Below are 113,020 nucleotides of genomic sequence, written 5' to 3' on the forward strand. Positions count from 1 at the left end.
ATAAATGCCACACTAGCCTTTCGCTAGCCGCCACAATAGACGACCTGTTTCAGAGAGCGAGAGGGGCAGAGGGAGAGGGAGAGAGAGAGAAAGAGGGATGAGAGGGAGGGAGGCATGAAAAGAAAAATGGAAGCTTTTTAACCTGTGCTTCTGAAAAGCAGAAGAATAAAGCGGCCGTGACTAAAGCAAGAGTCCTGTTCTCCTCTCTTTTCTCCCTCCTCGGTGTCTTTGTGAAGGGCACAGTTGTGTCATCAGCCTATTTATACATTTTATTTACAAAGCCTTTGAGAGAGAGAGAGAGAGAGAGAGTTATGAAGTGTATTGGAGCAGGATGGTAACACAGCAGACATATTTATCATGTACGTGGGGTTGAAGACATACAGTCTAGGGTTGTCATGATACTAAAATGTTCAACTCGATACCGATATAGGAAAATAGTCGATACTCAATACCATTTTCGATACCACAAGGATAAAAACAAAGACCCAAAATTTAACAAATATTTTTATTAACAAGAAAAATGCAACATGTAAAAATGAACAGAACCACAGGTTAAATATTTATAATAAAAACAGTTGTGCAAAAAGAAACTGCAACTATGATAACAAGCTTCAGATACTCGATACGTTTGAAAATGAGTATTGTATCCAGATACAACGTTTTAGTATCAATACTTTTTGGAGTATCGATACATTTGACAACCCTAATGCAGTCACAAAAAGTCCCATCTGTGTCTTGAAATTATTTATTTCTGACTGCAATAAACTGATGAAACATGACTTACTATCAGTGACTTATTGTGCTTTATCTTGTTTTTTGTTACTGTACAACATTTTATAGAGGACGGCATTACTGGGAGTATTTAGCTCATTTCCTTCAGTCAGCTCATACAGATGTGTAATTATTGCTCCACCACCTTCCGTGTTTTATTTTTAAAAAATCTACACCAAAAATTGACACCATTTATCACAACCAGAGACTGTGAAAACAGAATTATCATTAGATTTTCACATTTCCGGCAGCACTTGAATGACTCGTGTGATGAAGACTTTTGTCAGGAAAAAGAATCAAATCTGAGCTTGAAATGGTGGTATATTAAAAGATGCGACACTGTGAAGCCATGAATGACTCGGTAAGACCAGCAGTCACGTGACACAAAATCAGTGAAACCTGGGCTGAACTGCAGGCTGTTTACACAGAGCAGAGGGGAGGGGACATACAGGTTAGAAGTAGATGTTGTTATGATCAACATATGTAGTGGGCTGGGCGATATATCGATATAAAAGATATATCAATATATTTTTTAATGTGATATGGATTTTGACCATATCGGATATATCGATATAGTTAAATTAGTTAAATTAAAAATAATTATTTCTTTATATATAAATGCTGCCCTTACTAGGGTTTGTCATATTTAGTTCTTTTGTAATGTTTGTTATTCTTTTCTCATATAAAGATATTTATTTCAGAAAAAGATTGGCCTTTTTAATTTCATAGGCTATTTTTATTTAAGATTTTTTTTCATTTAAATGTGCACTTTATGGAGCTTTGATTTGAAAAAAAGGTACTCCTGTTGTTATACAGTATTTATGCTCACTTAGATAAACAGTTTCAATAAAATTGCTTGTGACATGTCATATTTGACTTTGACTGAACAATTGCTTTCGCTTTACGATATTCAGCCTAAATACATTGATTTTGGTCCATATCGCCCAGCCCTAATATGTAGCATAAGGAGCCCAAGTTTTTTTTCCTAATATTGGAAACACTTGTGAGCACATGGAAACATGTTGTATATACTATACTGCCATACAAGTCTACAGACTAACTGCAATAGCTATTTTTGGTCCAAATTTAAGTTATAACTAAAAATGAACTCCTTGATGTCTGTTTTATCTTGTGACAAAGTTTTAGATTTCAATTCTACTTTATTTCAGAGAAATAATCATGTAAAAATTGCAGTAACTACAAAATCCAACTCAAAACCAAAGCAGAATCACTTACCAAGTTCTGCTTTGACTCTGATCCAGTGTAGCCTTGTATTTCTTCATTGTGTTGAATAGTGAAGACATAGAAATTCTAAGTTTATTTAATATGGACATTATTATCTAGATAGTGATTAAGTAAAATAGTGATAAAATTATATTAAGACTAAAATATAGCAATACTTTATAATATTAAGTCTAAAACACACAAATATTTGAATAGAGTTGTTAAACACTTTTAAATAAATTTGTAACAATCAATATGAAAATGTTTATTCACTTAAAACAAAATATAAAAGCTGAAAGAAGACAACAACATTGTAGTCACTGCACTGATTTTACATTACTATTAGAACCTTTTTAATACAAAACCAGAGTGCAGGAACTACATTTTGGGGGTCAAAGGTCAAATAAATCATCATGATTTTTGAGCATAAAAATTACATCATCAATATGTAGAAATAAGTGTCATATCACTTACCTACCTATAACCCATTTGGCTGGCCAAGTAGAAATCTCAAAGTAAAAAAAAACTTTAAAGCAGTTTTTCTCAGTTTTGCCTTATTATGGTATAATTTCCTTGTAATACTGCATAGCAGACATTTGTCAAATTCTAATGAAGACTGCATTGATCTGTGTTTGGAGCCTATTAAATATTACATCTGTATACTGTTTAATCTCTGGCAGTGGATTCTATTTCACAAGAGGATCATATATCTGGAATGAAAAAAAATCATAATTTACAAAGTAACTACAGTGTCAAAAAAGTCAAATATTTGCACCTGTAATGTAGTGCAGCAAAATGTCTCAAAATATGTGCTATTCAAAGAGCTGAAATGTGAATAGAAGGTTGTGTGGAGCTGCTGACCGCTGCTGCTGCTGTGTAGCAATGAGTGTCAACGTGTTTGTGTTTGCTTTGTATTGTGAGGGTTATCATTTATTGTCCATCATCGTCTCAACAAATGAGCTCTTTGCTAATCTGCTGCACACCAACTTCCTTACATTCGTATCTTCTTCCTCTCACTTTATCTCGCTCTCTTTAGGCTCAAATCAGATAAGACGTTCAGCAACCAATCAATCGAACAAATTACCATGTGAGTGTTTAACAAGTAAAGAAAGCATGACCTGCATCACAGCTCCTCTGATCGTTTCCTGGAATCTTTTCAGACCGCCTCTCTGTATCTCCAACATGTACAAGATGACTAATATACTGCTTTTCCTGATGTTGTTGCCATTGCTTTATTCTATATTTTGCCATGAGTTTATCTCATATAGAATTAAAGTTATATGTTGAAGTTTTTTTTCACCTGTTTGTGACTGCAGCACCTCCTGCCCAAAACGCTCTGCAGATGCAGAGATAGACACATAAACGAAAAACTGACACAAAACCAGACTCACCCTCCTTATTGTTTCTCGTCTTGTTGACACTGAAACTCTAATTCTACTGAAAATCACAAACAATCAGAGCCTGAAAGCATTAAAGCAGCCCAGCAGCTGCAGACACTGTGAACTGTGTGAACTGTGCACTTACATCCAGTCTTGCATCTGTTGACTGGGAAGATTATTGAGCCGAGTCCACAGAATCTATTAGATATCACTTGTTCTTTCTGCTTTTAAACCCTCACAAATATTGTGTTGCTCTTATTGGTACGAGTGTATGAAGTCAGTGGGCCTAATTTCCAATTAGTATTTATACAAAAGTATCCACCCCTCTGCTTTGCACATGCTGCTCCATCCCTGTAATTTAAGAATAGAAAAAACAAGAACAAAATCACATGCTACTCTGTAGATACACGTCCCACAGTTAAGTACACATACATAGCTTAAAGTGCGGGCCATAACAAACCCTAAAAATATCTTGTTTTCAGCATTTGAAGCTGAGTAGGTGCACTTTTGTACAATGAGGTTCATGGTTACATGCTCAGTAGTGTGGGCTAGGTTAATACGTATTAAAAGGGAAACCAAAGCTGACACGACATAAAGATGTTGCTGTGTGCATTTATCAGTTCTAAAGAAACCCAACCGCATGAACGAAACAGAAACCACAAGCCTTAGTCAGTCAGAAACCCCCCCCACCAACACGCTTTGATTACGATGCACATGATCATAAGTTATGTTAACAATAAGTAATTATTTCAACATAAACATCTTGGAAAATTACAGTGTGTGGAGAATTTTGTGACTTTGTGAGTCCAAACTTCTATTGCAGTTATTAATAGAGGAGTGCTTAATGCACTGCCTTATTCACTCTCATATCAATGAATAGGGCTGCAGCCTACAAAGAACTTTATCTGCATCTGCTATCATGTCTGACAACAGAGTAAAGTCTTTGAGGGTTTATTTAAGAAAATGAGCCTATCTACGTGGTCAGGGGTGAGTCATATGCAGACTGTTCATTGTAAGTACTTGATTAAACTTCAGCAGATCAGCTTTGCAAGAGATGATATGGCTGAGGGAATAGCTAAAAGAAAAAGGAAAGCAGCAGCCACTCTGCTTAACCCATTGAAGCCTGGAAAGCGGATACGTCGTTTTGTAGTATTTGTATAAGCTCTCAAATAGTTTTTGAATTTCATTTCTATCTGCTACAGAGGCTGAAAAATCTATTATTTAGTAGGAAGAGTTGACGCTTCTGTTGAATTTCCAGAAAAACTTCAGGTTTTAGGGGGTTATTTTAAAATCGCCCAGAGGTTTTACAGGCAGTTTTAGGCGTCAATGGGTTAAGTTGAAAAGCAAAACCAACTGCCACAACAGCCCAGGTATGTAACAGATGCATCAATATAATGCTTACTTTGCAAGGGAAATTTTGGATTAGGTATTTAAGCCGCATAATGTGAGTAACTGTATTCTATTACCATTATTCTGTCTGTGGGTTTTTGTCTGTTTGTCAGCAGGATTAAAGAATTACTACTGGCACAAGTGTCATGAAAAAAGAGAGCACAGCCCTCCACAGAGGCCATGTTTTCAAAGTGCCCTTTTAGTTTGTTTCTGTTTTATTTGCTCTCAAAATAATTTCATATGAGGCCTGCGTTTAACCGTGCAACAAGTCGTGCATGCGCAGTGAGCCTGCCACCAGACAGTAGCAGAGGAGACACTATGTATGATGTATTTTTGGAAATACAATAATAATTTTATAAAGTGCTTCGACACAGTGTTGCGAACTCCTCAGTTAGTAAAGTAGCTATTGGCTGTCCTAAAAGTCGCTAGAACAGTGGTGCCCGGCAGCACACGCTACTTGTTTAATTTTTCTTCTGAACATTCTGAAACTGTGTGGCATTTTCAGACAATAACATAGAAGGACAGACTGGTTTCTTTCAGCAACGAGCTCTCGCCAGGACGGGCAATACAAAAGTGCCTGTTTAAGTCTTGCTGGCTCCTGGAACAGCGATTTTAATTTAAGTCAACAAGTGTTCTTGAACTAATTTTCATAATGCTTAAAGTCAACAAAAATACATGTATTGCTCTGAATAATTTAAACATCGTGCTACAAAGGAAAGGCAGAGGCCTATTAGTCAGCATCTTCCAGCTAGCAGGTGTTGCGCTAACGTTAGCTTCTGCAACTCTCATTAACATAACACTCATTAAGGGTTTTTTTTGTCAGTCTTGATTAACCCGAGAAGCAGGGCTTACCATCTATATACTGAAGCACTGCCAAGAGTACTTAAGTAAGAAGTACTTCTTTTTCTTTTTAGAATTCCAACTGTTGATTGTTGAGGTCGGGGTGTACTTGAAACGTCGTCACTACGTAGTGTTGTCCGTCCATGTCTGAAGGCAAAAGTGTTTGTAACTGTTTAGAACAGTGTCAACGCTAGTGAGTCAAACTGTGCACACATTCAGTCGGTCTTTCCATGATGTTGCTCTACATGGTACACAAGAAAAGAAATGAAAGTAGTTCTGTGAAGAGAGAAAAGTGATTTTGCAATGTATGACTGTAAGAAATGTTCACCGAATCCCACTGTGTCAGACTCCACCAGGCATCAGAGTTTTGTTTGATGGCAGCTGTTGAAATCACAAACAGAACATATAAGAGTCCAAGACTTCAGTTTCACTTTTATACATTTAATACATACTCATCTGTGTTTAAGCCAACCATTAATGTAAGTTATCACAAGCTACGCATGCTATACAAACTTTTAGTTTAAAGTCATTAGTTTATATTTTGGAACTGTAAACATGGTTCAGTATTTAAATTGGTGAAGCTGTTTCATTTTAACCTGTGTGGACTGAACTGTGTGATCTCTTGTGTGAACATGCTGAAAAGTTTGCTTTGCCTTAGGGCTGGGCGATATGGACCAAAAGTCATATCTAGATATATTTAGACTGAATATCGATATACGATATATATCCCGATATTTTTATCCCAAAGTGAGAGCAAATTTTCAGTCAAAGCCAAATGTGACATGTCACAAGTAGTTTTATTGAAACAATTATATTTAAGTAAACACAAATACTGTATAACAACAGGAGTACCTTTAAAAAAAAAATCTCCATAAAGTGCACATTTAAATAGAAAAATATATGAAATAAAATAGCCTATGAAATTAAATAGGCCAATCTTTTTCTGAAATAAATATTTTTATATGAGAAAAGAATAATGAACATTACAAAATAATTAAATATGACAAACCCTAGTAAGAGCAGCATTTATATATGAAGAAAGGAAAAAAATTGAACTCTATCAATATATGTGATATGGTCTACTACCATATCACATTTAAAAACATATTGATATATCTTTTATATTGATATATCGCCCAGCCATACTTTGCCTCACTTCTCCTGAAAGAGGAGAAGTGAGGGAAAATAGGGATGTGAAGAAGTAATTTTTTTTCTTGATGCCACACAACAGACCATGGTCTTTGTCTATCTGACACGTACAACGCGTTTTGTTTACTTGTTTTCCACCAGTCATGCAAAATCAGTTGGCACGTTTGTCTGCCGATGAGTGATGATGATCCCTTTTTTTTTTTTTTTTGAAGCACCAGTTTCCTCCAGCTGCCATTTCATGTCACCAACACAAACGATCTTTTCATCACAAAAAGAAACAAAAAAAGTCAAATCAGTTAATTTTGTCTGACTGTTAATGAAAGTGTGTGAATGAATCACACTTCCCTGTTGGCTCATTTCTTTATATAACTTCTCCTGGTAGTGATGTAATATTTATGACAACACTGGGTATGGGGGGAATCGGAAGTGTGAGATAGAAGTGTGTGTGTGTGTGTGTGTGTGTGTGTCTCTGTGTGTGTGTGTGCGTGTGTGTGTGTGTGTCTCTCTGTGTGTGTGTGTGTGTGTGTGTGTGTGTGTGTCTCTGTGTGTGTGTGTGTGCGTGTGTGTGTGTGTGTCTCTGTGTGTGTGTGTGTGTGTGTGTGTGTGTGTGTGTGTGTGTGTGCGCTGTAGGCAGGCCTCTGTGGGGCAGCCCCTGAACTCAGAGAGGAAAAGGGAGTAAAATGTAGTCTTTGTGATGTCTCTATCAGTCAATCGCAGCGCTGGAGTTCCCAACACTGCTCTTTGTGTGACGAACTGACCGGCGAGCACCAAACAACAGCACCTTATCAGGGCTGCACCACACACACACACACACACACACACACACACACACACACAGTGCAAGGTAAAAAAAATAAGGAAACTAAGTGTGTGTTCTTGATGAGCTTATTCTTTGGACTCTGCACTATATGGTTCAGTACCCTTGACATCAAAAGGCCAAGAGAACAGAGGACGAGAGGGGAAGGAAAGGAGAAGAGGGCAAGGCTTTTGTGTCTCCAGTCCTGAGAGCTCATTCTCTAATGAGGCCCAGTCAGCAACCCAACAAAGCCTTGTTCCACAACTGTGTGTCCGTTGCATGTGTGTGTTTTTGTGTGTTTCTGTGTGTGTGGACGTCTTACTGACCTCTCCAATAAAAAAATAATAATTCAAGACCCCAAACAGACACACACATTTCTTTGAGAATTGATCTGTCTGTGTGATCATGACAGTATTCAGTGTTCTGTCCTGGCCTTGAGATTTTACTGAAGAGATGAACTTTTCTAAAAGTCAGGTCAAAACAGCAAGTAAACAAATGGTTTCAAGCAGTCAGTGCACTGCTCTCAATCTGCACTGGTGGAGATGGACAACATGTTAGAATGCTTGCAGTGGTTCATCTTTAACATCTTGTTCTAAGGATGCTTTTTTGGGGTTGTCACGATACTAGAAAAGTGTATTGGAGCAAGATATTTATCATGTACGTGTGATACCACAAGGATAAAAACAAAGACCCCAAAATTTAACAGAAATATTTTTATTAACAAGAAAAATGCAACATGTAAAAATGAACAGAACCACAGGTTAAATATTTATAATAAAAAACAGTTGTGCAAAAAGAAACTGCAACTATGATAACAAGCTTCAGGTCTGAGGAAGTGCAAAAAATAAATAAATAAATACAATAAACAATAACAATTGGTACTTGAAAATGAGATGTATCCGAATACAACGTTTTAGTATCGATACTTTTTTGAGTATCGATACTTTTGACAACCCTATATGGTATACATCATGATTATTTTGGTCAATATTGAGATCACAACTATAGTCATTGATTTTGGAAACATTTTGTATTTATATAACTTTTTTTAAACAGTGGATTTTCCTGAACTGTATCATTTCACTGAAATACAAACACAAAATGTTAAAAATAGTAGTAAATAAATAAAATGTTTGTTCATCAATATTAAAGGATGATAACAACATGTCACCCCGCTGCTCATCCAGCTCCACTGGCTACCTGTTGCAGCATCAAATTCAAATCTCTAATGCTGGCCTACAAAGTTGTCTCCAGTACTGCTCCTACCTACCTAACGCCCTGATTCAGACATATGCTACCTCACCACCGCTGCGCTCTTCCAATGAACGGCGCCTGGTTCTGCCACCTGGCAAGCCAAACTCTTTGCATTTCTTGTTCCCTGTTGGTTGAACCACTACCAGTTCCTACCGGAGCAGGGGCGTCCCTCTCTACCTTTAACCCTTTATCAGGCAAAGAACTATATTTGGTAACTTCAGGTAATATTTCGAGAAAAAAGTTGCAAATTTACTAGATTAAAGTGGCAAATCTACAAGAAAAAAGTCAGATTTACGATAAAAAAGTGGGAAAAAGCTGCTTTTTTCTCCCAGATTCACCACTTTAAATCTCATAAATCTTTTTTTCTCGTAGATTTGCCACTTTAATCTTGTAAACTTTTTTCTCAAAATATTATTTTCGTATGTTTTTTTTTACACATTCTGGCAGTATGTAATATCCTCCAATATTCTCTAGGGTTGAAATTTGGAATTTGCAAGTATTTCAATGAGTGCCCTATTAAGGGTTAAAGTGGTGAATCTGGGAGAAAAAAGTTGTTTTTTTCCCACTTTTTTCTTGTAAATCTGTGACTTTTTTCACGCAGATTTGCCACTTTAAATCTCTTAAATCTGCAACTTTTTTCCTGTAGATTTGCCACTTTAACCTAGTAAATTTGCAACTTTTTTCTCGAAATATTACCTGAAGTTACCAAATATAGTTCTTTGCCTGATAAAGGGTTAAAAACCTCCTGAAGACCCAGCTCTTCAGAGAGCACCTTCTCTCCTAGCACCACACCACCGTTCTACTCCTTAAAGAATTGTCACTAGCACTTATTGCTGCACTAATGGCTCTTATTCCACTATACCTTGATTGTTCCCCTTTTTTTTTCTTCCTGTAAGTCGCTTTGGATAAAAGCGTCTGCTAAATGACCAAATGTTAATGTAGACAATAGGAAATTAGACCAAAATAAATGTCATAAAATACATTGTTGTGCACCCATAACAGCTGACTGAAAATTCCTGAACATATATTCAACATTTTTCAGTCAGTAACTAGTGAACAGGTGAACAGTGCGCTGGATTTATAACTGAAGACAAAACGAGAGCATCATTGTGGAAAAAGATTTTCTTTTTTTTGCATCCAACTCAAGTAACCTGCTGCAGTTCTTTCAAGCAGCTAAACATATAATAATCATCACACATGTAGAGTGTAGAAAATAAGACAGAATTCAGCAGTAACATAGCATAATGTAATCACTGGATCAAACCAAAGAAGCAGCAACTAGTGCAACTGAATCCAATTCAAATAAAACAAGAAGGAAACAGTCAGTGTGCAGGGAAAGAAAGTGCTTACTTTTCTCTTTTTTTTTTCTTTTGACCAAAAACAATCACAATACAAGGAGTCATTTAGTAGTAAGTTAAAGTTTATGAGGTCTAATTCAGCTTCTAACTGTTTTTGGTTTCTTTTCCGTCTCACAATGAGACAAATAGAGAAAAAATAGGAGCAGATAAATCATTAATAAATGCTTTTTATTGATTTTTAATAACCAGGGAATTATAAATTCAACATGTTTGCTCTTTGCAGTTAAAAGTGATATTAAACAGCAGTAACACAGCATAATGTAATCACTGGATCAACATATTTTTTCCATGTGATCACCAAAGAAGCAGCAACTAGTGCAACTGCATCCAATTAAAATAAAACAAGAAGAAAACAGTATATGTGCAGGGCAAGAAAGTGCTTACTTTTCTCTTCTTTTTTTTCTTTTGACCAAAAACAATCACAATACAAGGAGTCATAGTTACAGTTTATGATGTCTAATTCAGCTTGTAACTGTTTTTGGTTTCTTTTCCCACTCAAAATGAGACAAATAGAGAAAGAAATAGGAGCAGATACATCTTTAATAAAGGTTTTTTAGTGATTTGATAAATTATAAATTCAACATGTTAATCTCTTTGCAGTTAAAAGTGATATTAAACATCAGAAACAATGAAATCTGATCCTATCTAACTCTACGTGTTGCCTTATTTCCTGGCCTTTGCCCTTTTCGTCAGTTTTAGTCACATGTCCAGGATGTCATAACTGAGGATAAAGCCTACTTTGTTAGAAAGTGTCTGTGTGATGAATGCGGTGAGATCCTATCACACCTGTTAGGTATACTTGTCCGATTAGTATCGGACACATTGTGGCTGCAGCGACGGTTACCTGAAACAGTATTCTAATTATGCAAATGAAGCCCTATACGTTGGGATTTGAAGAGGCTCTTTGTACTTCCCCTCTTGAGAGGAGAGACGGGGGCAGGAGAAGGGGAGGTCAAAGGGAGCAGAAGGGTAGAATAGACAGGCGTTCCTGGTGAGGGAGAGCCAGTCACTATGACTTCAGTGAGGGAGCGCTGTTGGATATCCTCACATCCACTCACCCCAACCAGGTCAGTAAACTACACACTACATCTATACAGCTCTTTCAGCTTTTAGACATTGGAACAGTTTACAGTGAATTCTGTCTTTCATATATTTTAAAAAAAATATGTTTTTCTTCAGGGCACAAACTTGAACTTTGACATTTTTTCTCCAATGAGGTTAATCCAAGCGAAGCAACATCCCTCAATGGCTTGTCAATCAAATTATAAGATGCAGATTCAGAATTAATAAAAAAAAAAAAACATCAACGAAGATTTAAGAGGAGATGTGGTGTATTTGAGTGATATCTATTAGCATGCTGCAGGCCCTGTGGGCAGACGGCCATTATCTGGCGCGGTAAGCCCGAGTGTTTTATCATCCCTAAGCAAATATTGCTAGGCGTTAAACATTTCCCCAAACATTTGTTTATACATTAGTTCACACTTGTCTTAACACGACTGCACAGCAAGCTGGAAACTTACTGCTAGAGTGTGTCACAAAACACTGCAGACAGTTGAAGAAAGTGAGAAAATGTATTGCAAACGTTTCCCATTCAAGTGTGATGGAACTGGCCGTGGAAATATGCAAAGATCAGGGTGTGAGATATTTTACATTTGCTTGCTTGGACTGTTTGATAGACTGTTGTGAGCAAGCCAGCTGACTGTGCCGATGTGTTGTGGTTTTCTGCCTTTGATACGTTCCTGCAGGAAACCTTATGCCATTACAGCTGTCAGTCTCAAGGTTGACAAAAGGAATGTCTTTATTTGTTTATCAGCGAGTAAAGCTCTTGTCTAACACTTTATCCTGCTGCTCTCCTCTGCTGAGACCGGCTCCTGGCACTCTCTCTCTGTCTATTGTGCACCCTCTCTGCTATTCTGCCTCAGGCACTAGTTGGAGAGCAACATGGACGATATAAACCCAACAAGCTGCTTCTGTTGGGAGGGGGGAGAAAAGAAAACAGTGAGAGAAAGAAGAAGGAAACAAAGGAAGAAAAGAAAAGAAGAGAAAGGGAGAACAACAGAAGGGATTTGCATTGCCAATCCCCCGGGGGGGAAATGTTAGGTTTTTACGTGTTACAACTTGTTTGGTAACTGAAGGTTTTGTGTGAAGTGATTCTTGTGTCGTGGGAAGTGTAAGGTTTCAGTGTTGTCAGCGCTCAAAGGAGAGGAGCTGATTTCTATCTGTTCCCTCCATCCTCCATCGCCTCCCTCTCTACTGTGACAGGAGACAGGACAAGTGTAGTTCTGTAACAGCACAGCCATTACTGTGGTCAGACTGACAGTGAGCCACAGTGGGCTTAAAAGGGTCACTTCACCCAAATCATTAAAAAAAAACGCTTTCCCTCTCACTTTTATTGTTGTATTTTACGTATTTAAAGTCTTTCGTTGGGAATAACTAAAGTTTTTGTACACAATAAGACTCACTGATGTGTGTGATCCAAAAACTCCTGACTGAAAAGATAAAGAATGGGGGATGAAGATTTCCTCTACAATATTTTGTAGTCTGTATGTTGTTTTTAATTACTGTTCAAAATTTCACCTTGATTAGGAGGAATGAAACACTGTGTTTGTTCCTATAGAAATTTGACCTGGTTGTAATTTTGTTCCTATAAATAAATTATATATATATATAAACCTGTATGTTAGGATACACATATGCCAAACATATGAAAATTTTGTGGTCTTACTCTTTAAAGCCACACTTAATTACATTGTTCGCCGCCTGAAGGCAACAGAACAAGCCATAACCACAGACTGGATTGGCTAGTTGGTGTATGACTGTAATGTATGGTGTATGACTGTTTAGAATGGTAAATGGTAATGGACCATAGCTCACTTACTGCGTTCATTCACCCGTTCACACATTCATGCTGGTGGCAGAGGCTACCCTAAACGGTGCCACCTGCCAAGGGAATTCATTAACACACCGATGAACGCAGCATCGGGAGCCATTTGGGGTTCAGTATCTTGCTCAAGGATACTTCGGCATGTAGGCTGCGAGGTGTTCTCGCAGCCTACATGTGCATCTTGTGTTCAGTGTTAATAAGAACTTAATCGGCATCCATAACATTCCAGGCGAGCATCAGAAATGTGTTGTACATGTTGTGTTTGGATGCCACCGTAAGCTCGCAGAACCAGCAGCAACATTGGTAAAGAGATGCTATAGTCTGCCATTGTTGTTTTTATAGTGTCGAACAGTGGAGACGTATAAGTTAATGACGTGGCTCTGGAGCCTGTGGAAAAGCAAACAGGTTCTGAGACGGTTGGCGTTGAACCAACTGTGAACCAGCACCAGCCCAGTGAAATAACTAGGTTCACTTTGGTCAAAGACGGGTATAAGTTATCCGCTAATGCTAGTCCTAGCTCAGTGTGTCTTTTGGTACAACCCAATGCTGGCAGTTAAGTTCATAAAGTGAAAACACACTGAAAAGCTCAAAGTAGTGGTAGTGAGATAGAAATCAAAAGGTAGCCTCACCCTAAAAAAATACCCTGCTTTATTGTCTATTTTACTCAAAATGGGACCATCATTTACAAAATAGGCATGATGCTGAAACTAGTGATTGAGCGCACAAAGTCATTATGAAAATGTTTACTGAGGTAATATATCAAGTGAGAAGTAGTGTCAGTTTATCATTTAGACCATTAGAGAGAATGTTTACCCGGAGCTATTAAACACTATTATCAACTATTCATGTTTGCACACTGTTGTTTTTTACACATCCAGACAGACAGTGTCTTCCCACCAACAGGTGAATGTAGGGTAATATCCCACTCCCTTTTATCTGTTTCTACCTGTTTCAATCTTTGATAATATTCTTATTTTAGTTTTATATACCCCTTAGTTTTTTCCCATTTCTCTATATTTATCTGTACTATTAATGTACTTGTGCAGCTGCAACAGCTGAATTTCCCTGCTGAGGATTGGTTATCTGATCTAATTAGCTTACACTGTACTTTCACTTGTTACAATTTTTTTCCTAGAATCATGTGTCAGTGTGTTGATGGATGAATGATTCATATCACACCTTTTTTTCTTTAAACAAACAAGCAGTGCTTGATTCCTCAAAAACACATTTGCATTGGAAGCAAATGATAGTCTCACCTGCACCGGCAGTTTATTATCTGTTTGAGCTGAACTCACCATTGCAGGCCCCTATTTACTGTTATATAGTTTTAAAATATTCAGAAAATGTTGCAGAAATCTAATAGTAGTGGTTGGTTATTTTCTTCTACTTGTTTGGCCCAACGGCTGCTCTGAGGTCTGTTTTATTGTGATTTCTTCGTGGCATGTGGTGGGCGTCTATAAAAGCTGAACAGCACTGTAGGTGGTCGGAAAACCAGCCTCAATCAGATAACTCCGGAAGAAGCCAATGCTATTCAAATCATGCAACACACACACACACACACACAAACACACACACACACACTCCATACATACATACATACATACATACACTGTAAAAAAAAAAAAAAAATGTTGTTTTTATGGTAAAAAAACGGCAGCTGATGTTGCCAGAACAGTATATTTTTGCTACAAACACAGTGGAGTAATGTATTTCAAAAATAAATAAAACTGATTTATACATTTACAGTGTTTCATTGTAACTGAAACCGAATTAACCCATTTATCATTTTACAGTCTTTTACTGTCATGGTATAGCAGTTTTTCACCGTAAAATCTACAGACATTTTTTACAGTATACATACACACATACACACACACATACATACATACATACACACACACATACATACATACATACACACATACATACATGCGTACATACATACATACACACATACACACATTATACATACATACATACATATATACATACATACATACATACATACATACATACACACATACATGCGCACATACATACATACACACATACATGCGCACATACATACATACACACATACATGTGCACATACATACATACATACATACATACATACATACACACACAAGGTCAGGTTCTACATGGGTGCAGTCAGCTGTACATGGTCTAAGTGTGTGTTTAGGTAGATGTGACTGATTTGGAGGGAAGCGGTAACCTTGACTAGTTCCCATTGTCCCAGCTAAGATGCTAAAGGCATTGTTTAAAAAAACCAACAACCTTTGTGCTCGTAAAACAAACACGCACCTTGACGCATTCCTTGCTGTCAGCGGCTCAGTGGATGGCTGAGATTCAGTGCATACCTCTGCATTGGGTGACACACACACATACACACAAGCACAGACTGTGTGAGTCTGTGCAGAGACGTGTGAAAGCCACCTGTGGCAGCTCTACAGGCCAGTCCTCTATGGAACGTGGAGGGGAGACCCAGGAATAACTCGCCGTGGGACAAAACTTGGCGTGTAGCCGCTGCCAGCCCCCACGCCCCCCACCTACCCCCCCTCATCACACAATCAACCCCTCGCTGATACCAGCGGTGGTTGCTGCACTGTTGGCTAAATAGCTTCTCACCTCTCCATCTTCACCCCTCTGACAAATATAAATAAATGCATACACACAAAACACATGAAAATAGCAATCAGGCAGGATTAGATCCTTGTGTGTGCTGATAGCTGATATTATATTCCAATGGTGACAGCAGATTACATACATCAACGGCTTTTAGATCACAGCACTGATCTTTTGGTTTGGGAAATTTCAGTTTTGGATGTGATAGTAAGATTTTGGCCCAAATACAGACAAACACACACACACACACACACACACACACACACACACACACACACACACAAATATGATGTGATATTGTGTTCAAAGTCAACAGTAGTAAAGCAGGTGGCATCAAATGAGTCTGAGTACGGTTGTTCCCTCCGCTTGCAGCTGTATTTAATGTGCTACCAGGTTTTTTAGTCACCATCAGCTGTGTGAAATGGTTTTATTATCATTCAGAGTTTGAATACACACACACACACACACACACACACACATTCTTGTACTTCTATCTTTGTGGGGGCCCTCATCGGAAGAGTGAATTCTTGCAAGGTTATAATTTTAATTTAAGATTTCATTTCTGTTGTGAAGTTTTGTTTTCAAATTCAGTTAGTTTTAATGAGTTTTTCGAGTGTGTTTGCTAGTTTTAGTTTAGTATTTATTTTTTTGAAATGCTTGAGTTTTAGTTTAGTTTTTATTCATTTTAGTTTTTTTGGTAATGGGGTATTTGTTGTATCTTCATTATGTATGAAAAAAATTGACAAAGACGAAAATGAAGGACATTTTCACTATAATTTAATTTAATTTTGTAACCAGACAATACAGTTTCAGTTAATTATCATTATCATGTAACCTTTAACCCTTAAAACAAAGTCTGGAATCTCAAAAAAGCCTTTAAAGAAGTGAGGACTGGCCGAAATGTCCTCACTTTGCAAAAATGTCCTCACTCTGTTGGTTAAAAACGTGTTCTGGTCCTCACTATGTAGGAAGTACAAGAACACACACACACACACACACACACACACACACACACACACACACACAGAGGTATAAATACACACGTATACACACAGTTTATGTGCACAGGTTTAGAGCTCTGGCAGACAGGTGGCCTTGTGTTGAAATGCATTAACAACAGTATTATGTATTTGGCAGAATGCTTACTTTTTTTCTCTTTTTTCCCATATTGCCTGGTTGTAGGAGAGCACAACGCCAAACTCCATGAAGCTGTTAAATTAATGTGGCTCTCCTGTTTGGAAAGGAGCACACCTGGTTTCTTCTAGCAGAAGGCTCAGGGCAGGAAGCAACAAGCAGGGAGCGTAAAAGTTAATTTAAAAAGTGCATCAGCTTCTTCCTAATGGTTAATAAGGATTTTTTTTAGAAGCACTGTAAAAAATACTCCACTACAAGTAAAAATCCTGAATTTAAAATGTTACTGAAGTATGCATTAATGTAAAAGCAGGATTTTACTGATTTAGTTGATAAGGTGAGGTTCATTTGAGACCATTAAATAATGATTATTTCCATACATATTAATTTGCTGATTACTTTCTCCATTAATTGACTGATTAGATTTAGATTTGTTAACCTTTAGTGAGAAATGAGCCCAAAGTGACATTCACAACCTTTGTTTGTCCCACCAACAGTCCAAACCTCAGCACTTTTAAAAATACATCAAATACATCTTCACATTTGTGAACCATTTTTGCATTTAAGAAATGACTCCACTCAAATTTTGTCAATAATCATACTTGGGAGTTAGGTCCAAAAATATTAATTATTAAAATAAGTAGTAACTGGTGTCGTGCATTGGAGTAAAAACTGCAATATTTTTTGTCTGAAATATGATTGTGTAGAAGAATTTAGAGTATTATTATTATTATTATTAGAGTATTTACAGTATTTAGGTATTTAGTAAATATACTTACATTCCACCACTGAGGGACTATATATTTTTTATTTTTTTTATTTCTGTATGTACACTCCTGAGCATACAGGTGAAGTTTTTCCTGCAGAGAGTTTCATGCTATTTCATAGATAGACAGCTGGTGACAATGAGCCATAGATCAATCATGCTAGCTAGCAAACATGGATGTGAACAATGCAGGTTTCATCAGTTTAAACAACCTCCAGGACTGAAAAGTGAAGCCAATGTATTGTATTCTTTCTGATGACAAGCAGGGGGCAACTCTATTTGCTGCAAAAAGGAGTCCGTTTGTATAGAAGTCTATCGAAGTCTATGAGAAAAGTAGCCTACCTTTCAACTGATTTAGTACCTTAGTAAACATTTTCCATTTTCCTAGTGAGTTTATGTTCTTAGTTAAGTAAGTAAGTAAGTAAGTAAGTAAGTAAGTAAGTAAGTAAGTAAGTAAGTAAGTAAGTAAGTAAGTAAGTAAGTAAGTAAGTAAGTAAGTAAGTAAGTAAGTAAGTAAGTAAGTAAGTAAGTAAGTAAGTAAGTAAGTAAGTAAGTAAGTAAGTAAGTAAGTAAGTAAGTAAGTAAGTAAGTAAGTAAGTAAGTAAGTAAGTAAGTAAGTAAGTAAGCACTTTTCACAGATAAAATCACAAAGTGCTTTACAGAAGATAAATTGAAAGAAATAGGATAGGGGAACATAAGACAGTTAAAACACAATTTAAACACAATTAAAACACAATGAAACATAAAAATTATAAAATAATATGTACAATACATGGTGGTCATCCAAATGCCTGTCTAAAAAGATAGGTCTTAAAATGATTTTTAAAAGAGTCGACAGAAATAGCAGAGTGTAGGGGGAGAGGCAGAGAGTTCAAAAGTTTGGGTGCCACATATTCAAATGATCAATCACCATGTGTTTACCAGTCTTCTTCAATACAGCTTGAGGATCATTTTATAAAAGATATTAGTGTAAAATAGAGGATAAAGCAGTACAGGGCTACATCATGATTGACAAGTCACTACTTTGGCGCACTGAGTGATAACTCCTACCCAGCTCCACCAGCTGGTCCAAAAATAATCACTTCTGGTTCCAAAAAAACAAGAAGGTGACGACCAAAAGGCCTTACTCAAGGCTTTAAAACAGGAGTCAACAAACCAATGGGTGACATCACAGTGACACATCCACTTCCTTTACACAATCTTGAGTGTAAACAAACAGTTTTGCATTTGTGGAAGGAAATGCACTGAACATGTTTGTCTGGCACACAATGTGAGAAAAAAAGTGTCTCACAAAAAACTCAACGCACCTCTAATTCTAAGAAGGTTTTTATCGCAGAAGAACAATAGGTTGTATTGAGCTGTCAACCACAAATATTAAATTAGACTGCAGTAACTTGTGTGACTTGCCAGAGCTTGCCATTCTTGTTTTGAAGATGCTTTGGTGTTGCGCTGCTTGATTCAGTTCTCCAGCAGAGACCACAGATTTATTGCATGTTAGTTTGTAGAAGATCAAGGTGGCCTTCACTGTATTAGACTCCCTTTTTGATTTAGGCTCATAACTGTGTGTCATTGGTGCAGCTTAAAACACACACACACACACACACACACACACACACACACACACACACACACACACACACACACACACACACACACACACACACATTCTTGTACTTCTATCTTTGTGAGGACCCTCATTGTAATAGTGAATTCCCTACCAAGGTTATAATAGTTTTGGATTTTTCATTAGTTTTAGTTTTAATTTTGTTGTGAATTTTTGTTTTCAAATTCAGTTAGTTTTAATTAGTTTTAAGAGTGAGTTTGCTAGTTTTGGTTTAGTTTTTATTAGTTTTAGTTTTTTGTAATGGGGTATTTGTTGGGTGGGACATTAAAAGACGTCACGGTAAATTTTACCTTTATTTCCTTTGTCTTATCCATCTTCATTATGTATGAAAAAAGTTAACAAAGACAAAAATGAAGGACATTTTCACTATAATTAGGGCCCGAGCAGGCAATGACCTGCGAGGTCCCTATTGTATTTCGAATGATGAAACTTTAAATATAAGTCACGCATGGCGAAAAATTTTATAATCTATTGTAATCCTGAATTTCCACCACTAGCTGGCGCCATAATGAAGGGTGCGTTTGGCTAATAACTCCCACATACTTCATTGCAAATTCAAAAATCTTTTATCCACGCGTTCACTGAATTGTGCTGAATCTTGTGATATAAGCCACTCCCATTTTCGCCGAGAGTTTTTTTCCGCAAATTCGTGAAATGTCGCAAACCTACTTTTTCGACCTCCTCCTAGGCAATTTCATCGTTTTGCACCAAACTTTGCACACAGCATCTATGGACCCTCATGACAAAAAGTTATTAAAAGAATTTTGATATTCCAAAGAATACTCAAGTTATTAAATAACAACTTCCTGCAGGTGGCGCTTTTATCAACACAAAACACGTGTTGCATATCTCCACATTGGCGTGTCTGAATGACATGAAACTCAGGTAACTACTTCCCCATGAGCCCCTGAGGCTCTCTGCAAAATTTTGGGCGATGAACACTAGGTTGCGCTCTTTAAATTGAAGTATTTTATATCTCCAAATTGGTTGGTCGGATCAACACCAAACTTGGTATATATATATTGTCAATGCCCTCCTGAGGATAAGGTTTTATTGATCGGCCCCTAGGTGGCGCTCTGGCAGCAGTTTAATATAATAAGTGCCACTGTGCCCAGACCATAAGACTTAAGGCAATGAAATTCATAGAGGTGGTATAGACTGGCCCCTGTAACGCACACACCCCGATGGCAGCATGCCCCGACACGAGGGCCCGTTCAGTAGCCTACTGCTTGCAGTCCTAGTTTTAGTGAGTTTTGTAACCACACAATACAGTTTCAGTTAATTATCATTATCATGTAACCTTTAACCCTTAAAACAAAGTCTGAAATCTCAAAAAAACCTTTAAAGAAGTGATGACCGGCCGAAATGTCCTCACTTTGCAAAAATGTCCTCACTCTGTTGGTTAAAAACGTGTTTTGGTCCTCACTATGTAGGAAGTACAAGAACACACACACACACACACACACACACACATATATACATGCATATACATCAGTGAGGTTTGGAGCCTTGGACCCTGGCAGACAGGTGGCTTTGTTCAGAAACACAGTATGCAGGCTCGGAGAGCTGGGTGAAGTGGAGGGGGGGCGGTTCTAATCATTATTATGCTTTCCGCAGAACGGTGGCGCTCCGCATTTTTTTGCCGTGTTCCCGAGTTGGTCGGCACATTCCGCTGGCATTGTTATCCGGCCTGTTTCCTGCGGCCGGCGGCTTTTGTCAGCCTCTCCCCCATTGTCCCGGCTTCCTTTGTTCCCCGGCTCCAACAATGGCTTTTTTTCTGCCTCTTAATATATATGTGCACTTTTTGCCCTTGTGTGTTCTGTTTGTTTTGTTCTGCTGTCTGCTGTGTTTTTCTTTCCTCCTGCTGCAGAGCTGGGAAATAAAACACACACACAAACACACACTCACACACACACACACACAGGCCTGAGCTGATATGTTCAAGTTCACTGTGGTTCAAACCTCTCTCACTCAACCTGTCCTCTTTCTTTCTCTCCCTTTCTCCTTCACTGAGGCGTTGTCTGTCTCCCTCCCTCCCCTATTGCCTCCTATTATTCACTGTCACACACACACTTAGACAATGAGCGTAGCTGTGACTTTAGGTGGTGGTAACACAACCACCACCTAACCCTTGACTTTGACTTTAGCAGTGACCTTAAACAGCACATCTCAATTGTTGTCATGAAACAGACCCTGAAAGACACATCAAACACCAGAGACCCCCCATGTGTACAGTCCTGGACCATATTTTCACCACCATCACCTCAACATGAGGGTACACTGTGAGGGCTAGACACTAGGTGCATCTCATGCACTTGTTTTTATCTGGATTTCAAAATTTGCACATAATAAAAACCTGAGTGGAAAGGCCAAAAGATGTTCTTCACTAAAAAGTTGGTTTATGGATAAAAGAAAAATGCAACAAAACAATGAAACAGACAGCAAATAAATGATGCCAACATGAAGCATGTGACTTCAATGTGCATTTAAAAAACACTGTTGTTTTTACGGTACAAAAAAAAAGGCAGCTGTGGTTGCCAGAACTTTACCGTAATAAATACGGTGCAACTTTTTCTGATATTACGGTAAAAAGATATTGGCACTGTTGATTTCCCGTTTAAGATTATTACCATAAATAAAGTTTTTCCATCAAAAAAAAACAAAAATGCTGTTCTGCCATATAATTGACAAGAAAATACTTTGTAAATGAAAACATAAATGAAAGATTTTACCAACTGTAAATATTACAGTATATTTCTGTTGAGATATGGTGTTTAGTACATTTAACGGTTAGAAAAAGTATTTTTACCAAAAATAAATGCAAAAATGATGGATTGTATATATATATATATATATATTACAGTATATTTTTGCTACAAATGAGGTGCCAGTGTATTTTACAGTGACGGTATTTTACAGTAATGTATTTAAAATTAAAAATTAAAAAATTAAAAAAATAAAATTGATTAACCCATTTATCATTTTACGGTCTTTTACTGTCATGGTTTAGCAGTTTTTCACCGTAAAATCTACGGACATTTTTTACAGTGAAGATGTCCATTAAATATCTTAAAATATGCAATACATTTGGATTGAACCCTGACTAGTTTAGACAGTGAAATCTATCACTGGAATCAATACAAAGATAATTTTTACAACAATTTTTTTTGAAATAGAGGTTGAATATTTAACTGCAGAGAGAACCAGTCCTTTATTTTAAACAAATTTATATTTTAACAATATGGAAGAAATATCTAACTCTGATTTTTTTTTGACAGATTTTTGCCATTGTGATATGATTCATGAAGGAAATTATCATTTTATCATGATCAAAAAATAATCCTGTTGTGATTTTTTTGCCGAGGATCTGTACCAAACAAAAAGGAGCCTGTAGAATATGATTTGTAGCCCAGGACAACTCTGCAGCACCACGATACTTAATTCAGAATGGTTTTTGTCACATATTTTGCCTTTAACAAATATTGTCCCTCCTGCTATTTTTATATTGCTAGTCCATACTGATTTTTCAGTCCTATTAAGAAAACATGTCTTAATTGATGGCTTAAATAATTAATGCTAATATCAGTCTGTTGGTTGGTTCTTTACTTCAGTCCAAATCCATGCAGAAGTGGCTTTAAACCTGCTTCTTCCTAATGGCCAGCAGGGGGCGACTTCACTGATTGCAAAAGAAGTTTGTTTGTATTTTAGGCAATCTGAAAATGCCTACTTCTTACTGGATTTATTTCATCAGTAAACATTCTGATAATGAGTTATAGTCTCAATCGCTAACTTTAAGTCGTTTTCAATACAGCATTACGTTCCTTTTGTAAATTATGGTCTCATTTAGATTAAATGGAGGATGAATAATGGCATTCTTTAGAAGCAGGGCTACCTTATGATTGAGAGGAGAGGGACCTTAACAGTGCGTGTTCAGTTCATCAAAGTCAGTGAAACAGTTTGGATGCTTAGAAATGTTGATATGGTTCCAACTATGATAGATGAAGCAACAGCAACATTCTGCTGTCAGACAATACTGTCCCCAGGCGCATTTATGACATGTCAAAAGACATAGAGAAGCTATTCCCGTATGACTTTTTATGGTTCACTCTAAAGGTGACTTGTTCCTATTTCAATTTTTTTATAACATGTCATATATTGAAGTTGTGGTTCTGTATAAATTACAGACAACGTTGGGCTGGGGGGCCCTTGATATTTTTTTATTTACAAAAGTGGGGCCCAGCTGAAACACTTTAGGAACCACTGCTCTAAGGGGTCAATAGTTGATTGTGAGTAAATACTGTCTCATGTTTATCAAGTTAGCTAGCCAGCATTAGCATTAGTTGATGATGTAGCGCCATTCCAAGGGGAAGGACATATTTTCTTCCCAATTGAACTAAGATTGTGAATGTGGTGAACATTATACCTGCTAAACATCAGCATGTTAAGCATGTTATCATGCTGATGGTAGCTTTTAGCTCAGGCATCACTGTGTCTAAGTGCAGCCTCACAGAGCTGCTAGCATACCACAGAAACACAAACCAGCTCTTTTTACAAAGCTGCTTTAACTTGTTCCTCATTTAAGTATGTAGAGGATGAACAGACAGATACATTTTTTTATAAAGATTTGTTTTTGTTAACAGAAATTCTTACAGTATGGTTATGGTGTACAGTAAGCATTTACAGTTTGTCACATTGAAAGTCGTATTTTACAAAAGGAGCATACACAAATGTGTAACTTTACAGACACACCGTACAAGGATAGTGATTTTTTTTTTTTTAAACGAGGAAGAATAAAATAAAAATAAAAATAAAAATAAAAATAAATGAAAGACCCATCCCACCCTCCTCCCTCGTATGGCTCTCAATTTCCGTCATTTTTATACCTACACAATCTATATAAACAGTTTACACATACACCCATATGTACACATTCATATCTTATAAATCAACACTCTACTCACAACGAATATCTCAATGAGAAAGTTATACAAGAGGGGCCTTCAGAGAGCTAGTTTGAAGTTGATCCAGGAAGGTTCACACCGTCACGGTCAACCAAATCCAGAGAAGGCAGAATGTCTATGAATGGACCCCAGAGTTCCCCAAAGGCTGCATGCTTCCCTCTCACACTGTATAATATCTTTTCATTAAAAAAGTATTTTAAGTGCTCCACATATTTCCCTATGTGAATCTATGTATAGATTCCAAAAGCTTTCCTGTTATCTTGAGCGCTCTTGATTTCTTTGCTATCATTATATCAACTATCAAATCCAAATTTTAAATTGGCAAGTGCTCAAACCCTACCACACCCAGATGACACCAAGTTTTGTATGTGGTGTTTGTGTTCCAACAGAATGGTTGAGCCCAGCCCTCCAGCACTGCACCTCTTCTCTGGCGGGGATGTCAGCATGGCGTGTGTTGATGTCAAAGTAGAACAGGAGGAGTCCATTGGAGGAGGTGGAGTTATTGCCAATGCTCAACCTCCTAGGAGGTCTCCCTCATGTGATTGGTCAGGAAATCATCCACTGGAGGCACGCCAGCTGACCCCACCGCTCTCCCGCTCCCCTTCGGTAAGGATATTAGGACAGGTTGTCGACAGATATATTAGGTGTCACAGTTTGATATGCCTAGGTTTAGGTTTAGCATTAGGTTTATTTTATTTGCACAGTTAGAATAACATAAAATGGAAAAGATAACATTAAGTGTAAAGTGCAGGGAGAGGCAGAAAGCCCAGATGGGCTTATTTAAAGCCTCCACCTAAAATGTCATAGTTATAAGAAAGTAATAAACTGATAATAGAAAAAACATCAACAACAAGTTATGAAAATAACAAAAATAATATATAAAAACAAAAATGAACATGTTATAAAAGTGTATTTGTGTTTGAATTAGAATTTTAAAACAGCAACAGCAAATCTTTTGAAACATTTTATAGAGTTCTGTGCCCAATGGGAAAAGGTTTTCCATCATTTAGTCCCTAAATTGAACAATAAATTGACCTCTGCATGTAATAAATCTTGGAGGATGAAGATGTAAAGATTGACACGTTGGATAAGAATGAACCTGAGAATTAAATTTAAAATAAGTCTTAAAATGCTTTGGAAAGTTTTCATGATCTGAATATACCTTAAAAATAAAAACACATATTTGAGGGATATTGATGTGATGAACAGTAAGTATGTGGAGGTCCAGATGAGGCATGTGACTCAGATATGGTTCCATCCTAACAAAACGTTTCTGAAGAACCAAAATTCTGTGGAGTGTAGTAGGAAAGGTGCTTGCCCAAACTATATTACAATATGAAATATATGGATAAATTAAACTATAACAAAGTGTACGAAACATGTCAAACATGTAGTGTTCTTTACCCTGCTTAGTTGACCTTCTCTTTCTGTGCCCTGACAGGAGGGCTCTCCAGGTAAGGAGCTGGCTCACAGGCAAAGCCCCATGGGACTGAAGGAGGTCAGGACACATGATAGACCAGAAGGACAATCCAACTTCAAAGAAGGTCTGTCTAGACTCTTAACACAGTCCCGTTATCACTGTGTGTCCTGCAGTGTCAGGACCAGTCCTGATAGAGCTGCCACACAATCATACTCTGATCAGCAAAAGAAGCTGTCCTTGTATTGATCATTTAATGACTTTAAAACACTTTGGTGCAAGATAAAATTGGAAAATATCTCTTGTTTGTGAGGTTGATGACATATCTCTTGTTATTTAGAAGAAAACTGTGGCTGTGCAGGCTGAGTGGTAATTCTGTCCAGTGTTTTGAATATCGTGCTCAAAGAATCTTTGTTGAGGTTGAGTCCTCTCTGCAGTGTCCCAGGTTCGATTTATCGACTCTCTCATTCCATTTCCTGTCTCTCTTCAGCTGCACTTTCAAAAATAATCTTTATTATACTGTTTTTGAGCATCCATCAGGGGGTTCAGAGTGAGTGTCTTGGCAAGCCTATTAATTTATAATTGATAATCACAATAAATGTGTTTTTTTAAAAACACTAATAAGTATGGTGAACCTGAGGATCAAAACACAACATTTTTCAAAGCAAAACACGTAACAAAAACAAGGTTTCAGAAAACACAGCAACATTTCACAATGTCAAATATGTTGGTGTGTTTTGAGAAATGTTATGTTTTGTGAAATTTTGTTTGGGGATTTTTGTTTTGTTAAATATTGTTACGTCTTGTGAAATGTCTTGGGTTTATCGTACTAAGGGCAAATTGAGTTTGGTTTTTACATGCTGTGGCTCTATAGGGAGACATGTTGATCAGCTGTTGGGGCTCTTATTTTGAAAAACAAAACAAACTATGGTGTGTCATATTTAAGGGAAGAACAAAAGACATGTGACATGTGAAGAACTTCAAAACTTCCAAACCCAGCTAAACATATAATAATGTCATATATAAATACAAATATAATAACCTACAATATCATCTATAATATAATAATCTTAATTTGATTATCTTATATTCATGCATTCTTTTAATATTTCTCAAATGTGAATGTTATGTTTCATGCTTTACACAAGGTTACACATTTGTGGGCTGTCAAAAGAAACAGTTTTTTTATTTTTTATTATTTCCATCAGAGTATCTCAACCACTTGTAAAATGTCCACTTATCTTAGAAATGAACTGAATGAGAAAACCTCTGTGAATCTCAGAAATCAATGGGTACGAACAAAGTAAGGACAAATTGTGGATTGGAACAAAAATAAGAAGACATTTTTTCATGTATTGCTTCCTTCCTGTTCATTCATCTCATTGTCCAATCAGTGAGGGTACTACCACTGGAGGACATTGTCCCAACCTTCACACATAGTGTCTTTATTATTTTATATGCAAACATTAATCAAATCAATGCAGTTTTTGTGCTTAAAGACAGGTTGTTTCTGAAGCACTCAGTAGCCCGAGAGACTGTTAACTTGGATTTGCACTTAATTCACCTCAACAAGTACTCACCATTCACCTCAATATTGGATTTCAAACATTGGTATCAGTGCACCTCCTCAGTCTGTCTCTTTCTGCATCTCGGTTTGATTTCCTTCTATGGGAGTCTTTCTTCCTCACATATACACACATCTATACAATTTTCTCACCCACCACACTTTGACGACTCCATATCTTATGTGTTTAAGTGCACTACATTCTGCTGCTATTCAAATGAAACAATGCAGTCTGCTGAAAATCGATGCATAGAAGTGACAGTTTGTGTAGCGAAGCGAGGGTGTTGTTTTGCTTCATGAATGGGTTCGGGGTGATCAGGGTGCTTTTTTTTGTCTGATTTTCTTCAATCCCTCACATGTGGAGTAAAAGGCTGCTCTGCGAGCTGCTCCCGAGACTCTCCCTGCCCTCAAGTCTTTCACCAGCCTACACTCCTCGCCTTAAATTTTTCTCAAATTCTCTTCACTAGCTGACCTTGGATTGTTCTCTGTCCAAATATCGATCCACTCAAACACTCAAAACTTCTCCCAGAGGCACAAACAACCTCTGCCCTCCGCCACCTCAAATGTCTTCTTCAATCAATGCCATTAGGGAGGCAGAGGAGAGGCTGAGAAAGTAGTTATGTGTCAGATAGATTTTATTTGACGGAATATATTTTTCACGCCATCTGGTGCAGCCCAGCTGAGTACCTGTTGTGTTCTGTTAACAGTAATGCCTACCATTGAGAAGCTGCTGAATGCTGACTGGAAGGAGAAACTTCTGGATAAAAGCACAGTGGGGGCAGGACAACTGAAAGGTCAGCTTTCAAACACTACCAACATCTTTATACCATTTATACACCATGTAGACCAGGGGTGGGCAATTAATTTTCGCAAGGGGCCACATGACCAATACCACAAATCTTTATAAAATACAGTAAATGATCTGGTTTTGAGCTGCTACTGATAAGAATACATGTTATGATAAGACTGTTAATGTGGAGTAAATCAAATATAGCAGTAAAAAGTAGTAAATACACCTATCACTTTTCCATTTATTTTAAACACAACTGTAAATTACCTTTGGCAAGGCTCCTATTGGCGTTTTTGTATTGTATAGCTTTCATTCATTTTCTAGGTGTTTTACAATGTTGTGATGCTTTCATTTTGAAAAGGTGCTGTCCAGTGAGAAACGTGTGCTTTAATTTTGAAAGGTAGTGACAGGAAATAACAGGTGGAACGGTTAAAGGAAAAACGAACGGTAAATAATAATGAGTGCGTCGTAATTCATAGAATTGATATAAAGTATGAAAAAGGCTTCTTTAGTGGCTGGCTGATAGGAACAAGGTTTGTAAAAGTTTATTTTCTTCTGTCATATTAGTGGCAATATTTGTTGTCTTAACTTATAGTAAAGGTGCTTGTTTGTTATTGTTTTCCTCCTCGTAGCTCTTAAGGTGGATTCACAAGTTGACCTAGGATGTCTTATTTTTATTTTCATGGAGCTACGATTTTAAATAAATCTAGTGAACTATCAGTTAAAGAGTCGACCGTCATTCAGCCAGGAATGCTACTAAACATACATTCAAACCACAAAAACAATACAGAGCATGTATGTTACGCAGTAAACAAGTAATATAGATATATATATATAAGTATATATGATATAGATAGATAGATACTTAACACAACATACAGACACTTAAGAAGTTAAAAAAAGAAGATCAGTTGGTAGGATGGTTGGCAAGATGAAGGTAATTATACTGGTGATATGATGGCAACAATGCTCTAGTGAAGAGACGGTATATAATTGTAATAATAGTAGAGTATATAATATATAATATGTAATAATAAATAGTAACATATGAAATAAAATAAAAATAAATAAAATAATTATAAATAAAATAATATGATATATAAAAAATAATAATAGTAATAATAATAAATAAGGCCGGTATAATAATAATAGTAGTGTATTACAGTATATAGTAATAATAGTAATGGCAGCAACACTATATATAATAATAATAATAATAATAGTAGTAGTAATAATATTAATAACATAGCAATGTGTCATGCGTAGATTTTGTGCATTTCTGTAATGTTGATTCTGGCATTTATTAACTTTATGCAAAAAGCGACACATGTTTTAAGCTACCTAAGATCAGGCATACATACGTAAACCGCCTTCAAAATAAAAGCACGTCGGTTGTATTAATTACTAATTTCTGGCCGGACAAGGACAGTCAACGGGCCGGATGTGGCCCGTGGGCCGCCCGATGCCCAGGTCTGATGTATACCCTCATTCCCAACACATTACTATTCCATTGATATATTATATTATTTCCAGTGATCCTCATCTGCTTTGTTGACTGAAAATTGTTACACAACACTTGTTTCAAAAGACACCAAGCTGCGTGCAGTCACTCGGTTAACCACCGCTACGATAATTTGGCTGTCAAAATTGTTTGTTTCATCTGGTGTTCCTTCTAAAATGAGGGTAAGTCGGGACAGAAACAAACAAAAAGACACATCTGGAGAGACAGAAGCAGGAGGACTTGACCAGCCAAATTATATATATTATCAGCAGACGGCAGACGTTCACACACTAGTGTTCAGAGGGACCCAACCACCATCATGTCATCGCCCTGTCCCACTGTCGTAACCACACTTAGTGGTTTGCAGTTATCTGAGTGTCTCAGTATTTACTTTCCTCTGTTATATAGTTGTTTCCTTGCTTGTAGATGATAAATAAATCATCTTTAGAATTAGCATGAAACCAAATAGTCCTTGTTGAAGGAGGAAGGTTTCAATCCAGAAAAACATTATGTCTATTCTGCCCTACAAAGTCTAACTGCAGTAACTAAATTTTTGGTCAAAATTTAGTTATAACTACAAATGAACTCCTTGATGTCTGTTTTATCTTGTGACAAAGTTTTAGATTTCAATTTTGCTTTATTTCAGAGAAATAATTATATAAAAACCACAAAATCCAACTAAAAACCAAGCAGTAATTGCACTTGCCACGGTCTGCTTTGGATATATATACTAATTTAAACATAAAAATAATATAAATTATAAGTTTATTTGAAAGGGAAATCATTATCTAGATAGTGATGAAGTATAAAAAGTGGGTTACAATTATATTAAGACTAAAATATAACATTTTCTTTATAATATTTAGTCTAAATTACACAAATGTTTGAATAGAGTTGTTTAACACTTTTGAATACACTTTTAAAAATGTTTTCAATTTGAAAATGTTTATTCACTGAAAACTATTAGAACCTTTTATAGCAATGCAGTAACTATGTTTTTGGGGTCAAAGGTCATGATTTTTGAGCATGAAAATGACATCATCAATACATGTAGAAATAAGTGTCATATCACTTATCTACATATAACCAATTTGGCTGGCCAGTTAAAACATGTTGAAAACTTTAAAGCAGTTTTTCTCAGTTTAACCATTTGCCAGTTACTGCAGTTAGACTTTGTAGGGTATAATATGGTGATCTGTAACAAAAAAAGCTGGTAATTCTTTCTATTCTATTCAATGGGCCAGATATTATCTGCAGCCTATTTAAAACCTGTCTGTATGCTGTCTAGACTAATGTGTTTTGTCTTGAACCTCTCAGCTCATTTTTGACACATGCAAACTGGGGTTGACTTGGTCTGTTTTCAAAAAAGACAAACATGGCAGCTGGGTCACAAACTTTCTCAAACTTACAGCTCAACAGTCACGAAAATGTGTTAATGAAAACATTCGAGGCAAGAAGTAGGGCTGGGCGATATGATCCAAAAGTCATATCTTGATATATTTGGGCTGAATATCGATATATAATATATCCTGATATTTTTATCGCAAAGTGAGAGCAAATGTTCAGTCAAAGTCAAAGTCAAATATGACATGTCACAAGTAGTTTTATTGAAACTGTTTATTTAACCCATTAAGGCCTAAAACGCCTGGAAAAAATGCCTGGAAAACCTCTGGGCGATTTTGAAAGAACCCCCTAAAACCTGAAGTTTTTCTGGAAATTCAACAAAAGATTTTTCAGCCTCTGTAGCAGATAGAAATGAAATTCAAAAAGTATTTGACAGCTTATACCCGTGGCTTTCATGAAAAGTTGAGTTTATTTTGTCCAAACCTTCAGTAAAGTTTTTTAAAAAATCAACAAACTCAGCAAATGTTACATTTGACTGAATAAAAATCCTATGCATGATACATGCCCATTAGCAAGATGCAAACATGATATGACCATTGGAAGAAATAGACATAGTTCTCATTAGCCTACTGTAATAAAAATAATTATAATAATTATCATAATAATAATAATAATAATAATAATAAATAATAAATAATAATAATACATTTTATCTATATTGCACTTTTCAGGGTACTCAATGATGCATAAAGTAATATAAGACATAAACAGCCATGATTTCTTATATCAGCATCACAATCAATTAGTATTATTATTATTATTATTATTATTATTATTATTATTAATATTGTTATTATCTCCAGATGGCCAGATGGTCTGTTCTTGAAAATATTTCGTCTAAAAACATATTCCTCATCCATAAATCCCGGTCGATTGGTTCCGAGGGTTCAAAGTCTGAAACAGCAAAAAATATAATCTGCACTATTTTCACCAAGATCGCTTCCGTCACTTACTTCTGAGCTCCTCCGCTATAGTCGTCTTCCGCCATGATTTCAAAGTTCTGGAAAAGTCCCATGTTGCATTGTGACACTCCCACATGTATTCTGATGCATTTCATTGGCCAAGAGACCGAAAATAGGTGGAAAAAAATACAAATACTACAAAACGACGTATCCACCTTCCCGGCCTTAATGGTAGAATAACACAACAGCGCTCCCGGTTTTAATGGTAGAAATGCGGTAATGCTTTCCAGGCTTAAATGGGTTAAGTGAACATAAATACTGTAAAACAACAGGAGTACCTTTTTAAAAAAAATCAAAGCTCCATAAAGTGCACATTCAAATAAAAAAAATATCTTTAATAAAAATAACCTATGAAATACAATTTTTTTCCGAAATAAATATATTTATATGAGATAAGAATAACGAACATCACAAAATAACTAAATATGACAAACCCTAGTAAGGGCAGAATTTCAAATAAAATAAAATAAAATAAAATCAAAATTACTTTATTTATCACCGAGGGGAAATTCAGGTAGTCTGGTAGAATCTCTCGAAGATAAATAAAAATAAATATAAATAAAATAAAAAAATTGAACTGAACTATATGATTGAAAATGAACTATATCCATATAGCGATATGGTCTAATTCCATATCACATTTAAAAATATATCGATAAATCTTTTATATCTATATATATCGTCCAGCCCTAGCGAGAAGTAGGCAGCGCAGAAAAACATCATGTAGAGGTAGAAATAAAAATGTAAAAACTGGGTTAACATCTGCCTCTTTAGCTGCTTAATTCTACACCATGTTCAACAGCTAGTCTCTAAATGTGTCTATGTGCTGTTTGATGCTGAGCAGCTAGTGTTCACTTGGTTTTAGTGCTTTTTCTCTGAAAACGGCTTCCTGCTGTGGGAAAAAACACACAATGACAGCCTTGTGAGTGAATTTGAGAACAGGAAAGTTATGCGTCAGACAGCTGAAAGTCACTATAAATATGAATATATAAACATATAATTTTCCATCACTGCACTGCAAAAAAGGTGTCCAAGATAAAACCACTAAATCTGAGGGAAATTATCTTTCTGCATGGACAGATTATCTCATATTATTTCATGTTTTATGAGTTAATTTCTTATTTTAAGTGTATGCTTATTTCTAGATTTAATAATCTTAATTTAAGAAATCTTGTCAAGTGAAATTATCTGTCCATGCAGCAAGATCATTTCCCTCAGATTTAGTGTTTTTATCTTGTTTTTAGACACACCTTTTTTGCAGTGTGACCCAGTTCAAACATTTAATTTGATACATTGTTCTAAAAAATATGGGCTATGGCCACTTTCAAATTGTAATTCATTACCTTGCTTACAAATGATACAAATATGAACACTGACCATGACACAGTTTATCATGAAATATATATTTAGTGATGTTTTGGGGGACCCTGTGACCCCTCCAGGTACCCAGGAGGCTCTGGCAGAAAAGGAGCTCCAGCTGCTGATGATGATCAACCAGCTGAGCGGTCTGAGGGAGCAGCTGCTGGGAGCCCACTCTGAGCAGAGGAACATGGCCGCCCTGCTGCTGGAGAAACAGCAGCAGCAGATGGAGCTGGCACGACAACAGCAGGAACAGGTACAGTACCACTGACAGCTGTCCAATCACAGGACGCCAACATCTACAAAGTGTCTACTATCATTCTCATCAAACTTACAAACAGGATGTTCATTTTCAGTTTCTATACTGTCTGTTATGTTGATGAAAATAACCTAAGAGACCCAGAAACAAAAGAATCCAAGGAACTAAATGAGGAACCAAGTATCTGAGGTCGCTTTCATATACATAGTAAGATGTGCTGTGTGTGAGTCTGAGTGTGTGTTTGTGTGCGTGTGTGTACATACAGATGTGTATGTGGGGATGGGAGGGGTTGGTTTTGTCATTTTTATTGTCTGTTTTTATTCTTATTTTTTGTAAAGCACTTTGTGTTACATTTCTATGTATGAAAAGTGCTATAGAAATAAAGTTTGGTTTGATTTGATTTGATATACTCTGACACAGTGGTTCTCAACCTTTTTTCAGCCAAGTACCCCCTAAAGCATTAATAATCCATGACTAAATTTATTGCAAATATTTCTCATCACTATAATGTAGTGATTCAAACTAATGTAGTAAACACAGTGAGCATATAACCATTTAAAACTATAACTGCTGCGCTTCAACCACGACTCCATCTTTGAGTTTTCCAGTGATTGACAGGTGATGCCAGGTGGCAAATGACAGGTTGGGTCCAACCATCCTGGTATGGGGGACACTCTGGGTTTTTAGGATCAGGAAATTGAATAGCCTACTGAATATAAAATTAATTTTATGAACTTATACTTATATTTTCCTAAAATATTTATTAAATAATTATTTTTAAAGGATTTCTGCATGGATGCTCCTTTTTAAATGTATATTTTAAAATCTCACGTACCCCCTGGAGTTCCTTCACGTACCCCCAGGGGTACGCAGACCCCCATTTGAGAACCACTGGTCTGATGGATGAGATTCAGTGGTGAACTTTCTTTCTAATCAAGTCACGGACCCGCTAAATAATTTGAATAGTTTTTGTTTTTCTGTGTAGCCACAAGCAGCTGTGTTCTGTGATCGTCTGACCATATTTGGAACAGGGCCTTTACTTTATCATTAGAGCACGTCTGTCCACGAGACATTTTCCAAGCCTGCTACTACCTTGACCCCAGTTTTTAGCGGACCAGAGTTTCGTTCTTTGCTCTGCACCAGAGTTCATTAGAGTTCTTTTCAAGCAGACCAAACGGCTCAGGTGTGAATGCTTTGCTGAGGTTAATTCAGCATTCTGTTCCGAATCATTGTTCCAGGCATTAGTCACACCCTCAGGTGTTTCCTGTGACACTGAGTTGTGGCTTATGAAAAACTTTTGATTGCAAAATGCTCAAATTAATACTTCTTTTCTTTTTCTTTGGCAAGTGACCATGGTATTAGCAGGTTAATGCCCTTTGAGGTGTCCAGAATAAGGAATGTCTGGCCTCCCTGTCATAGGTCTACATTAATCACTGATAGTGGACACCTCATCTGGCATTAACCCTTACATATACAATATGTAGTAATGTAGTAAATGCACCCAGCATTGCTGTCATTTCAGTATTAATGTATTAACTTGGATTCATGCATTCTGCTGTGGTCTCCCACACTGTGTGTACTTGTGTGTGTCTGCCACATACTGACAGGATGTGTGAAAGAATGAACATGTCTTGTGTCTCAGATCGCCAAGCAGCAGCAGCAGCTGATCCAGCAGCAGCACAAGATCAACCTGCTTCAGCAGCAGATCCAGGTCAGCTCTCATCATGACCTGCACATGCACTTGATGCACATGAGATCCTATTTACAAATGAGACGCTCTCATTGCAGATCAACAATCTGTGTTCCAGAGGAATTTTTATGTAAGGTGCATTTGTGCTGTCTTGCCCCAGCAGGTGAACATGCCCTATGTGATGATCCCGGCTTTCCACCCCAACGCTCAGTCGCTCTCCGTCACCTCTGACCCCCAGATGACCATGCCTCTGCAACCCATCCCCTGCAAGCCAGGTCAGTCATCAAGCTAGCAGAGTGGGTTCATTTACATAGCCTAATATGACAAATCACATTTTTTTAAATACAGAGTCTATAGGTGGCTGTCTTAACAACACAGCATTTTCATTTGGTCTGATTTGATTTGATTTCAATGCTTGGTGCCACAGTTGGATTCAGAACAATCTAATCCGTGAACCATTCATTCTTTCCAATTTTAATAGGCAATCAAAAGTCAAATAACGAAAAATTGACTGGTTATTTATTTTTATTTTTATTTTTTATTATAGCACAAAAAAAAATGCTTGTTTTTTCATATTTCAATATTAGGCTCAGATTAAAAATACGAAATGGAAAAACGGGCACCAGGACTGAATTTGATTTTAATACGGTTTACGTGACCCAGAAGTTTGACTGCGGCCAGTGAGCCGTCATTCTCTTCTCTGTAGTCAAACCATCCCTATATAATGTAGTGACCCGTATTATAGATATTTATGGTAAATTCATTGAAAACGCTGTTACGGTGTTACAGTGCTGTCTTCTTTAAATATGAACAACAAAATAACTCTGTCTGGGTGCTAAACTGTGCCTTTGCGATTGAGTTTTGCCTTTTAGTTCTGGCAACGTTCAATTATTTGGGGCTCTTCTGTGTGGAGTTAACATGTTCTCTCACAGTACAAAAACATGCATTAATACATTAATTGGTGTGTGAATGAGAGTGTGATTGTCTCTCTCGATGGCTACGTTTAAATGGCAAAAATGGTAAATGGGGTGCACACGCCACGCATTTTCATCAGCTACTCCTTCCACAAAGTTCTCCACCATCCACTAGATCTCCCAGGTCTCGTCGAAAGCCGTCTGGCTCGCCTCGCAACAATTGGTGCATCCAAAATGTGATAGAGGTAATTCCAGATCCTTCTCTGTTCACTAATACTATCTGTACATATCCTTTACATTTGCTGGAAAGACTCCTGTAAATTTATTAGAGCTGCCAGAGTAGCTTGAAGGTCCGACGCATGGAAATAATCCCACATGTTTGTTTATTTCCTGTACTGGAGCATGGATGTGACGTAAACGTGTACGTGACGTGAGCAGATCTGAGCAGAGTTTTGTGTCTTGGCAGTGTAGACGGACACGCTACGGCGGAGCGGATTACAGTTTTACATTCTGGAGGCTGGTTTCAGATTTTTGTGTTTTAAAGCCCCAAAAACACTGTCACCGTCTAAACGAAAGGCACTTCCGATAAAATATTTTGTCGTTTTTACCCACAAGCATCCTCGTGTAAACGGGGCCTACGTGTCAGCCCTGTGATAGTCTTTAGACCTGTCCAGAGTGTACCCTGCCTTTTGCCCAATGTCAGCTGGGATCAGTTCCAGCCCCCCGCATGAATGAATGAATTATGCGATTTATCATGGACTCAATAACGATCTGTATTGTATTCTATGTTCTACCATTGTGATATTTAAAAAGCCTTCAGGCTTAGTGCTGGGAACATTGAGGTTAGGTCACTTCTTTCATAGCCTGTCCTTCCATTCCCTGTTGTGAAGACAGAATAAACACTCAGCTTCTCTGAGAGTCATTATGTGCTGTGAAGACCTGAAACTTTGAGCTGAAAACCTGTCAATTCCATGTGTTGTGGTCCATTCTACGCTTCTTCTCACTCGGGGTTTTTAAAGAAAATCTTTAACATATTTATGTTCTTCAACTCAAGGCCTACTTTAAAAGAAATGGAAAAGCATTAGTGATCTACAAATGCAGACTTCAGTTGAACAATATGGTTGATAGTAGCTTTCACACACTTATGCTTGTACAGTTTGCAGGCTTTAGAGGGTACAGCTTAGAAAGCTCCAGCTTTGTGCAGTCTTCTTTTACAAGTCTTAAAAGCTGTGCTCATGGGTGACCTTGTCTCCTCTTTCTTTTCAAACCTAAAAGACACAAGGCCAATCTTTAAAACATTGTAGGCGGAATTTAAGGATAGCCATTCATTTGCTTTGAGTGCTTTGGAATGTTTTGACAGATGAATGTAAAACTATTACTGAAGGACTGTTGGGTTTTATGAAAGAGTTCAACTATAGCCACATTTGAGGTTGTCTTTTCTTTGAAGGTATGGACAGAGTAAGGCTTTACTATTAAATTTAATTTTGGTAGTGTCTTGTTTTAGTTTGCACATTCTCATATAACCTTCACATCATTTTTACCCATGCTGTGAGTAATGTTACTGCTTAATATAAAACATTCTATTGCACAATGAGTTTCATGGCTGTCACTTGTTTGTGTTAAAACTAATTAGAACTTACATTTGCAGTGAGCCTTACCTGGGTGAAGAGCTAACAGTTGTTGAGCCAATGTAACTCCAAGGCTGCAATAATACAAAGACAATAAACCTCCCTAAACCAATGTTGTCATATTGTTTAAAGGTGAGCTAAGTTAGATTCAATTATTATAACAGCAAACAGCTATTTGATATGTTAAGATATAATGAAGTAATGGCATCCTGGATAAGGTAATGAAGGTCAAACACCTGTGTGTTGTAATTGAAGCAAGGCAGGCTGCATGTGCATGTTAGTGCATAGAATTGCATGTGAGATTTTAAATTGTTGCTCCCCCCTCCTTCCCATGTACAGTATGCACTGGATAACTAGCTAACGGCCACCACTCTGCACTGTGCACTGCCCGAGCCAGGCATGCGCAAGAGTGGTGCGAGTGGTTCTTATACAGTGATTGCCACCAATAATAATCTGGCTTCTGCAACAACGCCATACACCAAACAAATGACACTCTGTCTGCACCATAGGCTGTAAAAAATAAGGTTGCCCCAGTTGCCATTGTTAGCACTGTTAGCACTGCTAACCAGGTGGGGTCATCCCTATGTTCCCTGGGTCCTATGTTCCCCGCAATCTATCAATCTTTACGGTAGACTCTCAGCATGGCCATCAGGCCTACCGTCACATGGCCCACCTTAGCTCAAGCAGCACAAAACTTAAATTTGCACAGCAGCTACTTTCTGGTTACTTTGCAGTTCATTTTTTTGCTTTTTAAATCTAGGATTACTCATGTTTGTATATTCCCACCCCTAATCATATTGTCTTGCATCGAGGCTTAGCTTTTTCCTTTTATTATCCTACCTGTTCTCCATTGTATTGTGCACTCTTGTGGAGATTTTAAAACAAAATCTCATTAAACATTTACCTCTAATAATATTTCATTTAATTTGTTTAATTAGATCTGTCTCATACAAAGAGGGGAAAATAGGACCCAGGGAACATAGACACGCTCCCCAACCAGGTCACCCGAGTAAATGTGAGCTAACCCTCATTAGCACTGTCGGTGCCAAAATACACAAGCATGTGCTGAAATTCTAACAAAATACCTGTTGCTAGCTAAAAGATGTACCTGTTGCTAGCTCAAATATTTACCTGTTGATAGCTAAAAGATTTACCTGTTGCAAGCTAAAAGATTAAGATTTAGATTTAAACACATATGATTATTTTAGCACTCTATGTCCACCAGAAATGACAGGTTGAATGTTAGCAAACTAATGTTAGCTATTATGATAGCCAGCTAAGGCACAATACTCCATTGCTTTCTGAATTATTCAAATTCTACTACAACATGAGTTACATAGTGTCAAATGCTTTACCTTAATTTTCCGCAAATGTAGTTAGCCTAAAACTGACTTTGGACATATGACTTAGTGACCCAGAATTCCATGGTAAAATATCTCAAATTCCATGGTGGACTTTTTAAAATTCCACGGACTAATCAAATATAGACTATACAGAACATTAAGACAATAGAAAACTGGATAGAATTAGTTGTGATTGGCCAAAAGAAAAAGGGAATATTTTTAAAGAGCTTAAAGCTGCTAGAATGGCATACATAAGACTGACCTGTGAAAAGTTGCAGAAAAACATTTCATATATTGAAAAATGTATTTGATCGCCATCGTTATATCATTTTTATTATTATTTATTTGAAAATGTCTTACTTCCTCTATTTACCATTCATTGCTTTCGGGCAGGGGTCGGCAACCTTTACTAACTAAAGAGCCACTGTTGGCCAAAGAACAAACCATATTTTGAGCCTTATAAAGAAGATGAAACAGCCTACTGAGTATACATTGCCCTACCAACAATACTAACAGGTCATAATGAGCATTTATTAGTAAGATTTTGTCAGAATGCAATCAGGATCCAAGTGCAAACGAGAGGCTGGACACTGAAGAAATATCTCAGGAGATTTGGAAGCAAAGGGAAACTCAAAACTAGACTTGATGTTGGCAAAATTTAGAGGTTAAGATGGCGAGCCGTAGACTTTATTACTCTATGGTGCACATTTTAGTTGACTAAAATGTAAAAATAACATAAAATGTGTCATGGCATTTATATGACATTACAGTTAGCAGTGTTCTGCCATCAAAATGAGTCAGAATTAGTGAGTCAGAAACCTTCAGTCGAATCAAGTTACCACACAGGTATTCAAGTGTTTTTTTCATCTATAAAATTTTACACCTTTTACAGCCGTCGACTATCCCATGCCGCTGCTGCCGAGCCCTCACTCCGCCCCCGTCAAGAGGAGCAGTGGTTCCTTCCGACAGGTACAATATCACTACAGTACTGTATATATCTTGTGTGTCGGCCATTTAATTGTTCATATCAGTGTAAAAAAACTTGTTTTTGTATAGTGCAGCAATTTTCAATCTTGGGGTCCTGACTCCAATTGGGGTAGCGAGATGATTTCTGGGGATCACCAAATCATTTTGGAAGTCAACTCTGTGTCCACTGTGTTAAAGTGTTCACGTGTTAATGTGTTTTAGTCTTTTTGGTCATTTAATGTCTTTTTCTGAGTCATTTTGTGTCTTTTTCTTAGTCATTTTGTGTCTTTTTTTGGTAATTTTGGGTCTTTTTTTGGTCATTTTGTGTCTTTTTTTTTTATCATTTTGTGGTCAATTTGTGTCTTTTTTGGTCAATTTGTGTCTTTTTGTGGTCATTTTTTGGTCAATTTGAGTCCTTTTTTGCTTAATTTTATGTAATTTTTTGTGTCATTTTGTGGTCAATTTAATTCTTTTTTGGGTAATTTTATGTCTTTTCTGACAAATCCCAAAGTATCAAGTTATTACTTTCCAAGGAGTCTCTGTCTTGAAGCTGACTATTACACACTCAGGAGGTCAGAATGAACCTTTAAACTTATAGCAAAGGACTTAGATTAAAAGTAACAATAAAATATAAAAATATATAAATGCACAGACAGAGAGATGTTTTAGTTCTTGTCTGCTTCATTATTTGTCCAAAATATGTCGTATCAACTGAGTTTGTATGATCTGAACTGTGAGATTCTGTTCAGTGAGCGGGGATCGCGGACAACATGCATGTTAAATTGGGGGTCGTGACTCAAAAAGGTTGAGAACTACTGGTATAGTGTACAGAATGTGTATGTACTCTGTACTGTGTGAATGTTTTTAAGGGATGTCAAAGAGTTAATTCCTCCTAGATTAAACAGATAATGTACTTCTCTGGTGGGAGGCTGAAAAAGCTTTTTAATGCACCACACCCTCTGTTCAAATGTGTGTGGCATAGGTGTGTGTGTGTGTGTGTGTGTGTGTGTGTGTGTGTGTGTGTGTGCCTGTGCGTGTATGTGTCATGAACTATATTTGCACGGCTGGTTCTCAAGCGGAGATAGACCAACACAGTTAGATAAACAAAAGAGAAGAAAGGATGAGGTGAACGTGAAGACAAAAGACCACAGACTTGACAAAGGTGTGACAGATGCGCTCCGACATGCCAAATCTGCCGTGCATAACCGGAATACATGCACACCCTTGCCCTTTGCGGTTACATCTGAATGTGTGTGTGTGGCCCCACCCCTGCTCATCTGCTCTCACTGTGTGTTTAGGAAGCCAGTCAGCCCTTGAACCTGACCTCCAAGCCTAAGGGTCTGGAGTTGGGGAAAACACCCAGCCCCAAGAGCCTGGAACTGGGATCGCTGGTGATGCACGGAGCCTACAGGCCCAGAGACCTCCACAGAGAAGTTTCCCACAGCCCGCCACGATCTGCCCTCAGTGAGTTTCACTGACAGTTACACTGCTGTTAGAGAAAGTAGGAATTCATGATCCCAAAAGGGAAAAAACTGTTGCCTCTACCCAGCCTCTCTAAGATGCTTGTATGTTATTTGTGGCATTAGACACCGTCTGTTTTTCTGGTTCGTCACAGTAGAACACAGTTGCTCACAAACATTTTTTCTAAAGAAACTTGTGGGAGTTGTTTCCACCACACTGCAAAAAAGTGTTTTTTGTGTGTCTAAAAACAAGATAAAAACACTAAATCTGAGGGAAATGATCTTGCTGCATGGACAGATAATTTACCTTGACAAGATTTAAGATTGTTAAATCTAGAAATAAGCATGTTGAACACTTAGAATAAGAAATTAACTCTTAAAACAAGATAAATTAAAGCTGCCAGCAGCGATGAACTGGCCCGAGCAGAGTGACCTGCAAATTATTTGTTTCTTACCAAGATAAAAAAAAACTTTAGATTTAGAAGTCTTAGATCATTTATCTTGTTTTAAGAGTTAATTTCTTATTTAAAGCGTTCAACATGCTTATTTCTAGATTTAACAATCTTAGTTTAAGAAATCTTGTCAAGGTAAACTATCTGTCCATGCAGCAAGATCATTTCCCTCAGATTTAGTGTTTTTATCTTGTTTTTCTACACACCTTTTTTGCAGTGCAGCGGGCTTTAAGAGTCTGTCTCTTTTTTGTTTGTGTCTATGTTAATCAAAAGTTAAATTTAAAAAATAAAGATGTGCTATTGTCATGTAGATAAATGACAATGTATCTTATGTTTGTCATCACTAACTAGACACAAACATTTAACATGTGGTGTGTTCATAGGCACATTATGAGACGCCTTCTAAATAGGAGGAAGATACAGATTTTATAGTTGTTTAGCTTCTTTTGGTGTTGTTTTGTGTTTCTTTGTAGTCATTCTGTGTCTCTTTGTAATCTTTTTGTAGTCATTCTGTGTCTCTTTGTAGTCATTCTGTGTCTCTTTGTAGTCTTTTTGTAGTCATTCTGTGTCTCTTTGTAGTCTTTTTGTAGTCAGTTTGTGTCTCTTTGTAGTCTTTTTGTAGTCATTCTGTGTCTCATTGTATTTATTTTGTCTCTTTTTGTAGTCCTTCTGTGTCTCTTTGTAGTTATTTTGTGTCTCTTTGTAGTCGGTTTGTATCATTTTGTGTGTCTTTCTAATTGTCTTGTGCCTCTTTTTTTTAGTTGTTTTGTGTCTATAAAGTCATTTTGCATGTCTATGTAGTTGTTTTGTGTCTCTTTGCAGTCATTCGGTGTCTCTTTATAGTCATTTTGTGTGGCTTTGTAGTACTTTTATGTCTCCTTGTTGTCAGTTTGTGTGTTTGTTTGTTTTCTCTTTGAGACTCAGTGGGCCTGTTCAGTCATACATCCATAGGTACATACATTAATTTTGTAGCTTTCTCCTTTAAAGCATGATATATTGTCAAACAAGCAACAAATCTTTAATTTTTACTTGTTTGTCACTCACTATAAATAGATAAAGGAAATGAAGTTAACAGGTGCACCAATAGTCAATGTTATTTAGTCTAGAAATAGGAGTTTAAAGAAGAGAAAATAAATGCTTCTCAGTACTTTGTAATGAGTGCCTGGCAACCAAAATGGTAGTAGTTAAATTAAAAGCAGGAACTGTGTGTTATCACTTTTGCTCACTCCAGTTTATTTCCTCCTCCTTGACCTGTTTTCTTGTCTTCAGGTTTTCTCGGAGATGGCGATGTGGTCACCCAGGCCATCCATGATGCCCAGCAGCTCCTGAGGGGCCACAGCACCGGAGAGCGAGAGCGGGACAGAATGAGGGACGCCGGAGGGAAGATGGTGAGCTGATATCAGTCCTCACACCCACTCACAAGCTTTCTGCTCAGGGCCCTTTCACATACATAAACATCACGGCAAGTTTACATGTCGTCTCATGTGTGGAGATACTTTTACATACAAAGTCAGTCAGTCTGTCCATAACGTTGGTAACACATATGGTGAGCTGAGAGTCTTCAGCAGCAAGATAAGACATGCATAGAGATTTAATGCAGCTGTGTAATTGCAGTTTGTTTCTCTTTTACTATTTAACCCATAAGAACCCAGACCCAGTAATCCTCAAAGGAAAATGATGGGGGATATACCACAGACCAAGTGGACTACATAGAACACATTTATGATGTTTAAAAAAAATGTTTTAACCCTTAATGTCTTAAGATCTGTGATGTGACATATACGATACATTGGGCGTCTTATTTTAAGATAAAAAAAATAGACACATTTTCTGCTTACAGAAACACAAATGTGCTTTTTTCTTTGCATCTCCACAAGATATATCAAAATTGTGACATAAATAGTGCTGTTTAATAGTAAATTATTTTTCAGATTTGTTTTTAAGTAACAAAATAAGAAAAAATCAATAATAAATAAAAAATAAATAACCATTTGCTCCTTTTGTTTTTTGCATCTCTATAACATATATCAAAATTGTGACTAATTTCTTCAGGATATATGGTCAGAACAAGTTAAATGCAATACAGGACACACTAGTAACGGATTAGAATATTTAAATGGGTTTAAACTTAAGCTTTTTGAAATGAGCTACTTTTTCCCATTTCTGTTTCCAGTCACAGCCATATTTTGGAGAAGTCACTTCTTGTCAAAGTCACATGACCACCACACCAGGGTGTTGAGTATACGTCACTTAGGTATTTAATGAGAGATTTAATGGTAGATTATAGAAGATTTAAAGTGTTTGTTACATGTGTGTTACCATGGGTTCTTATGGGTTAAAAAAATATCCAGCAGGTTTCAAACAACATTATGCGTTTGTGTCCACCTGATAGATGTAAGTTTATCTCTTTTGCCTCTGCTTTTGGCCTCCACCAACTCCTGAGGTTTTTTTAGCTGCTAAATGCTCCACTATGTTCACCAGCTAGTCTCTAACTGTGTCTGCCTGCTGTTTGGTGCTGAACAGGTTGAGTACTTTGGGCTTTTAGACACTTTTCTGTGAAAAGTTAAGGCCAAAAGCATCGCTATGAGAGCAGGGACTGGAACAGTAAAGTTGTGGGCTGTGATATATATATATATATATATATTACTATGAAAAATATCTTTCAAGTGAATCCACACCTGCTGGCTATTAAGAATTGAGAATTCTTATGAGACATGGTATGAATAAATGTACATAACAGACACATAAGTCTAGACACAGAAAGCCATTAAAACAACTAGAAGGAGCTTTCATTTTGTGCTGAGTATTTCCATGAGCGCTAGTGTCTCGGCTCATAAAGATCTTGATCTGACTATAACATGCATTTGCTGTTTGCATAGTCATGAGGTGAAGTATCTATTTGAAGCTAGGTAAGATTATTAGCTGTAATATGAAAATGGTAAGACAAAGTAAACCTTCTTTAAGTACCATTCGGACGTCTAGGTTGCATGAAAGCCCGCAACTAATAGTTTTTGATGCGTGGCAATAGTCATTTTATTATAAATAGCTGATTAGCAATGTCAGCATAAAATGTTGTGTTGTTTGCCAGTTGTATTACAGTGATGAATTGTTGTGTTTTCACCCTTCCTCTATCTTTAACTTTCTTTTTGTTCTTGGGTCAGTTATTTTCTTTTTGCTCCAGTATCAGCTTTAAGCCACAATATAACATTATAGCTAAAATCCTCTTTAGAAGTCTCCTCCTGCTTCCTTTTTACTGGCTAACATATTAATGTGAACCCAGTCCCTTGCAGTCTGTGCGCTTTAACTCATTTTGTCTGATGCAGTGAGAGGCAGGGATGGAGTCCTGGACTAGGACTCAAGTCGGACTCGAAGCTCAATTTTCGTGACTTCGCACTTGGATTCATGCATTCTTGCACAGAATGACTCTGACCTAAAGAAATTTAACAACCACATTATAAAAATTGACTTTGGAAAGTTAATGTCTTTTCAGTTTGTGTGGATTTTGAAAAAAACACTGGTTGATTATAAAATGAATGAATGAATAACTGAACTCCCTAGAATGCTGACAGTGTGCCCTCATGTTTTTATTTCTATATCAGCTCTTTCAAGCAACCAGGATAAAGAACTTGAGGCAATCTATGAACTCAACCCAGACTCAACCTTGAGGACTCACACTCTGGTATTGATGACTTGACTCGGGCTCTTCTTTAGTGACTCGGACTTGTTTTCGGACTTCAGCACCAGGGGACTCAAGACTGACTCGGACATTGGAATTGGTGACTCAACTACAACATTGGTGAAAGGCATTAAGAATAAGGCTGTGGTCACACATATGCAAATTTAACATTTAGTTCATTCCGGTTGTGAAGCAATTTTGTGTCTTTGCATCGTGGAGTTTGCAGCTTCAACCGAAAACACGTGTGTGTGTGTGTGTGTGTGTGTGTGTGTGTGTGTGTGTGTGTGTGTGTGTGTGTGTGTGTGTGTGTGTGTGTGTGTGTGTGTGTGTGTGTGTGTGTGTGTGTGTGTGTGTGTGTGTGTGTGTGTGTGTGTGTGTGTGTGTGTGTGTGTGTGTGTGTGTGTGTGTGTGTGTGTGTGCGTGCGTGGCTCACTCGGCTGTCAAGAACTCCTTGTAGTTGCTTTGATAGATATGAGAAGGCAGAAATATTACTGACTCTGACCTGAAAGCCTGTGAAACTACATTTTGATCATTTCACCACAGAAATTCTGATCAATCAAATCTTAATGTAATTAGCTGGACTATTGGCGGAAATATGTGCCACCAGAAACTGAATTTGAATTATTGATATTTGAATTTGAATTGCTTAACTTGAGTAATTGCATTAAAAAACTGAATTTGAATCACATAATTTGAATTTGTATATTTGAATTTGAATTGCATTGAAAAACGGAATCTGAATTGTAATTTGAAATTCAATTTATTAGTTTGGAACTGAACATTCAGTTCTCACAATTCAAATTCAGTTCGCAAAATTCAATTTCAATTTTCTGTGACGAACATCCTGGTAGTAAAGGCAGACCAATTGAGCACAGGAAACGGAGGTGCTGATTGGCCGAAGAGGCGCTCTGTGTATCTGCGCTCGATTGCTCTGCCTCAACTACCCAGATGTTCGTCGCAGAAGATTGAAATTTAATTTTGCGAACTGAACGTTCAGTTCCAAACTAATAAATTCTATTTTTAAATTCAGTTTTTCAATGCAATGATTCAAATTGAACAATACAAATTCAAATTATATGATTCAAATTCAGTTTTTAATGCAATTATTCAAGTTAAGTTAAATATTTCAAACTCAGTTTCTGGTGACACATATTTCAGCCCATACTGGACTTTGCAATAAAAATAATTTGGAGGGGTCAGAGTCAGGTTTAGGGTTAGAGGGAGTGGTGCTTCTCATGAGGATTTAACCAACTAAAGAATATCCCTGCTGTAGTGGAAACACACAGCGGAGCACATTGTAACAGCTCAGTATTATCAGTGTTGCCTTCTGGATAAATGCAGTTAGGTAAACACTGTATGGAATACACAAAGAAGTTATATATCTGTTGTTTCTATTAATAGTAATTGAAAAAGGGGCTGCAGATTCAGTATCCCCTGATAAAGGTCCTATCAGATGCTGTTAGTCTTCTATTTGTGAGTGCAGTAGCGTGCTACAGTGAAAAATATTTCAATTGCACACATGCCTTGAATAATAAAATATGAAGCACGATGGAAATTGCTTACAGAAAATCTTGTGTGGATTTCACTGTTTTGAAGTCCTATTAAAGCACCTCTACATTACAGATTTAGTCTGGAACCCGACTGTAAAAAATAAAAGCCTGGCTGTTATTTTTTGTTTTGGTTCTTGTAAAAATTGTCTTCTATTCTGGTCTTGGTTTTCATTCTTTGAGGTGGCTGAAGCTTTGGTCTCAGCCTCGTCCCGGAGCAACAGCTGTTGCAGCCTCACAATACCACAAAGGCCTCAGTGTGGCATTGACTGAGCCACCTGCCCTCTCTCTTTGTCCACAGTAATACTGTACTCTGTGGCTCTCCTCCTCCTCTCCTCCATTATCCTGCTCCATCTCGCCTTTGCTGCTGCTGCTGCTGGTGCTGGTGCTTTAACACCAATACTGATGACTGACCTATTTTGGTATTACACTCCACCGAACGGGGATAAATAATGTTTTACAGCACGGGATGGATGATAGATCCGCTGATGGTGTGATAGAGTTGTTACATTCCCAGCTCTGCCTTTTCTCCTTCACCTCTCTTCCCTCCAACAATAAACACCATTCTTCCTCCTCTGTAGCGTTGTCATTTCCTTCCTTTGCATTTACAGCTCTGCATTTAAACAGCAGCTGATATGGTGAGCGTGCAGTTTCTTTACCTTAAATAGAACTCTGTGAAACACATGCGAGCCTTGAACACACCCCTTGAACATCGGGTCATCTTTTACTGCACTCCAAATTCAAATCATGTCTTTGTGCTCGAGTGTGAATATTTGTGTGACTTTACTGCATGTCTGACTTAATGTGTCTTTGTGTTTTTTATGTCTTCAGGAGCATAAAGATTCTCCTCGCAGTGAGAGAATTTCTCACTCCGAGCGCGGTGATGACCACCTCAGCAGTGACTCTGAGGGTAGGTTTACCCCTGTTTAAATGGACTGTTCAATACATATTTCCTTCTTACCTGTAGTGCTGTTCATCAATTTAGATTGTTTTCGTGTGAGTTGCAGTGTTGGAGATATTGACCATAGAGGAGTCTTCCTTCTCTCCAATATAATGGAACTAGATGGCACTTTGCTGCTGAATTTTTCAATTGTATTTTTTTATTTTTATCCTTTGAGCACCAAAGTGTCTCTTTGCAGAAATCGTGACCCAGGTACTTGAGATAATCCACAGACCTTGTTGTGAGCACTTTTTCATGTAGGAGTTAAACTACAAAGAAAATACTTCCTTTTCTGTTCTGAAGGCAGATATGTGAGCTGGATCTACAAAACTTGGCAACTCACACAGAAAAACTATCTGGACTAAAGCAGAATTTCTGTATTTTTCCACCTGGACCCTATTCCCCATGTTTTTGTGTCTGAGTGAATAAAGGGGACAATTTTTGAAATTGGTCCAATATGAAGAGAGAGCGCTGCAGCAGTAAAGCAGTAAACAAGTTGTAATGCAATCACATTGGGCAACTGTGCAGCTTCAATGTATGTCAATTAAAGTACTTGTTTTTGCCACTGACAGGCTCAGACTGTATAATAATAGTTGACGTACTTATCATAAAGCCACCCATTGGTCTGTGAATGAGTTCGCCATTTTCCAGTCAACATCTCGGTTAAGGCCTGTATCCTTATTGTTTTTTTTTGCAACCTGTGCATGTGCAGAACAGAGCAGGAGCTGGAATTATCCTACATCATCGGCTAATGCTAGTGCTCACTTGGGGGTCATCCCTATGTTCCTTTTTTTAGAAAAAAGGTCCTATGTTCCCCGTTTTTACCAAATGGGTCCTATGTTCCCTGTAGCAATACATACAAAAGGTCTGTAGATAATGCCTGATAATGTAATAAATTCCTGATAATGTAATAAAAATCTGCACTTGTGTCCATTGAAAATGTAATAAAACCTGATAATGTAATAACTTCCCGGTAATGTAATAAAGTGCATTTCCCAACAATGTAATACACTTTTTACCAATAATGTAATAAAGTATAACACCAAGCACCTTTAGATTTCAAGAAGCTGTTGAATGCATTCGTGTGTCATGGATACCTCGTTTGTGAAAAACGGATGAACGGGTCAAAAGTTAATAAACATTCAACTTTGACCTGTTGGTGGCGCTAGAGCTCTTGAGCTAGAGTTGTCTACACATTATCACCACTTGAACTCAAGTAATGGGTGTTCTGCTGTTAAATTATTACAATATTGGGGAATTATTACATTATCAGGACTTGCTAAATGAAGGCTAACCTGATAATGTAATAACCTCCCATTAATGTTATACTTCATTACATTATTGGTAAAAAGTGTATTACATTATTGGGAAATGCACTTTATTACATTATCAGGAAGTTATTACATTTTCAATGGACAAGTGCAGATTTTTATTACATTATCGGAGTTATTACACTAAATTTGCACAGCAGCTACTTTCTGGTTACTTTGCAGTTTGTATATTCCCACCTCTAATCATATTATCTTGCATCGAGGCTTAGCTTTTTCCTTTTAGGGTTAGTGTTGGGTTAGGTTATTTGCATATGCACGTCAAACAGCCCGTAGGCCTACATTGACCTATTTGCCATGGAATTTGGCAGTAATGGTGGAAAAAGTAACAGACCCGGGAAAAGCAGGGAAAAAGGGTCAATTGTTCCCCGGTCTTATACAAAGAGGGGAACATAGGACCCGGGTACATAGGGATGACCCCCTAGCTTGCTAGCTTGGTTAGCAAGCGACAATTATTAATAAAAATAAAACAAGCCAACTCCTTAGAACACTGAGCAACAATGAACAAAACATGTTTAAGAGAACAAAATGTTCCAGTTGTTGAAGTGAAAAGACACTATGAAAGGTGAAAGTTCTGAAGTGAAAAATACACAGTGCACAGTGGCAGCGAGCTGTCAATCATCCGGTAGTCCCGCCTTAAACATCCCCAGCTTTTGTCGTCTATTTTACTCTAAATGGGACCATGATTTAGAAAATGAAAATCATGCAGGATATTCAAATAATGAAACTATCAATTGAGACCATAAAGTCGTGACAATGTTTGCTGAGGTCATAAAGTCAGTAGTAGGGTCATATTAATATTGACTTGCATTCAGCGCTCTCTCTCATTACTGGTTCAGTTTTAAAATTGTCATCCCCATTTGTCACTTAGATAGAAAAACATGAGAAATAGGGTTGACATTCTGAAATGTGCTAAAGAATAATGTGCTTATAACAGCTTTTCAAAGGCAGTACACTATACTTTTTATAATCAAAAATGTTTTTTATTGCCCTCTCACAATATTTGGACTGACATTTCAATACCCCAAAATAACTTCTACTCCTACCTCCACGTTCAGCTGTATCACAATATCTCATCATCTTCTTGAAGTTTAATAGCTTTAATGAAAACGGAAGTTTCTGGTACAGACCCAGGATGGAGAATGTGGGTGGGGAAAGTGAATCATATCTGCATGTGAAATAGGATGTTTGTGGGTGAAGAGAAAGTTTCCCTTCATTGAGTAAAGGTTAATATCTAGGTGAGGTAGCAGAGACCTAGTTAAGGAGGAATGAGTAACATATTGTAGAGGCAGGAGTTTGGTGTCCTCACTGCAAAAGAGGTGTGTCTAAAAACAAGATAAAATCACTAAACCTGAGGGAAATGATCTTGCTGCATGGACAGATAACTTAAATTAAAATGATTTAAATCCAGGAATAAGCATGTTGAACACTTAAAATTAGAAATTAACTCTTAAAACAAGATAAATTAAAGCTGCAAGCAGCGATGAACTGGCCCGAGCAGAGTGAACTGCAAATTATTAGATAATTTATCTAGTTTTATCGAGATAATTTATCGAGTTAATTTCTTATTTTAAGTGTTCAACATGCTTATTTCTAGATTTAACAATCTTTATTTAAGAAATCTTGTCAAGTGAAATTATCTGTCCAGCAAGATCATTTCTCTCAGATTTAGTGTTCTATCTTGTTTTTAGACACACCTTTTAATGACATGCTATTCCCTTCCAACCAGTTTCATAATCATCAATGTTCATCGATGTTCATCCTGCTGATAAAATCAACTTTTATCAGCAGGATGAACATTGATGTTTTTATTGGGAAGTTAACATAGCAGCATGTTTATGAATTACCAAATGGAGATTCAATAAATCATTTACAGTTAAAAACTGCAAAACAGAGTTTGGAATTGTTTGAAATCAAAGTTCAAACATTTGAGAACATAGTGAGTTAAGTTAGTCAGTTTGTAAGGAGAACAAGCTTTTAATGACGTTAATAGTTCCAGTCTACTATCACTTAATTAACTTGTCTTCTCAAGAGAGTTTTGGAAAATGAAAGGATAAGCATAGACAACGCTCACACAAACCTTCCAGCCAAAACTACCACTGAAACTGGAAGCTAAATAAACATTTGAAGGGATAGTTTGGGATTCTGAACATTAACTTGTATGAAATACTTGCCAGTAGTGTTGCGGATGCAAAGCTGTTAGCTTACTTTTTGAGCTCTGGTGTCAGAATTCTGGCCGGTTCAGATCTGATATTGATATTTTTGTCACGAAACAACAAGGTTTTACACTACAAAACTACATGTACACTTTTTTGCAGTGCTCCTCTGACTGTAGTTGTCTTTCCTGTAGGTGCCCTGCCCGTCTCGGTCCCAGGCAGCTACGCCGAGGCCCGGCCCCCTCCCTCCTCGGGCCACATCAAGAGACCCATGAATGCCTTCATGGTGTGGGCCAAGGACGAGCGCAGGAGGATCCTGCAGGCCTTCCCCGACATGCACAACTCCTCTATCAGCAAGATCCTGGGTGAGCCTAACACTGGGTGGGGGGGTGGGTTTCACTCCGTGCCTCTATTCTGAGACACTGCCTGGCACATGTGAGGGCACCCACAGCCACCTGCTAGTCCCACCAGACACACACACACACACACACACACACTGGCCTGGATCCCTTTCCTTGGACCAAACATTTACATTCCATTCTATTGTGGAGGGCTTGTTGTCGGGAGCAACCACCCTCCACACGGACACACACAGACATGCAGACGTGGACACCAACATTCAAGATTCAAGATTCCTTTATTGTCACTACACAGTCACACAAAACAAACAGAATAAGAGATAAACCAATATAAACTTAAACTAAATTGTTTTGGGTTTTTTCAACAATATATTTATTGAGTTTTGTTTTACAAAATTGACACATAGGTCTTCAATAGTCCATTCCTGAATATAGCTAAAAAAATATGTTGACTTATGACACAATATTGACAATATCATAAAAGTCAAGGCAGTGAGTTATTGCAAGTGCACATATTGCACATGTATTGGTAAAGTGTAGCTGATAACTACAATACATAATGTGTTCTGAATATAGAGTGCGACAGGATGTAAACATGTACTCAGGTTGAGCACTGCAAAAAGCCAGCCCTTAAAAATAAGGGGGAAAAAGTACAAAAATTAGGTGTATTTTGCTTAAAAATAGCAAAATTATCTGCCAATGGAACAAGAAAATTTGGTTTGTCAAGACTTTCCAAAACAAGTAAAAATATCTAATCTTAACGAACCCAAAAATACCTTGGAATTAGTGTATTCTAACTAACAACAAGTGCATTTTTCTTGATTCTAATGAAATACATGTGACCTATTTCCTCAATATGTTTAAACATATTCTTGAATTAATAAAAAGTAAATGCTAGAGCCATCATCTTGACATAATGATATGCATAGGCATTATATTTCTTGAAACCAGCAAAGTCAGAGTAAAAAACTAGTGAACTTTTCTTGATACAGCTACAAAGATTTTTATCTGTATGTAGAATATTTTTCTTAAAATTATTGAAATAAGGCAAAAGCTGCTGAATCTTTATATCAAACAAGTGAAACAGTCTAAAATGAGAACTGCTGACTAAGAAGAAATGTCTTATCAGACAAAAATAAGCATATATCCCCTTGATCTAAGATATTTAATCTCTTAAGAGTTATTTTTCTGATGATTATGACAGTGTTGAGTGTGTGTGTGAGTGCCTGGCACTGCTCAGTTCATGTATGCTACTTTTTTTAGAAGCTCTTTTTGAGTCTATCAGTATGTGATATGATGGACCTGAACCTTCTACCAGGAGCAGTTCAGACATCTGATCTGTCCAGGGTGGGACAAGTCCTTCAGGATGCTGAGGCATACACTTAATTACACTAATTACTACATTAATACCTCATTTCAATCTGCAAATAATTTTGACTCCGGAGCGCTCTACCATGGTGGGATCATAGAGATCCATGGTTGCACCAGTTTTCACACCAATTACTAAAACAGCTAATCTGACACCTCTGTGGCTGGAGATGTGTTAACTACACCTTCATCCAGAGACGAGTCATTTAACCAATCAAATCATTTTTGTTCTGATATGAATTTAAAAATCCTGCAGTCTCATGTACCACGCTGAAACACTGCAAAAAATGGGCGTCTAAAAACAAGATAAAAACACTAAATCTGAGGGAAATGATCTTGCTGCATGGACAGATAATTTACCTTGACAATATTTCTTAAATTAAGATGATTAAATCTAGAAATAAGCAAGTTGAATGGTTAGAATAAGAAATTAACTCTTAAAACAAGATAAATTAAAGATGCCAGCAGTGATGAACTGGCCCGAGCAGAGTGACCTGCAGAATATTTGTTTCTTAATAAGATAAAAAAAAACTTTAGATTTAGAAGTGTTACATAATTTATCTTGTTTTAAGAGTTAATTTCTTATTTTAAGTGTTCAACATGCTTATTTCTAGATTAAATTGAAGAATTTTAATTGAATAAATCTTGTAAAGTGAAATTATCTGTCCATGCAGCAAGATCATTTCTCTCAGATTTAGTGTTTTTATCTTGTTTTTAGAAACCTCTTTTAATGACATGCTACTCCCTTCCAACCAGTTTCATAATCATCAATGTTCATCAATGTTCATCCTGCTGATAAAAGTTGATTTTATCAGCAGGATGAACATTGATGTTTTTATTGGGAAGTTAACATCGCAGCATGTTTATGAATTACCAAATGGAGATCCAATAAATCATTTACAGTTAAAAACTGCAAAACAGAGTTTGGAATTGTTTGAAATCAAAGTTCAAACATTTGAGAACATAGTGAGTTAAGTTAGTCAGTTTGTAAGGAGAACAAGCTTTTAATGACGTTAATGTTTGTCTTTAGTTCCAGTCTACTATCACTTAATTAACTTGTCTTCTCAAGAGAGTTTTGGAAAATGAAAGGATAAGCATAGACAACGCTCACACAAACCTTCCAGCCAAAACTACCACTGAAACTGGAAGCTAAATAAACATTTGAAGGGATAGTTTGGGATTCTGAACATTAACTTGTATGAAATACTTGCCAGTAGTGTTGCGGATGCAAAGCTGTTAGCTTACTTTTTGAGCTCTGGTGTCAGAATTCTGGCCGGTTCAGATCTGATATTGATATTTTTGTCTCGGAGGAGGTCGAAAAAGTAGGTTTGCGACATTTCGCGAATTTGCGAGAAAAAAACAAACCGGTAGGCGAAAAAGGGCGTGGCCTATATCACGAGATTCATCACAACTCAGTGAACGCGTGGATATAAGGACTTATATTTAAAGTTTCATGAGTTTTGGGGTATGTTCAGGCAGTGAAAAATGCGATCATTTGGGAAGAATAATAATAAAAATAAATAAATAAATAATCATTCGAAATACAATAGGGACCTCGCAGGTGGTTGCCTGCTCGGGCCCTAATAACCTTGCTCCACGGTCCCTCATCCTCCTCCTGCCACTGTGTGTTTGTCTTCAGGCTCCAGGTGGAAGGGCATGTCCAACCAGGAGAAGCAGCCTTACTATGAGGAGCAGGCCAGGCTGAGCAGGCAGCATCTGGAGCGTTACCCCGACTACAAGTACAAGCCCCGGCCCAAACGGACCTGCATCGTGGAGGGACGGAGGCTGAGGGTGGGCGAGTACAAGGCCATGATGAAGAACCGCCGGCAGGAGCAGAGAGCCACCTACACACACAGGTAGAAACCACGTCACACACACACACACACTACTATCACACAACATAATGGCGGAGTGTGTCCCTGGCACACAACACTGTCACTACATTGATGAGAGTTTTCTCTGCACCTCCACACAGTGGAGACAATGGCTGCAGCTCCCAAAGCTCTTCTTTTATTCTGAAAGAAGACACAAACAAAATGGAGTATTGATACGGCAGCTGGGCTGTTTTTCAGTCTGTCCTCGACGATGAATAGCATCCCTCGTCATTGTTCCCTCGAACTGCTCCAACTAGTTAAGCTGGAGGAGTTGGAGGTTGGAGCTGTTAACAGTGGTTGGTTCTGGAGTGTTTTTCTCTTTCTTTGTTGTTTTTCTTTGCTTCTTAGACTCTTATAAACTCTTATAGACTCTTCTAAAATACAAATAAAACTTTAAAATCACAATGTCAACCACATTTAATTTCTGATCACTTTCTTTAAAGATCTTTTCTTTAGAATAACTGGGATATTTTAAAGCCCATTTCCACTTCTTCTTCAATGATGTTTGTTTGTCAGTGCTGTACAAACAACAGCACCATACACTCAGTGTTCTCACTACATAGAAACTCTGGAATAATGTAGCTATCATATCCATATTCTGCCCTACAGAGTCTAACTGCAGTAACTAGCAAAGGGTCAAACTGAGAAAACTTAAAAAGTTTTTTAAGGTTTTTTTTTAACTGGCAAGCCAAATTAGTTATTGCTAGGTAAGTGATATGACACTTATTTCTACATGTATTGATGATGTCATTTTTATGCTCAAACAAACTGATGATTAATTTGACCTTTGACCTCAAAAATGTAGTTACTGCACTCTGGTTTTGCTGTAAAAGGTTCTAATAGTTATGTTGTTGTCTTCTTTCAGCTTTTATATTTTATTTTCAGTGAATAAACATTTTCAAATTAATTTTGTTATAAGCTCTATTCAAAGATTTGCGTATTTTAGACTTAATGTTATAAAGTAATGTTATATTTTAGTCTTAATATATTTTTATCTTACTTTTTTACTTCATCACTATCTAGATGATAATTTCCCTATCAAATAAACATATAATCTATATTTTTCTTTTCTTCACTATTCAACCTAATGAATGGAAGAATAGAATAGAATAGAATAGAATAGAATAGAATAGAAATAGAAGATACACTATATCACCATCACAGGTTTCATGTTTAAATTTGTATATATCTCTATATCTATTTTGAGTTAGATTTTGTAGTTACTGCAATTTCATATAAAGCAAAATTGAAATCTAAAACTTTGTCACAAGATAAAACAGACATCAAGGAGTTCATTTTTAGTTCAATAATAATAGTTTTTAGTTCAATAATAATAGTTCAATCATAACTCAATTTCGACCAAAAATGTAGTTCGTGCAGGTAGGCTTTGTAGGGCAGAGTACTGGTATCTTATAACCAGTTTAGATTATTTCAACTTTGTTTCTGGTGAATCATGTTGTGTTTATCAGTATAGCATGGCTGACAGGTGTGAATACTACAGTGAGCCTCAGTCACCATTGCTATGGAGCAGAAGCCAGTCAGGCCAATACAAGACGCTTTGTTGTTGAATTTGGGAACAAAAACAATGTCATGGTTACTGAAATCAGCCAATGGACCCAGAATCACAAAGAAAATGCATTTAGGTGACAGATTGTATTTGTTTGTGTTGTTTCTCTTTTGCGTCACACGCTGTTATGTTGCATTCAAGTGTGCAATACAATTGATATGTGCAAAACATTCAGTCTACCTCATCTATAAATAACAACATTTTCAGTAGCCATTTATTTATTTTTATACTCATTTATTACATCACATGTCCTTGTTCTTGTCCTTGTTTAGCTAGGCATTTAAATGTTTTTACTCATGTTGTTTTGTGTTATGATTGTCATAACTATGCACCTTATACAGTGGCACTTTCAATTGAGTGGTATAGTGAACTATATAATGACAATAAAGACTATTTGATTTGATTTGATTCCTCAGACAGTCCCATTTCCCAAGTTGGAAAATCGTTCTTTCAGCTTTGGTGTGTTTATGAGCTAATTGAGAAATTAACTTTTAAAACAAGATAAATTATCTAACACTTCTAAATCTAAAGTTTTTTTTTAATTTTCACTCTGCTCGGGCCAGTTCATCGCTGCTTGCAGCTTTAATTCATCTTGTTTTAAGAGTTAATTTCTTATTTTAAGCGTACAACATGCTTATTTCTAGATTTAATAATCTTAATTTAATAAATCTTGTCAAGGTAAATTATCTGTCCATGCAGCAAGATCATTTCCCTGAGATTTAGTGTTTTTATCTTGTTTTAGACACACCTCTTTTGCAGTGATGTGTCTTGCTGAAAAGCATCTTAGCAATCATTTTTTACTTCATTTTTTACTCCCCTAAACTTTTTCCGTACACAAGCTCGCCCCTTTGACATTTAATCAAAGAGCTAGATTTATTTCCCTCATCTTTTGTACTGATGAGTCACCTGAGAGACTTTCATGTCCATGAATGGGACTTCCTGAAACAGCCACCCACAATCTTGGATGCTGTGTTTACTTTTTTTCTCTATTTATGGAAACGAAAACAATTTTCACCTTTAAAAAACAAGAATGAAACTTAATGAATGAATACTTTTGAATGTCTGATGAAACAGTATTGTGTTCTGAGTCACAATCTGATTGTACATGTGTCACTTCCTGTCTTTCAGTCAAACAGAACCACAGCAGATCCATTACTCCCACAGCGATGGCCAGTACCCAGGGGGCGCCAGCTCCGTCTCGGTGGCAACCATGCCCTTCCACCCCGCCTTACTGGAGCACTATCTGCCCCAGGTACCCCCCACGCTGCGTCGAGTGGAGGGCCAGGCCACGCCCACTTCCCTGCCCAGAGAAAGAGAGAGAGAACGAGAGAGGGAGCGCCCTCCGTACAGCGAAGGAGAGGAAAGTGACGGGGGAGAGAGGAGCGAGGGGGAACTGGTGCTCCTGACGGACTGAAAGGGGGATGGTGGGAGAGGAAGAAAAGGAAAATGGAGGTGAGGGATGAGAGGGGGGGGGGGGAGGGGTAGCTGAGGAGGATAGGGTGCTCTTTTTGACTGACAGAGAAGAAGAATGAGAGGATGAACAGGGGAAACGGAGGGATGTCACTGAATGAGAAAATTGAGACTCTGTTAAGTAAAAGTGAAGAGAAAACATCATAGTCACTCCTTTGTAAATTAGTTGTTTTCAGTGAAACCCTGACCTACACACACACACACACACACACACACACACACACACACACACACACACACACACACACACACACACAGGCATAAAGGCACACTGCAAAAAAGGTGTGTCTAAAAACAAATAAAAACACTAAATCTGAGGGAAATGATCTTGCTGCATGGACAGATAATTTACCTTGACAAGATTTCTTAAATTAAGATTAGTAAATCCGGAAATAAGTAGGGTTGTCACGATACTAAAATTTTCAACTCGATACCGATACTCAGGAAAATGTTCGAGACTCTGTACCATTTTCAATACCACCTGGATAAAAACAAAGACCCCAAAATTTAACAGAAATATTTTTATTAACAAGAAAAATGCAACATGTAAAAATGAACAGAACCACAGGTTAAATATGTATAATAAAAAAAACAGTTGTGCAAAAAGAGTGCAATTTTGATAACAAGCTTCAGGTCTGAGGTAGTGCAAAAAATAAAAAAAAGACAATAAACAATAACCATTAGAACAATATTTTCGGCTGTGTGTGTTGCTGTTTGGTTGCAGGTCGACTTTTCTCTGCTTCATTCTGAGACTTCAAGAGAGAAAATAACACTTTTCAGTCACCAACAATTATGTAAACTTATCGATACTTTTGAAAATGAGTATCGAATCCGGATACAACGTTTTAGTGTCAATACTTTTTTGAGTATCAATACTTTTGACAACCCTAGAAATAAGCATGTTGAATGCTTAAAATAAGAAATTAACTAGAAACAAATAATTGTCAGGTCACTCTGCTCGGGCAAGTTCATCGCTGCTTGCAGCTTTAATTTATCTTGTTTGAAGAGTTAATTTCTTATTTTTAAGCGTTCAACATGCTTATTTCTAGATTTAATAATCTTAATTTAATAAATCTCGTTAAGTGAAATTATCTGTCCATGCAGCAAGATCATTTCCCTCAGATTTAGTGTTTTTATCTAGTTTTTAGACACACCTTTTTGGCAGTGCAAGCTCTTATCTGACTAATTTCCCTTCATAGACATGTCATCAGCTGCTTTGTTTTAGAATACAAAAGTCATATTGAAGTTTTATCATCTTGTCCCTTATGTGTCTTGTTTCAAACCAGATCAGTTCTATAGATTTGTTCTACCTGTTAGACAGCAGAGGAACTTCTCTGTGGCTGAAGCAACAGGCCAGTGATTATTATGATTAGCCTTATGTTATCAGTATGTGAGTACTGCCCCCTGCTGGTGACGGCTGGTTATTACTAAATAAAAACACAGGATGTCAGGCCGCTGTTGACAACACAGACACTAGTTTCTAATATATAATAATCATAGTTCAGATTGTCCCGTTAGTGCGTCACCTGGAATTTGGAAAGTGTTAAAACTGTCAGACTCCAGTTTGCTTCAAGCAGCAAAAACACTGTCCTACGCTTCCCATAATGCAACTTCACACCTTGTTACATTAGAGCGTATTTTCCTGGTAAATGTCCATGTTGTTTCAAACCTCATACCCCATTTTCAGTCTATCAATCAATACATTTTAATGGAAACACTTTATAATAACTCTCCTTCATAAATGGTAAATTAATAGTGAATGAAACTTTGCTTTATAGTAATTTTACTGTTAAACAATGAAATGATAATTAATAATGTTTCATAATTATTAAAAATGCTAATAATATAATTTATTTTCAGTTTTTTGTTGCACACATTACATAATAATTCATATACTATATTAATTATTTGCTCAAAATTCAAAATTTGCTCTACAAAAAATTATAATACCTTGTAAAATTGTGAATAAATAATTTGTAAAACATCTATAAACATGATTTAGATGTATATAATTGGCGCACACTTTTTTTTCTTCACTTTTTTATAGATCACTTTTAAAACATTTATTTGGGCAAAATCAATGTAACTTGATGCTTTATAAACCACTTATTAATCATTAACTTATAAGTATAAGCAATAGGTGCAGCTTTATATAATAGCATTCCAGATAGAGTTTATAGATGTTTACAAAACTGTTTAATCCATTGAGAAATATTTAATATATCATGTTTATACATACTTTACAAAGTACGTATTAACCATGTAACATCAACATTATAACAGCCAATCAAATAATGTTCATACATGGTTTACAAATCAGTTATTAACCATTGACAAATTGTTACAAATATATGGTAATGGCCATGAGACACTTCATATACTATATAAAATGTTGTATGTGCAACAATAAAATAAACTTCAGCTTTAGAGATAATTACCAAACATGAATGATTATCAGATCATTGTTTGTTAATAGTAAAAACAATTAACCAAAATGAAATTAACTACCACTTTTAGGGCTGCAACTAACAATTATTTTCATTATCGATGAATCTGTCGATTATTTAGACGATTAATCAATTAGTTGTTTGGTCAATAAAATGTATGAAAATATCAATGAGTGTTTCCCAAACCACAAGATGATCCTCAAATCTCTTGTTTTGTCCACAAACCAAAGAGATATTCAGTTTATTGTCATAAACGAACAAAGAAACCAGAAATATTCACATTGAAGAACCTGAAATCAGAGAATTTGGACTTACTGTCTTAAAGAATTGCTCAAACCAATTATTGGATTATCAAAATAGTTGACGATTAATTTAATAATCGATTATTGTTTGATTAATCGAATAATTGTTGCAGCTCTAATCACTTTACCATTTATCAATAATAGCTATAATAAAGTGTTGCCTTTTATTTGTCACATGAAATCATGCAGGGTACAACTTGTGCATTATTCATAATAAAGCAGAATGTAGTAACTTTATAGAGTTTACATTTGGAGTCTCTAAGATAACCCCTGATGACATCATCAGATGATAACTTCAGATGATACAATATGTCTTTAGATCAGCGTCAGTGAAAAAACATGGCAGGTGTCACTTGTTGCTTCCCATACATTAAGTGACTCCCAAATTTATTTGTAAAGCACATTTCATACAAAAATGTCATAAAAAAGCAAAGGAAATGGCGTTAAATCCCTAAAATGCTCATTTAAAGGAAACGTTTCCTTTATGGGTGGGGGTCTCTCTCTGCACCTAACAATCAGACTGCCATAGATCATAGTGAAGAAGTTTCATCCCAGATAATGTACAGTAACTTCCCAATCTAACCCTCCTCTTGGTTGTCCTCACACATCACTGTTGAGTTGAGCTGTGCTGTATGTATCTGTGTCTCCATGGCACAGTGGGTTGACCTCAGCCTTGCCTATTTTTATACCTCCGTGTTTGCTTCTTTGAGTGTTAATTGATTGTCGTGTTGAGCACCTCCTATCTGTGTATCCAAATATCAGCTGTTGTTGTTCTTTTGTTCTTTTTTTTTGCTGCTTTTGAGATGCAGCCTCCCGCAGTACTGCAGAAAATATCCATATTCAACATTTTCACGCATCATCATTTTCTTGGTACCAGTGCTGCATCAGGCCTTATTCCAACATGCTGACATCCTGATGGTTTTTTTCCTGTAATTTCCTGAAGCCGCACTGGAATTACTTTCAGATTTGAATGCTGAAAGTAAAATTAAGTTTTTGCAGTGACGGATCAATTGGCCTCACACTGCAAAAAAAAGGTGTGTCTAAAAACAAGATAAAACACTCAATCTGAAGGAAAGATAATTCCACTTGACAAGATTTCTTAAATTAGGATTGTTAAATCTAGAAATAAGCATGCTGAACACTTCAAAAAGAAACTAACTCTTAAAATAAGACATATTATCTAACACTTCTAAATCTAAAGTTTTTTTTATTTTGGTAAGAAACAAATAATTTGCAGTGCACTCTGCTCGGGCCAGTTCATCACAGCTTTAATTTATCTTGTTTTAAGAGTTAATCTCTTATTTTAAGCGTTCAACATCTAGATTTAATAATCTTAATTTAAGAAATCTTGTCAAGGTAAATTATCTGTCCATGCAGCAAGATCATTTCCCTCAGATTTAGTGTTTTTATCTTGTTTTTAAAAACACTTTTTTGCAGTGCACTAAATAGACTAAACTGTTGTCTTCTTATTTCATCTTTTATTTTCCTGTTCCAAAGACCTCTAACAGAGAGGTCACATGGGAGCAGAAGCTGTTCATTGTCAGAATGTTAAATGGAGAAATGAGCTGTCGACACGGTTAACCAAAATGAAAAGTATGAGTAGAAACAACATATTTTGGTGACTGAACTTCTGGTCAACTTCATGAGAACACAGACATCAAAACTATCCGTGAATCCTCAGTACCATGTTGGCTATGGGGCTCCATGCTAACAGTTTAGCTTGCTGAGTGATTTCAGGCTCCATGTTAGCGTACAATATGTTCACAGGCTGGGCGACTTGATATGGTCAAAAAGACATGAAAATGTCTATTATACTGTATATAGATTTTTCTATATTGTTTCTATCCCAATGTCGAGAAAACAAAAAACCATCAGCTTTGAAAACACTCCTGATTTTCTAAGTAAAACTAACTTGAGAGTGATTATTTAGTTTTTCCTTGTAGGAAATGGGAAATCTTTCTAATTCACAATGAGGTCCCTGCTAATGATGCTACAGTTTAGCATACACTCCCTAAGTGGCATTAGGTTCCAAAATGGATTGATTGTGTTAACCTACCATGTTTAAAGTAAACAATAATATGGAATTAACTAGTGTCATCATTGTACATAATAAATTGTTGCAGTTAAACCGGGGTCATCCCTGTGTTCCCCGGGTCCTATGTTCCCTGCAATCTATCAATCTTTACGGTAGACTCTCAGCATGGCCAGCAGGCCTACCATCACATGGCCCACCTTAGCTCAAGCAGCACAAAACTTAAATTTGCACAGCAGCTACTTTCTGGTTACTTTGCAGTTCATTTGTTTGCTTTTTAAATCTAGGATTACTCATGTTTGTATATTCCAACCCCTAATCATATTGTCTGCATCGAGGCTTAGCTTTTACTTTTTAGGGTTAGGGTTAGGTTAGGGTTAGGGTTAGGTTAGGTTAGGTTAGGTTAGGTTAGGTTAGGTTAGGTTAGGTTAGGTTAGGGCAGGCATGTCCAAACTATTCCACAAAGGGCCGTGTGGCTGCAGGTTTTCGTTCCAACCAAGCAGCAGCACACCAGACTTGACTCACTTAATCAACTGATCTCAGTCTTCAGACAGTTGATTGGTCAAACTGTGTGCCTTTGCTTGGTTGAAACGAAAACCTGCAGCTACACGGCCCTTTGTGGAATAGTTTGGACATGCCTGGGTTAGGGTTAGGTTTAGGTTAGGTTAGGTTAGGTTAGGGTAGGGTTAGGTTATTTGTACCGTATGTGTCAAACAGCCGTAGGCCTACATAGGCCTATTTGTCATGGAATTTGGCAGTAATGGTGGAAAAAGTAACAAAGCAAAGAGGGGAACATAGGACCCGGGGAGCATAGACACACTCTCCATAATTGTATGTAATGAATTGTTGCAGTTAAACCTATATGTATGACAAAAGAAATGTTTTCAATTCACTGCTCAGCAGATGATGATGACATTGCATCAAATACAATAGTGCCATTAAACCCTGCTACCTTATCCTCAGTATATTAAGCTAATAGCAGCATGTTGCTATTAGCATGTAGGAATCTGTGGCTAGCACTTCTGAGAACATGGGTAGTTTTGGTGTCCTTGTTCTCATCACTAATCATATTGACCAACAGGACAATTAAAAAAATCTCTGTGTACCTCAATAACACTGGGGTCAGTCCACTTTTTGCTGACTGTATGACGAATCAAAATGTCGGGAAAAGACACATTTCAGACCTGGGGGCTCATCCCATACAATCAGGGTCAAGGCTGTAGAATAAAGATGCTGGCTTTGTGCACAGTGATGGATATCAGAGAAAAATGTTTATCTTATTTTAGTGGAGACATGCTGAGGAGTCACCTGTCGTTCCCCCTGCTGATGTAAATATAGAAAGAGACTTTATTTTGTTTATAAGAGCCTGTGTAATTTAAAGGTGTATGTTTCTCTATGTTTTCAGAGTTTTGTGTTGATGTTTTTTTTCTTGAAAGACAATAAATTGGTTGTGCTAATTGTGCTTGGTATGACTTTTTTTTTAAGTAAGTATGCGTGTGTATGTTTGAGACAAGGTGGAATCTCTCCCAGCAGGCCTTGGTTCAGTTGGCTCAGTAATTACTTTGCTCCATAATTGAGTCTCCCAGAGGTCGTTCCCACAGTAACACACCACCTCAGCTATTTTCAACTCATCTCCACATTTACTCATCATATCAGCACAACAGCATATTCGCATCCACGTTTTATTTTTTCCCTTTAGCTCAGATGGTAAATTTGCAACACGTGAACTGATAAATCACATTTGAAATGTCTTGGTAAAGTTGTTTTTTTGGTTTAACAGGAGACTTATAAAAGTGAGTATGTTCATTTGTCAAGCACAGCTGATCCCTACATTGCAAAAAACAACTGACAAAAAATAAGAAATAAATAACTAGAATTAAGCAAATACATGCTCGAAACAAGTAAAATTATCTGCCAGTGCAGTAAGTACATTTTCCTTTGTAAGAATGCTTTAAATAAGTAAAAATATCTAGGCACTGGAAAAACCAATGATAGCTTGAAATAAATCCAAATATACTACTTTTTGAGCAATTGTGGCTTAAATAGCCCAACTATAACACTGTAAAATTAAAATAATATTAAAATAAGCCAACAATACTTGAAACTAGCACGTTTTGGTGAGAAGAAAATGTTTTTTGAAATAGCATTCAAACTACATGCAACTAAAACTCACAATTGGAGCCAATATTTTAGGTAACAACTCATCATATTCAACAGTTGAATAGCTTGAAAAGCATGAAAAAGCTCACAATGTCAATCCTAAAAACAAGTCTTTAAACAATAAGATAATTAAATAAGCCCATAATAATACTACTAATAAATAAATAAGCACATAAATCTATGGTCAGTGGGTAAATTTTACTCAAAACAATATAATTAAGATACTATTGATAGATACAGTAGTGTTCAAAATAATAGCAGTCCCATGTGACTAACCAGATTAATCCAGGTTTTTAGTATATTTTTATTGCTACATGGTAAACAAGGTACCAGTAGGTGCAGTAGATTCTCAGAAAACCAACAAGACCCAGCATTGGTGATATGCAGCTCTTAAGGCTGTGCAATTGGGCAATTAGTTGAAAGGGGTGTGTTAAAAAAAATAGCAGTGTCTGCCGTTGACTTTACAAACTCAAAACTATTTTGTACAAACTTTTTTGTCTCTAGGATTTAGCAATCCTGTGATCACTAAACTAATATTTAGTTGTATGACCACAGTTTTTTATAACTGCTTCACATCTGTGTGGCATGGAGTCAACCAACTTGTGGCACCTTTCAGCTGTTATTTCTCTCCAAGAAGAAATTCTTCTCTTTAACAACATTCCACAATTAATTTACATTTCTGGGTTTTGCTTCAGAAAAAGCATTTTTTTATGTCAGTTGGATTAAGGTCCACTCCATAACATCAATGTTGTTGGTTTGGAACCAAGATGTTGCTGGTTTACTAGTGTGTTTGGGCTCATTGTCTTGTTGAAACACCCATTTCAAGGGCATGACCTCTTCAGCATGAGGCAACATGTATTTTGACATATGCAAACTGATCCATGATCCCTGGTATGTGATAAATAGGCCCAACACCATAGTAGGAGAAACATGCCCATATCATGATGCTTCACTGTCTTCACTGTGTACTGTGGCTTGAATTCACAGTTTGGGGCTCGTCTCACAAACTGTCTGCGGCCCTTGGACCCAAAAAGAACAATTTTACTCTCATCAGTCCACAAAATGTTCCTCAATTTCTCTTTAGGCCAGTTGATGTGTTCTTTGGCAGATTGTAACCTCTTCTGCACATGCCTTTTTTTAACAGAGGGACTTTGCGGGGGATTCTTGTAAATAGATTATCTTCACACAGACGTCTTCTAACTGTCACAGCACTTCCAGGTAACTCCAGACTGTCTTTGATCATCCTGGAGTTGATCATTGGCTGAGCCTTTGCCATTCTGATTATTCTTACATCCATTTTGATGGTTGTCTTCCGTTTTCTGCCACGTGTCTCTGATTTTGCTCTCTATTTTAAAGCATTGGAGATCATTTTAGCTGAACAGCCTTGAATGCCACACTGCTATTTTTTTTAACACTCCCCTTTCAACTAATTGGCCATTAGCACAGCCTTAAGAGCTGCATATCACAAATGCTGGGTCTTGTTGGTTTTCTGAGAATCTACTGCACCTACTGGTACCTTGTTTGCCATGTAGCAATAAAAATATACTAAAAACCTGGATTAATCTGGTTAGTCACATTGGACTGCTATTATATTGAACACTACTGTATATTATATAATCTCTTCCTCTTTAAAAGGTATTGGTTGTTTTATTTGTTGAATGGCAGCTAACTCAGCCTTAAAAGTCTATTACATTTAGTGAGGTGATGGGTGTGAGAGTGAGTAAGCTAATGAAAAGACATAAAAAGCTCCATGCTTACTTGTAAGGAGTTTTGTGTGTGTGTGTGTGTTTTGGCAGGATGTCCCACAACAAAAGTTTTCTCCTTCCTTCCTTCCTTCCTTCCTCCTGTAAAGGGCCAATGCAGCAGGTCAGCTGGCACACAGACACCAACAGGAGGAAACCATAGTCTCAAAAAGAGAAAAGTCATATTGGTAGTTTAATGATATGAAGAACTTTTGAGAGCAGGCCAATCAAAAGCACACATACATTTTTTATTATAATTTTATACATTTTAATGGAAATATTTCCTGACAACTGTTAAATAATTCTTCTTGCCACTCCTACAGAGGTGTAAGGATCACTGTACAGTCAGCTCTTCACAGTATTTCTTACAGTATTTACATCCTCCATCTCCGCTGGCCTCACACATGGACACAGCTTCTCCTCTAGCAGTGGATGAGTACATTTACAAAGTCACATCTGCAAGCAAGACGCCGGCTTCCTTTACACAGCGCTCAAAGCATTTACAAAAAGGAAATATCAGCATACAAAGAAAAAAAAATATCAGTTATCTGTACAGTGTTTCTTAAAATTAAGTTAGTACATTCTCACACAAAAATAGTTAATCTCAAGTGAACTGCAATGCAAAACTCTCTGAAGCTAACCATTTTGGTATGACGAGAAAGCAAAAGACAAGGTGTGGTGCATGTTATATTCACTCAATAAATAAACCCTGTTTAAAACTGCTTTAAAACACATTAAGGCCTAACATAAAGAGAGTGACATCTTTGATGGCCAGCATGGAAATTCAGACAGACGTCTGGGATACTGGAGGTCACCACAAAAAACAGAATGTATGAAGTTATTGGTCTTTAAACAACAATCTCTTTCAATAACCTTCTCTCGTTTGGCTTATTTTTACCTTACCCAGTGTGAAATCTAGTAAAGGTGTTTGTGAGATTTAAACTGCTCAAAGTATGAAAGGTGTTTATACCACTGATTGTTTCCATTCTACTGTTTGTAGAGCCAAAACATCTGCAACAAAAAAGTTTCAACTGGATTTTAAGTGCAGTCCAACAGTGCAAAAACTTTTATTAACTTTTTGGTAAACAAAATCAGTTACAACTATGTCATGAAGAAAGTATGTGAGGCCCCCTTTCTCTCACTGAAGTGGCTTTATCTTTAGGATGCTAATGCATATGCAAGTGAGGCATTAGTCGATCACGATCAAACATTTAATGTCATGAGAAATAAAGATTTAGTGTGACAAGCTGTTTTCTAGCTTTTTGGTGAATGAGAATAATAATCTCATAAACTCAATTGCTTTTTTTCAGTCCACTAGATAATGCTAATGTTTAATATCTCAATATCTTATTATTATGGAACTATTGATTGAGTTGTTTTCCAGTGCTGGTGGTTTGTGTATTTACTGAGTCAGCGAACTGTGATATCTCTGGTATGTGTGATAACAGATGCAGGATGAGACAATAGACTTGAAACATTTAACCCAAGACAGCTGTTAAAAACGCTGCTTTCCATCCAGGCATTAAGCGACTCTTTGAAGACATTTCAACATGTGATTTCTGTTGGTGTGCTGTGCCTTTAACTTACTGTATGGTTACTAGTGTTTTTTTCCAGTGTAGAGATAAGGGAACCCCAGTGGTTTTAGAATGCATGTCTGACGCATGTTGAAGCCTTTAGAGTACACACTGGACTATTTCAGTAACTCACAAGATCACAACCCCCTTTACAAAAAAGTTGGGCTGCTGTGTAAATAAAACAGAATGCTATAATGTTTCTAATTCTTTATGACAAAGAGAATATAAATTATGTTTTACTTGATCGGCTTCATGGATTCTGTAAAAACATGCTCGTTATTGATTTGATGCCAGCAACACATTTCAAAAAAGTTGAGACAGGGGCAACAAAAGACTGGGAAAGTGGTGTAAAGCTGTAAAAATGCATGTTTGGAATATTCCACAGGTTATTTGGAACAGGTGATCGTATCATGATTGGGTATGAAATGAGCATCCCTGAAAGATGCTCACAAGCAAGGATCAGGTGAGTTCACCACTGTGGGGATAATCCAAATAATTTGTGAGTAGGTTTACAACAAATGCAAGTAAAGACCTGTCTCCGATTGAAAATGTGTGACATATTGTGAATAGCAAAATATGACAATAGAGATTATGTTGAGTAACTAAAGGTAAAACAGGTAAACCAGTACCTGTGCCATCTTTTTTCAGATTATGTTCCTGGCATCAAATTGCATTAAATATATTCTCTTTGTACAGTTTTAAGTGGAATGTATGCCACAAATGATTAGCAATGATCATGCTCAGTTTTATTTGTGCTTTAGACACCATCCCAACTTTTTTGGAATCAGGGGTGTTTTTTGATGCCATACAACATAGTGGGTAAGGTGATCAACAGGCCAAACGGCTCCTAAAATATTAGCAAACTGCCAAAAGAGAGCAGAGTTTTTAGGACAACCCCAATTTAGTGTGGAATGTGTTTTCAGCTCAACCCTACATTTAGCTCCAGCCCCTAACATCGCTCACTGCTGGAGTGTTAGAATCACTTTCAAAGGAAACTAAATAAACCTGCCCTCATTTGGATCTTCCAAATCGTAAACTGTGTCAACCAAAGAGTTCCACTCAGGGTCAGTGTCCTCTAATAAGTGAAAGGAGAAATGTATTCAGTGCAAATGCCCTTTTATATCCAGGCTGAATTCCTACCATGGTATTAGGATTGTGCGTTCAAGCAGAAAGCTCACTAATTTGGCCTTTGTCTGCAAATCTACTAAGCAGATTACTCCACTATTAGTCCCCTAAAATAAGGGCCTCTTGATTATCTTCAAATGAATTGCACTAGTGATTAGGGCTGGGTGATATATCGATATAAGATATATTGATATATTTTTAAATGTGATATGGAATTAGATCATATTGGATATATATCGATAGTTAAACAAATATTTCTATATATATAAATGCTGCCCTAAGGTTTGTCATATTTAGTTCTTTTGTAATGTTCGTTATTCTTTTCTCATATAATTATATTTATTGCAGAAAAAGATTGGCCTATTTTTTTCCATAGGCTATTTTTATTTAAGATATTTTTTTATTTAAATGTGCACTTTATGGAGCTTTGATGTTAAAAAAAAAAAAAAAGAATCCTGTTATACAGTATTTATGTTCACTTAATTAAACGGTTTGAATAAAACAACTTGACATGTCATATTTGACTTTGACTGAACATTTGCTCTCACTTTGTGATAAAAATATAGGGATATATATCAATTGTCGATATTAAGACTAAATATATCAGGATATGACTTTTGGTCCATATTGCCCAGCCCTACTAGTGATGTGGGTTATTTCAGCTTTTTTAAGACAATTTCAGTGCTAGCTTTATGCTCCCAAATATGTGCCATCATGAGTACCTGCTTCACTAAGTAACTCTTAAACCTATTCACACTCACAGCCTAAAAACAGGTTAGAATTGACATTCAGAAGGTTCTAATCCTCACATCAGAGCCACTGATCCTTCTGAAAACACTCACTCAGGTTGACTGTCCACACTGACAACAATTAACATCAGTTAGTGTCTCCTCTGCTGTTCTGAAGGCCGACTGCTCACTCAGTAAATTATTAAGCCTATCAGTTACATGAGAGCTGCAGCGGAGGACAAAGGTCAGGACTCACTGTCCCCCCCTACTGGGCCTAAGAGGGGCTGCTATCCTGAAGAGTGTGTGGGTCAGAGAGAGGACACAGCCTGGCATCAATGTCTGGTTCAATCTGACACCACTGCCAGAATGAGGAAAAAAGGACACGTTTTAATGCATATGAGCCATTAAGAGCTCCTGTGCTTATTAAAGGGACACTCATGAAAAATGAAGTCAGTTTACTGGTCATGATTAGTACTCAGCCTGTAAAAACTGTTGTATAATGTCTTCGGGGGCTCTGGAGAGGCTTTGTTAAACCTAGAGCTGAGCCAGTAAGTCGCTTATTTAGTTGACTCTTGTTGAATCTGCATCATTTTAAGCAAAAAATGTGAGAAAATGCCAATCCAGCTTGTCCAGTGTGTTGATCAGGAGCTATTTTTTGCCATATTTTGGGGTTTTGGATTGTTGGTCAAACAAAAAAAAACATTTAAAGAAGGAAGTTTTGATGAGCTTATTTTCTTTTTTTTTATGAATTAAATAAATGTATTGAAAAAATAATAACCTGTAAAATATTCAATAATTTAAATAATGACCCTAGACTCATGTGACACCACGAGTCATTTCAGCTTGGAATTTTAGACTCCAGTTAAGTTTGAAAGACGTGGCATTTGCCAGTCAGGGAAGGGCTGAAAAAAGATGCTATTGTGTTGCATTATGGGAAGTGTAGGATTCACTGTTTTTACTGTTAGACCCATACTAGGGGCTACAGGACATGATACTTCAGCCTCTACTACTTCAGTTTTGACTTTTTAACTGTATCTCACAAGTCCCCCTTTTATGGAAGCACAGTACTAAATCTCTGGAGTACAAAGGCCGAAGATATGTTCAGTGTCACTGTGTCCTGTGGTGTATTAACCCATTTAAGGCGGGAAAGCATTATCGCATTTCTACCATTAAAACCAGGGGCACTGTTGCGTTATTCTACCATTAAAGCCGGGAAAGCGGATACGTCGTTTTGTAGTATTTGTAGCTTTTTCCACCTATTTTCGGCCTCTTGGCCAATTAAATGTATCAGAATAGGTTTCTTTCTTCCTTTATGACAATAAACTGAATATCTCTTTGGTTTGTGGACAAAACAAGAGATTTGAGGACATCATCTTGTGGTTTGGGAAACACTGATTGATATTTTTAGAACAACTATTGTTTTGGGAAACCATATCTTTTAGACATATTGAGGAAAATCAGGTTGTAGCTTGCAGTCTACTTTACCGAACTCAAAAAGTTGACTTTATACTGGACATTTCTACACTTTTCTCAACATTTTCCTCTTCTCATTATTTTTTCTCATACCTGACCCTGATCCTCATCCCCACTCTAGAGTCACTAAAGGTTTTATTCAACATTTTTTACACATAGGCTGTAGTACTTGCCTGTAGATTTTGATGTATAATATCATTGGAATCGTGTGTGTGTGTGTGTGTGTGTGTGTGTGTGTGTGTGTGTGTGTGTGTGTGTGTGTTTCTTTCTTGCAATGACTACATTTCTGGAGAGTCGAATGCTAAGTTTTTTCCATTCAAGTACCAGGTGATCTGATGACAGCACACAGCCCCAGATAACCCATCCCTGGCTCTTTTTGAAAGCTAGCCTTGATATGACCCCCGGTATTATGCAATGTCTGATTACGTAAGAAAATTTGGCTCTAAATGTGAGAAGTGAATGGGACTGGATTACAGTGTCGGGCTGGGAGCAGCTTCTGATGTTAACAGGTCTGTGGAACAGGTGCTACTGCCTCAATGGCAATCAGATAAAGGGGAGAGATGAAACTAAACTGTGGTGGGAGGAGATCAAAGAGTAAGGTGAGGAGGGAGCAGACACAGGAGGGCATAAAAGAGGGGAGGAGTGGGGGGGGGGGTGACAGTAGGGGAGATGGAGGTTGTGATTTTCCAGGAGGTCTGGAATAGTTTAAATGGAAAGTTTAACGGAGCGGTTCGCTGTAACCATAAAAGTCAAGAAGGTGGAAAACGCTTGGAGGGCAGAAATGCACACAGGGTTGAGAGTGACGTGTCAGCATCTCTCTCCCCTCCTGCTTCACATCCCTTCCCAGTTCAACACAGAGCAACACAAACTGAAGAGTTGTTTCACCTGAGATGTTAAATAATCCACAATGCCTTCACATAAATAAATACATGCACATTTAGCTACTTTCTATCACCCATTGCTAGAACACAATAGTGATGCAAGCTAAAGCCGGTCCATGAAAGGCTTCAGTGTCTGGTAGCTCCTTCCAGCTGAAAAGTCCACTAGCGCACAGAAATGTCCGTTTCACATTTCTAGCAGCAGTTTGGAATCACTACAAGAGAAGCTGACTGAGGCTCAAACTGAAGAGGGAAAAGAAAATGATGACACAGTACCGCCCGCTGTTTGATGCACAGGTGATCCCTGGGAAGTGCAGTGCAGAAATTGTGCAGCTGCAAGCACTTAGCACCAAAGATGGAGGAAATAGAGGAACGATCGGGAAAACAAATCAAAACTTAAAGTGTTAAAATATCTGCAGACAGGAGGAGGAATGGTCTCATCACACACACATGCCATATCTGAGGAATCCCAGGTGAAATACCTCTGTAGTCAGTTTCTAACTAGAATGAGGCATTGAGCCAGAGATACAGTGCACAGAGGACAGGACAAACTATCTGTCAATATCAGCATCAAACCCTCCTTAACAGTCCCGTCCCTCTTTTGACCTTCATTACCAGCGTTGTTGAGCAGACTGACAGACATTAGGCAGGTTTACAGTCTGTCATCTCTACGTTAGCTCAGACTGCTGTGCTCACTACGCCTTGTTCAGTTGTCCGAAGAGGGAAAGCAGCACGTCTGGCTTTTTAAGATAAATTAAAAACGCAAACATACACAAGCATACAGTCACACACATACACACAGACCCCATGGAAGCGTTATCATTCTTGAGCTAGAGTTGTGGTAGACGTGGAGCTAAGTTGGAGCAGAGTAATTGCGCTTGTTGCAGAAAAAGGATGCTGGGGAGACCAAGCAGAGGTCCATCTACAGCTGGCTCACAGAGAAGAGTTTGCACCGTACAGGAAGTCCCAGCATAGAAAACTGTTCCACCTTCCCTCCTGTCTTCTCTCCACAGTCTGGCTTTTGGTCTCCTCTCATTCTGGGATCTGCAGGGCCATCAATGCAGGTTTGGTCTCAAAGTATTGGTTGAAACGCAGCACAGCGTACCTGCAAGAAAGATGAATGAAATGAAATGAAAAGGATGGCACAGAAGGAGGAATTCCAGCCTCAATTCAAGTTTGAATTCAAGTTTGTGAACAGGAATGTAAACTAGAATGGATGCATCAATTATTCGATTAATCAAACAATAATCAATTATTAAATTAATCGTCAACTATTTTGATAATCGAATACCGTATTTCCTCAATTTAAAGCCGGGCCCCTATTAATGACCGGCCTCATTTAGTAACCGGGTGTAAAAACTATTTTTAGTAAATTAAAGCCGGCCTCTTTTATAAGCCGGGTGTCTTACCGGTGTTATGTCAAAGTCTGTTCCCCCGTCGATATGTGTCCCCCTTACCTTTACCTGCACCAACCTGACCCCTGACCCCAACCAGTCCTCCTTTAAGTTGTTAACATGAGCCCAAGTTTACCTGAACCCCAAACAGTTCTCTCTACAAGGCCTAACCTTAAACTGAAATCCTAACTCCAACCGTGGAGGTGATGCTACGGAGAACACCATTCAGGAAACATAATTTGACGGTAACAGATTTCCACACAAGACCTGTATTTTGAAGTTTGGCCACACGAGTTAGTACTGTAGGTAAATATGGTTGTTTCTCCCGCTGTCCTAGTCATTCTCTGTAAAGTCGAGCAGTTTACGCACTTTCTTTTGGACTTTTTAGTAATTTAGACATTTTAAATCCTGCTTAAAATGAACATTCAGCGTGCTGTTCATTGTTTGTTTACATCCCAGTACTTCCAATATGGCCGACATCCGGGTAACTGGCTACAATGCGCTGTGTAAAACCACTCTAAAAAGTGCCGGTCAGAGCTGCTCTGATATTCTTTTTTTTAATAAAAGCCTCCTTCAAATAATAGCCTGCCCCCATTATTAGCTGGGCCCCAAACTGATTTTTTATTAATAGAAGCCCCGGCTACTATTTGAGGAAATACGGTAATTGCTTTGAGCAGTTTTTTAAAGACAATAAGTCCAAATTCTCTGATTTCAGCTTCTTCAATGTGAATATTTCTGATTTATTTGTTCCTTGATGACAATAAACTGAATATCTCTTTGGTTTGACAAAACAAGAGATTTGAGGACGTCATCTTGTGGTTTGGGAAACACTGATTGATATTTTTCAACATTTTATTGACTAAACAGCTGATCGAATAATCAATTAAATAATCGACAGATGAATCGATAATGAAAATAATCGTTAGTTGCGGCCCTACTAGAATGACAGAGCAACTGCTGAAGGACTAAATATGGAAAATGTTTAGCGTGTGAAGTACTTTGTGAATAAGCTGACTTGAAATAACTTGATCCATAGTCTGTTTCGTTTCAAAGACCTGTGTCTGTTCTCCATTGCTAGTAACTGCAGAGTGGCAACCTCTGGGTCTGATAAGTGAAGCCAATGCACAAGTGTCTTAAACCGGCATTCTTTCTAATGACCAGCAGGGGGCGACTCCACTGGCTGCAAGAATAAGTCTGATGCATACACAAAGAATGGATTGCAGCGACTGATCGCACCATGAGTTGTGCAACTGCCCTTTGCCCAAGGTTATTACAGGTAGCGAAAACTAGAATTGAGAAAACATTTACGTTAAATAAAACAAAAAATTAGAGTTTTTTAAAAACCGATAACTAACTGAAACTGTATTGTGTGGTTACAAAACTAACTAAAATTATAGTAAAATGTCCTTTGTTTTCGTCTTTGTCAACTTTTTTCATACATAATCCAGTGTTTCTATTTCTCCACTGCTGAGTGTGTGTTTTCCTGCTTTGTGGGCTTCCGGGAGAAGTGAGAGTGAAATCACCGTAATGACACCATGTTGGCTGTAAAGAGCAACTTCTCAGCTTTCAGAAAACATTGGAATTTTCATTGGTAGCACAAACCGTTTAGTTATTATGGTAAAAGTGTCTTGGATTCGGCCATGATATTACAAACCACAATTTTTTGCGGCGGCACTGAAAATCCAGCAGCGGCTGCAGAATACATGAAAGGAAAACACTGCATAATCCCTCTTGGTTGATGTATTTATTTAGCTGCTGATTAGTGAACATGCAGGAACACATGGTAAATCCGTTTACTGAGACTGGGATGTCTACACTCCAACCAAAATTCAAAACACCCGGAACTGTAAGAGTTAATAACTTTATTGGGGCTGAGATGGATAAACCAAAGGAAATAAAGGCAAAATGTATTATGAATCTGGCACCCAACACATAGCCCATTACAAAAAACTAAAACTAACACTAAAACTAGTAAAAACTAAACTAAAACTAAGCATTTTCAAAAAACTAAACTAAAACTAAGCATTTTCAAAAAAATAAAAACTAAACTAAAACTAGCAAACTCACTCTAAGAACTAATGAAAACTAACTGAATTTGAAAACAAAAATTCACAACGAAACTAAAACTCATGAAAAATCCAAAACTATTATAACCTTGCTTCTGCCACGGCTCAATGTCACATTGACAAACAAACAAGCCCATAAAGTTTTGCTAAGGGGAATTTGCCCTCTTATGCGTCCAATTTCAATTGCCGAGAACACAGTAGGCATACGTGATTTACATGGAGGACCATCCAAATACCTCCAACATGCGCTGATCTGAATTGGAATGTTTTATAATGAGACTCATTTACATAAAGGGGCCTGTAAATGGCGAAGGTGACGCTATTTGCTTGGTAGCACAGATAAGGGTGCGTTTCTCCCTTTGCAGGTGCTTGAAGTGCTGCCCTTTTGTCTTATTTAACCAGATTTAGTGGCAACAGAAGCCATGCAGTCCCTCAGTGAGAAGACTATTAGATGCTTCCAAATGAGAGCACTTATCCATTTTAAATAAGGCCTTTTGACTGTATAACATGTAAAGAAGGAGAGATACTCTGCCTTTCTCATCCATATACCTCCTAGGTCCTAGGAAATATGTATAATTCTCCTAGCACCACATGATAATCTACCCCTTAAAGAATTGTCACCAGCACTTATTGCTGCACTAATGGCTCTTATTGCACTATACCTTGATTGCTCCACCTTTTTTCCTGTGGGTCGCTTTGGATAAAAGCGTCTGCTAAATGACTAAATGTAAATATAATATCTCTGTGAACTAGTAGAGGAGGCCAGCCTGCTGCCGTGTGTGTTACAGGTGTGTGGACAGGAATTGTTAAGTGGTATGTAGGCTCAAAAAAGTAATGAGAGACTTGGCTTTTGGGTTTTGGGTTTCAGTCTTTCATAATGTTCTGTTAACCCACACAGACAGATTCCTTTCAGACACACAGTCCGACCCATCACTTATGTAATATCCTGTGCGGGGGTCACCACATACAGCTCTAAACCTTTCACATAGTCACACAGCAACTTACCCTAGGAAGTCAAAGTCGATGGAGGAGTATTTGGCCTGAATGAGCGCCCAGAATCCCCAAAAGAAGTGAGAAGCCTTGAAAGAGAGAGATCAGACGCCAGATCAAGGACTGTAATGCGATACACAATGGGGTTGTGTGGGGTTGTGTGTTTTGCCAACATATTCGTCCTCACCAGAGCAAACTTGTTGACCTGTACATAGAGCGTCTCCAGCTCTCGCGGGCTGACCTCCTCAGTTTTCTTGGTGAAGAGTTTGTATGCCTGCAGGTACACTTTGAGCCAGTCCATCTGCATCTCCCGACTGGGGTACAGCCCATAGTCCAGCTCCGCCATTCCTGTCCACACAGGGACACATATCATGAGCCACACTGTCTGGATACAACACTAACTCTCACATAGAACTCACACTGCGGTTGGACAAACCTGCAAATTCATTGAAGTGGTTCCCGATGTCGAAGGCCTGGTAGTTGTAGCTGGAGTATTCGTAGTCTATGAAGCGAACATGACCTGAGAGACAACAGGAGGACACAGAAAATGTTAAATGGTGTCCCTGCCCAGGAACAGTCAGGCTGCAGCAGAGAATAGAAACCATACTGGAACCACTTAGGTTAAAGCCACAGTTAAAGTCACAGCAAAAATAATAATAATAATAATAATAATGTTGCGATGAATCATCTCATTTGCTTTCTTAACACATACACACAGCATTGTCAAGCAAGCAAACCAGAGAATCCATCTGCTGAGGAAACAACTCTTTCGGTGTCAACAGAAATATTTGATGTACCTTTTATCAAAGTTTTATTGAGAGTCTTTTAACTTATTGTTTTATATGCTGGTTTGGTTGTCTTTCTGTAAAAGACAAGAAGTGTCTGAATGGCATCATCAGAACATGCTCAAAAATCACCGGAGTCCATCTTAAGGACCTCAGCTCCCTTTGGACAATGCAGCTTGTCCAGAAAGCAACTAGAATTTTAACCCAACCTACCTATGTTGAAGCTACACTAAAAGGTCACCCATTCCACCACAAAACAGTAGGAATATTACTACGTGCTGTCATCGTCTTTACTGGCTTTTTCAAGAAACAAAATAATGCCAAGTGAAGATGGTTTCTGATATGCATGAGGAGCACTGTTTTGTGGTGGAATGAGTGACCTTTTAATGTCTCTTAGTTTTGTGGAGTAAAACCTTGTAATTTTGTGACCCTGCCAGCTTGCCAGAACTATCTGTTCTATGATCAGAACTAGCCAGGACTCTGACAACAGAACTCGGAAAATAAATGGTATTTGGAGTGCACTTATATAGCGCTTTTATCCAAAGTGGTTTGCACTACACACTACGCTCATTCACCCATTCACACCCACATTCATGCTGGTGGCCGAGGCTACCAGGGCATACTGGTGCCACCTGCCACCATTGGGAATTCATTCACACACCGATGAACGCAGCATCAGGAGACATTTGGGGTTCAGTATCTTACTCAAGGATACTTCGACATGTAGGCTGCCATGGTCAGGGATCAAACCTCCGACCTTCCGTATGTGACCAATCTACCAACTGAGCCACACCCGGAAAGTAAGCTAATAGCTTTGCATCCACAACACTACCGGCAAGTATTTCCAGCTTAATGTCCAAAATCCCAAACTGTCCCTTCCAAGTATATAGAGAAAGAGACAGAGACTAAGTCACCAATGCAGATTTTTCAATTCAGGACAATGGCAAGCCCAAAGCGGTCACAATTGTGGTTAAACCTTCCCAGCCCCATGCAATGCTTGCTTACTGCAATACTTGAAATGCAAATTGCAAAGCTGGCCAGGGCAACACATCCTGCTTGAGGAAACACCAGGTGAAAGACAAAATATATCTAAAAACTGAAAGATGTGCTGTGTTTCGTAGCCTTGTGTTAAGCCATGATGACAGAATGTGTCAGGCTGCAGGGTTTGGGAGGGAAAAGGGAGGTAGGAAAGGTATTTTATTTTGTGTGGTATATAAAATGTTTCAAACAAAAAACAATATTGTTATTGGGGAAATTTGAAAAATTAAAATTCACCCCACTGCAAATCTCCCAATTCACAGTGAGCATTAAGATGCCTACCCTCTTTGCTGTTGTGGATGATGTTTTTGCAGAGCAGGTCATTGTGGCAGAGCACCACGGGGGAGCCCAGAGTGGAGAGATGCTCTTTCATCCACAACATTTCCTGCTCCAGCACCGCCTTGCTAGGAACCTCCTGCTGGATTCTGGAGAGGGGGAGAGATGGATAGAGACAGGTCAGCTTTTTCCCCCACACACTTTCTTCACAGCTGCTTCTCTTGGGCTGATGTGACAATTATGCACACAAGTGTCTGAAAACACAACTCTGGCATGAGGACGATCAGGGAAAGTGACAGGAATAGTTGTTACTGACCGAAGCAAATAGCATTTCCTTGTTTTGAGAAGATCACAAAGTGGGAACATGTGAAGTGAAAACAAGTGAGAGCAACATGCACAAGCAGCACACAGGCTCAGTGGGGCTCACGCTGCTGGCCCCTGGGAGCACAGTTAGAGAAACAAGCTCTCAGAGGACACTCACACTGCTGCAGGGTCACTATGGTGACACTACTATGTCTTCTTTTTTACATTTAGATGCTCAACCAATACTGTTTTACAGGAGGAGGATTTTAAACAGCTGTTCTATTGCATTTAATGCATTTTTTTTTGCAAAGCTTGTCTTTACTCTCTAAAATAATCAAGCATCTACATAACTTTTCATAACTGTTTTTATTTTACTTATTATTTCAAGTAAACCTCTTATATATAAGAAAATAGAAATAAAAAAAAATCCATCAACAAACAGCCCGAGGATTAAATAACAATGGGTGCAAATCTCTATAGTGCTTTGTCTTATTTAAAAAAATAACAACAAACCGAACAAGCATCAAGCAAACAACACCACAATTGAATTGCTAATAGGCTAACAGTTAGCTCTGTAGCAGTACAGTGTGTTTGTGCTGCTGCTACAGGAGGTGTTCACTTAGCGATCTCTGTTTGTTTACAACAAGCACCAGACACTCTGTGCACAGTTAGTGATGCCGTTAATTCACAATCACTATGTTTATGATCAGCGGAGACTCTGTGCATAATTAGCCATGTGATCACGGTCGAAACTGACGTTAATCGATTAAGCTACGATGGAAAACCATACGTCACCTCCAGAGTCTAGTAAATCCCTTTGGAGCCTTTTTGTAATGGAGACACGCAGAGTGAGTGGACATTAAAAGGGCGTGGCCTGAGACTTTCCCAGCAGCCACCACCCCCCCCCAATCAAAACATGGCTATGATCTCATAAGTGGTCTCTGTGAACTCCAAATGACAGAAATCTGTCGTAGCAACAGAGAACTTTAATCCATTTGTATGTGTACTGCTGCTGAATTTATTCAAATATTTGCGGTTTTCCATCTCTGTGTATGTGACACAGATCTACTCATCATTCATACAGCTAACCTAGGTTTAGCCCCAGTCACATGATGCACATACCACTTCGGAGCATCACAGTTTCAGCCTGTGTTGGTCTGAAAGTGGTATTACTGGCTCGTGGAGAAAGGGTTAAGTCGCTAAGTTAGTGTCCCAGCCAACCAGACTGGTGAGCTGAGCAGAGACCCTTACTGTAATGGGCTTATGGGGCTTAATCCACAGTTAGCCTGATAGCGGGAGATGACACACACACACACACACACACCCTCTCCTTGGAGATTTCTTCTTCACCTGTGGCCTGAATCTCAACTGTTTAACCCCTGCATGGTGTATGGGAAAGCCATCAGACAGCTGATCTCTGCTGCTGAGGTCAGTATGACAGCAATAAGTCTGTATTACACATCACACAGATCTCTGGTGATTCTTTGATAAAGCCCGGTCACATCTGGGCTTTTATGCAGTCAGCTTCACACCACAGAGCAACAAGCGTCTGCTGTCCAGGACCAGGACACTCTAGCTGTCTGTGTAACCAAGGAAGAGACTAAAGTGACCTGATACACTGAGCTGAGCAAACATCTGTTGGCCCACTGCATGCCTCAGACTCCCTAATCCACTCGGCTATTATTGTTACAGTTATATAAGCCACATGCTGGACTTAATCTAATAGCCATCAGAACAAAGACATCAGCAGTGACTGGGCAGCTGGCCAGGTTATGAAACGGTCTACCTTTGCTGGCTCCACAGGTCCGGCGCCAAGATGCAAACCGAACCATCTTCATTCTGAACTCCTGGAAACGGTTCCTTCTTCGTTCCCAAAGATGAAAATTGCAATTCTATCAAATGTGTTTCTCAACGCCAAATGCAACAAGCTTATGCTGTATGTGCGTCAGGGGTCAAAGGTCATTTGGATAAGTACTTGGGGTTATTAACTCAAAGGTGTTACATTATCCTTGGTCAGCAGCAGTCTGACTCATGATCTGATTTATGATTTATTCATGTCATATCATCTTTATTGCCCTTTCATAATGAACCACCCTATTTCAACAAGGCATTGGTTTGCCTATGACCTAGGGCTGGGCGATATATCCCTATAAAAGATATATCGATATATTTTTAAATGTTATATGAAATTAGACCATATTGCATATATCGATATAGTTCAAATATATTCTTTCTTCATATATAAATGCTGCCCTTTCTAGGGTTTGTCATATTTAGTTCTTTTGTAATGTTCGTTATTCTTTTCTCATATAAACATTTATTTCAGAAAAAGATTGGCCTATTTTATTTCATAGGCTATTTTTATTTAAGATATTTTTTATTTAAATGTGCACTTTATGGAGCTTTGAAAAGCGTACTCCTGTTGTTATACAGTATTTGTGTTCACTTAAATAAACGGTTTCTATAAAACTACTTTGCGATAAAAATATCATGATATATATCGTATATCGATTTTCAGCCTAAATAAATCGGGATATGACTTTTGTTCCATATCGCCCAGCCCTACTATGACCTCTGGAAAGAGTACTGTATTCTGTGCTTGGCCATAACTACATAAACAGTATAGAATCTAATTTTGTTCTAACTAACATTCACACCACCTTTGAACAACAAGACCAAGTGTAAAGAAAGACAACCTTTAGTCAGCTCTTTTTTCCTTCTGACTAATCATTTTAAAGTCATACAGTCAAACACACAGCAGGACTGTTTTTCATTAAACTGGATTTATGTTGTTTTTTGACTATGTCATGATAACAGAATAATGATTTCACCACCAAAGCTCAGCACCTTGGGATGACTGCTTGTTAACCCATTTAGACCAGATGTGATGTTTGTGTGTGTTTATAGGTCTTTATTTAAGACTGGATGCGACGTCTGCATGTTTTGGATGATCTCGTCATTTTTAAGACGCGTAACTGGTGAAATTTAACAGTGTTTGCCGAAATGCATGGGAGAAAAGCGAAAGGGGAAAAAACGAAAACAAAGAAACATTTTCCAAGCCTCCACACAGAAGAATTGACAAAAAATAAAGTCAAACAGTGATGAGAAAAACCAAAACATGCGCATGCACATCTATGACAGAGAGTGATGGCCGAGGGTAGCGACATAGAAGCTGACTACAGTATTATTGACCATAAATCCGACGATGACCCAGAATATAATGAGCCTACAGACCCACTGGTCGAAATCTGTAGTTACAGTAGGATGATGACGTACAATAACTACTACACTCTAAATCAGGGGTCGGCAACCTTTACCAACTAAAGAGCCATTGTTGGCCAAAAAAAGAGAAAAATATTGTAATGGAGCCATGCCTTACAATTAAAACGAAACAGCCTACCGAGTCTAAATTACCCTACCAACAATACTAATAAGTCATTATGAGCATTTATTTGAATGATTTTGTCAGAATGCAGCCAGGACTCAAGTGCAAACAAGAGGCTGGACACCGAAAAGATTTCACAGGAGATTTAGAATCAAAGGGAAACTCTAAAATAGACTTGATGTTGGCGAAATTTAGAGGTTAAGATGCCGAGCCACAGACTTTATTACTCTATGGTGCACATTTTAGTTGCCTAAATTGTAAAAATAACATAAAATGTAATGCTGTTTATAAGCAACACGTTTTTATAATTTAAGAATAATTTTGCTTTGGGCCTACACTAACAATAAATGAAAATGAAAATATAAAGAAATAGAAAATAAATTTAATTCGGTATAATTTCTTTGTCAAAGCCACAGGGAGCCACTGCAGATGGCCTGAAGAGCCACATGTGGCTCCAGGGCCTCAGGTTGCCTACCCCTGCTCTAAATAAACATATAGTTATCGCACTTATACTGTTTGTTTTATAGAACATATGGCTGTCACTTTCTTCTTTATGTGCCACACAGTTTAATAAATGTTTCATTCTTTTATTGTTGTTGTTTATTGATGTTTATTAAAAAAATGTTAATGCTTTTTAGGACAATGATACAGTTAAAGCCAAGGGTTTCAGCTTTCAGGTGGCTCTTTCTGCTACAGAGTTTGAGAAATTAATTATTTAAGAAATGTTGACATTCTGTGCATTTTTCCAGAAAACCCTCAGGCTTTTGGAGTGCTGGAATGCTGGGGTTTAGGGGGTGTTTTTCTAGGTGGACTTAGGTCTTATCAAGTTAAAAGGTATTGTTTATAGCATGAAATGCAATCACTATTTCGTACTTGTTCTCTTCTTGAATAAGAAAGGTGGAAAAATATGGAAATAACTATGTTGTGCATTTGACTGCATTATAATAGAGTAGAGATGATGACAGGAGGAGGGGAGACTGAATGAAGGGTTAACCAGATGTCACTATACAGAGTAACCAGCTGTGTGTGTAGCTACCCAATCTGTTGACGGTGTGGCATCAAAGTTAAGCAGACGGCTTTCCGCTGTCTCCAAGTTTCTGTCTCACTCTCACTGACCAGGGATGTGATAATAATGTTCACTTCAGATTATCGACTTTCAAAGTCATCAGATTGGTCTCGTGTTCACACTACACAACATGTTTTCATGTGACCCAGAGCCTTTAAGTAGGGGTGTGACGAGATCTTGCGCGATTAAACTTGACGATATTTCTTGTCGCGTTGAAAATCTGTCTCGTGAGATTTGTGAGCTATCCAAACTTCTATTTGTGAGCTGTGGGGGCAGTAAAATGAAAAGAAGAAGAGGAGGCGAAGGAGGGGAAGCAGCAGCGAGCAGCAAGCAGCCAGAATGACGTCGCAGGGGACGGCGGCTCGTTAACAAGAGTAAGATCGAATCGAAGCAGCACAGTCCTCCTGCAGCAGTCTCTCCCAGCTGCAGAGCCAGAGTCTGCAAATTGCTAATAGGCTAACAGTTAGCTCTGTAGCAGTACAGTGTGTATGTGCTGCTGCTGCAGGAGGTGTTCACTTAGCGATCTCTGTTTGTTTACAACAAGCACCGGACACTCTGTGCACAGTTAGTGATGCCGTTTAATTCACAATCACTATGTTTATGATCAGCTGCTGATGTTGTGCACAGTTAGCAACGGCGGCCGCAGTTGCTTCTCCCGTGTTTAATCCATCGATTGTGTGGTCACGGTTGAAACTGTCGCTAAGCGATTATGTGACGATGGAAAACCATACGTCACCTCCGGAGTCTCTAAATCCCTCTGAGGCCTTTTTGTAATGGAGACACGCAGAGTAAGCGGACATTAGATAGGGCGTGGCCTGAGACTTTCCTGGTGGCCACTCTTCCCCCTAAAGGAAACACGGCTCATACTGTTTGCACTTGAAAAAATGAGAGACATATTTAATTGTATTTATTTTATTTTATTTTAACGTTTATACATTTTAGTTTAAGTTTCAATTTGTGGAAGAAGAAGTTTATAAAAAGCTCATGTTTACACCATGCATGTAAAGAGTTATAATAAAACATTTCAAAATGCATGTGCAACTCTGTTATATAAAAGTCTGTTGGTCCAGTCATATATTGTGTCATTGTAGTTTTCTTAAAATCTCGTCTTGTTCTCATGAACCCAAAATCGTCTCTCGTCTTGTGAGCTGAGAGTATCATCACACTCCTAATGTTCACACTACACAACATGTTTTCATGTGACCCAGAGCCTTTAAGTGCTTTTCACACTATATGAGCGACCAGCGATAGGAGGTCACACACTAAAAGATCTTACCCAGGAGGAATCAGTGTTGATGAGTGGGTCAACGCCAGGGACGAGGGTTTACCCGTGGGTCAAAAACTGTTGGTGAGAGGAACATCAGGGCTAAATGTAGTGATGTGGTGTGAACTGGCTATAAAGTGATCACCAGTGATGGACAGTGAGCCGGATTCTTTGTCATCTTCACGCTCAGAAAGGTTTTGATGCAACATAGCTTCAACTAAGACTTACAGGTGTGCAAGAACGTATTACCTCAGCTAAAGGGGTTAATACAGAAAAATTGCGGGCCTGATTTTCATGAAACTTGGTGGAAAGGTGTACCGTGGGCCAATCAATTTTGGAGCGGATCCAAGTCTCTGTTGGGGTTATACAAATACTTATTTTTTGGCTATAAGAAAAAAGCAAAGAGTGCTGCACCAGGTCAATAAATTAATGTTGATAAAGTTAAAGTAAAAAAACAGGTGCTCTTTAAGTACAGGGCGAGAGGTCAAAAATGAAAGAAAAAAAGCAAAGGCTGTCCATCTTACTCTTAGTGGCAGACCACGGAGTTAATTGGCAGTCAAAGTAGTATCCAACTACTGTCATCCATCTTTCAATAAAGTACTTTCATTTACAACAGAGTGCCTCAGAAACTACTACAGAAATTGCTTTTTTATTTCTTAATTTTTGCCTTTCTTTTAATAAATTGTGAGATGGGGGCCCTTCTAGTTTAAACAAGTGTCTAGTTGTGACATGGTGTGCCAAAGATCAACTGAAACAACCTAGAACTGACTCATCTTCACACAAAAAAAAACCCATTTCAATTATTAGATGACTTATGTGTAGAAATGCTCTACAATATATATATATATATATATATATATATATATATATATATATATATATATATATATATATATTAATAGCAATCCATCCATTTGTTGTATAAAAAGTCTGTCAAGTCTGAACAACAGTGTTGGTCCAACCAACAGACACTGCCATGTCCAGAGTCCTGCTAGTGTGGCTAAAGTGTGATTCATGAGTACATGTAAAGCTTGTGGTCTGTTCTGAGAAAAGGATGACACCTTCTAGTAATAACCTCTGCAATTTCCTCTTCACAGTAAGCCAGACATCATGTTTAGAAATAATGTGTCGGATAAGCTACCTCCACTACAGAGAATATTAAACAGAATAACTCGCTACATCCATCTGATAAAACTACTTCACTGAGTGCTCTCAGGTCATATCAGGCTCAGGACAGACAGACTCTTTCTGCATAATTTATGTGACAAGCAAATCAGGTTGCACTTTAGGAGCTATTTGCATCATTATCTGTGTGTGTGTGTGTGTGTGTGTGTGTGTGTGTGTGTGTGTGTGTACTTCCTACATAGTGAGGACCGGAACACATTTTTAACCAACAGAGTGAGGACATTTTTGTGAAGTGAGGACATTTCAGCAAGGTTTATTTGAGAGTTCAGACTTTGTTTTAGGGTTAAGGTTACATTAGGTTTATGTTAGGGTTAGGGTTGGGCATTTAGTTGTGATGGTGAAGGGTTAGATAAAGGGTTCGGGCAGGGGTCTGCAACGTTGACTAACAAAAGAGTCATTGTTGGCAAAAACAGAGAAAAAATGTCGGAATGGAGCCGCAAAACTTTTTTTGAGCGTAACATTAAATATAAAACAGCCTAACTAAGTCTAAATGAGCCTATCAGCATCACTAACAGGCCATAATGAACATTTATTAATATGAAAAATGCAGCAAAGGCCAAAGTGCAAATAAGAGGCTGGATATCGAATAAATATCTCAGGAAATTTAGAATCGAAAGCTCGCAAAGCTAGAGAAAATCAAAACTAGCTTGAAGTTGACAAAATTTAGAGGTTAAGGCGGGCTGTACGCTGTACAGCTATGATGCAGATTTTAGTTGACATTTTTTTTTTTTTTTTTCATCCAACAATTTTGTAACCAATTTATTTATCACCCAATTGCCTATATCATGATCCTGGGCACCACCTCGTCTCTGTCAGTCTGGGGAGAGCCCTGAACTGGACTCATGCTTCCTCCGAGACATGAGGAGTTAGCAGACCGCTTCTTCTCACCTGACAGGGGGAGATTCCCCGGTAGGACGTAGCGCGTGGGAGGATCACGTTATTCCCACCGGTTCTTCTCCCTCCCACCAGGCGCCCCGACTGACCAGAGGGAGGCTCTATAGCGACCAGGATCACTGCATGCTTTTGTGAGAGGTCCCTGTAAGGGGAACCTCGGGGCACAGGGGGAGAACATGCAAACTCCACACAGAACGGCCCTTTTGCCGACACTGACTTTAGTTGACTTTTTAATGCCATGCCACATATTAGCTGCACATTTTTTACAACTGAAGCATACAAATACCAATGGGCCGACGGCAATGATAAATAAAAATAAAAATGTAAAGAAATCAGTATTCATTTCGTATAATTATTTTGTCACAGACACGGGGAGCCACTGCAGACGGCCTGAAGAGCCTCATGTGGCTCTGGAGCCTCAGGTTGCCTACCCCTGGGTTAGGGTAAGGGGCTAGGAAATTCACTATTCCAATGAGGGCCCTCACAAAGATAGAAGTACAAGGATGTGTGTGTGCGTGTGTGTGTGTGAGCTGAAGAGCTATGAGCAGGAGTTCATTAAGAAGCCAGGTCTCACCTAACATTAGATGCTTGGTCCGTGAACTCGGTGGCCACGAGGGAGAAGTATTTTCGCATCTTGATCCAGAGGTTGGGCTTGGGGATGCAGCCATTGTGTGCATGGATGGCATGTATACGTGCCATCTCTCTGGCTATCATTCTGCAGGAGACACAGACACAAAAAGATGCAGAAGTTAATCATCCTGACTAGATTTCAAAATGAACGTGTTACTATCCTGTTCTAGTGTTCAGTTACAGGTGTTGAGAGTCAACTGAATGTTTCATATTACACACACTGAGCTGATGAGCTGAAGACATCCAGGTTTAAAAGCCTAAATGAAAAAAAACAATGTGTGTTAATATGTTAAGTATTGATTGCTTTGGGCACATGACAATAATTTCTGTAGAAATAAAGTGCCATGAGCAACTCCTCTGCTTCCAAACCTGTCTTTGGAATTGGCCTTTGTTCACTCATTCTTGCAAGACTGATGGTCTGCCAACGATCATTTGCATGTGACTCGTGTTTTTGCTTCATTTGCCTCTTTCCTGTGCGGTGTTGAGGCATTTCTGCATTGTAAAGTAGTTTGTAGGGGTGTGACGATACACTCAGCTCACGAGACGAGACGAGACACGATATTGGGTTCATGAGTCGAGATTTGAAGAAAACTACAATGTCACAACATATGACTGGACCAACAGACTTTTATTTAACAGAGTTGCACATGCATTTTGAAATGTTTTATTATAACTCTTTACATGCATGATGTAAGCATGAGCATTAAATACACTTCTTCTTCTACAAATTGAAACTAAAACTAAAATTTATAAAAGTTAAAATAAAATAAATTAAATATTTCTTTCTTTTTTTCAAGTGCAAACAATATGAGCCGTGTTGCCTTTAGGGGGAAGAGGCTCAGGCCACACCCTCTCTAATGTCCGCTCACTCTGCGTGTCTCCATTACAAAAAGGCCCACAGAGGGATTTAGAGACTCCAGAGGTGACATATGGTTTTCGATCGTTGCGTAATCGCTTAATGACCGTTTCGACAGTGATCACACAAGTGATGGATTAAACACGGGAGAAGCAACTGTGGCCGCCGTTGCTAACTGTGCACATCATCAGCAGCTGATCATAAACAAACCAGCATGGCTAATTATGCACAGAGTCTCCACTGATCATAAACATAGTGATTGTGAATTAACGACATCACTAACTGTGCACAGAGTGTCCGGTACTTGTTGTAAACAAACAGAGATCGCTAAGTGAACACCTCCTGTAGCAGCAGCACATACACACTGTACTGCTATAGAGCTAACTGTTAGCCTGTTAGCAGGACTGTGCCGCTTCGATTCGTTCTTACTCTTCTTAACGAGCCGTCGGCCCCTGCAAAGTCATTCTGGCTGCTTGCCGCTTCCCCTCCTTCTCCTCCTCTTCTTCTTTTCATTTTACTGCCCCCACAGCTCACAAATAGAAGTTTGGATAGCTCACAAATCTCGCGAGACAGATTTTTAACGCGACGAGAAATATCGTCATTGTGGCACGAGATCTCGTCACACCCCTAGTAGTCTGTGTCTACATGTAAAATGTAGGAACAGAGGAGGATTCTGAACACTATAGTACAATACTTCTTGATAAAGTGTTATAATTCTATCATCTCTTAGCTATGTCAGCAAAAATCCTGAGTGGTCGAATGGACTCGAACGCATCCCGACCTGAGTAAGGAAGGATCTCTGACATCCTGCGTCCCGAGAGCGTCCCCCTGCATGAACTCATAGCAGATGCCGTTCTGGAAGGTGCAGTAGAGGCGAGGAGCACAGCCATTAGCATGTAGCACCTTAAGGAGAGACACAACAACACACAAGACATGACAATGAGATGGGAGAAACTATTCAGAAGTACAGCGATTCACAGGTAAGCCAACCACTTGGATTATTTCCCTTGAACACTACCTGAAAGCTTTTGAGCTCATTGTCTCTGTCCACAATCAGCTCCGTCTTGTTCCCGTATACTCGGACCAGAACCACATCCTCTGGACTGTCATCCACATAGCAGCCCACTAGCTTGTTGGTGGTTCCATCGGTGAAGAGCTGGAAGAGGAACAAAAGTGATCATAACCTCTCACATATATACAGGGAAATACCCCCCACCACTGACTGTACAGCACCATAGTGGTTTCAAAACAAAAGCTTGAAACTTAGTGTTCTCTAAAGCTATCAGTTAACTTCAGGCCGAGAGCAACAGTGCAGACCCCATGCAGCTCTGACCTGAATAAGATTAATGGATCATTCAGCAGCATTCATAGCCTTCAGACCACAGAAAATAGCATCAATGCCAAACTGCTGCAGGTGTGTCCTGAACTGGCACCAGACGGGTCATTGTTGAGGCTCAGTGGTTGATGACTCAGTCATCCTACTTTGGATTAGAGATGGGGGAAAAAGTCGATACAGTATAGTTTCGCAATATTTTGCGTGGCAATATTATATTGATTCATGGCCGCCAAGTTGATTTAGTGTTCCGATGGCTGGCGGGCTGGCAGTATTTTCAGCGTTTTTTTCTTTCTTCTAGAAGATCTAAGGAATCTATAGGCTCCATGTGCGTCAGGATATCATGTCGGGAAGTTGTCGAAATAACACTGCAAAGTTTTTTTTAATGTTTCATTAAAAGAATTCAGAGCAGTGAAGCATAAAGTTGAGGAAAGTTTGAGAAAATGCTGCAGTTGTTGTCGTCCATACATGTTTGATATCAGTTCAGTTCAGTTTGACTGAATACTTTGTTGATCAGTCTGTGGGTTTGACTCTCAATGTGGAGAAATAAAAAGACTGAATGAGATGAATAGACCGAGAATTTTCTGTGACAAGACAATTCTTGATTGAATTTCATTTTGTGGACACAAAATATATTATTGTATCACAATACTCACCATATCACAAACTGATTAAAACCCAATAATATCGTGCCGTGACTCAAGTATTGGGATCAAATCGTATCGTGGGGCCTCTAGGGATTCACACCTCTACTTTGGATGTCCTTTTTTTTTTTTAATCTAATTTGAAATGTTTTTTGTTTTTTTAAAGATTATTTTTTTGGCATTTTTACATGCTTTATTGAAAGCGAGAGACAGATAGAAAGGGGGTGACAAAGGGGAGGACATGCGGCAAAGGGAGCTCAGGCCGGATTCAAACCCGGCTCCACCGCAGCGAGGACTGTAGCCTCTATACATGGGGCGCCTGTGTAACCCACTACGCTACGAACCACCCCTCTAATTTGAAATGTTAATCTTAATTTGACACATCCAATCAGTGCTGTCAATATACTGGAATTTCCAAATTCATCACAATACCTTTAACAGGGAAAAACTGACAATCTTGAAGGCACAAGATTTTAGATTTGTATTAAAACAAATATATAACGATGCTAAAACATGACAATGATGCTCTTTTCTTTCTGGCAGTCTGGTGTATGTGAGGTTGTGGCGAAAAAGTCATTTTTAAATTGCTATGTGCCAACAATAAAATCAAGGAAATTAACTTAAGCTGCAGTCAACAAGATATTGAACATGACAGCATCTTTAATTAGCTAAAACTGGAACAAAACCTAGAGCGAATTAAACTAGAGACAAGATGGAAGCACTATGAGTGAAAGAGTTGGTACCTGTGTGCCTATACTAATATACTTTTTAGTAGGTGCTTGTGGTATGCATGGTTTGCTACACAATATTGTATAAACTGAGCCTCTCAACCATGACTCAAGCTGTGTAGATGCACAAGTTTGACATTGTTTGCATTGCAATGTGCAGCTGTCAGAAAAATATGCCAGTCTTGATAAAATGAACTGATAAGCGTGGAGGAGTACGATAATGATGGATCGGACGATTTGGAACCGCTTCCCAACTGGAACCAGTCCTCGATTCCTATCCCTAATCTGGATGGTAACATTTACTCTCTGTTTATCTGGAAGGAATAATGATGCATACACTTAAAAACAACAACATTAAAACTATAACATTAAAATTAAATTAAAAAGAACATGCTTGATCCTAAAAACAGTGAATACAATCTGTCTTTACCCTGTTTACTAGGGCTGCACAATTAATCGAATTTTAATCATGAGGACGATTTTGGCCGCCATAATTAAATTAACCTGATCGTCTGCGATATTTCCATTTTAAAATGCGGCTCTCCTGCATATCTAGCCAAGCACTTTCTACACCAGTAGTCTTCAAACCACCAGGGAGCAGGGCCTTTTTTCTCCCCTGAAAAAAACAGGTTGCTGATTGGATAGAACGCTAAGCAAGATGTGACGTAGTACTCGAGGCCACAACAACACGCGCCATTTGTAAAAGCTGTCGAAGCAGTGTTGCCAACTTAGCAACTTTGTTGCTATATTTAGAGACTTTTCAGAGCCCCTTAGCGGTGGTATTGGAGACTCCTTCTTACTCTTCTTAACGAGCCGTGGGGAACGGCGGCTCGTTAAGAAGAGTAAGAACAGGTATCGGCACCGTCCTCCTGCAGCAGTCTTTCCCAGCTGCAGAGCCAGAGGGGATGCTTACCCCTTAGCGTCCAGTCTGCAAATTGCCAATAGGCTAACAGTTAGCTCTGTAGCAGTACAGTGTGTATGTGCTGCTGCTGCAGGAGGTGTTCACTTAGCGATCCAGACACTGTACACACACTAAAAAGTGTTCCTATTGTTTGTTTAAAAGTAGTGCAATAAAAATACAGATGTTTTCCCTAACATGATGAATAATCATGATTAATAATCGTGATTACAATATTTATCAAAAAAATCCTGATTATCATTTTGGCCATAATCGTGCAGCCCTACTTATTAGACTCACTGTCTAATAAGTAAGAACAGTAATGCAGCTTTAAAATGCATGCTCATCCTACAGCATGCAGGTGTCCTAAATGCACAAAACAAGTGTCTGAAGTTCCAGCTTATCCTGAATGAAGTCCAGTTGACATACTGTATGAGGGCTGGTCTCGACATCTAACCACACCTTCTGACTGACTGCAGCTAGGATTACTTGACTCATCTGCAGGGTGGTGTTGGTGTTGCATCAGTGAGTCAACAAGTTAAGTCAAACGCCTCTTCTGAAATGAAGAGTAAGCAAAAAGCCTTCTGTGTCTAAAGCTGGGCGTTAAATATCTGAGTGACAACATCACTCCAGTGGACAGCAGTGGGCCAGTCCATCCCACTGCAGTGAACACAATAACAACATACACACTGCCTGCATCTCCCCCGGCCCAGACGCTCACTCACACATATCTGGCATTCCACACGTGGCTGACCACAAAGATGGGCGCGCAGGCATCCCTGTTATGACCGTATGTACACAAGCATACACGCCTTTGGTACCACATGACTGATCCCTTCTACCCGCCACACAATACACCGCTAACACCGGCGATCAATACATCGACAGACAGCGATAAGCTTGGACCCAGACAGAGGTAAACATTCAGCCATATACAGCCTGACGCTTTATTTTTTTCTGTGAATGAGTCCACACTGTGTCATGTGACTGCAAGGCCTTTCTCTGGCAGAGATGAATCATTCAGTCTTCAGCATGTGAAAGTTGTAAGAGGAGACTTTTGCTTTGTTGCTGTTGGCACACGTTGGTGTTTTCCAGAGCACAGTGTGTGTGTGTGTGTGTGTGCGATGTTTGGAAATGGACAGTGTGTGTTTACAGTAAAAGTCTTCCTGTCCAGGTGGCGGGGCTAATCAGGTGTTTCTGTCAACAGTGTTGCCCTGCTGCTCTCTGCCACATTTAGAGCTTCCCGCTCCCATCAAAACAATGGTCCTGCTGCTCCAGAACATCCTCCCCAACTTTATAAAAAAAAAAAAACTTTAAAAATAACATTTTTGTTACATTTATCTCACGCTCTCCACACTACAATTTCTGCTGTGACCTGGTTCATGAATACGTCGCCAGTTGTGCAGCTGTTTAATGGCATGTGATGTTTGTCGGACAAAAGCATCCATGGGGACAAAAAGCCTGCGTCTGGCCTGTAGAGGCTGAGGTAAACACTGTCACATCCTCAGCTGCAGGTGTGTGTGAATGGGTGGGTTATCAGATCAAGAGAGATAAGCCAGCAGGATGTAAACACATGGTTGGCATATGTGTGTAACTGTGCCACTGGAGAACAGCAGTAAATGGTGTTATAGTGGCCACTGTCAGAGCTAAGCCAAAGAGGCTGACCTGGCCATGACGCATCTGTCACCTGACCATTATGCAATTTCCTCTCCCTGACAGGCTGGGCTGCAAAATGGAATGCTCAAAACCACATTCACGTGTGTGTTGGTTTGTGGTGATGAAGTGGTAAAAGTATATCGCACAATATCACATCTGTTAGTTTTATAGTGGCTGGAACGAGAAATGTCATGTGCTTCTTTTTGGATCTTATCTGACACTGAGTGATCAGGCTGAGTGATAAGGGGTTTTTCCCCAGAAAAGTTGTTATATGCCTGCAAGCAAACATCTTAAAAGGGCCCTATACAGCCCTACAAAATCTAACTGCAGTAACTAGCAAAGGGTGAAACTGAGAAAAACTGCTTTAAAGTTTTTTAATGAACAATGAAGATATACAAGGCTACACTGTATCACAGTCAAAGTCTAGCATTGGTTTTGAGTTGGATGTTGTAGTTACCTCAATTTTTACATGATTATCTTAAAAAAATGAATGAAATCAATTGAAATCTAAAACTTTGTCACAACATAAAACAGACATCAAGGAGTTCATTTTTAGTTATAACTCAATTTTGACCAAAAATGTAGTTACTGCAATTAAACCACAGACCTCTGACCAACCCCCTGATTATAATGTAGGACTAGTATTACCTGGGTACCTCTAGTAATTTATAATAACTGTGTAAATGCCATGTCCTTTATTTACAAACTAAAAATTCCACTATAGCAAAATTTTAAAAAATAGCTGCTATATTTCTGCAAACGCATAAGTTATGTGATAAAATCTGAGTCACAGGACACAATTTTGACCTGGTTTATCACTGAGCAGGCGAATTCATTTTTACCCCAATATTCATGTTCTTTCTGGCTAAATTATATTTCTGAACCAACCGAGCAACACTGCAGTAGTTAGAAGGCATCTTGACCAGGCTGGTCAACTACCAGTGTGTCAACTGTGTCCTAGCTGATCTCAGGATCGATCTATAAAAGCAAGAAGCATCTGTGTGTGTGTGTGTGTGTGTGTGTGTGTGTGTGTGTGTGTGTGTGTTTTTGTGTGTGTGTGTGTGTGTGTGTGTGTGCGTGTGTGTGTGTGTGTGTGTGTGTGTGTGTGTGTGTGTGTGTGTGTGTGTGTGTCCAGCAGTAGTCGACCGATACAGGTTTTTTAAGGCGGATGCCGATACCGATTATTTTGACATCAGTCTTAACCGATCCCTGATATGTGCTGCCGATTTTTTGGAGCCGATTCTTGAAGCCGATATTGCCTTTTCTCCCTCCATTTACATGATAAAAAATGACACAATGATAACAAATGTTACACAAGTCTCAATTTAAACAAAAAAAAGAAACATTTATTAACAAAACAAACAAAACATATGAACAGTTGGATAGCAAACAACGTGTATGTTGTTCTAGGCTTCGAGGCAGTGGCGCCTCAGATGATCCACATATTTGATGTGTTTTTCATTCTCACCAGAGAATGGCAGATGTTGCACCGAGCCTTACCTGGTGTTGGCTCAGTGAAATGGGCTAATTGATCTGTGAACGCACGCACGTATCAGCTGATGCCGATACAAGTAAAAAATGCAAATATCGGCCCGATATATCGGCCAGCTGATATATCAGTCGACCTCTAGTGTCCAGGGCATATCTCTCTGACCGTTAGTCAGACTGACCTCAGATTTCGTATGTGTCTTGTGCATGGCATGAAGGTGAAGGTGATTTTGAAGATTTTTGAATTCATTTTTCAAAATATCATTTACGTTTCTGATCGGACGCCTTTAAGGGGAGCTCCGCCCATAGGCCTAGGTCAGTAAACCAATGCACTCTGGATTTCCACCCTTACTCATCTCATCTGGAAGTCTATTTAGCCTACCTATCTTTCAGAGTTTTAACGTGCGCTACAAGAAGTGTAAAATAGTTTCCAGCGAATATCAATGTTCAATGTGTATGTGCTGAATGGTGTGGTACCTTATGAAAAGTAAGTGTTTTATGTAGTTGCAGATGTTGTAGTGTGGCATGTAATGTACATACATACATACTTTCTACGATACCATTACATCAGGGTATGCGGCATATGGCTGTGTGTGTGTGTTTTTTATATAATGGCAAGATCTCATTGCAACCTTTTTATGTCGATAAGTAAAGTAGGTTCAAAAGGGGTTACCACTCTTGAGCTGTTGCAGAGATTTGATTCCTTGTTAACGCTTTAATTGAAGATATAATAAAAAAAAATGCATGTGCTGCACAGCATGTGTAGTCAGTTTTATTTCCATCGTCATTTATTTTAAGTTTAGTAAGGTATTTTCTTTCAACTCAAAATTAATTTTCATCCTCCCTGATCCAGGTACTAGCCAGGTGGGAGGCCAACTTAAGTACGACCTTACAATACACTGGCCGAAACCTACTATAAATATAGTGTGATTTTAACTATGATGATGTGTACGAATTAAAAATGACCACTATCCACAGATGACAATCAATGATTTGGAATTGCTTGTGGTTATATATTGTGATTTACTTTGGACTTGAATATGGGGAAAAAATGGCAGTCCTAGTGTCCACCTTCATTTGCACTCGCAAATCAATCTGTGCAATGGGGATACATCAGAATGATTACTTTTTAAGCATTTAATGAATCACATTAGCACCACATCAAATGTGTGCCCATAACTTTTGGGATCATTTCAAGCTGAAGCAAAACAAACACTCTGCACAGTGTATCTATTGCAAAACTGTATTAGCTAACCACAATAGCGTGACATCAATGATCAGAATCTCAGTAATTGGCTGGATGCAAAGGTTAATGTTAATGCATTTAGGAAACTTGACAGACTCCTCGTCACTGCAGTACATGCAACACATGAATGACACTCGGCCAATCACCCTGTGCCCAGAGCTCTACTCACTTAGTACATCATGGGGGACTTTTGCCAGCGTACTGACTGGGCTGCAGTGACATAGAGCAGGTCAAAACCTGCCAAAGCCTCTCCCGAACATTACACACACACACACACACACATATATATAGACACCCCCCCAACCCCCCAACCTAACCCCCTCACAGTAATGCATAAACTCCAGAAAGCAAAGTATCAGGTAGTGTAAGTAGCAATCTATTGATCTTTGTAGTATACGTCTATCCCTACACAGGTATACACACAAAGTATGTACAGTACAGTATAGTAGCCTATAAGCCTCTTAAAGATCAAAATTTGCTACATTTCCATGTTTAACCATGATATGAGGTAGGGCCTGGGCGATATATCGATGTAAAAGATATATCAATATATTTTTAAATGTGATATGGAATTCGACCATATCGCATATATCAATATAGTTCCACTTTTTTTCCTTTCTTTATATATATAAATGCTGCCCTTACTAGGGTCTGTCATAGTTCTTTTGTAATGTTTGTTATTCCTTTCTCATATAAATATATTTATTTCAGAAAAAGATTGGCCTATTTTATTTCATAGGCTAATTTTATTTAAGATAATATTTCACTTAATATGCACTTTATGGAGCTTTGATTTTTTTTTTAAAGTTACTCCTGTTGTTATACAGTATTTATGTTCACTTAAATAAACGGTTTCAATACTTGTGACATGTCATATTTGGCTTTGACTTTGACTGAATATTCGCTCTCACTTTGCAATAAAAATATTGGGAGATCTCTCGTCTATCGATATTCAGCATAAATATGGACTTTTGGTCCATATTACCCAGCCCTAATGTACACACAGAAAGTATGTACAGTACAGTATAGTAGCATATAAGCCTCTTAAAGATCAAAATTTGCTACATTTCCATGTTTAACCATGATATGAGGTAGGGCTGGGCGATATATCAATATAAAAGCTATATGGATATATTTTTAAATGGGATATAGAATTAGACCATATCGCTTATGTGGATATAGTTCAATTTTTATTTTCTTTCTTTATATATAAATGCTGCCCTTACTAGGGTTCATCATATTTAGTTATTTTGTAATGTTTGTTATTCTTCTCTCTTATACATTTATATCAGAAAAAGATTGGTCTATTTTATTTCATAATATATATTTTCATTTAAATGTGCACTTTATGGAGCTTTGATTTTTTTTTTTAAAGGTACTGCTGTTATACAGTATTTATGTTCACCGATACAGTTTCAATAAAACTACTTGTGACATGTCATATATGGCTTTGACTTTGACTGAACATTTGCCCTCACTTTGCAATAAAAAATATTGGGACATATATTGTATACCAATATTCAGCCTAAATATATTGCGATATGACTTTTGGTCCATATCGTCCAGCCCTAATGTGAAGTATTTTTGAGTTGTAGTCTGCTGGTTGGACAAAACAAGACACTTGGTCTTGAGGAAATGAACCTGACATGTTATATTTGATGCCACATGTATACTCTGAACATATAGAGCTGTCTGTACCACTACAGAAATATTACCTCCTATAACTGACTTACTGATGTTAGTTTTTGTCTAGCTTACTTCAAGAGTTCAAGTCTGAGAGCGTCTTCCTATCTTAGCTAACGTCTCCATATTACAGCTGCAACAGACTGTACAGACTGTAACAAAATAAACAAGAGGTCATGTTCATTCACTAGTGAGGAGGAAAGTGTAGAAGGCGGTGTGGTGTCTGTTAAATGAATTAAACTAGCCATAAGACAGTGTTTCCTCGGCCCTACTCCTGCTGCTGCCAGTGCTTGTGATGCTGCAGAGCTGTCAATCTTAGCCTAGCCTAGCCTAGCCTACAGCTAGCTTAGCGGATAACGTTACCTTGGTCTTGACATGGCTCGGGTCCCACGCTGGTCTCAGCTCTTTAATCAGCTTCATGGCTCCCTCCGTCACGTTGTGTTCGTCCACGAAAATGGGGATTTTTCTAATAACCGGCGAGCCGACGGGCACATGTATCTGCGTCTCCATCCTGCAGCCGTTATCTCTAATCTCCGAGCTCCTCACAGATATGTCGAGAAAGTGTTGCGTGGTTTATAAATAGCTCGGTGTTGATGTGTTTAAGTGAATGGATCAAGTTCTGCTTTAAATGTATCTTGCTTGGTTGCTGTTGCAGTAATGATGAATTGAGAGCAGAAGGTGTGCGGTCAGACTGCCGGCTATGGAGGCTCGTCGCCGGTTTTCTTGGGAGCAGTCAGCCAACTGTTCCATTTCCTCCTACTTGGCTCCGCCCCCCAGGATCATCCGATTGTACCGCCGGTTGAGACGCACCACAGCTGACCACGCCCCTTATCTCCGAGTATGTCCGAGTGGAGCCGGCTTTAGCCGAATGACAAGAAGCCTTACTTGCTGCTGGCTTTATAGCTCAATAATTCATAACAATCGTTCATTTTATGATAAAAGCACCAAATTTGGCAGATGCGTTGATAATTATATTGGGAACAAAACTGCATATTGGGCCATCACAAATTCGGACCCTGGTTGCCATGGCAGCCACTTTTAAAACTGGGTACCAGCAGTTGGTTAAACTTTCTTTTCCCATTGTGTCAATGTGCAATAATGGACATAATCTAGATCATATAACCCTGAGAACCAAATCAAATACTCACTCTCACTTTTATAGACTTTTACAAAGTAATTGGTCATCTCATTATATTATAATGTTATTAGGCCTATATATTGCAGGCGGAACATAGGAATGCCAAGGGGTTCCATTTATTACTGTAACATGCAGAGGCAATCTCAAAATTTTGTTGCATTTTCTTAAATTTTTTATTATTTTACATTGTCGTAAACTATATTTTCACTTGAACTTTTATGTAATTAATATTTGTGGTGTTGAAAACATGTAAACAGCAGCTTGGAGGTGGCCCAGGTCCAATCTACTTGTAACAGCTGGCCGCCATTTTCCAAAAGGCCGCCATCGTATTCAGATTCTGAATATGCGAGGGCCCAATATTCAGTTTTTTACTAAATATATTAAGCTATATATGTACCAAATCTGGTGCTTTTATCACAAAATGAACAACAGGTTAGCTATGCCACCCCACTGTTATGGGAACATGCAAGTTTCATTTCTTTTTAACCCTCTGGAGTCACCAAAAGCTCTAAATCATGACTCCTTCATCACATCTAGACTAGAAAACAAAGTAGCGTGGAGCCCTACTGTAAATTTACCACTAAAGTTCAGGCTGTAAACTCCATGAGGCCAGTTTCAGTTTGATGATGATATACCAAGTAAAACTGGAGACAAGCTCAAAAATATTTAGTATAAAATGATATAACTGGATGTAACCCTCTTATATGTTATATTTGCAACCTTTGTTCATATTTGCAACATTTCAAATTCTTTATTGAGCATGATAGTGTTTTGAAAGTAAAAAAAATATATGTTCCAAATCACATTTGGACTAAAGGACTAAGAAAGACACAAAATGACCAAAAAAAGACACAAAATTACCAAAAGAAAGACACAAAATCACAAAAAAAAAAGACACAAAAAGACAAGAAATCACCCAAAAAGCCACAAAATGAGAAGACAAAATTGTTACGCCAAACATACAAGACGCAAATAAAATAGAGTAACACTCTTAAACCAGAGTTGGATGACAGGATCACACACAATCACAAGATCACATTTATGTTGGTTTTTCTTTGTTTCTTTTTGTTTCAAAATGTTGGTCCAGTAAGTCAGAATAAAAATCAATAATTATTAAGTCATATAGGTGAGGTTGTGCTGGAAAAAAATATACCAACATGGCATTTAAACATTTTTAAGTGGTGTATACAGGCAGGATGAAAAGGATTCAAATATGGACAAAATAGCCCAAAACTCCATAGAGTTAAGGAGAACGAACGGCCGAGAAGTCTCCTTCAGATCAGGTATGAAGTAGATAGGAATAATAAACTTTAATTTACACAACAACTTTAGAAAAAACCCCAACGTGTTTTAAATTGTAGTCTGAAATTAAATTAATTAAAGTAAAAGTAGTCACATTTTAACAATGGTTGAATTTAAGTATGTTTACTAAAGCACTGTACCAAAACACAATTTTGAGATACTTGTACTTTAATTGAGTATTTCCACATATGTAACTTTATACTTCCACTTCACTACATTTTAGAGGCAAATATTATATATAAGTATAAGTTCATAAAATTGATTTTATATTCAGTAGGCTATTCAATTTCATTCTCCTAAAACCCAGAGTGTCCCCCATACCAGGATGGTTGGACCCAACCTGTCATATGCCACTTGGCATCACCTGTCAATCACTTGAAAACTCAAAGATGGAGTCGTGGTTGAAGCGTAGCAGTTATAGTTTTAAATGGTTATATGCTCACTGTTTTTACTACATTAGCTTCAATCACTACATTTTATTGACGAGAAATATTTGCAATACATTTAATTAATTTTGTATGTGTTTATCAGTTCCAAAGTTTAATGAATCAGACACTGATGGCACAGCGCTCTGTTTTTAAGTCCTTTTTTTTTTTTCTTCAACCAAAAATGCTTTGCCCTGGTTAGGGGGTGCTTGGCTGAAAAAATATTTCACAGGGAGTACATCACTGAAAAAAGATTGTGAACCACTGGTTTAGACCACAGTAGCTGGTGAAATGCTCCTGCCAGAGGGAGTGTGGATTAGTACAAGTGGTACTCCTTTATTTTTATGTTTCATTTCTCTTATTGTATCTTGGAAATATTCCTGGAAGTTTATGTAAAGGTGATATTTACCTGCTAAAGATTGTTATGGCAACAAGTGTAAAATAAAAGGAGAATAGCTATTACCTAATGCTGGCTTCAGAGAAACCCTCCCACTGTGGACCTTTTTCTTGGGCTCCATCAACTCCCCACATGGCAGATCCTCCTTCTACAGAACGACAGATATAGATGATATATATATACAGAATGATATAGGATTCCTAAATTAAATACTTTATGGATTCTGATTAAAATATTTTTTTTAACTTAAAATTAGGCAGTATTAAAGAACTTGCTGAATGAGCTCTACCACTGTTAAACAAGAACAAGAATACCCGGAATGAGGCGTGTCTCACTCACCAAAACGCCCCTAATTTGAATACGAGCAGTCCGGAGCCGTCTTTTGTCGGGACTTTTTTAGTCCCTGTAGAAGAGCAGGGTCTTTTATCTCCCCTTAAAACAGCCTGGTTACTGATTGGATAGATCGCTAAGCGAGATGTGACGTAATACTCTACACCAGCCATTCTCAACATTGGGGTCCCGACCCCAATTGGGGTCGCGAGATGATTTCTGGGGGTCGCCAAATCATTTTGGAAGTCAGCTCTGTCTCCACTGTGTTAAAGTGTTCATGTGTTAATGTGTTTTAGTCTTTTTGGTCATTTTGTGTCTTTTTTTTGTCATTTTGCGTATTTTCTGGTCATTTTGTGTCTTTTTTAGATAATTTTGTGGTAAATTTGTGTCTTTTTTTGGTCATTTTGTTTCCTTTTTTTGGGTCATTTTGTGTCTTTTTTTGGTCATTTTGTGTCTTTTTTTGATCATTTTGTTTCTTTTTTTGGTTCATTTTGTGTCTTTTTTTGGTCATTTTGTGTAATTTTGTGGTCAATTTGATTCTTTTTTGGGTGATTTTTTGTCTTTTCTGACAAATCCCAAAGTAGCAAGTTCTTACTTTCCAAGGAGTCTCTGGCTTGAAGCTGACTGTTACACACTCAGGAGGTCAGAATGGACCTTTAAACTTATAGTAAAGGACTTAGATTAAAAGTAACAATAAAATACTAGAAAATTTCCTCTGGGGAAATTCTGAAAGGGCCACAGGAGCTACTTCTGGTGTGTGTACACTATGATGAGATTCTTCAGAGATTTCAAACAATGAATACTAGTAATGTTATGATACTATATTATATACAAGGAGCACACCTACAACAAGCATTCCTTTTCAAGTATTTATTTATACAGCAACCTATGCCCTTTAACCTCAAAATGTGTGTGTGTGTGTGTGTGTGTGTGTGTGTGTGTCTGTGTGTGTGTCTGTTTGAAGCATGTTTATCTGGAGGAGTGTGCACGCTTATGCGCATGTGTGTGCGTGTATCTGTAACTGTAATCACAACAAACATCAAAGGCAATCAGAGAAAACATCAAAGGCAATCAGAGCAGAGCAATCAACAGAATTAACTGCCACCTGTAGAAGAACAGAAAGTATTTTTGGCAAAATCATAATACCTGGTTATAATATCATTGGTCCGACTTCACTTTGAGCGTCCTGAGTTCTTCCTGAACGTCTACATATGTTTTGTTTTTTTAAGAAAAAATATTTAAAAAACTGTTACATCTCCCTTTTTCAGAAATCTTCCTGCGGGGCAGCAGGCTAAGCAGGGCATTCCAGGCACCCCTCTCCCCAGCCACAACGTCCAGCTCCTCCTGGGGGACCCCGAGGCGTTCCCAGGCCAGGAGAGAGATATAATCCCTCCACCGTGTTCTGGGTCTTCCCCGGAGCCTCCTACCAGTTGGACGTGCCCGAAACACCTCTAACGGGAGGCGCCCGGGAGGCATCCTTACCAGATGCCCAAAACACCTCAACTGGCTCCTTTCGACGCGAAGGAGCAGCGGCTCTACTCCGAGCTCCCTCTGGATGTCTGAGCTCCTCACCCTATCTCTAAGGCTGAGCCCAGCCACCCTACGGAGGAAGCTCATTTCGGCCGGTTGTATCCGCGATCTTGTTCTTTTTGTCACTACCCAAAGCTCATGACCATAGGTGAGGGTTGGAACGTAGATGGACCGGTAAATCGAGAGCTTTGCCTTCAGGCTCAGCTCCTTCTTCACCACGACGGTCCGGTACAACGCCCACATTTATTTTCTGACAATTTTTTCTCTCCCTCTACACTCTGGCGATGATGTCACACACTGTGACATGAACATTCCATGCAATACACAATTATTGTTCTTTTTTGCTAATTTTTTTTCAGCAGTCACATTCACTTCAACGCAAAATTTTGGGCAGTTTTTCAGGACTTATGTCGCGAAAACTTCCTATTCCATAGAGAAAAGTAATAGTACACCGATCCCGATCAAACCGCACGTTTTGATATATAATTTGTCCTGCAACTCTTTGAGTTGTAGGACTAGTAGTGGGACGAAATTGCGTCCGGAAGAGGAAGAAGAAAAAATTCACAGTATAACAATAGTGCTCGGGGCTTTGCCCCATGGCCTTAATAAAACAATATATAAATGCACAGACAGAGATATGTTTTAGTTGTTGTCTGCTTCTTTATTTGTTCAAAATTCATCGTATCAACTGAGTTTGTATGATCTGAACTGTGTGTGTGAGATTGTGTTCAGTGAGCGGGGGTCGCAGACAACATGAATGTTAAATTGGGGGTCGCGACTCAAAAAGGTTGAGAACTACTGCTCTACACCACAACAACACACGCCATTTGTAAAAGCCAGCAAAGCAGTGTTGCCAATTTAGCGACTTTGTTGCTAAATTTAGCGACTTTTCAGACTCCCTTAGGGAGTATTTCTCAAGAAAACGACTGGAGACAAATCCAGCGACTCCTTCTTACTCTTCTTAATGAGCCAATAACGAGCCGGAGGCCAGCTTGTTAAGAAGAGCCGCCGTTAGTGGCAGTTAGCTACAGTTAGCTCTGTAGCAGTACAGTGTATATGTGCTGCTGCTACAGGAGGTGTTCACTTAGCGATCTCTGTTTGTTTACAACAAGCACGGGACACTCTGTGCACAGTTAGCGATGCCGTTAATTCACAATCACTATGTTTATGATCAGCAGAGACTCTGTACATAATTAGCCATGCTGCTTTCAGTTGCTGATGTTGTGCACAGCTAGCGACTGTGAAAACTATACGTCACCTCCAGAGTCTCTAAATCCCTCTGGGGGCTAACTTGTAGTGGAGACACGCAGAGTGAGCAGACTTTTGAGAGGGTGTGGCCTGAGACTTTCCCGGTGGACCCTTTTCCCCCTACCTAGCTCATGCTTCAAACAGGCACTCCACAACCAATGGGTGACATCACTGTGACTACGTCCATTATTTATATAGAGTCTTTGGTTTAAACTTGCCACAAAACACTAACTCTGTCAGCTTAAAGTCCCTGTGTAAATTGAGTTGTATAGGGAGAGCAGGATCAGTTGTAACAATAGGATGGTCCTAACAGCACCGCTTTCACCAAGAAGGGAAGCTCTGAGTAACCTTGATGCTGCCAGATAGTTTGTTAGACAGAAGTGTCTGAGAAGCCTGTAGTGGAAATTAGTACCTCTCTTGAGTGAGAATATGAATCAAAGAGGATGTTCCTTTTGGTTTTCTTTATTATCAGTGTTGGGCAGGCATTTCAAAATAATAGCTGGCAGGGGACTGGATGAACCATCTGTCTATCACCATCTAAACTAACATTACAACATCACAAGTCTATGTTTTGCTTGCTGATGCTGTTGAAGTTTGTTGTTGAAGAATGATGTGATGAGAGTAGTGTCTTATTTTAGGCTTTCAAGCCACCATGCTGCTACAGCTAGCTAAACAATGGTTGATGGGGGCGGGGTGGTTGTAACCCACGCATTACAACTCACCCCAGTGACAACTAAAACACATTTTTTCATATTCCTTTTTTAGATTGCCAACGGAGTTGGTGAGAAGAACTGATATGGGTGTGCTCAGACACATAGTAATCTATCACATAGTATATGTATCAGATAAAATGAAGCAGGGAAAGACCCGTAGGTCTGTCCCTAAACAATACAAGGTCATGTGTCATTGAGCAGATACTGCAAGGAATTACAAAACTTCAGAGGAAGGATCAACACAGCTGCCCCATGTGGGAGATCACAGCAGTCGAAGTCTTTAATGCGCAGCTAGAGGACGTATTGATTGTTTACTTGAATGAGGCAGCAGACTGTCATGTTGGACTCACTCCACATGATGCACACAACATCTGACACATTCAGGTTAGTGAGTTGGACCTCAGTAGGAATAGCTTATAAGTGTATGTGTGAGGTTTTTTTTTTAATGTTTATTTGTTGTAATCTTGTAATTTGTAAGTATTTATTTATTATAACTTGCCCCTGCAGTGGGGCAGCTGGTTGTAACAAAGGAACTCTTCGGCTTTGACATCAATTATTGAGATATAGTTGGAGAAGTTGCTTTATGCAGTAGACGAATAAGGGTTCTTTGTGTCAAAATCTAAGAGTTCAAACACAAACATTCTGCAAGTCATAAGTGCTGAGATAAAAGTGTGTTACATACCTAAAGTATGCATAAAGTAGACAAATTTAAGGGACAAATAAGCACCCAAACTGCAGACATTGTAAAGATGAAATGAATGGAACATGACCTCCAATAACCAACAACCTCCACTACAACAGTACCACCTCTCAGTCAAGAGGTGGCAGTGTAGTCATACAAATGTCTTTGCCAAGTGTGCAAGCAGGGGGCCATGTTACCCTGAAGGATGACTTCTAGTTTAGACAAGAGACTGAAGTTTATCCGTCAGTTTATATGAACTGCATTAAGGAATACTTTTTAACTTGCTCTACTGTTACTAATAAGGATGCACTCTGGACTAAGGAGATTGTTTTTTGTTTTTTTGTTTGTCAGATGGGATGTAACAGCAACTTTATGCATCTTCACAGGTTTTTAATTTGATATAATCATTCAGTTAATAAAAATATATAGTAATTTTTATTAATAAGAGTTTGGCTTAAACATTGTAAATGATGGGTATAAAACGACTGTTGCTTTTGATAGTGTCAAGCCAAGCTCAAGTCAGGACTCAGATGCAGAGCAGGTGAACTTAAAAGTTTCTTTATTCAAAGAATGCAGCAGGGTCAGTCCTCACAGAGTGAAAGAAAAGGGCTATGACTCTGAGTAAAAACTAAACAAAGAAAAGTCGCTCCAAAGGAGGATAAACACTGAATCTATCTACACTAATAACTAGATATAAAAATCCTAATCTAAGATAAGGGGGAAAAACTAACTAAAAGCGCTCCAAAAGGCAGGAACAAAACCAGAAAAATACAAGAATCTACCAAAACACTATGAAAAACTGGATCAGGACTAAAGGGGGAAAAATAATGAAGAACACAAAATCACTCCAAAAGGAGGAAAAACTAAACGGCTGACTCGAAAAGCTATGAAACTGTGCACTCTTGTGAGGAATCCAAAAGGGCGAAAACAAGACAAACTGTGGCAAGAAGGAGATAAGTGGCTTGTATGGTGATGGGGTCAAACACACTGGACCAAAACAAGGGAAAACACAGACTATTGGAACACATGGAGGGAAGGGAGCACCAGAGGCCTCATGTATCAAAGAGTGCTTAGCTTTCATGCTGAAAATGGTGTTCTCCAAAACTAGAAAAGTACATACACAAACTCACCTCCACATGTGTCAAACTGTTCCTACGCCAGGTTCAGAGCATCTTTCCTTGATACATCCCGATCAGCGTGGAACAGGATGGGAATTTCATGACCGCCACGGCGGCCATGGCCCCGCACTTTGGCCTTGATGCCTGGTTAAAAAATGTTCAATTTGCGGCCAAGGTGGCCTTTGCGCCCCTGTCAAAGCTCCAGTATAAACACAATGCTAGTGACCCGTGGTGGGCTTATGGAATTATACAGTTACCCACTCTCTGTCCTCCAGACATGGCATCAGCACATGGCTCATTGAATATTCAAATGAGCCATGTGTTGATGCGCAGCACAGGTAAGCTAGCGGGACAAGCTGTTTAGATATGTTGTAACTGAAGTATGTGGTAGTATTTTACAGGACTTAACATTTACGTTTTTATAGAAAGTACTATTGATAGGTAATTACCATTGTATTAGCCTATTTAAAGTCGACTCGTTAACGTTGCATTTTTGCGTCATGAAAACTAGCAATAGCTAGCTAGTTGGGATAGCGCAAACGTCTCCCCTACCTCAGGGACAATGGCTCTACATTTAGCTGATACATATAAATTTCACCTCAGCAGGTTCCTTTCTTATGGCAGGGAGGAGGCATATCTCTTTCTATACTCTTAGATGAACTCAGGCAGGAGAGTCATTTGCCATCTTTTCAAAACAGGTTCATTTGTCATTTTCCTAAAAGGTTCTTTCTAATATATTTATTATATATTGCGCACTGAACTGTGTCAGGAGAACGTGTATCTCTGATACTTCTGTGTTTAGGTCACAGTGGTTGCTGTTGTCTTTCTCCAGCAGTATTTGTCTGTACCTTTTCACTTCTATGGCCAGGTTTTGCACACTGTTTCAGCCTCTCTCTCTCACTCACATTCTCTCTAATGCAATGTTTTACAATATGATATGTTTGTCAATGTTTTTGAATTAAAACAAATGTTTTAATACATAATTAATGTTTCTTTGTGAATGAGAATGTTAAGGTATTAGTCTGAAAGGTAAAACCAGCGTAATTTAACCAAACAGCCTTTGTGCCCTGTTATGTGGCCTTTGTGCCCTTAAAAAAATGTGAACGGGAAGGCCAAATGGCCTTGCCCCTAAAATGACGAGATTCCAAGCCTGGCGTGGAACTGAGCACACAAGCCACCAACCACGCCCCGACTCCTCCCGAAAATGAATATGCAGATGACATTCAAATAACTATAAATCGCCGGCATGCCTGCTGATTATCGACAAAACAATGGCAAATGAACTTACTGCCACTGCGCGCCAGGTAGACATGGTGATCTCCGGGGTGGAGGCAGGAAAATTAGCTTTTTGGTGCCTCAGCTCTGGGATCAGCAACAAGGCTGTTAACACAGCCGGATCAGAGACCTGCACCACGGCAGAAGGGTCCCTCCACACACGATCCTTCTAAACGCCACCGTTATTAAATTTAGTCAGAGCTGTTAGAGCTGCCAGTGCGTGCAATAAACATTTTTACGCATCCGTTTATAAGCCACACTTAACTTGTTGTCCCAATTTAACATCACATACGGGATCAAATATGCACCACACCTGACTTATTCTGAAAGGATTTTCCACCCACATTTTTTGTCAGAGGAGAGGGATCCGCGCGTCATGGATCACTGCGCACCTGCAGCGTTAACATCTCCATGTTCAACCAAAGGGAAAACAGTCAGCGATTGGCACTTTGACACAGTAATTAAGGCAGGTTAACTGTGAAAAAATGTATGCGCTCCATAATCAGAATCCCCAGTAGTTTATTGATCCCCAGAGGGAGATTCGGTATATATAAAAATAGTGGAAATAGCAGAATATATAAATTTAAGAAAATATACAATCTTAATCTTAACAAAATATATATACTTCAACATACAATCATTGCACAAGTAAGCAGTAGTACGCAGATGAATCTAGAATATGATAATAGATGAAAAAATATCAAAATCCCCTCATATTAGAACAGGTTATTGAGCGTGGAAAACAGCATTTTCCCAACATTTTCCGAGAGCTATAAACTATAAAAATAATGTCAATTGTGTGTAGTATGAGTTTAGACATGAAACATGTTTTAAATAGAGCATAAAAGACAGTATACGCCAAACAAAACTTTGTGGTGCCACCGCACATTCTCACGGCAAGTTCACTTTTCATTCATGTGGCGTGTGAGGAAAAAACAGCGTACGCAATGTTTTTGTGCATATGCAGCGTTGATACATGAGGCCCCAGGTGAATACAATCGGTAATTAGGGGAGACAATCAAACAGATGACACACGGGGAAGGGCAAGTGACCTGAAAGGAGAGGAGTTACTATATCCAAATTAAACAGGAAATAACAAGACCAGAACACAAAATAAAACACCACATCATCGCGGTGTGACAGATAGTATGTCAAATCTTTAATACTCAGTATGTCAGAATGTTACAGTGCAGATAAAACATGTACTTCCATGTTACTGGTTGCCTCCCAGTGCTGTGGCTTGTATGGCTCATCCTGGCTTCACCGCTCATCATGACTCTGCTGTCTGTCACTAACGTCTCAAAGAGCCTACAGCTGTTGAACAATGAGATAAACAGCCACGGACATCCGGCCATGTTAAATCTGCTCAAACTTGTTGCCTATATTGCTCGAGGCAACCTCTTCACAACTGATGTGTTTGTGTGCTAAGCCTGAATACATAAACAAGTCCACAGGAAGTTTGGGAGAATTTGTCTGTGGTGTTTACTGTTTGGGAGCAGACAGACATGATCAGGCCTACATAGATAAAACTGTTTAATCTTCCCATAACATTCTTACTGCAGAGTCCTCATGCATTTACGTATTTACGTGCTGAACGTATTACTCAAGTGCTCAAATCCCTTCATTGGCTTTTAGTTCACTTGATGGTTGGGGCCCCTCTACAGCTCACTGACTGCACCCCACTCAGATCTGATGGTGGGATTCTAACTCTTTTTTTCTCAGGTTTCGGATTAGTTTCTGTATCTGTGGATTATATTTTTGAGCTTTGGTCACAGATTGGTGGTTGTTCTGTTTTTTCTCATTGTATTGCATTGGATTTTTTGTATTCTACTCAAAATGTAATCCCATTGGGTAACTTGTTTATAGAGGGAAACATTTGCCAATACTGTTTTTTTGCACATTTTATTTGTACAGACACATATGTTGTTATTCAATGTCAAAGCCCTGTTTCAGCAATAGCAGCATCAATAAAATAATCTACATACCTGAAACTGGGAAATTTGTTTAATTACTATTATGCTCAAATATGACTAATGTCGCTAATTTGCATCATAGCTTAATGTATATCTATTGTATATGCTATAGTGAAATTAACAATCTCCACTTAATTTAGCATCTGCTTGGAGAGCAAAAACACAAACTCTATTTTTTTTTACACATGAATAATGTTTACATTTGAGAATGACATTGAGCTACTCTTTAACAGATGTGTGATTGCACAAAAAAACGTGATGTAAATTCCAATATTTACTTTAGCCTCGTGTTTAGTCGATTTTCAGGGGATGACCCTTCAAACTCAAGGTGAAACCTGTTCAGAAGCACGGCCAACAAGCAGAAGGCTAAAGTTTGGGTTAGCCCACTTTGGAATGTGCAAGCTCCCTTGACCTGGAGCTAAGGGCAGCGTGAAAAATATTTGCATAATTGTTACTGTAAATGTATATTTTACATTTCTTGACTGTTCGAACTCCTGACATTTGTAGAACTTGTTTTTTTCTTTCCTCTTATTATGTGCATTGCGATCACTTAACATATTCTAATCAGATGGCAGCAGGGAGGCAAACCAGGAAGTGTCTTAAGCTGCATTCTACTGAAAATTCCAGCAGGGGGCGCTAAGTTTGGCAGCAAAAAAATTCTGTCCATTCATTTCAGTGCAAAATGAGAAAACTTCTCACTTGATTTATTACCTCAGAACATTCTTTCAGGACAACACTATAGTCTCAATCACTAGTAAAAAATCTTCTTCAAGACAATTTGATGTTAATAGTTCTAATAATGGCCCCATTTAGAAGAAAATAGAAGATAAAGAACCATATGATTTGGGGCGTGGCTAACTAACAAGGCGAGCCATCATCAGGAGAGAAGCAGAACAATGCGTATCCACGGCAACGTGTCAATAAAGTTATATATAACGTTATATAGATATAAAAAAGGACGTTTAGCGGTTTGGTCTCATAACTTTGACCCTTTCACTGTATTTGCACTTAATGACAGTTTATTTGAACGTTTTGTTCAGTAAAAATGTCTTGTTCAGCGTTCGGTTGGACTAACAGACACTCCAAGGAGTCGCTGTTCAGTTTTCTGAGGTCAGTAACAAACATTTTGTTTTTGTTTTTTTGCTAGCCAAAACTAACATCCCAGTTAATGCTCCAATTAATGCTAACATGAATTAGCAGCAGCTTCTCTCAGTCAGGTTGAGGTGTAGAGAGGCTGTCGTCAGTGATCACATCCCTCTCACTCCTCCACAGTCCAGATATGGTCTGCTCCCCGTATCGGAAACAAGATGGCAACACTAGATGGCGACGAATGTAACGCTGAACTCGATGCTTCCAACGTACATCTCCTAAAGTTGATTAGGTCAGAATGATTGGGGAGGCATGAAGGAAAACTGTAGCTGTGTATGTGCAGTATGTGCAGTATTTGCATGTCAGTGTGTGCAGGAGGTTATTGATGAGCAGTATACTGTGGATATTAGTGCATGTATAACAGCAAGGAATGCATCATTTGTTTGTATATAACTAATGGCTAATTTTAGTTTCCCAGGACACGGTGGGATGTGTTGGTGTGTGTGTGTGCAGTCACACCCAGACGCTGTGTGAGCGTAGCAGCAGCTCTACCTGTAGCCACATGCCTCATCTGCTCTCCTCAAACTTCATCCAGGCTCTTCACTGGCTCTCAGGAATGCAGTTGCCAAACTGTGTGTGCACATGTGTGTGTGTGAGTGTGTGTGAGAGGGAGGGTAGGTGTTTGCATGCATATTAGCCTTGACCTTGGACACAGGTGGGACAGCTCAAAGGTAAGCCAGTGCTCCTTGGATATCTCAGGAATGAGGAAATGTTTACATTGTCACACTGTGGAGTGCTGTTTACAATGTGACACACACACACACACACACACACACACACATCATAAATCACATCTCCAGTGAAAGAGTGAAGTCCGAGCCTGCTTCTTGTCTAACCTCATTTCTCATGTCAAGGCTCTTGTTGACACTCGCGTCATCTATCACAGATTGCTTGATTAGAATGAATCGGGGTGTTTGGGAAGAGGGACCGTTCCATGTGAGGAGTGTTTACTTTCACACACAACTTCATAACATTTACACAAACCCACACGGAGGACATGGAGTGGTTTCAAAGTTGACAGATGTGGCTGAACAATGTGCCCAGTTTATGATCTACAACAAAGCAAGTGAATGGGAGGTCATTCAGTCATTCAAGGACATGTGACCATCTGGACTGTTTAGAGTTCGCTGGACTGCAAAAAAGGTGTATCTGAAAACAAGATAAAAACACTAAATCTGAGGGAAATGATCTTGCTGCATGGACAGATAATTTCACTTGACAAGATTTCTTAAATTAAGATTATTAAATCTAGAAATAAGCATGTTGAACACTTAAAGTAAGAAATTAACTCTTAAAACAAAATAAATTAAAGCTGCAAGCAGCGAT

General features: G+C 38.3%; 2 protein-coding genes and 1 long non-coding RNA gene across 3 annotated transcripts; 2 read left to right on the forward strand and 1 right to left on the reverse strand.

The window, feature by feature from the left end:
* Positions 1 to 10,808: 10,808 nt before the first annotated feature.
* Positions 10,809 to 58,089, forward strand: LOC131968604 (transcription factor SOX-13-like). Its single transcript, XM_059329558.1, has 14 exons — positions 10,809 to 11,227; positions 24,541 to 24,757; positions 25,593 to 25,695; positions 27,840 to 27,926; positions 33,232 to 33,404; positions 35,050 to 35,118; positions 35,261 to 35,372; positions 39,875 to 39,951; positions 41,247 to 41,412; positions 43,130 to 43,248; positions 47,942 to 47,993; positions 51,702 to 51,872; positions 54,874 to 55,090; positions 57,804 to 58,089. The coding sequence occupies exons 1-14, from the start codon at positions 11,172 to 11,174 to the stop codon at positions 58,087 to 58,089; spliced, it is 1,905 nt and encodes a 634-aa protein (XP_059185541.1). The 5' UTR covers positions 10,809 to 11,171.
* A 1,101-nt stretch (positions 58,090 to 59,190) lies between these two features.
* Positions 59,191 to 64,388, forward strand: LOC131969206 (uncharacterized). Its single transcript, XR_009394093.1, has 2 exons — positions 59,191 to 63,291; positions 63,334 to 64,388. It is a non-coding gene; the product is annotated as an uncharacterized LOC131969206 (long non-coding RNA).
* A 2,667-nt stretch (positions 64,389 to 67,055) lies between these two features.
* etnk2 (ethanolamine kinase 2) lies at positions 67,056 to 99,160 on the reverse strand. Its single transcript, XM_059328903.1, has 9 exons — positions 98,778 to 99,160; positions 89,757 to 89,894; positions 89,520 to 89,641; positions 87,827 to 87,967; positions 79,162 to 79,304; positions 77,493 to 77,576; positions 77,244 to 77,404; positions 77,072 to 77,145; positions 67,056 to 73,711 (listed from the first exon to the last, which is right to left on the reverse strand). The coding sequence occupies exons 1-9, from the start codon at positions 98,922 to 98,924 to the stop codon at positions 73,639 to 73,641; spliced, it is 1,083 nt and encodes a 360-aa protein (XP_059184886.1). The 5' UTR covers positions 98,925 to 99,160; the 3' UTR covers positions 67,056 to 73,638.
* Between the last annotated feature and the right edge of the window lie 13,860 nt (positions 99,161 to 113,020).

This window comes from Centropristis striata, chromosome 3, assembly GCF_030273125.1.
Source record: "Centropristis striata isolate RG_2023a ecotype Rhode Island chromosome 3, C.striata_1.0, whole genome shotgun sequence".
Lineage (NCBI taxonomy): Eukaryota > Metazoa > Chordata > Actinopteri > Perciformes > Serranidae > Centropristis > Centropristis striata.

Bases quoted from the DNA above. Each gene is read 5' to 3' on its own strand.
- LOC131968604 (XM_059329558.1), top strand. From the start codon at position 11,172: ATGACTTCAGTGAGGGAGCGCTGTTGGATATCCTCACATCCACTCACC. The intron at 24,758-25,592 runs GTAAGGATATTA...GTGCCCTGACAG, and splicing joins CGCTCTCCCGCTCCCCTTCG to GAGGGCTCTCCAGGTAAGGA. The intron at 33,405-35,049 runs GTACAGTACCAC...CTTGTGTCTCAG, and splicing joins CACGACAACAGCAGGAACAG to ATCGCCAAGCAGCAGCAGCA.
- etnk2 (XM_059328903.1), bottom strand. From the start codon at position 98,924: ATGGAGACGCAGATACATGTGCCCGTCGGCTCGCCGGTTATTAGAAAA. The intron at 87,968-89,519 runs GTCGGGATGCGT...TGTCTCCTGCAG, and splicing joins AGAGATCCTTCCTTACTCAG to AATGATAGCCAGAGAGATGG. The intron at 77,405-77,492 runs GTTTGTCCAACC...CTGTGTGGACAG, and splicing joins CCACTTCAATGAATTTGCAG to GAATGGCGGAGCTGGACTAT.